Source organism: Pagrus major, chromosome 5 (genome assembly GCF_040436345.1).
Source record: "Pagrus major chromosome 5, Pma_NU_1.0".
In the NCBI taxonomy this organism is placed as follows: Eukaryota; Metazoa; Chordata; class Actinopteri; order Spariformes; family Sparidae; genus Pagrus; species Pagrus major.
The window spans coordinates 29,652,959-29,797,137 of NC_133219.1; positions in this window are offsets into that span (position 1 = coordinate 29,652,959).

Consider the following 144,179-nt stretch of genomic DNA (forward strand, 5'->3'; position numbering starts at 1 on the left):
TCTCCAGACTCCAACTGGCGTTGGCTCATTAGATATGCGTTAAGCTCACCGGTTTGGTTTACTCCTTCAAAGGCGGGGGGAGGGGGGTTGTGTTGTTGCTCGGAGGCATGTGAAAAATAGCAGGAGTGACAGATGAGTTGTGGAACGTGGATGGAAGGAGACAGGCAGCAAAATGGAAAGGGAGGATCTGTAGTCCGGCTATTTTAATGGAGAACAGAGAAATGATTCTTCAGACTGACGCTTCAAGTTGGTTTGTTAATTTATCTGAGCTGCTCAGACAAGCAGACATGAATAGAAACATTCAGATGACACTTCAGCCGGAGAGATGCAGCTACACCTCCATTTTGACTGCTGGGAAGGTGCGAAGGTGCAACACAGACCTGCAAATCTCAATTAAACTAACATTTAAAGTCCAACAGAATTTAAATGATATGTTTCTGCTGCAGCATTCATTTCTGCTCTTTATGTCATTATTATTAACGTTATTTCTTCTTTGGTTTGATGACAGTCAGAATGCTACTGTTTTTCCAGCCCAGTCGCAGGATAAAATATTAGAACTTAACATGTCTGCACACCGCAGAACCAAATCTGTACATGTCATAGATAATGGAAAATATTGACATTTGTACAAAACATGATGTATCACGTTCACATTACATTTTTATGACCTGACTTTTTATATCTGGAGGTGGAGGAGACAGTGGTGGAGTTACAGGTGAGAAGCCAGTGACCAGTTTGAGTCATTTGTCTGTATGAAACCACTGGATATTTTTACAGAGGCCCTCGGGACAATTTCCAGCCTTGTTTACAGCAACAAAAAACAGTATTTTTAGCCTGAACATGATGTTTTACTAACCCTTACCAAGTGGATATTGTGCCTAAACCTAACCAGACCATAAGCACAGTGTTGTGTCGACAGAAACATTTAAAATGTAACCTAAAGAAACAATTATTCTGACGACTGTGTTGTTTTTTCTCAAGAATAAGACATTTTAAATATATTTGCATGAAACAGTAACCATCTCCGTTCTATTGTTGGCTGACAGCTGACAGAAAACAGAAAACACACATAAAGAGCCAAACTGTTACTGTTACTGTGACATCATCTACCAGCATGTCCTCCGTCCTCTCCTCTGTTCTTTCCTTTGTTTATCTTCTACAGCAAATCACCAAACAATCAACCTGGAAAGTGTATCATTAATGTCATTTTGCAGGCTAGAAAGCTAATGAGGATGTCAGCAGAGGCACATTGAGCAGCTTCAAAATGAAAAATAGATGATAAACACCTAATGCTGCGTTTACGTCAGATGAGATGGATGGTAGAAATGAAACTTGTTCACTTCATCAGGACACTTGTGTAACTGCAGAGCCGGGCTTCAGAGGGTTGAACACTGCACTGACAACGTCCGTTCACTTTGGATTGAAGCATCTTGGACCACAGACTTTGTTCGACCATGTTTTCACTTCCACATTATCAAAGGCCCTGAAAACATATTCTGTCCATCAGGTTTATTAGAAACACTGTGGTACCACATGAAGACAGAAGACTGTCAGAGTGAGAACAGTTTTAATGTTCTGACATAACAGAAACAGAACTTATTTGTGTTTTCCTCTGTGCTCTTCTAAGTTTGGAGTGGGTTAAAGCTCAAGTGGAAAAGGGTGATGTCACGTACTGATGTGCACCAATCAGGATTTAGCAACATCTGAATACAATTGTGACAGCAGCTGTTTGCTTATGTTGTGAGGTCACTATCAATCCTTCTCTTCTTAAATAATACACAAAGGTGCTTTTTGAAATTAACCTTCAATTTGATTTTTGAATCATTATTATGTAATTATTATTATTAAAAGAAATTTCAGTAATTATCTACTCACCAACATGCCGATGAAAGTCTGAAGTTTTGTAGTCTCCAGTTGCTTCAGTTGTTTAGCAGAATGCTGCAACTCTGTTTTACTGTGAAGCTCCAGAAATGTTTTGTGGACTACGAGACTTCACCTGACTTTCATCATCATGCAGGGAGGAGATGATGACTGAGTTTTCATTTTTGGGTGAACTGTTCCTTTAAGAAATACTTTTCACAGCTCAGTGGCTAACGGACCATTTGTGATATATTTCCTTTTTCTTCATTTCAGTTATAAAAGATATAAATATATCGGAGTAATTTGATTAGATTTTTGACTGTGCAGAGCAATTCATTTTTGTGACTTCAGATGAACTTTAAATAAAACAAAAGCCAAATAGTCCCCAAACCTGCACAGGCCTTCAGACCTGAGCAGTCAGGCCACAAACTGAACCACACTCAGAATACTTTTTCAACTTTGAGGAACATGTGTGAGCAGCGTGCAGCGTGCAGCTCTCCTCCTGCTCAGATGACACATGCCTTGAAGGAGCAGGCAGTCGTCAGCTTCAAACAAATAAGAAGACAAGAGGAGGCAGGGAGACAAGAAAGAGGGCAGCCTGTGTGAACCCGAGTTCTGCCGACCTTTCATCGACGTGAGCGGATTCAGTAGGGACGCCGCCTTTCATAACTGACACCATGTGCTATCATAGCGGGGGCTGCGGCGCGTTTGAACGCTTCTTATCTGATGGCAAAAGAGGGAGAGAGGAAGCTCTCGCTGGGCTGCAGTGACAGTAACAGTGGCAATGGGGATGTGTGTGTTGGCAGGGGGAGGAGAGAGGAGATGTGCCCACGATGTGGCAAAACTTCCTCCTTTGTTTACGGGGAGGTAATTGGGACACTGAGCCTGCCGGGCGAAGCCACCCAAGCTTCCCATTTTCTCATTCTCTCCGAGTGACTGCGGCAGCTGTGGCACATCATGGCTGCCGCCGCCTCTCACCCCCACGGCTTCCTCTCGCTCTCTCTCACATGATTTCCTGTTTCCTGTGCGGCTCCCCGCCTCGCCCACCCACCGGCGCCCGTGGCCAGGCGGTGTGGGGGGCGTGGCCACCAGAGGGGAGACGGTTGAAGCGAGCAGGAAGACGCTGACAGGAAGGATGGCAGGCTGCCCTCCCCCTCAGCCTCCCACCTTCACCCCTTCCTCCTCCTCTTCTTCACCTCAGCTGCACAGACAGACAGTGAAAAGAGAAAGTAGCACACGTTTCCTTCTTTCACTCTCACTTTCTCTGAGTGTGGTTCTACCACACTGACACTTTCCTCAAGACTTCATGTTTTGGTGGATGAAGGTGAAAACGAATAAGAAAAGAACATTAGTTTTTAGTTTTCTTCTGATTTTAACTTCACTATTGCCTGAATCACATTTACTCCATTACATGTACTTGAATAAATGTTTGAGTAAATTATATGTTTTGGAGAAGTTTTAGTTGCACTGGTGAAGAAATGTTAATGAGCAGAGAAAGATCCTCAAACAAATTAAATAATCAAACTCTCTTTGTTTTCATGACTGAATAAACTGAAGAAACAAACTGACCTTAAAGGACAACACAATTTATACTGTTTTACCTTGTTTATATGTGGCGGACCCTGCCACCTTTCTAGCTTCTGGGACCTTATTTTCCTCTGAGAACAACTTGTTTATTCACTGATGGAACAAATACATATTTCTGAGTGTGTTTTATTATGTCATCAATATTGTAAATATTAAAATTTTGAGTTTGAATTTCGTCTCCAAAACTACAGAGTGCCCCTTTAATGCAGCATATTTTTACTTTTACTTGAGAAGATTTTGTGAGAATAAACATTACTCTTACTCTGTTACACTTCATCGCACTACTGTTATTTATTTTATGCATTCATGCACATTGCTGTAAGATTCTGCTGAGGTCATCTGGTGCTCTGTTGTCCAACCACAGCCTCTCTTCGACACGACTGTCTAAAGCAGGATAATGGCTGATGCAACAGCAGGAGTAGCATTAGCAGCTAATATTTACAGACCGACTAACAGCGCACAGTGAGCTGACACTGAGCTGACAGAGAGCATGACGACTACTTTTACTTCCACCTGAGTACTTGTTCATGCAAAGTTGTTTTCTAATTGAATGCAGTTTTTGGTTTCTCTACCTCCCACTGCTAATGGGAAAAAGAAAAGAAAATGTAACTCCAACATTGATCACAAAGAGAACCTGAACGTCGTGAAGTGTAATTTCTCAAATTGCTGTTTAAGATAAGTATCGATATTCATTAACATGAATTAATTATGCCTTTTAAAATTGCATTAAATATGCACAATAAAAAAAAAACAAAGGTAGCAGCAGATGTTGGCTGTTTTGGGTGCACATTCATCACACTGTAGCTACCTATGGAAGAATGCTTTTAACACTTTTCTTCACAATGTAATTATCATCATACATCTGAATCCTTTATTTCAATCAAAACTTCCTCGACAGTCTGCAGCTGTGTAAGGCTACATGCATGTGTGTAGCTCCACGTTAAAGTGAGGAAACTATAGAGGATAAAGTGGCAAACACACGTCAACTGGTGTATGTGTGTGGGATGGGGGGGTGGTGGTGCTGATGGTGGGGGGGTTCGCTCCCCCCCATTAACACAGCTGTAAACAAAGGCCAGATTTGAATAACAGTGCGTCTGAGTCGAGGGAGTCACCAATTATTCGTCTCCTTATTTAACATCAGAAGACGAGTTGAATGTAACTCCTGCATGCACACACACACACACACACACACACACCACACACACAAACACATTCCACATCACACAGACAATCCCAGCAGCCTTAAATAATTTATCAAGTGTGGATTTCCCTTAAAATAAATTACTTTGTTTTCATATGATGCTTTCACTTCTCATATGTGAATAATGAACAAATATTCTGGAATCGCTTGAAAAACAACAGAAAAAGAAAAAAGGAATAACGGCAGAATTATTGTCATATTCCTCAAATACAGCGTTAATTTCATGATTTTGTGTATATATATATATACATCTATATATATATATATATATATACACACACACACACACATATATATATATATATATATATATATATATATATATATATATATATATATATATATATATATATATATATACATATATATATGTTTATATAATATACACACATAAAAAAAATCATGATATCTAAGAATACAGGAAGCACACCCCCTGGTACACACACACTTCTCTCACACTCACAGTTTTACATCTCATGTCTGGACCTGATTGATTTAATTGGTTCAACATACATGTGCATAATTAATTAATTAATACCACATATTACCAGCTATAAATGTATTTCAACCCATCTTGTGCATGCAGTTTTTTTTTTCAGGTGCACTGAAATAAATCATATATCCTTGTGCTTAAAAAAGAGCACAATAGTTGTTAATATACTTGAAAACAGTTCATTTATTATTAATAATTCACAGCAACACTTATGAGGGAGATACAATATTAGCATTGCGTGTGATGGGGCTGTTCTTTTTTTTAGGAATGTGCATATTACAACATAAAATCAACAGTGAGTAGAGCAGGCCGGCTGAGTAAGGATTATAAGATCAAATAAATAATTTTAATTCATGTCCTCGTTTTCTATTTTTCTTTATTTTCTGCTGAACGTAACAAGTGGGGTCTGTATCATTTAGCCTATAGGGAAATGATCTGACCCTGTATTCAGCCTGCTGTCTGTTGGAATGTAAAACCAGTCTGTTGCAAAGTGTCGGTATTTTTCTCACACGCTCGCTGCCGACTGCAGGGTCAGTCGCTGCGCAAACTGCATCTGAAAACAACCTGTGAAGTCTCGATTCAGCGCTTTACACCCAGCTCTCGCCTCTTCTCACTTCTTCATTCTGTATTTTATGTTGCACAGCATCTCCCTAATTGATGGTATCTTCCCAAATCACCAGGGTGCTATAGGCATGCATAGTTAATTATTAATCCAAAAAAAGTATCAAACAACACTGATCTTTGTCTGACGCACACACACACACACACACACACACACACACACACACACACACACGCATACACACACACACACAAAAATCTAATTCAGCGTGTGTGTGGAATCAGAAAAGCTGTCTGACAGACAGCTTCTCCTTTTTTTTCAAAGCAAAACACAAATAAGAGAACATGCACTTAGGAACTTAACCTCCTTTCCTGACTCCCCCCATCCTCGCCTAAAAATCAGAGACAATTCAGCCAGGCGTGTTTTGTGGTGAGGATAAGCACCGTGGTTAAGGTTTTGCTGATTTTCATGTAATGACTGGCAGCCGTAACACCTGGCACTGTGAAATCTAGAAATTAGCACACTCCGGGGAAACAAATTGCTTTGTTGATGCAGAACGTTATAGAGAGGGAAAAAAACACATTAGTTTGACACTGGCTGTGGATGCATTTGTATGCATGTTTTATTTTTCATATCTTTTTTTAGTCCAACTGAAATAACACACATAACTTGATTTCTTCTATGTGTGTGAAACTTTCTGATGCTTGATGACCAACAGCCTGCTGCGTTCCCTTTGTTCAACAGTCAGTAGAGAATTTAAACTACTGTTTATGAATCATAATAAGAAATAAAGTGCTAATAATAATTATCTCCATTGAACTCTGTAGGATTTATCCTGCAGTATTAGTCATTTTACATTGGAATACAATTATAATCCAAACATATATGGTATATAGTAAATCAGCCATAACTGCTGGCTTTTGGGGGATTGATTATTGACTTGAGAGACAGGTCTGTGAGGTGTTTCTACTGTATGAACGCTGCTGTACACATACAGCATGAAGCCCTCTGAAAAACATGTATCTGTAAGAGGACATTAAAGAGGACTGATGCCGCCTATTTAAAAGATCAGCAGCCAACGGGGAACTCAAACACTCGACCGACAAATAACTTCATCAGTCAGTTTAAGCGCAGTCCCCCCTTTGCTTTTAAAATACAGTATATGTTGAACAATATTTCATGTAGGCAGTTGTTGTTCCTTTCCTCCATTGTCTGGGACCCCTAGTGGCAAGGAGGCCTGAGGTATGTGCCTAGATCCAACCCAGCAGGTTTTAATTGGACAATAAGCAAATATTTTGATGTTAAAGAGCAGCCAAGATTTTTAAAATATTGAGTTAATGAGTACAAAAAGACAGAAGACATTTATTATATTTATCAATGTCTTCTTCCACCACCAGTCTTCAATGATAATTATAACCCTGTTTACATTGAGAGAAACTGTGTCCATTTTCTCCCTCAAATCAGGGTCTTAATATAGTTCTGACATAGATTCAAGACATTTAAACCATGTTTGAAATGTCAGCTGCTTACACATGTATTGGTCCAAAAGTTGGTAAATCTATGCATGTCTCTGACCCGTTCCTCAGTGACGTCCGAACAGGAGCTGAGCCAGTTCCGTCCTCCCAGAGGTCCTTTCCCTTCCAAGCCAAGCAGCGACTGAGGCATATTTTAGAGATCGCTCCTTCTCCGCTGAGGCATCTTCTTATCCTGTCAATCAGCAGCCCGCCTCCACCCCGGCTCTGAGCAGCTTGGCGGAGATGCAGGGTGATGATGAGAACTCGTCGCAGCCTAGCAGGGTTTCCTCCTCATCAAGCTCAGAACAAAGGGGGGCCCGGTCCGCTCGACTGCTCTAAATACAGCCTGCAACATGCCCCAGCCAACTGCTTAACACACTGCTTTTATATGCAGACAGGAAAATAAAACTGTGGATGCTGGAATCGGTCACAGGAAGGAGTTTGGTTGTGTTCTGATGTTGGATGAAGTGGTTTGACAAGAGTTACAGTACAGCGGATGTTTTCAACCTGTTGTAGAAGAAACATTTAAAGTCAAAGGACACGTGTCTCACTGAGTGAGTAAAGAAACTAAATGTTGTCAGTCAGACAACACACTGAGGAGGTCCGTCCCAAAAGATCACAACATCTCCACAAGTAGCTAAACTCCGTATTGAAATTCAGGTAGAGATTATGACACATTAATAGCAGCTCACTCTACAAACTGATTCAAAGCAGGTTTTGAGTAAGTTGAGTAAGAGTCGTGTTTTCAGGCTGGAAAAGTCACAAAAATTTGTCTACTCAAAAATGTAAGACTTAATTTGCCTTTTGAGCTCGCTATCCTGGGCACCATTGTCCCACAATACACTGAGGAAATGAAGGAGCTGATACAATGGGATAAATTTGAATGATTTTGGCAGGAAAACGTAAAAAAAAATCAAATAAAAAAAAGTATTAAATCAGTGGGAAAACATTCTGCTTTCTATTTAGCTGTGCCCCAGTTCCACACTTACAGTGTTCCTGCAGTTAGTATTTAAGAATCCAGCACACTTCGTCTCTTTTGGACTTACATATGGATTAAATATGTGTACAGACAAAACAACTTAGTTCTCTTAGTAGTTATACACTACCTGCAAAAAACAGCCCTTTCTCACTCCCACTGTGTCAAACACAGCAGCCTGGTTCGTGACCCATGTAGTTCAACTTAATGCAAAATGAGGCAACGCAACGCCCAGACTCTCGAAATGCGACACTACACTACCAGCATGCATTGCACAGCTGCTTACATAGACAATGAATGGGAAGCGTTGAAAAGATGACCTGTGGCCATGTATCACCATAGGTAAATCAACAATGGGTCAGTTAAAATCTTTTGAAACAATGGATCCATAAACACCTGAAGGTAGAGGAGGGCTGTTCACTAACAAACCACAATTCAGTAACATCTTTCTAATTGCATACCCTACCCTTCCCTTTTTTTTTAAAAGTTTTTTTTTATGTAAGGTCTATAATCAAGACCTCTACATCTGTGTTCACCTCCTCCAAGCCATGGAGAAGCCTTGTTTAGATATAACAGTTACAGTTAAAGGACAGATGATGCTCTATTTCCTACAGAAACTTACGAAGGTTGAATTCCAGAGCCAGATTCAAATCCACTTCCACAGAGGAGCAATAGAAATCATCCTGACTGGAAACAACATAAACTGTCTGGTTCATCACGGCCCAGGACAGGAAGGCTCTACAGCGGGTGATTAAAACCACCAGAACATCACTGGTACCATCTACAGAGCATCAGTGACATCAGTGAAGTGAGATGTCTGCACAGAGCCCAAAGATACTAAAAGACAACACCCACCCAGCCACAGTGTGTTCACCCTGCTGCCATCTGACAACAGATACAGAAGTATCTGCTGCTGTACCACCAGACTACAGAGCAGCTTCACTCCTCAGACTACAGAGCAGCTTCACTCCTCAGACTGTGAGACTCCTCAATTCATCACCAACACTTGCCAATATGTAGCAGGACTCAAACATTGTTTCGTTTTTTTGAACCTTTGATTTAAGAAATAACAATACATTTACCTTGTAACCTTGAACATATGTTGTGTCTTCATATTCCGTTCATCGTGTAACCCAAAGAGGTTGTTCTGGGAGAAAACCACAAGCGTCATTATTCATTTATATGGTTTTATGGTAGTGTTTTGAATTGATCCCTCAAGCGTGTTATGAGCATTTTAGTGTATATGTACCGAATGGCTTTTGTGTGATGTCTGAAGGCAAAGTTTGTGGAAGTTTGTGAAGATGAGTGTGCAATTACACATTTATGCTTATAGTTTTGGGAAAATGGAGCATAATTTCAAGAAATGTGTATTAACAATCATGAAAACTGTAAGACCATAGCACCAAGCTTGGGGATGACATATAATTAACTCACTAAACTCTTGTCATACGTCATTGTCCCATTTTAGCAACAGCTTAAATTGAGTTTTCAAAAAATTGTCAAAACATATTTGGCGAACACTGTGGCTAATCAGCATTGTCAGGAAATGTCTTGGAAAAATATGAAAAATCATATAAATGCCAAAATACACTGGAGTAGGGCTTTAACATTACAGATAATTATTTTATATTAAAACTTGGGTCTCATTTTATTGTTTTCTGCCATTAATTTGATTAGCTAACACAATATTGTCTTCAACAACGTAATTGCTGAGATCTGGGAATGTGGTCCAGCAGGGCGATGTTGTTGGTGTTGGTATACCTAGATCATAGCGCATCAGAGCGTAATAGGTCAACCATGTTGTGATAAATTGGAAATACTCTTCAAAGCAGCATTCTTTTTTCTATTTCTTTCTATTTTTTGTAACATCTGGAAAGAAGATTGATGAGAGTGGTGAGACTGAACCAAAAAAGTAAAGCTGTGGGCCAGAAATCAACAATAGTGAGGTCAGATTCTCCATAGAATGGTTCTCTGTGGGTTTATCACTACCAGCAACAGCATTCATAACCAGTCATTTTTTCCAGTAATGTAAAAGAATGTTGACTATTGCAGTTTTAATATTATATACAAATGAATTAGCATGAGTCTTTTTCCTAAAGTGCTCTGTGTTTTTGCCCTCCCGCCATAATAAACCTTCTCTTTACAACAAAACATTTCAATTAATCATTTAAAACAGATTTCTTGGGGAGAGCAAAGCAATAACATGTTCAAGTGCATCAACTCATTCTGTCTGTCCTGCCGCTAATGTGGAAGGGCGTTGCTAAACAGCCCAGCTCAACTTTGGACATCACATCTGTTAAACTGTCAAAAAACATTCAGTACATACACACACACACACACACACACACACACACACAGCAGCCTAATTGCTGCCGTTTCTTGTTCTGTCCTGTCTGTTTGGCTCTGGGCTGGGGATGGAGGGGTGGAGGGGTGGGAGTGGAGCCACCCTGCCTGGGACAGACTTCACCTCTTCCTTCTCCTCTCTCTCTCTTTGTATTCTCTATGTGTCCCTCTCTCCGGGCCAGCGTGTCACCTCAGTTCACGTCTGTCCGACGAGCACTAGAGGAAAGAGCGATCAAGTGTCGCACACTAAACGGACATCTATGCTAATCTGGATACAAATGTGAGTCTGAACAGAGGCGAGGCACTGGGTTCTGCACACATGTCACATTGGCTATGTTGATCAAATCCATTAAGGCCGGCACGCTGCGGGGCTCGTTTCCATCTACATCACATTGATTTACATGAAACACATAAACAGGTCACTTTTCTGTGTTCTGCTGTTAGTCCAGGAAGACAAGGTTTCAAAGCATAATTAGATTACATGTGTACAATTCAAAACAAATCCAGTCACCCAGTGCCACAAACACTTAACATGGGTGTGGACATAATTTCTTATTTTCTCTTTCATTCTCTGGTTTTTAAGTTTCCATTGATTTTAAATATGTGACTTTTGAAAGAATCTTGATCTAAGAAATGAAAAGTTGAGTTCATCAGCTATAAAATGCACCCTTATGGCTTGAACACACTAAACAACTTTCAAAGTTCAAGTGTGTTCTTACTCCCAGTGCGTAAAAAAAAAAGCAGCCTGGTCAGTCGTCCAGTGTGTGTGTGATGCTGTAGGAACCCCTCTGACGCTTCTTGAAGTGCTTCTTTGGTGCAGTAGTATAATGAGTGAGAAGAGTCTGAGTCAGGGGCTGGTCGGGGTGCTTGGATGGGTCATACACTGGACTTACCCTCAAGAAACCAGCGTCCCTTTTGTGACCTGATTTTAAATTTTTTTCACAAGAAAGAAACCACAACATATCACCGTCAATAAAGTAAGAATGAGTAGAGTCATGCTATGCGGGGTCGAGGTGAAGTCTGAATAAGTGAGTCTTGAGTCTTTTACGGAAGATGGCGAGTGACTCTGCTGTCCTGACATTGGTCGGGAGTTCGTTCCACCACTGAGGCGCCAGAACAGAGAAGAGTCATGACTTTGCTGAGCGACCTTTGTTTGCTCTTAGCGATGGCGGTACCAGCCGGCCAGCTGCTCGTGCTCACGCTGGGGCATGTGGTCTGACCAGTGTTTGGAGGTAGATGGGTGCAGTTCCACTGATGGCCTTGAAGGCCAGTACCATCGTCTTGAATCAGATCCGGGCTGCAACAGGAATCCAGTGGAGGTCACGGAGGAGGGGGGTCACATGGGGGAATTTGGGTAGATTGAAAACAAGGCGTGCTGCAGCGTTCTGGATACATTGCAACGGTTTAGTTGCAGAGGCTGGGAGTCCAGCCAAGAGCGAGTTGCAATAGTCCAGGCGGGAGGTGACCAGCGCTTGGACCAGGAGTTGCATTGCGTCCTTTGTGAGGAAAGATCGGATCCTGCGGATGTTGTAGAGGGCAAATCTGCAGGATCGGCCACAGCAGTGATGTTGGGGATGCAGGATAGTCTGTTGTTGAGGATTACTCCCAGGTTCCTCGCAGTCGCATAAGTAAGTCAACGTGTGTAACTTATGCAATTTATGTTACGTTACTGACATACCAAAGATGTTTATGTACATACGTTACTTACATTCCTGATGAGTTACCTCACTTATGTCACGTAAGTTATTTTGACTTAAAGTATCTTTTCCTAAACCTAACCAACCGCAACCGTTTGAAGACATTAATAACAGTCCAACTCTCATAATATGTCATTATGACTTTTGTATCTGCAAGATAGGTAGCTCTTTATATTTTCAAGCTTAATGCCACTGACCAAGCCGCAGAATTTGGTGATCTTGGAGTGAGAACGTCTTGGTTATGTATAGTGGCTAATGTAGCCTGGAGTCTGTAGCCTGCAGCAGAGAGGTCGAGCAGATACAGAGGCCAACTTCTCTCTAACTCCACACCACCACATTTATTTATCTGACGCTGACTCAAGTGGTGTCACTTGAGGAAGTTTATGAGACTTCACACAGCTCCCTCTGGAGACACTCTTTCTACTTTGCAGTATCACATATGCAGTGACTAACTGCTGAGATGGTATCTGTATTGGATTATATGGTGAGGATAACTTTTCTCAAGGTCTACCCAGTGTAGTCTATCATCTGACAGTTTGAATGATGGACCAGACATTTTTTATTGTCATATTATTTATATTAGTCCCAGATGTGCTGAAAGACTGATGACATGCACATTTTGAAGCTGTAAAGGATTTGGTTATTTCCATTTTTCTTTTCTTTTTTACAGTATATGAGAAAACTTTAAGAATTCAGAATCGCTGCTATCAGGATTATTTTCTTATTTAAATAAGTGATAATTTTCTGGTATCCCTGCACACTTTATCCAATTGGGACAGAGAACGCCATAAAGAGGCGGTCCTGTCTGTCAGAATCCTCCCATTTACCAGTAATGGCCAAACCAGTGCCCCCAGTGACGGCTCATACTATCAAACACGTAATTTGAAGAGAAACGCTTGAAGAAAAGAAAGACAAAGACAGCTGCCTTGGAAAAAGAAAGCAGTTTCACACGTGTGGTGATGTAGAGAGGAGGAAGGGGACTGCTAACTGCAACACGGACAGGAAGTTAGCTGAAACGACGACGACGCCTACAGCAGCTTTGAGCTTTCACCAGTTCAGCAGAACAAATTTCATTCCTTGTCACTGTGAGCTGACTTAAATGTCCTTTCATTGGTTAACACACCAGGTACACATTTTTTTGCACAGATGGCAATTAAAATAGTTTGCTAAACCCATCAGTGACAGTCTTGGAAACAACTCTTTTATTACAATGGAAGACAACATCCTCAGCTAAACTGGTATTGGATTAATAAAGCATGTGTTGTTAAAAAAGAAAAAAAAAAGAGTAGCATGTTAATGTTGGCCAGAGAAACGAGGCGAGTAGCAGGAGTATTATTTATATCTCTTTGTTGGAGCTCTTTCAAGGTGCTGGCAGATTGAAGAATCTGGTGGGCGGCAGAATCACATAGCGGATGGCCCGAGTGTCATCTGCACATACCCACTGCTTCTCCACACATAACATTAGATTCTACTCGTGTTTCTAAAATACTCCATAGAGATAATGACAGGAGGTAATGTGGTGAAGAATTCACAGGTAGTCTTGATTATGGAACATACAAATCCTTGGTTAGGGTTACAACATAACATAAAATGTAAAATTCATTCATTAAAATCTTCTTTAAATTTGTTCTTATCTCACGTTGACTCAATAACTTGACCTGTTGTCCTTGACTTTGACACCATGCACACAATGCTGTAGACAGGGAGTCCAGAAATGCAAGTGCAACTGCCTCCATCCCCAAATCGTTTTGAAGAAACATTAACACTCCCCAGAATTGCAAAACATTGTCTTCCGTGTTTCCTACAGAATGACTGTGTAAATGTAGCTGGCTGGCCTGGCCTCTCTCTGATCCTCTCCTCTCTGTTGACTTCAGCAGAGAGAACTTCACCTTCTGGATTTTTTTCACCATCAGTCTGGTTTTCACAACAGCAGGTGAGCCGACTGTGGAGGAGGCTTGTTGTTTGGATGTAGCCGATCGAAATGATCAAAATCCGACCTGGTAAAATGTTACAATGCAACAACCAGGTGCACTTACAAGATTTTACGAAACAACATATGTGAGCAGTTATGCAAGCAGCGTGAAGGACAATATATGATGCCAAATTTGTTAAAGGGCTTAAAAAAATGGGTCACGAAATATTCTTTGGGCGAGCCATGAATATACCTGGGCAGCCTGCCCAAGTGAATTCTATCAACAATTAATGGTTTATAACACAGTAAAAAGTAGTTTTAAGCAAATATAAGCATCACTGTAACGTATGAAAAGCCAAATAATTCTTACCATTAACAAACAAACCCTGAATGGATACACGCAGCAGATCATGTCTACTTCCATCTCCAGGTGTCAGAATCACATCCCACAAGTATATTTAAAACTGCCTCTAAACATTTTCAAAGCTTAAGAAGACGTGTCACAATATATGATTCCTATGTTTACAATTATTCATTAATGACTAATACACCAGGAATGCTTTGTAATGCTGCTTTTTTTAAATCTGTTTCTCAGTTCTCCAGCTGTCTATGGAAGTGCTCTAGTAAACCTCTGGAGTAGGCTTCAATTTAAATATTTTCCATATTTGATTGATATTTGACCTATTGCATCATACATAATGCAAACATATAAAGCTCTGGCAAAAGTTCAGTCAGGAAAACTATTCTTTGCATGTTTAGGCCTTTAGTTTCTGTCTCATGCCGTCCTGTTATCGCTTCTCTCACACATGCTCACTCAATATTTTCAGCTGTCAATATCTGGGGCTGTCAATTGAGATGAATTCAGCTGTTTTCATCACCTGGTCATTTCTATCCAATAATAGCACAGCGACACACTTACATCTACAGCCTATCATCTTGATGCTGTTTTTTTTTTTAAAGATGATTCTAGCTCCGCCTTTAATTCAGTCATTCTGCTGTTGTGGGTTCCCCTCCACCTCCCTATCACCACCCAGTCTTTGCAGATCCACCAACTGCAAAGTTCCCTCAGTTTCATACAAAGTCAAAATTATGAAATGAAAGTCAAAATTTATATCATAATAATGAGATTAAAAAGTCATAATTATAAGATAGAAATTCAATACTATGAGAAAAATTTTTCTCGGCAATTATCTCATTAATCAGGCTGAGTTTTCATTCTTTTTTTTCCTTTGAGAGTCAAAAACATTCTGACCAGACTCAATTATCACATACCATCTGCTGTAATTATCAATTATCTATACAGTGTGTGTACTATGTATACATACAGTATATGTATGTATATACAGTATACACACATAGTTTATAAGATGTCAGAGAAGAAAACAAGGCAATATTAGCCTAGTATAAGAGAAGATATATAATAGTTGCAGATTTGTTTTGTTTCAGCACTATTGTTGTATTTAAAAGCAAATGGAATAAATTCTGGTGAAAAACATTGTAAACTATTAATAATGTATACTCATTTTTTATGACCTAAACATTAAGAATGCCAAGTCTAACATGTAAAACCTTTTTAAAACGCACTTCAAATGACACGATGTAAACTGCATTTTAGGTCCCCATACTTAAGTACAAAACAAAAGACATAGTGTCCTCAGTGGGAGCTATAGCCCTGAAGTCTCTTCAGTGCTGATGTAATGTTGCAAATGTGCAGCAAAAGGCAGACTTTTGAATGAATATGGAGTCAGTTAAAGCATTGCAGTTTGGATATAATTCCCCTCCTCACGTATAAAAGTTGAACATTTTTTCCTGCCACCTGCCAATAAGACACTCTGCTGCTAACAATAATGTCTACTGTATATCGTCACAGTGCAATCCTCTGCGGCATTCCCTGTTGAAAAACTACATCTGTGGGCAAAACAGATTTCTACAATCTAAATCAATCGTCCGTCCATCCATCTCTCCTTTATCCTCCTTACAGTCTGCAGCTCTCCCATCTCGCTAGGAAACCCATTACTCTCAGCACATGGTAACCCTGCGCGTGAGATGTACAATTAAAACCTTATTTCTGCTGAAGGAAATTAGATTTAATGAACGTCGGGCTGGGTAACAACAGATGGTTTGTCTTATTGGAGGCACAAAGATAGACTGGGTGTTTGAACGCCTTCAGATCAAATGCCAGTGGTTATCAATTAGGAGTGGAGGTAAGCTCCTGACAACATGAAACAGAGTGGAGGCCTCGTCGCTGTGGCCCTCACCTTCACTGCTGGGAAGGAGATGTTATACTCACAGTGTCGCTTGGAAGAGATGGAGCCCTTCCATATGCTGGTGTCAGAAATGCTGCACAAGCCCAGATGTTGCATAATGTCAAATGAGAAATTGTGGACTAATGAATAAAAAATGTGTTTATGATGAACCCTGCAGTCATTTCAAACATAACAGCCAGGTACGTCGGAGTGGAACATCCTTTTTTACCATTACAGAGAGCCGTCTCACTTCATATACAGCAAGGGAGTTGAAGTTTTCCCTCATTTACTTACTATCCTAAATGTATTCCTAATCATACAAAAATTAAGAAAGTAAGAATAATTTAGAAATGCAAAATTTTGAGTACTTTTGGGAGCGGCTACTTCCGTGCCGTCATTCTGCTTCAAAGAAAAAAGATAAATGATGATGCCATTAAAAGTGAACTAATTAAGGAAGGCTTCTTTTAAGAACTCATTAACTGCAACCTCATTTACATAATGATGCATATTAATTAAGTTTTAATGAATCTGAATTTCCAGCAAGCCGCATTTCTTTGGCTGTGGAACAAATTGAACAAATTATTTAAAAGAGTTCTTGAATCTACTTTTCACACCAAAGGGGAGAGAGAATGCAATCATTTGTAGAAAATCATATTTTTTTTCCTCTCCCCAGCCTGTGCCCATCTGTTAATTATTTTTAAATGTAATCATTTACCCTTTTGTTTCACTCTCTTCCAAACCGATTCGGGAGGTAAGGGACTGGCGCTAAATATTGCAGAGTGTGTAAAAGTCTGAAATGTGTGATTATGAGGTAGATGAAAGATTGTGTTTTTGCTTGTTGTCGTGTGGGATGCAGAGCACTCAACACTTATGTGGACTGTCTGTTACTCACTAATGTGTGCTGTGTGTGTTCACTGTATGAGCCATCTCTCTTTGGGGTCCGTATGTTTCCTGTCACCTACACACAGTGATAGCGCCATCTTAAACTGTTACTCATTATCTGAAAGGTATCAGTGAAATAATGACAAAGCATGAATGGCAAAAATAAAATAATAATAGAATAATAGAGTATTTGGGAGAGTTTAAAGAAATGCTAGCAAGCCTCGAGCTGACAGTACAGTAGTAAATTCTGCTCAGGAAATCAGATCTGGTAAGATTCAAGATTAATTGAATAGTCATGGAATACAGGATTGTATAATGTCATTTCCTAAGCTATACAAACTAAAAACAAAAACAAGTCAGGCTTATTAATAAATAATAATCAGGTCACGAAAATCAACCTTATAAACTCATCCTCAAATAAACCTTTGATGATGAATTCAGGAGTCTCCAACCCAATCACCTATAAATGTTGGCAATATACGTTTCTGCAAACCACAGATATGTTGAAACTTTACATTTATTTATGAAGTAGCTTTATGTTTCTTTTAACTTTATTAATTTGAATGTGGTTTGCAGAAACATCAATTGCCATCATTTTATCCTGGCGACTGGGCTGCGAGTCTCACAGCCACAGATTACATATTTGGGGAATTGTGAATTTGTAGTATTTTGAATTAATTTGCAATCTGTAGGCTGAACAGGTCTGCTGATGTGTTTTGGCATGAAGCCTTCATCATCTCCACTTTAGTCTAATTTGAAGACCGAGGTCCCTATTGAAGAGTTTAAATGGACTTGGGGACAAAAAACTGTGACCTGAGCTTCAGCGGGCTCAGGACATGTTCCTTGAGCAAAGATGCTCTAAGGGCTTTGTCTTGTTTTCTTACTGACTGATGATTTGGTTTATGACTTTATAAAACATTAATTGATCAGTAATCCAATTAATCACATGATTAATAAATGCTAATAACTTTTACATTCTAATAGATAAGTTAGTTTAAAGGGCTCTGTGTAGCTTGTGTGTTGTGTTAAATTATGTTAGCGGACTCAATTTAAAAACTAACATTAGCTACTGTTGCTCTGAAGAATTAAGGAATTGACTGCAGTTATGGAAATATGTATGTATTAATAATCTATATAATGCTTTTAAAAAGAACATGACAGCTTTTTGCACTGTATTCACTAAATTGTCTACTTGAGTAAAAGTAACTAAACCACATTATACAATACTCTATTTTGAGTAAAAGTATTGCCTTTAAATATTATCAGAACAAAAGTACTTATTCAAATTGGCCCCATTCAGAGTCTTATATTATTATACTATATGTATTGTATCATATGATTATATGTGTCTCTTGATAGTGCCGTTGTTATTCGTGCTTTGATTTTCATAGTTTAGCTTCCTCAGTATAGCTAGCCAGCTAACCTCGTTCTGAGTTTCGGAGGCTGAACACAAGTTACAGATATTTAAACCCGAGGCGGGGTTGTATGCCGGCTGCTCATCCTGCAGAGATGTGAGAGTTGATCTGACTGCTCCCTTTGCTGGTGACGGGAGCCAAAGTTTTCGGCTGGGTGACACAGTTGGCGGTTGCTGTCAGAGCAGCAGTGGGAAGCAGCAGAGACAACAAGGACGAGCTGAGGATTCTGTGTACTCATTTGTGCAAGTCAGCCTTTCTACTGTGGGGCAGCCTCCCTTATGCAGTTAAATCGGACTATGCTGCTGTGATAGTAAGACTGGGGGCAGCATTTGGACAGAGACAGTTCATGGACCGCTTCAGGGCCAGCCTTTCAGCCTGTGTGAGGGCAACTGGCGAAAGCTTGGGAGATGTATGCTACTGCCATGAGCTGGCTGGTTATGGAGGCATTCCTGGATTATGGGCTGTTGCACAAAAAGAGGAGATGTTTCAATGCCTCCTCACTAGCCTTGACCCAGCCCTGAAGGCCAAATGTCCGGAACAGGTGCCACTGATCACCTATTATGGCGCACTAGAGGCTGGAGCTGTCAGGACTGCTGCAGAGGTTTGGTGGTATTTTCAGCCTGTCTGAAAAAAATACTGGCAGATCCACACTAATTGAACACCACATGTAGAATCACCTCCCATCAAACGGCACAGCTATCCTATCATGCCATAGAAATGGGCGGAGATTGAACACTGGGTGGCTGGTCTTCTGGCTGATGAGCTGGTGGAAGAGCACCGCAACCACTGGGCTTCTCCAGTGGTATTAGTTAAAGAGAAAGTGGGACTGGCAATTCTGCATGGACTATTATCATCTCAACTCTGACTATCAAATATTCACAGCCCCTCCTACAAGTTGATGGCAGCCTTGATGCCCTGATGGGCTCATCCTGGTTCAGCACCCTTGACTTTTTTGGCTACTGGCAGGTGGAGGAGGCTGATGAAGATAGGGAGAAAACGGCCTTGATGACAGGCAGAGTCCTCTACCAGTGGAGGGCCATGCCGATGAGCCTGACAAATTCTCCCGCCACCTTGCAACAAATGATGGAGCTCATCATCAGGGGCCTGCCATGGCACACTAGCTTGGTGCATTTGGATGATATACTGATTTTCAGTATCATATTTCAGGACCACCTCATCCAGCTGGAGGAGGTCTTGACCAGAATACAGTCAGCAGACCTGAAGCTCAATCCTGGCAAATGCCACCTTGCCAGGGATCATGTAGTGTTCTTGGTCATCTAATTTAGGCAGGGCCTCCAGGCTGACAAAGTAAGAAGTTGGCCAACTATCTGCACCCCCTGAGAGGTCTGGGCCTTTGTGGGCCTTTGCTCATATTTGTAAAAAAAAAAAAAATTCCTGATGCTGCACCACTGACAAATTTAACTTTTGAGTGGACTGCTGAGTGTGAGGTGTCTTTTACCTGTCTTAAACAGGTGTTTACCTCCTCTCCAGTGGTGACGTTAACCAACCAAGATCTCAGCCAGCGACAGGGCCTGCCGCAGCACATTTTTCGGCTGAACGTGCGTGGGACAAGGCCAGATTGGTCGTCCACTGAAGCAGGTTGCTGCAGATATTCTGGAGATGCCTGTGACTCACAGGGGAACAGATACATTTTAGTGGTGGAAGACTGCTGGTGCATGGTCCTTGAGGTTCTACTCAGAGACCAGGGCCATCAGTTTGAGGCAGAAGTGATCTAGGGCCCCTGCCAATGGTTGGAGATTAAGAATACGTGCACCACTGCTAACAACCCCGAGTGGAATGGCATGGGGGAGCGACATAACAGGACTTGCTTTTGCACATGACACCTCTAGACATGCCAGCATGCTTTACCCCCTTTTACTTTATGCATAGGTGCAAGGCTCAGGTTCCGACTAGTGTGTTGGTGCCTCCCTGTGTGTTGGCTTCTTGGAGCACTGGATCTCTCCCAGAGTATATGTCGTCCATGTTTGAGAGGCTGGAGTTAGCCTTCAGGGCTGCCAGGCACAACTCTGAGGAGGGTCATGTCCCAGTGAGCAAAATGTGGTCTAGATCATGTCTTTTAGACGTAATTTATGGACATCCAAGATGTCTAAAAGACTAGAATGAAAGTTTTTTATACGTCTTTTCTGGACATTGTATAGAGGTTTATATCTCGTTTGTCAACTAATTCTGGCTGTCTGCGGACATCCAGATCATAGCCAGTATGAACATCTATTCTCAACTAATTCTGTCAGTGGATGTCTAGATTATGGCCTGACTGGACGTCTTTTCTCGACGTCATTTATCGACTAATTCTGGCTGTCAATGGACGTCCAGATCATGGCCTGGCCCAACGGACATGATATCAACCTGTTTTGGACGTCCACAGAAGTTGCCTGCTCAGTGGGGTGAGACAAAAACTGTATCACGACAAGGATGTTTGCCAACAAGGCTATGAGGTGGGGGCGTGGGTGTGGCTGAGCCACCCCACAAGGATAGCTCCATACTGGAAGGGTACCTACTGGGTCATACAGGTGGTGGCTTCTGTGGTTGTGGCTGCAACGATGTACCACATTATCAACCCTCTGGAAAAGACCCAGGTGGTTCATCATGATAGGGTGAAATGGTACACTCTGCCTCTGCCCCCAGAGACTGTTTCTGACACTCCTCCTTCCATCCCAGTATCACCTGTCCTGGGGGCCTCATGGACCTCCCAGTCTCCCCTGGCTGCAGAGCAACAATGGACTGGAGGTTTGGACACTGAATTGAGTGGGGGTTTATCAGGGCCTACTACTATGATGCAGTGCAGTGGGGGCCGTATATCTATATATATATATATATATATATATATATATATATATATATATATATATATATATATATATATATATATGTATATATATATATACATATATGATGTATAAGTATATGTAAGTAAGTATGTATAAGATATATCTCTAACAAGACTGACGATTCTGGAGCCATACTAAGCAGTAGACTGTATCTCTCTTGCTGTTATCTTGCTGTTGTATCTTAACAGCTCCTGCTATTTGTAATGTTTATGTGGTGCTTTTTCAGGCAGAAAAGAGGAACAGAAAAGAAAAAAACCCTCTACAAGCCCAGCCATGTTTTCCAGAGAGGCACACACACACACACACACACACACACACACACACACACACACACACACACCTGTTTGGCAGGTTAGTTTGGGAATAAGTTAGAGCTCTGGAGATGAGAGGAGGGCTCGGGGTCCTTCACGGATAGACGCAGGCCAGTGCCACAGGAGGACACTTGAACCAATAGCAGCGTAACACAAACAGCGCACTTATTGCGTTTGCCGTCCCAGAGGATGATTGGTGGGAAAGTCTCTGAGGGCTTAGAACCCACCCACTCGCCTCCTCCTCTTCTTCACCGTGGTGAGCCGGAAGCCTCAATAGAAAAAAAAGCAATTGTCGATGGCGTTGGCCGGGTACTTTTGACAGCAAGTGCCTACCTCGGGGGAGGTCAGAAGTCAGCGATTCATACGAGACAAGCTGGCGATGCAGTGTAACCGAAAATGGAAAGCAGATGTTCGTTAATTAGGGGAAATGTGACTGACAAGACTTGAGCGTCGAGGTACATGAGCTCGCCCGCCATCCAGCAGCTGTTGTTACCCGACTTCATTGTCAGTCTCGTACACAAGTCACAGCTTCCCCGCCGAGCCCGGCCCAGACGCCCAGCACCCACAATTATCAAAATAGAATTAAGCTTGATTGAATTGAGCAGATTTTCTCCTGAATATTTTGGGTGTTTTTGTCTGTGTGCTTTTGTGTGAATGAGCAGTGATACTCACACCACCTTCACCATCTTTTTTTGGCTTCCTCCTCCCTCTTTCCTGCTCCTCTTTTCCTTCCATCTTCCCGTCTCAGCTGAGAGAAACTGCAGCTAAAGACAGACCTACAATGATTTGCTAAAAAAAAAAAAAAAGATTTCTCATTCGGGGAAATTGTACATTTCCCTGGATCACTTTCCTGTCTGATAAAAAAAAGAGTAGATTTTCACTCCCTGCAAAATTGCTCATATGCAATTGTTGGTGAACAAGGAAGCTCATCTGCATTTTATTGCAGCCACTGTGTTTGTAGAAGTCCTTCTAAAAAGAGTATCCCAAAAATCTAAAATCACTGTGTAGACACAGAGTCCTCTGGTGGACATGTGAAGTGAACTTAAGAGTGATATTGTGAGACTTTTGAACTGTAATTCACATTCTGTCTTCTGATTACAAATAACCTCAGTAGAGAGAAGGTTTTCACCGATGAGTGTGACAGCCTTTATATCCACCACATTTCTGTGTTTCTTCTAATAAGCCAGAAAATGTACATAGGACCTCGTTCACACACACACACACGCACACACATACTCACACACACACGCACACACACAAACACAGACACACACACACACACACACACACACACACCTCTGGTCAACAACATAATCCTGTGAAATTGATGAATGGCTACACATTAGGCCCATTCAAACAACAGATGTTAATTCACTTCACATGAGCATTATCAGATCATTTGTGTCAGGCAACAGAATATGAATGACAGAGATTATCTCAGATTTGGGGCCTCTGCTGGCAGACCCCACCATCCTCCAGGCCTCTAGGTAACACTCCTGATTATTGTCAGTGTGTATGTGCATGTGTCAAAAAGTTGCCATTTTGCCTGCACGTGTGAAGGATGATGTTTCTGCAGAAGGACACAGAAGCCCCTTTGGACCTGGAGAAATGGTGCCTGATGGGAAACAGAGCTGGGGCCCGTGCACTGTTATTATGCAGAGCAAGCTCGCAGGTGACGCAACTCCCCCTCCGGTGGCCATGTTGGTGGCCCTTAGCTCCTGGGCGACAGTGACTGCGAACAGCTGTTGCATCTCCAAACATACAGCTTGGTGGTTTCAACAGAACTGAATAGACATTGTAAATTCCTGCACTGTTTTTACTCTAAATGGATCATTTCACCATGGATTCATTAGAGCTGCTATGTGTTTGTCAGCTGACTACAGTTGCAGGTATGCTAACCAACATTATATGTAATGTCAATTTACATTTTATAAACAATTTTCATTCAAAGTACAATACATACAACAGCAGCTGGCACATGGATGTATGGAGGAGACCGGTAATGTTGTGATTGATACAGTCTAGTAATGTAGAGAGTATACTAAAGAGTAAATAGTGTGCTGGTAATAACATACTTAATCGTTAATTTAATAGGCAGTACACAGTTCTGATTGAGTATATTGTAGGCAGTACATTAGTGTATGATTTCGAACACAGCCAAGCAATTGTCCTAATGACTAAATAAATACAAGAACAGAACTAAAACTGAATATGACTTTTCAACCTGGTCTCTTCAACCATGTCAGCCTCAGCAGAGGCCATGGGGGTGATAGAATTGGGAATTTTTACACTCCGTACCATCCAACTGCTGTCAGTTCACTGCTGTATTCAAATGTTTGGGTGGGGGGTGAATCTAACATAGGCCTCATTCAGTACACGCAGGCGTTGCTGCAATTAGCGCATGTTTGTGAGGCGGTGAAGGACGACACAAGTGGGAGAGTGTCATCGTTTGGTTCAGGAACCCTTCCCAGTTTTCAGCTCCTGGCTTGGAAGCAACAACTCTTCCAGAGAGGCTCTCTCCATCCACAGCGAGTTTGCAGTATTTCCCCTCCCTTGCTGATACAGTCTCCTGCAGTCTGACTGTTTGCCTGAGTTGGTCTGAATGAAGCCCTGGTCTTGTTATTTAGAAGAAACAAACGGGACTTCTTTTATAATAAACCAGGATCAATACATTGTTACCTAAAGTGACTGTACATGTAATTTAGCAACTGGATCCAGTGTTCAGTAACTAACCCTTTCAACATTACTGAACATCCGTAGATAATCACATCATTCGATTCTCAGGTGTCTCTGTTTCTGACCTGGTCATTAAACAACACTGTACATAGACATTATTAGATTTGACAGACAGCCAGTTCCATGATAGCATCTGCGTTTTCTAAATGGTTTGTATTTTTAGAGACTATATAACTGACATGATCCAGATATAGAAGTGACTTTGTTAGTGCAAAGCCTCTGTACACTGAGGAAATGTAAATTCAGTGACATGGCTGAGTTCAGTATGGATAGAGAATGGATGCCATTGGCTGGCTTCATGGATAAATGTGAGAATGGCATGACAGGAGAAAAACAAAAACACAATATAAATTCAGAACATGTTAAATCCTCATAACAAATTAAATGTATAGGCAAGAATCATATTCGATATATTACATGAATACACTGCTTAAACTTCTGGGCCAATCTCTACTCTTACATATTTGATTAATCACAATATTCTTACATTATTCATCAAACTGAATCTGAGCATATGTCATTTCCACAATTAATCTGTTACATCATCACCCCCACTTTTGTTTGGGTCAAAGCTGATCGTGTTTACTCCACACCCAGCAGACTTTCCTAGGACACAGTCTTGCAGCCTACTGCTCAGTCAAATCATGTCTTCAGAGCTGTAGTGAATTAAAGCCTGGAAGGAGTTATTTTTATTCTCTTTACCAAACCAAAGTGAAGGAAGAACAGCCCTCTCCCGACTCCTACAACGAGCAGCGTCCCCGGAGGGCTACAACCCAGGCAGCAAAACAAAGAGGAATATTTCAAAAACGCTGCGTTGAAAATAACTCAGAAATTTGAAAGCACGTCGGACTCCAAAGGTAAAGTGTTGCACTAGCAGCCGCCGAGGTGCTGTAATTAGGTCAGGTGAGACGCGGGGAAAAAGTTTAACTTTGTGGACCTCTTTATTTTTTTTAGTCCCTTTCTCCCCTGTGTTTCTCCTGTACCATCTGCACAAACGTATATAGATTCACAGTCTTAACTTGGCTCTTACGATACAGGCAGTCTACCTGCTACATGCATGCTACTACATGCACTGCTCTTTAAAAGAATACGCTCCTTGACCTCCTTAACCTTTAATATTATCAGAAAGCCTTGACAAGCTGAACAATTTTAAGATTTATAGAAGAACTTGTTCGCTCCATGAGGTTACTGGTAGGAAGTGTCCACACTCCTCCAGTAGCCTTTGCTTTTGCTAACACTTTTTTGGTATCAGAACAAGCTGAAATCACAACATTGTAGCATTGAGTGCTCCACCCATCATTTAGTCTGCTGTTTTGCTGCTGAGCTCGCTAGTGTACAGTTTTTCACTGAAAACAGCTGCCGATTACACTTTACTAAAATAAGCTAATAATGTCTGTACAGCTTCAGAGTTGGTAGAGTAACCCCTTGCTTCCACTGGGCATGTCTCTGTTACCTTGTGTGTGATGCTGTTCCATCCTTCACGCAACTTCATGTCATCAGTATCATGCCTGCCTAACTTGCTCAGGTTGTGTTTATTTCATTACTTTTCCTTCATTTCTGTGCTTCTACTGTGGTTGAGTAGGCTATCGTTGTTAATATTTCCAACTTGCTATAGAGCCCGAGTCGACACCGGGTGTTATTTAGAAAAATGACTGGATGCACTATGCCTTCCGCTGTCTGACCTTCTGTCTGGCTCGATCTGCTCTGTGCAGATTGACCTTAACCATGTTGTTTTCCTAAACCTGAGTAGTTTTCTTGCCTAAACCTAACCAAACTGCAAGCATACGACAAAGGTTTGCCTGTTGGTGGTACTCTGCAACAGTCATGTTGTTTTGGAACGGTGATATATGTTGTTTTGGCATTCACTGACTGTCGACCAATTCAGTCGTTGAGAATGTGCTGCAAAATAAAAGGGGGAGAATTTGCCCTTTAAGGCACTGGAAGGGATTTCCCCCTGGTGATTATTTGAGACTTAACTGGACAATATTTGATGATTTGTTTTAATTTCAGAATTACAGTAGTTACTGCAAGATTCTATATAAGTGATGAAGGTGTATCATTGATTATTAAATGGAGATCCTAATGGAATGATTTGTAAAACATCAGTCAGTTTGCATCTGCTGTTATAAGAAAAACTAATTATCAAATGTTATGTATTCAAAATTGATTTCATTTCATTTAAATTTTTAGTTTGCAAGTCAAGAGTTTTGCAGCTAATCACACAGTGAGCCGACTTTAAGTCACTTTATTGATGCCGACATTCAATGTTCGCTTTTGAAAAACTGTAACCATGATCTTTCCCTAACCTTTAAATGTTTTGACTGCCTAATCTTACCCATGCTTTCACCATAACCAAACCCTGACCATGCCTCTTAAGATATGGACATGTTGAAAAATATCAAATGCACAGTCATATGGAATTTCTTCTAAAAACAAATGTGGAACAGCAGGAAACCTGCTGCATATTCACTCACCATATTTTGTAAAGTGGCTTTTAATTGGCTAACACTGTTTCAGTTAAACATTGGCCACTGATCAACAATGTCTGCTGGCTCCAATGATGGGAGCAAAGTCGGCTTTTCAAGTGTCAGAAGGTGCTGGCTATCGTTGCAGTTGCCCATTGGGGCTAAGTGCAACATCAGACATGTGCTTTACCTCATTATCCCTAATGAGATAGGATCAGACCACAGAGCAGCTGGATGGACCTCACATGAGCCTCCATCCATGCCTTGGCCGTCTCTTTAGCCCCCACAGTGATATGTGATTTGTCAGGACACTACTGGTCATTTGAGAATGAGTGTCCTCAGTGGGTTAGTAAGGAAGGGGGGTGTCCAGTCTGCATAGTCAGGCAGCTGGACACGATGAAGATGATTGTCATAACATTGTGAGTAAATGCATTTCTTCATCTCAGACACTGTATGTGTCTGTGTCTCGGCCTTGCCTTGACAACCCCAGGCACCCCCCCTCCCCCTTTTGAGACAAGACTGGCTGTAATGGGACTAATTGGGCTGGACACCACAGAGGGACAGCAGCATATCTTCTATGACAGGACCCCCATTACCCATTTAACATCTGCAAAATATGCTTGGAAAACACTATTGCTTAATTAGCAACAAGGTCTGACCGATCGGGACAGTAATGGTGTGTGTGTGCATGTGTGTGTGTGGTTGGCGATGTTATCTCTCCTGACTATCTCAAAGCAGGACAGAGGCTGACCTTAATTGCACTAATTTAGTTAGAAGCCATACTGTATGACTTGGCTGCCGGACCGCGGCCAGCAGTCACCCACATTGTCTGTCCGACAATCAAAGACTGCTCTCATTACGCCGGCCGGGGCCAGGACAAGCTAATGAACATGGCCAGATAAACACTTCATTAAGTAATCAAAAAAGACGAACAGTCAGAGCATCCATGCAATCTCCAGATGATCAGGCCTCATGTCAGGAACATGCAGGCTGGATTGGTCCACAGCCTGAAAAAGCTGCACATGTTGGTGAGTCCAGACCAGCAGACAGAGATTATGTACTTTAAAGCTCCTCCTCTTCAGGCCTACCTATTTTTTAAAAATACATTTTTCGCTTTTTGGCATACCTAAATGCATAATCTATAAGGTATGAGTCTGCAACTGAAAGGTAACATCTCTAGTAGTGAAACGATGCTTTTAGATGTGTTTTTTAGCATGTGGCTCAAACATAACCTAAACTACATCAGTTCAAACATGGCACAAAAATGTTTTTTATTTTATTTTATTTTTTATCTTTGTCTAAAATAAGTTATATTTGAAGAATGGAATAGGACATGCTTTATGCTAGAGCGATGCAAATCACCAAATTCTAAGTGCTATAAAGATATTTCACCTCTCATCCCTCCTGTGGAGGGCCAACTCCTCAGGTCAAGACTCTGCTGTCCACTAACATCTGAAAGAGAAAAATCATTCCTTTGAGGACAACAATGTAAACATCTTGTTTCTCTCCAAAAACAAGATTTCTCTCCCCAGACAGCTTAACAACCATTCACACCTGGGCTCACCTAGCCCTAGCAACCCACATGAAGGCCAGTTGGGTCAACGGCCACAAGTGGCCCTAATGACTCTGAAACTCAGAGCTCACACGTTTCCTTAATGACTCTGTAAGGACACTCCCACACAGAGTTTAAAACCCTGCAGCTCCTCTCCAGTTAGTTAGAACTGAAGAAGCCTCTTGGATGAGAGCTGAAACGTCTTCAACAAACTGAAACAAGTCCAGTTGCCTACGATACAGCACCTAGAGAAACACAACTCTAAGTTTCAGGTGATAATACACTAATTAAAATATAATTATGACTATTATATTCCATTTCTGCCAATAGATCCCACTAAATCATATACACTGGCTCTTTAATTCTTCAGTTTATCACAAATATTCAAATTCACAATCACTTTGTAGATTCTGATTACCTGGGAATGGGCTCATTAGATTTTGGTGCGGTGGGATAACTGCATCGGTGACAAACACATGTGGGGCAGTGACACGTGTCCCTGGTGGGGTGGTGAGTCGTGGCAGCTCCACAGTTTAGTTCATCAGCTGAGACTCAAAACTCTTTCCATTGACGATGCCCCATCGATTTCATGTCCAGAGGCCAACACGGTGGTGAAGAGCCTCTGATTGTGACCTGCTTCCCATCGATGGCGCAAAAAAACACATATGGAAGCTTCAGATTATCCAGAAATCCTGTGTAACGTTCCAGCGATGTGTGACTGGAAGAGGATGAATTCCAGCCATCCCAACTGTCCTCACACAGTCCGCTCTGTTACTTGCAGGTACACAAAAGAACAACCAGAAGCTAAACAGCAACTTTCTACCTCACATTGATCAGAGCTTGGCATGTTCTTTGGTGTAGACAGGCCATCCTCATTAAAAAAAAACAACCTTACAGGTCGACTGTGGAAGCAGCTAATAACTCATATCTATGTTTAATGTAAGGTGATCTCTATTGGCTGGAGTGATTATTACGGCAGCGAAGGAGGAAGCCAGGCTAAGTAGTACAAGAGCAAGTCTGCATAGTGAGGAGGTCAGGGACGGATGGTTGGGTCCAACAAGCACAGGACTTTAACAAAGGAGTGCGCTGTGAAAGGGAAAATCAAGGGTGAGTTATTTTAACTTAAGTAACATAGTTAAGTCACGTGAGGTCACAGGTGTAATGTAGGTACCTTTGTAACTGAAGGTCGAGTTATTTTAAGCCAAACCACTTTGTTTTTCCACACCCAACCAAACTGCGAGCGTACAACAAAGGTCCAGTACTCCTGACGCTGGTCCACTGCAATGGTTATCGTTGTTTTGTGAGTCACTGGCAATCAACCTATGAGAATGTGCCGGGTGTAGGTTGCAATCAGTGATGCTATTGGCCAGAAAAACTAATTCTGGAGGATATCTGAAAGTAATGATAGTGCCTCTCCTTGTCCATTGTACGCATTTCCTACATTAACATGATGAACTCCACGTCTTTGGTCCTGTTGTCATTGAGTACCAAACAACAAAAAACACTTTTTCTTTTTTTTCAAAGCAGCTCTTCTTCCTGCTCGGATGTTGCCATTTTGATTTGATTTGAAGGGGTCCTCCTGCCGACACAATCCACTGCACACATGTCAAACGCCTAGTATAAACAGAACTACTACGTGTCCGTGTATGTGTCCTTTTTGGAATATAATCCAGGCATAAGTGTATCTAAAAATGTTGCAAAGATTATTCCTCTCAATTCACTTTTATGTTCTGAAGAAAAAAAGAAACAGTGGACAGTTTTGAATTTAGAGTATCTGTAAGAGCAGCTACACAAACAGTTTTTATAGAGTCAGTAAAAGTGATGGTGGGCTCCTCTTTGGAACACAGTAATAAAACTTAATAATGAGCTGAATTCAAAGACACGTTTTTCATTGTGCTGCTCTCCCAAATGCAACGCCACGCTAACTGCAGCCAATCAGGCAAACAAACAAACAAGCCCCGCACACAGACCAATAACAAGTCATCTATCCTCAATTTTCACTGTCCCTCTTTCATGAGAATGTCTTTTTTCTCCTCTTTTCTTTTCCTCCGGGCAATCTTCTACTCCTCATATACATCTGTATAAATTGATTTCCTCTTTACAAGGGACGATAATGACTGTGGCAACAGAAATACCTGTAAGTGAGGGATAATTACACTGCAAGACGCCACCCGCTGAGTCCCTTTCTCCAATCCCCCAACAACATGAATTTTAAGCTTCAATAGCAGTCAACACTGTTACACCAATGAGGCAGAGATTTGATTAAAATTATAGTTCCTTTTGCTCCTACTTCATCTATTAAGATAAGCATCTTATTCAGGACATTTTTATACATATATAAAGAGGGGCCGCTACAATTTAACATTTCTACCCTGCTGTTAGACATGAAAGGGACGCAGTGGGGTCCACTCCTCTGTTAGCTACCTGTACAAAGCTGTCGCTGACAACTGTGGGTAACGCAGTGCTACCTCTCTGTCTCTCCCTCACACTCTCCAACAAAAAGAAAAGAGTCAGGCGTCGCCTCGCCGATGAGATGAGGAAACGTTGTTTACTCCCATTTGTCTTGCACATGGAAAACATCAAGCTCATCAAACTGAAGTAAAGCAATGTTAATGCATGAGTGCAGCTTCTGTTGTAGAAATGTCATTGCCCACCGCCGTGCGAAAAACACAACAGACACGTTCAAATGCAGCAAAACTGGGTCCTAACATTTCTCTGCATGTTAGGTTGCGATCTACAGAGACCGAGAGTACACAGTACGTACTGTACACTGCACTGTATGGATGCCCTGTGACAAATTGCATCCAGCATAATATAGCTAAATTAATAAAGGAAGTATTCAGCCGGTGGAAAGTGTGATGAACTCCGGAAAATAATTATCACCACTGATGATAATCGCCTTAGAAGAGCATTGTCCTTCTCATTCTGGCGGTTAATACTGAATCCACGCTGCTTTTGAAAGATTCTGACTGTCTTTGTAATGTTTTTATTATTGTATTTGATCACTGATTATCACTGTCACTTATTAAGTTCAATTTGTTATTGTACAAATGATGAAATGAATCTGTTCAAACAACACTTGAATCAGTGACAAAAGCCTCAACTCTTACAATGATTATCTCCTCTCATTAGTAACCATTTCTCAAATCTAAATCAAAGAAGCTCTTTCACTTCGACTTTTTTTTCATGAAAGTCATCCAATAGGCACTGAGAACGAGCCTCAGACTTCCAAAACAAGCCTCTTCAGGCGAGCAGAATGAAGGAAAAAAAGAAAAATAAGGAAAAACACAATTGTCGGAAACAAACGAGAAAGGACAAGTTTCTATATTCTGAGGTAAGAACTAGAAGGTATGCAGATGTCTTCTCATCCTTCTCCTTCCCAGGTGACAGGTATGTCAGGGCCCTGAAAGCCCTTGCAGTATAATTACACGCCATCCTATCTCCCCCCAGCAAAGAGGTGTAGCTCGAACAGGAGCGCCGCGCTATCAGATCCCTGCGACTGAACAAGGGGAACCCAGGGGAATCGCATCTTTAACAAAGCCCATCTCCTTCGCCTTTAAATATCTCTAAGTGCAACCCCCCCTCCACCTCCGCCTTCGCTCCTCCATCCCCACCCATCCCTTGAAGCCTTTCTCTGTTCACTGTTTCTCCACCCAAAGATTTCTGAAGTAGTCTTGTTTTTTTTTTGTTTTTTTTTCTTATCCTTTTTTTTTATTCAGCGAGGCGATGGTTTGGAGTCGGGTGAATGGCACCAAAGTCTAATGATGAACATCCGGAGTGTCCCTTGAGTCCCACTTTCTGTATATGAGTGACTGCTCTGATGTCTGTGAGGTCTCTTTAATGGGACATCAAACCTGGAGCTGTAGAGGGATGAACGTCACACAAAAACAAAGAGGAAGAGTGCCACTGGTCCTCAAGAAGACACTCAGAATTGATCACAGGCCTCAGCCCATCACTGCCTTCCTACACTGTGACATTGCCACAAAGATGTCTTATTAGAAATGTAGTAAATACAGCTCAGCGGGGAGCACACACAACCATCAGTTTACCATCAGCACACAACTAAACTTCATTGGTTTCACCTTGAAAAATTACATTCAAGTCTTTTATCATACACTCGTATAAGTATAACAAAACATTTAAATCCAACTGCCCGAGCTGAACAAATGGTGCATTGAGGGGGCTGGTCAAAAAAACAAAAATCAGATTTTTGCTACAATGTTTTTTAAATTTTAAAACATAAAGGTTTTAAAAATTAAACTATGTTTGAATCCTTTGTGCTGCATCTATTTTATAAAATGGAGAGTTGATGATGAATTGAGGAGTCTCACAGTCTGAGGAATGAAGCTGCTTCGTCTGGGTGGGTGTTGTCTTTCAGTATCTTTGGGCTCTGTACAGACATCTCACTTCACTGATGTCACTGATGCTCTGTAGATGGTACCAGTGATGTTCTGGTGGTTTTAATCATCCGCTGTAGAGCCTTCCTGTCCTGGGGTCTCATTTATAAAGCTTGTGTATGCACAAAATGGGGCCTGAAAGAGGCGTAAAAACTTAATTGACAGGAGAATGTGCGCACCTGTAAGGAAACTCTGACCCATGCGTACGAACATTTTGGAGGCAAGGGGAAGTGGTGACACAAACGGTGAGGTGGTGAATTGAAGCAGATTGTAGAAATTAAACGTGAGAGGCATTATTCTGTGCATAATAATACGTCTCATGATTGATTTCACTTCACATCAGATGTAATTTATAGATCCACGTCATCATAAACATTCAAACCAGCTGTGTCATTTGTACTTGCGCATGTAGTGAAGTATAACTATTCCATAAACATCTTTTAAATGTAAAAGATATCAGCCAACTCAAATCTGAAGTCATATTTCCTCAGTGCTGTCTCACCATTACATTCCCTCCCCCTGAGCGCAGCGGAGAGGGCCGGACTGTTCGATAACAAAATTATCATCATCTGTTGTATCAGATATCATCAAAGAATGAAAACTGTACACATATAACATAAATACGATTTTAGTTTTCATTGAGCCTAGTTGTGTAGTTGTGTGTAAACATCGCTGCAGTGGACACCAACAACTGTGCTGTCAGGCGCACACTGCGCCACACGGCGCGCACTGGAGACAGCACTGTGGCTGCTCCACACACACACACACGCACACACACACTGCCTTCTCCAGTCAGCTCGCCTGGCACATCTTCACAACCAGAACATGTGGATTGTGTAAATTAAGAACGTGTGGAAATAAAGTCAGAGACAGCTCTCACACAATCATTACACTCCATATCCTCATTGTGAGTCCTAATCATAATGTAGGCCACGTTCACCTTAACTAAACTTCAATAAATTGATAAACTGTGTTCAGGTATCAAACTTCCACTTTCATTGATATCTCAGGGTGGGGGATAACACTGATCGTCTCGATCATTTTGGCAAGAGGAACAGTCAGCAACAGTCAGTCTGATCGCTGTAAACAGAAATACTGCGGTGCCACCCATGCGTAATGCTGCTTGGACTGTCACTGTCCTCACACTGCAGACAGTAGACAGAGGTTTGTGTCTTTGCCTTTTTTTTTTCTAAAATCAACAAAATGGTTATATATCAATAAAATGGTTTTGCTGGCGTTACGCAGTAGACTGTTCTCTGTGCACCACTCTACACGATTGTTGATTGCCACCTGATATAACTTAACTATTATAATATATAATATAATATTATTAATTAATGATGGTTATAATAAAGTGTTAGAGAACAGGGTGTCCTGATAACCGAATGGTTAAGGTGCATCAACATCCCTGGTTCATGATTTGTGTTGCATGCATTAGATGAAATGCAAAAAGAGTGTCTTTAGAAAAATGAATCTTTCATTTAATATTGCAGGATTTATAAAAAATACAGGGAAAAAGTTAGGTACACATATTAATATGTCAAGGGCATGAGTAGCATAAATGGTTTCTGAGCTATAGGTGAGCAAAAAAACGTAGGAAGTGTAAAAAAAAAAAGAAGTATACATAAACAACATCATTGATTTAGTGAGGTTTACCTGCTCTAATCTTTTCAGGATGCTCCTCAAAGAGGCTGCAGAGTGTGGAAGGTGCTCTGTAAGTGTGCAGCGCTAACCTAAGTAGGTCAAACTATCTGCAGAGAATCCAACTCCACAAACTTTCCATCATCAACACCATCACAACGAAGGTGGGGGGCAATTCACTTGTCACAAACTTGACACCTTTCTCCTTTTCCAGTGGAGGAGGAGGAGGTGAGGGAGAAAAGAAAGAGAAGAGAAAAAAAAACTCCAAAGGCGTGTTTCATTGTTCTGAAGTTTCCCTCCCCTTTTGCTTTGCCTATCGTTGAAATCAACACTTACCTTGTCTGTGACAACCTGGCAAATTGCAGACATTAAGGGGTGCAGTGTGTATATTGGTGGAGGGTTTCTGTTAGTGTGTGTGTAGGGTTCGGGGTGGCAGGTGGGGGGGCTGTGTAATGCCTGGTCCCAAGGGCAGCAAGCATGATGCTAAAATAGCTCCTTGCTCGCTCCTGCTCCAGTGCAGGATGGGGTTTCTGTTAAAAGGTTTCTCTTTTTTTCCAGAGAAAACCTGCGAAAACAGGAGCAGGTTTTGTCTTCAGGGACCCCATTACAAGGCATTGTGAAATTATCCTAGCTTGATTAAACTGGCTGAGTTCTCAGACAAAACGATCCCTATAATCACAGCTGGAGAGACAAAAAGCTAAATCCCACATGGAATAATAATACCGCTCCCTTTGCACTTTTCTTAATTTGAAAAATAAATAAATAAATAAATCTGTTGTGGAGAATTTGGAAGAACCATACATCATGTAAGAGTGACAAAAATAGCCAAAGCCAACCACTCTTCTCAAAATTTCTTCACATCTCACAGCGTAGCAGTAACATCAATACAAGAAGAGGAAAATCTCATGCATGTAACCGAGTGTGAGATTCAGACGCAGGATTTAACCTGAGGACAGTTTTTTGCTGTCTTTGGGACTCCTCTGATGCTTTCCCTGTTCCACAGCCAGTATGTGAGTCTACCAGATTGCAGGGGAGCTCTGTGGAGGAATAATCACTGCCATAGCAAATTCATCTGTTTTGCGATAACAGTACATTTCAGAGAAGTTGTCCGACACCAAAGCTCTGAAATGTTCTCTTATACGCTGATAACTGCGGCACTATGGCCATTTGTCTGTTTACTCAAAAGTCTTTTCCCTATATGTATGGAAATTTGCAGAAGACCCATGCTCACCCAGCAATGCTGAAACAGAAAGAAGAGAAAGAATCAGAATGAAAATAGTGAGCCAAAAGTCCATTGACTGGACTGTATATAAGGCCTGTTGACTTATACCACATATGGACATAGGCACTTGGTAGGGACCAAAATGCTTTGGTACTGCTTAGTGTCCAATAATTTTTGTAACCCAAATAGTAATCTAGGTAGCACAAGGTCATGAGCTCTGATAAGCCAACTGTACACTACCTGCTCAGCACCATACTGCAGACACATACAGATAGAGACTAGCTGGTGAACATAGTGGAGCATTTAACAGCTAAACAGCCAGATATTGTTGATGGAGACCAAACATTATTGACCAGGTGGCCCAAAACACAATTTCAAATAAATGCTAATGTTGTTCTGTGTGTGCTGGATGTGTAATTAGCTACCTTTTTGTTGACACATTAGCCATATCATCTTTTAAAAGTCATTTTAGGTTCAAGGTGATTTATTTGTCATTTTACAATGCAGGGTTGCATGACAAAATGAATTTTGAATGAGAACTCATACATGCTACACAAACATCGAACATATATACAGTTCTTTATTTACATATATACATAAACGTGCATTTTTTGAATTGGCATCAGGGTGAATGTAAACAGCAGCAACATGATGGTGATGATAATATGGTTTGCATCTTCATATTAAAAGTTTGACATCAAGTAGACACTGTCCATCAACTTTGACTGTGTGGGAACACCAAGCATTAATGTCCACCTCTCCTCGTCCTGCTGTAGTCCTTCGCTCTGTCGGCTCAGAACACGGCCTGCCCGTCGAGTGCAACAGCTTGATCCGAGATGTTGTGAAGGAGACAGGTCTCTGTAAAGATGTAGGCACTATAGTCTCTGATTTTCCGTTCTTTGGCGAGTCTGAGTCCCATTTGTTCATTTCATTTTCCTGCTACTAGACATTATCCACGAGCAGCTTTAAGTCCAAGCAGGATTAGCATGGCTCCCATGCCGTCTCTCTTCCTGTCTTCCCTGACAGGATCAGGTTGGATGGTCAAACGATGCCGCAGGCAATGATCATCTCAAAGTCTTCTGCTTTTAATCCGAAACCTGCACTTTCTTCTACAAACGCCAAACGTTAAGAGACAAAAATATAGCAAACTTTGAAGGAGCCACCAGCAGCTACATCTCCTTGAGCCGGAGCTGCCATAGTATCAGACATATGTGTGATGATCAGGTCATGGAGTTCTGCCCTCAAGTGTCCACCAAAAAAAGCTGCTTCAATCATGCTTTACTCTCAGTGGCTCAGTCATTGGCAACCAGCTGACTTGTAACAACCAGTCATACTCATGCAGGCCTACAGCACAGCCATTATAACCTGCCACTGCTCACAATCACTTTGCGGATAACTTCATGCCAACCCTGTTTGCAGCCACAACTCCGCCACTACCCCAACCTTTTGTGTTGAAGCTTTAAACATAGTTGGTTAAAATCTAATGTTTGTGGAGCCCTATGTGTTTTTTAAGGAGATCTCCCTGTTGATGGAAGACACCGATCTTCATTAAGGGTAAACCAACTGTAACCATTTCTTGACGATGCTCAGAGCAAACGTGATGGTACCAAATGTCATCAAACAAGTCTGAAGAAAAAAGGTTGTCATCAAGAACAGAGATTAGATGCAATGATCCAGAGGGTTTTAGCAAGTTACAAAAAATGTTTGATCAAAAACCCCAAAATTCTCACTTTGGAAAGGTGTGGGGGAGGGGGGTTCAGACGCTGTTTGACAATCCGACAAGCACTTTGTTCAAAGCATATTGCTAATTGATCCGTTTGGTCAGGATGTCCAGAAAAAGCTGTAATAGATGTGTTATAAATCCTCACACTTACAAGTTACAAGTTAGCGTCACTATTTTTCTTTTCAACCTCAAAACCACTAAAGAAAGAAGGCACAAACTGATCCCTCACAGGATTGAAATGCAGGATAACCTAGTTACATGGCAGCCAACATACTGTAGCCACCATCACGGCAGAATACCAACTGTTCTAATGAAAATACATAAATAACACATGCAAATTTCTCATCCAGCTGCTCTTGTCAGTTCTGTAGAACTAAGTCCCGATTAACAAACCCGACACATTCTCCGTCAGCAGTCTCCAAACGGACAGACTCTTTGCTTCCATCAGCTCTCTCCTCACTGCAATGCTCTGCATTCATTTCCATTCTGTCTTCTTGTGCTTTAAAAATCCTTACAATTGTGGCCTCTTTTGCATTTGGCCCCTATCTCCCACCACCAACCCCCCCACCACCACAACCTCCTCCCCTACCTTGGATGGGGAGATGCTGCTGTCCATGTGCTTATTCAGAGAGAAATGGCCTTTTGTCTCTGCTGCTCCCCGTCACAGAAGGTCACGCAGGCTTACCCCTGCCGAATAAAGCCTCATCCATTGTTATAATTTGCATTGATGCATAGAGAGGAGAGATAGGAGCAGCAGAGGGCAGAGTGTGTGTGTATGTGCGTCTGAGTGGTGTTGTGGGGGGGAGGTCAGTTTACCATGAGGCACGGCGAGAGGAGGTTATGCTGAGCGAGGGCGTCTTTGCATGGAAATGTGAGCAATGGACGGACCCCCACCCCACACACACACACACACACACACACACACACATAGACATGCATCCCTTCATTCCCCCACCCTTGGGGGAATGAAGGCCTCCTCTTCCCAAGTTCAGTGTCAAGGACAGAGCATGGCCAATTAGTATGCAGATCAGGGGTGTGATGTCGTTTAAGGGTATTGCTCTGATGCAATCACATTAGTTAGGCCAGGGAAGAATTCCCCATCTGACCTCAATCATACGAGGTGCTATGGGAGGAAGTGATGGGAGGAAGAGTGAGGCCTGGATCACCTGCAGCCAGCCTCTCTCTATCACCAACTCACCTTGCCTCTCATTTTTTTTTTTTTTTTTCTCATTGGCTTCATATGTGAACGTTCAAAAGCATGCACAGCTGACATGGTGTATCATGTGACATATGGACAGATGAACTGAAGTTCTCTTGACATGCTGATGTTGATTTTAATACAGTAATAATACACTGACATGCAACTTAAGTTTGCTTGTCTTTGGACTTCAAAATTATCCTGTTTTGCCCCCAAGAGTGAGGTTAAAAGATTAATAGTCAGCACATTCTCATATCTAAATGAATGAGTAGGTCTATATTCAGTGACTCCAAACATGACATTTATCACAGTTACAACATAACAGAGACACACATATCTTTCCTGTGCACTCTCTTTCTTTCACTTTCACTTTCTCTCCTCATCATATTTATCGATAATTATTCTTCTTATTATTATTATAAGTCAAACTCCATCTAAACAGAGAGGACAGGCAGGAGCTGCAGTGTTTGAACACAGTGAGCAACAGCAGCTCGGTACCACAGCCGCCACGCAGCACACAGGAATCCAGTGTGTCCAGCCTGTAATGTCAGTTTAACTCTGTTAGTAAGTCAAAATAACTCACCATATACATTTGGTTTCACACTGGACATGAACATCAGTCTCCAGGTTGAAGGTCCTGTCCTTATTTGACTTTTCACTCTTTACACTACTTCTCCTCAATCCCTCCTTTGCAGCTGTAATAATTACTACGACCACTGGCGGGTGCCACCTAAAGAGAAAAGTAGATATGGGTCATAATAAACTGCTTTCACTGTCGACTTGTATGGTCATTTTCTCCGATGAGCTTATTAATATTAATCTCATCTTTGAGTTAAGTACAGAAATTAAGTAAGGACATGGTTAGCCTAGCTTAGCGTAATGACTGGAAACAGGGGCGAACAGCTATCCTGGCTCTGTCCAAAGTTCAAAAATGCACTTAGCTGACTGATTAATGTCACAAGATGTAGTAACTTTGTAACAACATTTATGGAAATCAGCTTTTTCTTGCAGATAGTTGCATGAGAAGTTGAATACAAATTACATGTTTGTGCATTGAGATCCAGAGTTGTATTTAGTAGGCAGTTGGCCTAATTTAACATAAAGAACGGAATCAGAGGCAAATGGCTAGTTTGAGTCTTAATTCATCTACCAGGGAATCTAAAGATCATTAACTGGCTCTAACATGTAACCCCCTAAAATAACAAATAGCTATTACATTTCTGTTCATATAAAGGTTAAGGAAATTTGAAATGGAGCCTGTATACAAACTGACAGTTTAGCCAGATTAGCTGTCGCTTTATTTGGAGTTAAAACCAACAGGCAGCACGCACGTAATGTTTCTAATAATCCCTCACTGCAAAACTGCTCAAAGTTGAGCTAGAAAGTCGACAGTTTGTGTCATGATTTTACTTTTAGCTTTAGTTTTTCCTTCCAAATAAGTCAAATAAGTCAACCTAACCTGAATTTTCATCATTTTTATTTTTATGTCATTTCTGGTGTGCATTATTCTAAAATTGTTACACTGTTTGCATTTGCACTGTCTCAGTCATCTGTAGAGCACTTAAGGTTGATTGATTGATTGATTGATTGATTGATTGAATCTGTATCTTTCTCTGTTAAACTGATATTTTAGCAATGTCACCATGTTCACCAGCCTCGTAATTTATTATTTTTGTCAGTGCAGTTATCAGTGACATAACAGATGGTTGGACCCAGGTTGTAATGAACCATAGTTTTCCCTTAATGCAGACAAGAGATTGGTGTCACTTTACTCGTCCTACACAAATGGGTGTATTTCCCACAATGCTGAACTTTTTTTTTTCTTTTTTAAATTCCTGAGCATATTTTCAAAAGTGCTTAATGAATATAGTAATTGATGTTTTGTGTAGTCCACCTTTTATCTCATCTTAGTGTTTCTATTGTAGACTGGACAGGCTCTGGGTCAGAAAATCCTTTCCTTCCAGAGGGAAGAATGTAATTTGGCCCCTTCACCAACACCCCTCTCTCTTGGTTTTTTGAGAAATCTATGTCTGGGTTGTAAATTTCTTCCAATTCTTCCTCTTTCACTCCCTCTATCTTTCTCCCCCTTGTCTGAATTAATGAGATGGGGTTTGATCAGGGCAGCCAAGTGTTCAGTGGGAAATCTCACCGCCCGCCTTGTGTCCCGTAATAGAATTTGCATCTAATGCATACATAAATCAAACATCTTTCTGGACATTTTCATATGCATAATGTCATTTCGTCCTGTTTCTTTCCAAATGGGGAGCTGTGCTGGGCTGAGGATGGGGTGGGGGAGGGGAGGAGAAAGGGGGGGGGGGGGTTATATGTAGGTGGCAGTGGGGGATTGTAGTCAGTGCAGAGAGGTTATTTGGTTTCTTTGTGTTTTTTTTCTTCTCTTTCTGTTTCTCTCAGTCTCTCACTTTTTTTTTTTTTTTTGACTTTCTCTTAATGCTTTCAATTTATTTTGGTGACTGCCAAGCCTTGGTGTGAAGCCATGCATCGGGGATCTTTGGGGTTTTGGTTGTCAGATACTTTTATTGAGATAAAAAAAGAGAATACATGTGGATATGTGTGTACGCGCACACACCTATGTGTGTCTAAGGCATGTTGATGGGTGTTCAGAAGCAGTAGTGGAGGCTGCTTCATCACACCTCTACCTTATTCTTGGGGCTTTGTTATGTAAATGCAGGAGAAAAAAACTAGCAGATTGAAAGTGCTTTCTCTTCACAAGGAGGTAGGAGATAAAAAAAAGCAAGTGACAAGGTGTCTTGATTGTCCTTAGTACTTTGCTACTCCCGCACTAATAAGGCTTGATATAGTAGAAATTCCATTTGCAACCGCCTCAATTTGCATGCTTCGGACAGTGCTTATGTGCACAATTAACTCTTCCCGCATCCACTGGCGAGGAGAGAAAACATATTAGAATGTGGGACGATTAAATATACCACACCAAATGTGTCTGTATAGTTCTGTTTACGAGTCAAGTTTTGAATCTGTATGATAATGATAATTGACAGTGATATTTGAACACAAGACAGTGTTTGGATTTGCATCTTTGAGCTGCAGTAGCTCACACCTCTGCATCAGGCTGAGGTTTATAAAGACAGCACATCACCAGATATTATATTTACTTCACCCAACTGCTGATTCAGCATTCACACTATTGTTCTTCGCGGCCTAATATTTTATTTATTTATTTATTTATTCTTTAAAAATTATTTTAAAACATAAGTAAATGGAAACAATCTTCAAATCCTCTTCAAACCGACTCCACCTCGAAATGCTAGTAGTATCTACTAGTATTTACTACTTTCAGCAGTAGATATATAGCTATACATTTTAAACAGGTCACAAGATTTTCAACTATTAAACTTATTTTCAACTTGTATTTAAATCTTTTTCAGAAACCCAATCACCAGAAAAATGTTTGTAATATACGTTTCTGCAAACCATGGATCTGTTGAAACATTTCTTTAGGTTCAGTTTTCAACACTGTGATCACGGTCTGGTTAGTTTTAGGCACAAACACCACTTGGTTAGGGTTAGGAAAAGATCATGTTTTGGGTAAAAACACCTGAATAGTATCCACAAACACAGCTGGAGAACTCCCAACTTCTCTTCAAAATGATCCCATCTTTGTCACCACAAAGACAGCTGGGAATAGTCCCAACATCTCCTTTAAAATATCCAATGGTTTCACACTTACGAACACTGAAACACCGTCTCAAACTGTAGTCACTGGCATGGCAGCCTTCTCTACTGTAAATGCACCATTAACTCCACCTCCTAATATGAAAGCCATGTAATGTGAACATGTTATGACATGTAGTGTAGAAATGTCCATATTGTTGGCTACGTATGACATGTATTCATGTGAATGTTTTATCCTGGAGACTGGGCTGATTGCAGCTTTTGAAAGATCTCAGTTTTGGTTTTTATACTTTTTTCAGTCCTATACTTTTTCCCTCGTAACTTCCATAACATTTACTTCTCATGCAGAATGTATACTTCAAAGATGTAGGAAAATTTGCGTTATTTCAGTTAATGTGCTTATTTAAGCAATAGGATTTAGAGTTTTTACATTTTCTGCCTAAAAGCATCAAGAGAGCCCAACAGCTGTCCCATTGACTGTCATGTTATTTTACCTTTCACAGTGATAGGCAAACACATAAACATGCTAAAACTGTGATTTCTCTGTAATTTTGACTTTAATACATGCAAACTACACATTTACTTCTTAAGCAAGGTCTTATGATGCTGATGCTCAGATCATTTCGTCCATGTGACCTGCAGTTTTTGAATGCTGCTATTTTCTTTGAGGGACACTTTTACAGTCTTTCTTCTTCTCATTGAGAACTTTCACAGCTGACGTTGATGAGTGATTAAACCTCCATCAGTTTGCTCCTCTGTTCTAATTGGTAGATTGCCGTTAAGCTATTTTTGCAAGTGAAGACCTCTGTCCTTATAAACTGTGAAATTCCAACTTCGAACTGTTTCAGGTTTAATTCACAACTCAAACTTACCACTGCCTCTGCCTCTGTGTCTGAACATATTGTTGGATTGAGTTTGAGATTGTTAAGCTATTTTTGTAAATTGGACCTTTGTCCTTTTGAACAGTTGATGGCCTTCGGCTATTTCAGATCTCTCTCTCCCTCTCTCTCTCTCTCTCTCTCACACACACACACACACACACACACACACAGTTGTCTTCATCATGTCCTACTCCTCTGTCTCCCCCACCTCCACTTCTTCTTTCTCAAATAAAAGGAACTAAAGACATGGACAGCCTCAATGATGCAGATCAGCAGAGCAGATAAGCTCAGGATGGGGGCTGGACAGAGCAAGAGACCAGACCCGGAGGTCGGCTGCGTTGACAGGACTGCTCGGGAGGTCATCTACCTATGAAGAGCGGGAGGATGGTGACAGGACAGGGGGCATGGGCATCGGGGATGACCAACTGATGATCTGACTGGGCAGCCATACCATTTCTCATTCATGTTCATTTCATTTCAACATTTTCAACTCGAGTTCACATGTCTTACACAGTCTGCACTGCCTAAAGCAGATATCTGTGTGTTTCTGTGGACTTGTTTGCTTTCTTCTGCTTTGTGTGCATTTGTGCTGCCCCTTTATGTCATCTGTGACACCTTAAGACAGACGTCCACTCTAGCTGACTAAAAGTCTTGCAGAGCCCACACTTGCATGTGTAAAGTTTTTGCTCTGAGACATTTTAAAGTCTGTCCGGATGGCTTTCAGCTGTGGCTGTGTGCTGTTGGTGTGTCACATGCTGCAGGATCTTCCTGCTGACCTCGACATGGCCTTCTTCCTGCTCTCTAATGTAATGTGACGAGGATACGTCCACTCCCATAAATAATGAAAAGAGCTGGCAGCGCCATCTCTATGTTTACATAGCAATTAGGTGTCGACTCGCTTTGTTTTGATATTAATTAAAATGTAATGTGTTTTCATTTATTTTGCTCATCTGAGAGGCTGTCACACAGAGTAAATAGGAAATCGTGAGCTAAGAGAAGCAGCCTCACTGTGTAGTATGTATAGCAGGAAAGTACTGGAGCCATAGCCTAAAAAGATTTCAAACTAGAAGATGATGCGTTCATTGACGACTGTTAAGTTTGGACAACAAAAAAAATATATGAAATGCAATTTTTGCAAATCAGATCCAAACCACATTTAGAGGTGGTTTGAAATGCGATTCAAATCAGATTTCTACAGATTGGTTTCAGTCCGAACACCCTGACCGCTCATATCGGATTTCAAAGTGTCTTTTGTGTCACTCGCAGTGCGACGCACAACAACAATGTTGAATCCAGAGTCACTGAAGTGCATCAGAGCGGCTGAGCAGAATCAATGCCGCTATGAGCAGAGTGGTGTGGAAGGCAACGCAGAACAACGGTCTGTGGACAGCCATGCTGAAATAAACTGTCTGCTCTGTGGCTCGACAGTGTGATTGTTTGGAAAGCAAGATAATGGATTTCCATTGGTCATGCTTCTGTGTTGGAAAACCTTGTCACAAGCGTACCTAGTTACTGACGCCTACCTCGTTACCACAGCAACCCATGAAGATATGTTAGTGATGTTTGGACACGAAATCCAATCTGATTTCTACAATTAGTAGTGCAGACAGGCTAGACTAGATCTTTTATGGTATATCTTAAGATATCTTATATCTTACCGGCAATGGTGGAACAGGGAAAGCTACCAATTCCAGTGCTTCTGGTGACAGCTTACCCGTGGTTCACATTGACTGCTTGTATAGCGTGCAGCGACTGCATTGCTGAGCTGCTGCTGCTGCTCATTTGCGCGCGTCCACACAGGCAGTGCTGCTGCTGCCCTATCTGTTTATGTGGAGTTTGCCTTTGATAATTATCAACAAATATGATGAAGTGATTTCCCCCTTACCTCCTTAGGGAGAGAAAGAAAAACATAGTGCACAGGGGAAAAATGCCCTTCACCTGTTTTTTCTACATGTCTTTAACATATTCTACAGATACAGACATTAAAATTATCATGGTATGATGTTGATATGACTGTCTACAGGTCGTTTTCAGGTCTATTTTTGCAGAGAACCACAGAGACTCTGAATCTCTGGATGACACGCTACTACAGACTCGCTTGACTTGCGTCAGCCGTGCTACTCCCAACGGCAGTGTGGCTGCTCTTACCTGTTAAAATGGATGGCAAAATGAAAAGTAAGATGTTGTGTCACGCACACACGCCGCCAGTGTGTCCAGCCTGTTCTACTACCAAACAGGCCAAGTGATCAAAAGCACTTGAAGCTGCCTCGAAAAACAAGAGTCCTGCAAGGGTGGTAATGTAGAGAGGAGGGAGCGGGTTGCTAACTGCTAAATGGACAGTAAAGTTAGCTAAAACGACAAACGCTAACAGCAGCTTAAATCAGCAAATGGAGTTTGCCTCGGTCCACACCAGGGCTGCAAGATATGTGTGACAGAAACCAACTTATCAGCCAATAAAACCAGTCCAACACCAGACTCAAAATATGCCCTTTCCAAATCATATACTGCTTTATTCCAATAGTGATCCTATTTTCCCAAAACGGTTCTTTAAATTTAGTCCTGAAATGGCCTTAGGAAAATAAACTATACTGTATATAGTATGTTATCATAAATAAAATATAGCTTTGTGAACATGTAGACCAATACGGTGACACATAAACTGACCTTGTTTTCCCTTTTTGCTTTCTCTTCACTTGTACCTCTTCCTTCCTGCCTACAAAACATGAACACCATGTTTTTACCATATTACTGAAGTTAATGGCATACCTTATTTCAACTAAACATGTATATTTGCATCATTTTAATCATATCATGTTATTTCAACTGCAACACCTTATCCTGTTAATTCGCAACTTTTTAATAAGGTGACCACTGTTGACAAGACAGATGCTGCTATGAAGGTTGTCCTAAATCCATCAAAAGTACCAATTGCTTTGAAATCTGAACAGCTCTCTGCTTTGCGGGTATTTATCCACCATGCACTCTTAAAACCCCGGTAAAATCAGTATGTTGGTATAGCTACGCATCAGTGTCAACTTAAAATGACACTGACTTAAAATGACATCTACTGATTTGAAATGGAAATTACAACAAAAACAAGAATCGAAGAGCAAAAAAGCAGAAGTGACACCAACTGACATAAAGTGAGGGAACACACATGGACTGAATACACAAGGACTAATTAACAAATGACATACAGGTTAGCAGGAACAAAGACAAAAACAGGAAGTGTAAAATAAAAGATGACACATGAGGATAAAACTTACAAAACTGAAACTCAAAATTACAAAGAATGAAGGTTCTTGCTAAATGTATACTTTCTTTTGTTTTATTGTTTTCCTATTTTATAACAGATTGTGTTGTCCTTTTTTTGTATCTCTGTACTGTTTAATACTGTTTAATTCTTGCTTTCTTTATCTTGTGTGTTTTGAAAAGCTCTATAAATATGTTATATGTGTTATCAGAAAAACACACATGCCCAAAATGTGTATAAAAGTGGATTACTTGAGCTTGATGAAATCGATCAGGCACTACCCAGGCATTTGCACATTGCCTAGACATTTTAACAGAATCCCCATAAAACGACAGCCCAAAATCTGGGACTTTGCACAATGCTAATTGGCGCTATCGGATGCCCTTCTTTCTCCCCCATTGGGCAGGTCTCATCAGAAAATGTTGTTATCCACGCAGTTAAGTATATTTACATCCTTCATTTGACCAGTTTATCTCCTTGACTCAGTGACCATACATTTTATTTGGTAGGATTTAGATCAACTATTACCACCACCACTGCACATTGCCATAGAAAGTAAACAAATTAGCTCAGACATCTAAGTATGTTGGTTACTGTTCAATTGTGAAATCAAACACAAGTGAGTAGTCAGTAAATGACTGTGCAGTCACTCTCTACAGCTCCACAGGCAGATTCGACCATATTTGGAAACCACCAACAGTTGGACAAGTCCTCACAAAGTGTACCACATCTATCCATTTGTCAATGGCAGCCACCTAGACAACTGCCATCAGGCTCCAACAGCACCCAGCAGCTCCACTATATAGAAATCTTCTCCTCATCTCCTGCCAGAGCCATATGTGAGCCTGACAACTTCACTGGTGGAGGTTGGCTTCCAACCACTTCTATCAAGATGTTTTCCTCTATGCTGTAGCTGTGTGGATTCAGTGAGATGGAACCTGAGGCAGATGTAAAGGCAGGTGTTGGCCAATATGGAGGATGCTGCCTCTCTGACTGGACATGCCATGCTTTCCCTCAGTCAGCTGCTGGAGAACATCTGGGCCTTGCTGGTTGATGCTCTGCGATGACTTTAGTATTCTGTGCTGGACCGCTGTGACATGTTGGACACCTGCATGATGACAAAGTGGCATCTGGTGATTTGGAGAACAACAAGCCCCAATAATGTTTAGGATTGAACTGATGCAAAAAAAATCATAATGGTTTGATATTAAGCCAAATACTGGATGCATTGCACATAACTTAGTCGCTCAGGAGTGACATATATGAGAGTCAATGAATGAGAGTAAAGTGTCACCACAATCCATCAGGACAAAAGTGACACATCTTGTTTGTATTTCTCATAACAACCATTCAATTCAACTTCTCTTCTTCTAAAGTTAAACATCAAATAAAAATGAATAAATGAATAAAACTTCGGCCCAGTGCAACTTGAGAAAAGATGGCAGCAGCTACATTTCAAGTGTATATGATGCAAGTCAATGTTGCTGTCCACTGAAAGGGATTTTAATTTAAAACTGATACAGGAAGTGTTGAGTTTGCAGTGTAATGTAGTAACTTTAACAGGGGAAAAGGGAGCAGATCAAAAAAAGGCTTCATATTGAAATATTGTACCGTGCAACATAGATAGCAAAACCTGCACCTACTTGTTACGGATGAGAGTCATCTCTTTTGTACTTTGGTCAGAGGAATGAAGCAGTGCTGTGTGCACAACTCTTAACATATCATGACAAAATATAGGGAGGCAGCACGTTGTGGCTGTCCCAGGGCTCCTGCTAACAAGCTGCATGCTGCTAGCTCTCTCCACGCACACCTAAAAAAAATGCAGGTTCAGTCGGGTCGCATCAATTGAAATTGGTTCTAAGGTGACTTCATCTGCATTGTCTTCTAGGAAACTCTTCTACCTCAAATGTGCACTATATAAAACTTTTAGTTAAAAACATCAAAAAATTAACAAAAATTATTAATAGAATGTCAAAAACAGTTCTGACATTACAGTACAGTATATATATAACTGTGTCTCATCAGCTTTGGAATGATATGAGATATTATATCACTGAACGATGAACCCAACTGGAAGCATATACAAATTGAAAATCAGTGGACCAAGATCCGACCCCTGAGGGACCCCATATTGAATGCTGACACCATCTGATTCACAGCTGCCAATCGAAACAGTGAAAGCTCTTCCAGTTGGATATTAAGAAAGCCAGTTAAGTATTGTGCCCATGAGGCCTAAATAGTGTTTGAAGTGCTGAAGAAGAATTACATGGTCCACAGTATCGAATGCTGCAGTGAGGTTGTCTGAGCCATTTTTAAGATCATTAAAAACTCTGACCAGGGTAGTTTCTGTACTGTGGTTGACTATAAACCCAGACTGATGAACATCAGATTGTTATATGGCAGATACATATGTATGTGTTGGTAAACAACCTGGGATGGAATGTATGAGACCAAGATTAAGAGATATCAAGATTACTCTTTTTCAACAATGGTGTAATAATAGCAATACAATCTCAAGAACATCACCAACCATACAGCTGAAACCATTTTTTTTTATAACTTAGTAGGCATTAGATCAAGAAAACATACTGCAAAGTTTAACTACTGCAGCACTTCTTGTATTTCATTGCACTGAACAAGGACAAAGTTGGAAAGAGTGCTGGCAACATGGCACTAAGAGGAGGAAGAGTGGTGGTCACACCCTCCAGCAGAGGAAGCCACAATATTATTCCTGATATCCAAGATTTTATATTTCAAAGTACAGGACAAATGTATTACACCTATCTGGGGACATGGAGCTCAGTGGGTATTGGTCTAGGAGGATTAATCAGTTTATCAATTGTGCTAAAAAGAAATTTAGAATTATTTAAATTGACAGTAATAATTTGATAATAGTAATGCTGTCTAGATTGTTTTAATTCTTTGTTATATTTACCAAGCAAGTCCTTAGGTGCATAGATATTATAGTCAACCTGCAATTTGGTCTTAGGCCACTTGCATTCAGATTTGCAACGGATTCATTTTAGTACTCTCCCTCTTTCCGTAGTCCTCCAGGTACTTTTATTTGGCCAGAAATTAATTTATTTTTTATAGGCGCAATGTTATCCATGTTTTGTGCCACTAAAAGGTCAGAATTATTGATCTAGTTGTTACATGAAGACAAGGAAGACAAATTCAAATCAGAACATGACCCAGAATACTTCACAGAGTCAGTGTATCTAACAGTAAACCTGTCAGATGTGTCAGTACCTATGGAGTATCTTTTGACTAATTTAAAACCAGATACAATTTTGGTCATCAAGGCAACATTGAACAAAATACAAGTCATCCGAAATACCAACATCAAGCGCGTTTGAAGGTGTTATATTAAGACCTTGTGAAATAACCAGGTCAAGAGGGTGACCCTGATTATGAATAGGCCCTTTGCTGATTGAACTTGAACAATGAAAAAGATCTATTAATAATTATACAGTACTTATCGTTCTTGGTGTGGACAGCCCTTAACAAGACGAGGCCTCTATCTATCTAGCTATCTAACCACGCCGTAACTTCACTTTCAATGGTCACTTGGACTTAAAAACTGCATGCAGAATTGCCAGTCAAATCTGATAAATTAATGAGTTTGGTGACTTTGCCCCAAACTTTTATTTTTTCCTACAAGTTATTCTTCAATGGCACATGCACATGGTTTCATGACACCAACTTTTTGCCAGTCTGGTCAGCTCTCACATCATATGGTTCTCGTAGACCAGTAAAGACCTCTACTCTGCACCAGTACGGACTTGCTGGGAGTTCACAGAAAGTTAGTAGAACATGTGCTTGACTTTATTAATTGCGGACTTGTGCCGTTGACCCTCCAGTCTCAATATAAATCTACAAAACTGTGACTGCTGTGAAATCCTCCACACTTATATTTGGATCTAGCCAATGAGAATTCACCTGGTGTACCCCTGCTGTAATATTGATAGTAATGATGATGAATATACAGTGAACTTACATTAAACTGCCCTTTCCACTCATACACTATTATATTACATCTGGCAGCAATCAGGTAATGCTTGGGTATCCATAGAATCCATGTTGGTCAAACCCTGTCTTTGACCAGTGAGTCCTTTGCATTAAACAAAAAACTATGGCAAAAATGAGATAATGCTTTAGTTTCAAATTATCTCCCCTGATGACAAAGCACGTATCAGAATGTGCAGGTAGATTTATTGGAGGCAACCAGTCGTGCAGTCATCCCCCCAGTCGTGTAATGAAGTGAATATACAAGCTGAGTGGTCAGAGGCCCAGGCTAGTTAATGACAGCCGATATCTCCGAGCCCGGTGACGAGGAAGGCTTGAAATATTTGCTCAGGAGACTCGCCGGGGGTTTCAATCTCACCACAAATCCATTTATATGTTTGCCCGCTGATTTATGGCCTTATTTTAACTGTCTTCCACATGCAAATGCGCAGCAACTGCTAAAGAAATATACATAATGTGATTTTCAGGGTCATCCCTCCAGCCTGTCAAGTTGAGGAGGTAGGTGGTATGTGTGGAAGTGGGGTGCAGGGGGGTCGATGAGATTCAGGGAATTATACTTTCCATGGGAGGGGGGTGGGGGGTGGGGGGTGGGGGCGCAAGGCGGCCCTCTGGCTCCCTGGCCCTCATCTGAATAAAGCCCCCATTAGGCCTTGGGCAGATATTCATCATCCCCTTCCTCCCCACTATCATTATCCCCACATAAATATTCCCACAAGCCATGAGGTGTGTCATCCATTGGTACAGATGGTAAAGCATCAGTGAGACTGTAATTTAATTACATTTGAAAATGTGCAATGGTTTCTATAAATGTATACTTATCCCAAGCTTAGTACAGCTAATAAGTAACTATTTGATTATCTCTATTTCTGTTCAGTGTAATTAGGACTCTATCATGTCTAATTTAGAATTAAATTGATTACAGCTTAAACGTGTGATCCAGTCATTTCTCCTTGTCCAGCTGCATACTGGAGGTCTTCACTTCCATCCTGTCTTACACAGGAGATACTGATTTGAAAATGATTCCCGGGCAGGCAATTATGATCATATATCCTGACACGTGAAGAGCAACTTTATTAAAGATATCTGTCATGGCGGCTCCTCCGCCAGTCTCCCTGTGTGGACATGACAAAGTAGATTCATCAATTAAGGCCCAGCAACTGCATTAGGCAGGGTATTAGACTGCCTTTACATTTTCTTTCACATTATTTCACACATTTTTCACATAGTGGTATATGTTAATAAGGCTGCTCAGGCGGGGCCACTAATGCCCTGGTGAAAAGTGCTGTAACTCTGGCTTCAACACATCAGCTCTCTCTGCAGATGGAGGAGTGGACAGCTGCTGTTTAACACATGTCATTTTGAGATTTGTTACCAAGATACAGAATCAAATGTGAATGAAAACACTAAAGCTTTTTCATGGATGTGTGAATCTGAATTCTTGGATTTAGCTTAGAATCACTTAAACAAATGTCAAACTATCTTATCTGAAATCCCATGGTGTTGAGGGTGAAGCATTACTCGCACACTTTCCTAATTTCTTTAGAAACTAGTACAGTAGCAAATCCAATTTTTAGAATATGTGTATGTGTAGTATATATCATATTTAGATGTTACTTTTAAACAGTATGTTGATATCGGGTCTGTGTATCTTTTTTGTCGTCCAATTTTCTTCTCAGAAACGGTTATTAAAATGCAAAAGTTAAAGCTGAAATACAAGGGTTTTGTTTTTTTCAATGGTTTTGGTTTTCTATTTTGTATAACCAAACAAATAAAATAAAAAAATCACAAGAAAACAGAAATGAAAAAAGGTTGTGTTTTTATTTCATATTCTGAGATGGGTTTGGTCATTTACAAGAGCACCAGTTGTTGGATTGAACATGTGCCAGACAGACAGAAATTTCACTGGACAGATTTTGAGAAAATGATTAATGGTATAATGTAATCTGAGCTGACTTTCCTGAAAATGTTTTCAATACTTGTACAGTAAAATAACTTCAAATTTCAAATGGTTATAGTCTGGGTCATCCTGAAAAGGATTTCATTGGAAGTTTTAGACAATAGTTCTTTAGAAAGCTTTCCCTTAAATGTTCTATTATGGAAATTATTTTAGCTGATTAGGATTTAACAAGATGTCACTGAATCATAATGTGAAACATAACAAAGGGAAAAGCTGTAAAGCAAGTCTTGGCCTGTTTGACCACTCTGAGTGGTGGCTGTATTGACTGGGTCTTCATGACAGCTCAGTTTATCATTGTAAGATTTTACTATGAATGATTTAACAATAAAACTTTAAAACATTATAAAGCAATTGTACTATAGTTACTTTCTAGAAATATATGTTATATTATAGGAAAATATACTTCACCAATGAAGAGATGAGGCATTTTTAATTGAACTTAACATGGTTCCAGTAAAATTTGTATCAGACTTAGAAAAGGCATTTAATCAAACATGGTGTGTAAGTCATAGGAGTGATCATGAAGTCATCATCACACAATTTTTCTACATTTTTTCTCAATTAATCACTAAAGTTGCATTATTATGCTGCAGACCAAGTACACCAAGTAATGGCAGTGGCATCTTTCTGCAGGATAACACGCCCTGCCACACTGCAAAAATGGTTCAGGAATGGTTTGAGGGACACAACAATGAGTTCAAGGTGTTGACTTGGCCTCTTAATTCCCCGTATCTCAGTTCAATCGAACATCTGTAGGATGTGCTGGACAAACAAGTCTGATCCATGGAGGTCCAACCTCACAACTAACAGGACTTAAAGGATCTGCTGCTAACGTGTTGGTGCCAGATACCACAGCACACCTTCATAGGTCTTGTGGAGTCCATGCCTCGATGGGTCAAAGCTGTTTGGCAGCCAAAAGGGGACCTACACAATACTAGGCAGGTGGTTATAATGTTATGGCTAATCAAAAAAAAAAATAGATAAAAAGTGATGCTCTTCAAGCAAATATATAAATCAGTCATTACCAAAGGAAAATATGTCAAAGTTGTTGTTTGGTTCACTGTCAGTGCAGAAAGAGATGAGTGTATTTTAATCTCAAATCTCTGGCAATTTAGGCCAGTTTGGGTCATTTTTTTGCCAACATTGCTAATGGCTAATAGAAATTAAATTGGATAAGTGTCCCTGGGCAAAGACCATGATTCTTTTTTTCTGCTTCCAAAAGGCATGACAAAGTGAAATGGAAAACAAATGGATTCAAATGTCCCGCAGTAGTACTTACGTACTAACTCCACCTCAACCAGCTGCAACATTGAAATCTTGCTTGCATGTGGATGCATCAGTATTATAATAAAATATTCCACAGTATATACAAATATAACACCCCAGAAACATGATGATGCCCGGCAGGTCCTGAAAAATGTGGTAGGCATATGGCTAGGAAACTGACACAAAGAAGGAGGGAGCCTCTGTTGCGAGGCTCCTGCCTGTGGTGGGGATGGAGAAAGTCACAAACTCAGGGCTCAGGATTGCGTTGTCAAACATCAGTGAGGGAGATCCCAGAAGACACCCTGAGATGGATGTTAGCCGAGTCATCTGACTCATGCCTGCCGTCAGGATCCTTCTCCAGGATGTCTTGAAACTCACAGTTGAGGATCAACAGCTCTGACTCCGCTGAGATCCACACGGTCAGCCCAGCTGTCACCGCGTCCCTCCACATGGCATGCTGTGAAAATGGCCGTATTTTAACCCATTAGATGTCAGTTCTGAACTAACTTTGACTGCCGAATTTGCTCTCAAGAATAAGGTTGCAGCCACTGTAACCTGCTTCGTGACTGCCTTCTGAGGCTGCACAGAAGCATAAACTGGACCATTTGCAAAGTTTTTTGTAACTACTAGTCATTTAGACCCCAAAATGTGTAATAATAGGACATAATTGAAACAGTTTCAGATAAATATGTGATATTTTATTGGTTAGATAAGCTAAATGTTTTTGTTTGTCAGTACAATCTTCAGTATTTGAAAATTGTTTTCTTTGTGTTAGTACAAATGGATTTCTCTGTCTATTGCTTTATCTGGCCAAGCCAAGTCATCCAGATATGTCTCATTTGAATGAGGAATCTCAAAGCAAATCTGTTTTTAGCCCATTCCTTTTCTCCTTTGAGAAATTAAGAATTCTATTCACTGCATAAATTTTCAGGTTTCTCCTGTGCCACACTCGGGAGTGTTGAATTTTTTATAGCAAAAAACGGTCTAATAATTGTTGAACAGATGTAAGTGTGGTATAGTGGGCTCCGTCAGAGCTCATAAAATGGAATTAGCATGTTAACCCTGGCTATGTCTGGAAACGGAGAGGGAGGGGCGACAGTGTATAAGAAAAGTGGAAGACGATGTAATGACTAAAACGGACTCCTTGGTTGCAATTAATAAGAAGGACTGGTGCACTGGGTGGCCTAGGCGGTGAGCAGCCATGGGTGCCAGAAACTGGGATGGGATATATCTGAACATACATCTGATCTATATGTATGTTAAAATCCATCCTTTTCCCCATGTCAGAAAATGTAAAGAAAAGAAACAGTAGCAAGTAATGGTGTCTCCACTCATGTGCAGATCTCTAGATATAATCCTGGACCATCATACTTTGTTTCAGGGTCCTAGATGGTCTGATGGACCTGTAGATTGGTTGTCAGTCAGCATTTCTTAAACTACAATATCACAGGAAGAATGTTGAAAATAGAAATTACTCAGCTGATGGGAAATCCTACACTGCATTGGACCTAAAAGATTAATTTAAGATTAGTTCTAGTTAGTTATCAAGGTTTAGAAAAACTTGGTTAAAAAGTGAGTAAATCCAAATTCTAAATCAACAGAGCTGTTTCAAACTATTTAAAATGAATCTCTGTTTGGTAAAACAAAGTTTATTCACGTAAATCAAAATTAAGTAGAATCGATATGGAGATGCTACCCAAATTAGAACAAATACAAAGAGAGATAAAATTAATTTGATTGCTATTGGGATGTACTAAGGATATTGTAGGGGAACACCATTTAAGGCACTTGTGGAGAGGGCGTGGCTCCTGCTGAGCTAGGGATTGTGGAGCTGAAGCTGTAGAAAGGAGTCATGAGGGATGGTACCAGGACTGTCTCTCAAGGTGACAGTAGAACTTATTCTGACCCTTTTCACACTGGGTGAAAACCCACCAACATTGGTCATTTGTCTTTAGTTTGAACGGGTACAATCAGTATTCATTGCTGGGTCAGTTCACTCTGCAGTAGTCGAGGGTGTTTTATCGGCTGCAATTCGAATCAAACACAACATCTGGGTGGACACACATTTTTCGCCCCTTGTCAGGCACGAAGCAATGATGCACTTTTAAGTTATTTGGAACATTGTCCAGCTGAAGAAAAAGATATTTAAAAATTAACCATGTTAGATTATCAGTGGCTTCCTTGTCACTACCCAAGCCTTGCCAGCTGCCCTGATCAATACTGCTGATACTGAAAGAAGCAAAATGTCTCATTCCGTAGCTACTTCCATCATCAGGTCCAGAAAAAAACAGAAAGTTATTGACTTTACAGACTATAGACTTTTTAATTCAAGTTCAACAACTCGTGGATGTATTCTGATGAGGTTTATGACCTGCTTCTTTTGTACTGTTCCCTGTTTTTTCTGGTGCTTTCCTGACAGGTGTGGCTCAAGAGTTAGATCGGCTGTGATCCCTGACCGCTGCAGTCTACATGTCTAAAGTGTCCTTGGGCAAAATACTGACCTGTGTTGCAAAGCACTTTGAGTGGTTGCTAAGACTAAAAACGTGCTATATAAATACAGTCCATTTACCATTTTACCATGATAAATGTGACACACACACACACACACACACACACACACATACACACACACACACACACACACACACACACACACACACACACACAAAACAACAGAAGAGCATATACGTGTTAATTTTGGTTTAAAAGAGGTATGGGTTTGTTGGCCAGGTTGTTAATGTTGGGGGCTTTGGGTTTGTGTTTGGTTAATGGTCTGAGACCTTTCAAGGTGGAGCTTAAGTCGTTGGCTGACAACTGGTGTTGGAGGATACAATCATTTAGCTTCTCTCACCATCTTACTGAACCTCTCTATACAGCCTCTGTGTACTCATCAACACTGTTTTAATGTAACAGTGATCCAAAGTGTTCTCTGTGGTCAGACATTTATTAAATTGTCTGTATTTTGGGAGTGCATGACTGAGATTTCCTTTGTTAAAGCCACATAATGACAGTAACAAAGTAGTCTGGGCTTGCCTGCTCCACACACAGTATGTGATCGGTGAGCATCCTGCATCCTGCATTCTGCACATTGGCCTGCAGTGGATGAGGACAGGTGGACTTTGTGTTTATAACATCGATGCTTGGTGCTCACACACAGTCAAAGTTGATGGTCAGTGTTTCTCAGATGTGGAACTTTTGATATAAAGATGCCAATCACATTATCATCACCACCTTGTTGCTGCTGCTTACATACACCCTGATGCAGATTCAAAACATGCTCTACATTGATGTTTATTTCTATATGAATAACTGTATACATGTTCTGTAATCTGTGTATCATGAAAGACTGAACAAACGTTCCTTCCGTTATTGGTGTTGTAAAATGATGAATAAATGACCTTGTACCTTGTACCTTGTAGATACCTCCAACTTTTGTTTTGCGAGTTCTGTGTCGCAATCTGTTAGAAGACGGCCAGCCTCAGAACAGAGTCCAGTATTGATCCCACAGCCACATCGCTTAAAACTGAAGATGAAGAAAAGTGTCTGTTTTTCCCACCAGGAGCTAAGGTTTGTCTGGTTTGTTACACAGTGACCGCACGTTAGAAAGAAATACTCCTGGTAAAGGAACTCTGGGCATTTCACTTTCCTTCGCGCTCATGTCAAGATGTAGTGCGAAAAATGTGTTATTTTCTGTTTTTCACAACATCTGTGCTGGTGGCTGGTATTTAAATAAACAACTGTCTGTGGCTTGAAAATGGATGGTGTTTACAGTCTTTTGGAGTAGATTCCGCTGGGTCTGCGGCGTGTTACTGGCATCACTCGACTTGCTTGATCTGGTCCGTCTCGGCAGTCCCTGGATGGCTGAATAATTTATTACTGACCCGCGTCTGACGGGCTTGACGTTTGACCTCAAGATTTGTTTTAACTGCGAGGGCTTAAAGTAATCGCTGCACAACTCTTGGCACAGCATAGGAACTTGTGTGTCCCTCATGTTTATGTAATGTTGAACATAACCCCTTTTTCAACCCTCTCGCCTCTTCCTTTCTTGCCCCACAATCTCAGATCTATTTTATCTCATCTGCTGACTTGCTGTGGGACTTGTGATGCCTTTCATGCATCAGATTTTGGTCCATATTTGTAGTTTGTTTTGTTATTTGTTTAATTTTGTTGTACTAATTGATTATTCTAAGCTAACAGCGCTGGCCTCGCAAAAAGATTACCGCTTCAAATTGATCACGTCTTTTCACGCCACCACACACTTTTTCTTTGAACATTCAAAGCACCATTTATCTCTGGCCCCTGAAAGGCCTCCTGTACCCTGATGAAGCCCTTTAATAAAAGCCCATTAATACTTTGTATGATTTAAATTCACTAGATGTTAATTACATGTGCCTGTGAATAATTTACAGTCTGAAAATAAATTGATAGTACAGCAGTCTATTGGAGAAGCACATAAAGACAGGAGGCCCCTTTGATTCAAATGATGTGTGCGTTGTGTTTGCACCTCCACAGAATACACAATTGCCTCTGATGAGCCTAATCATCCCCCTTGTGCTGCTGTATTAGACGAGGGCCATCAAGAGCTAACTGATCCACTGTAACCCATGTATGCAGCTGCGTAGCGACATCATATCAATATTTAAAATCTTTCTTATGCATGTATTCCGGCTTGTCCAACTTCATTAAGGCCATTCCTCATCCCTCAGGCTGGGACACGTTCCCTCCGGAGCGCTCAGATGAAGGCTGGGAAGCGATGCCACCACTGCTCTGAATCTTCTCATGTATGTTCTCTCATGCTATTATCTGTGTCCATTACAAGAAGGAGGGCGCCACAGAGTGCACATCTGTACACATCCTGAGGTTGTGCTCATCTACGGGCCTACGCTCCTGTATAACTAATACTTTTACGTACACATGCGTCCTACACCCTATACATTTTTGAATATTTGTTAGAGTGATACGAGCTTGGTTCATACTAGATGTCTTATTTTGTGAAACGAACAAAAACATGTTTTGATTACATGTTTCATAGATGATTTTTGTGAACATTATACCATGGCAACAGAACTTACTCATTTGGGATTGGCTAGGACGTGTGCAAAGAAATTGTATACTGGGACAGAGCTACTGAGTCAGCAATTTGACCTAAATCAGTATACAAGGTAAATAACTGCAGCCTTTTGCCATTTATGCTAATTTGTAAGTAATGATTTCAACTGTACTCTGCCTTTATGCTACTTTACCAGTTAAATGGGCTCTATGGCACAATTTGTAGCAATTAACATGTATTAATCCTTGTTGTATTGGCCATGTGTGAGTGGATTGTAACGTGACATTAAAAATGAGTCACACCCTTCTCCCTTCCCCCATGGGACCTTATTTCTGAAAAAAATATGTATGGTAGTGAATTGTGTCATGAATCACAAACATTTGTCAATTTAAAAGATATTTTTTCAACTTCTTTTATGACAAACTGAGACTTTTTTCAAAGTCTCAGTTTGGCATAAAACATCAAAATGAAAATATAAGACTACACAACCAACAGTCTAATTAGTGACATTGTCTCGTTGAACGCTCACCAAAACCCATAACTTAAACATTGTAGAGCTGCTCCTGTATATCAGCAGCTCACAGAACTGACCAACTCTCCTTTCACATAACTGCAGTTGTCAATATGAGCAGATTTATTGTGATTTTCTTTTTCTTTTGTACCTTTTCTGGGCCGAGTTGGCGGCCATGTTGGTATTGATGACGTGTGTTGAGTGAAACAATGTAGTTCACTGAGCAGTTCAACACAAAATCAGATGGTATTTATGTTTATGAGAAACTGCAGCTTTCTTGACAAACATCATATGTGTGATTCATGGCACAACTCAAACAATTTGTCTCTCAATTGACTACTGTACAATCTTAGGTCCTATGAGGTCCACTGGAAGGGGAGTGACTCTGACACTCTATACAAGCCTCTGGATGATTTGTTTAAATTGTTTCATGATGCTGTACGGTGCATTTCTCTCTCAAGATTGAACAGTCCAAAGGATGTGACTTTATGCAGTTCTCCACAAACTGTTTTTTATTTGCTCACTTGTATTAACCATGCTGGTTATTTTAGTAGGCCTGCTTAATGTATTTGAGATTAACAAGCATTAAATCATTTTAAAGGGATCACACCACTGAAGAGTGCTATATTTGGAGAGAGGAACACCTAAACCTCTGCAGTTGTTTGTGTAATCATTCTAATGATGGAAGATCTGAGAGACACATTATCTAATGTTATAGCTACTTCTGACAGCATTGCTCTGGCCTCCAGCACCACAGTAAGGAATCTGGGAGTTATCTTTGATCAGGATTTGTCCCTTAACTCCCACATAAAAACAATTTTCAAGGAATGCCTTCTTTCACCTTCGGAACATTGCAAAAATCAGAAACATCCCGTCTCAAAAAGATACTGAGACATTAGTCCATGTTTTTGTTACTTCAAGGCTGGATTATTGCAATTCCCTTTTATCAGTCTGTCCCAGTAAGTCTGTAAAGACTCTCCAGCTGATCCAGAATGCTGCAGCGCGTGTGCTGAAGAGAACTAATATAAGAGAACATATTTCTCCTCCTACATGTAAAGCCCTTAATAGCCATGCACTGGCATATCTTAAAGACCTCATAGTACCCTATTACCCCACTCAAACACTGCACTCCCAGGATGCAGGGTTACTTGTGGTTCCTTGAGTCTCTAGAAGTAGAAGGGGAGGCAGAGCCTTTAGTCTTCAAGCTCATCTCCTTTTTATCACTAGTAGCAACTCTTAGTGCTAGAAAGCGTTATGAATAAATGGTCCTCATGCCCACTCTCACCACCATCAGTGGTGAAACACTTATGGTCTGGTTAGGTTTAGGCATGTTTTGGCTCAAAATACCTGTTTTTGTTGCCACAAACGCTGCTGGAAACTGTCCCCAGGTCACCTAAAGTGGTGTAACACCCACAAATGTTGAAATGCCATCTCAAACTGCAGTCACTGGCTTGGTAGCAATTTCGTCTCCAACTCCAGCACCGTCCCCTCCACCTCCAGATATGAAAGTCAGGTCATAAACACGTAATGTAAATGTGATATGACACATTTTGTAGAAATGTCAATATGGTACCTATGACACATACAAATTTGAACATATCTGTGGTTTGCAGAAATGTTTACTGCCAACATTTTACCCTGCTAAATTTGTTAGGTCCTCATGCCAGCCATGCTTTCCATCTGTTTTGTGGTCACTGTCTTTACAATGCGTATATGCTGCAAAACCACAAATGCCAAGGTTTTCCCCTGCTCAAATTACATCTGACAATAATACAAATTAATTGTTATTCTTGAACATTAGAATAATTATTTTGTATTTTAATTTCCTGTTCAGGCTGAGTGATGGCTCATGGGAGACTGTGAGGCCTGCTCCATTAGCCGGTCAGAAGCAGACAGAAATGAAACGAAAGGCTTCAGTCTAGTATTTTGGTGGAAAATAAATAAATAAATAAATAAGTAAATGATTGGCTAGGCACTTATTGTAGGCAGTGTGTTGAGTTTTATGCACCACATATAATCTGCTGGCTGACTAACAGCTTCCATTAAATCTACCCGCAGTCCTCCATTCAGGTGCTAATTGATATCAAGGCCTGGTTTGTCAAGGCAATTATTAGTATGTGCTTAAAATGGCAAGTGATGGCCTTTGAGGGGAAGTGAAACAGCAGGGGGGTATTTCATTTTTAAAAGGCATGGCACGGTTAATAATAGGTGGAAAAAATTATCACTGTTTCACATTGGCAAAAGATGACATCAATATGGGGATTTTCAATTTCACCATTCATTAGAGTCCCAGATTTAAAAGAAGGGGGTAGTGGGATTTAATTCAAAAGGCATTAGGGTCTGTGTATGTGCAAGTAATTAACACTACACACACAAATGACTCCATGATCAGATCTGAGAATCCATGACACCTCCACTCCAGCTCTCCATCTCTTCCTCTAGTTCTTCCATTGGACATGACTGAAATGGGCTCTGATTGGCTCCCGTTCTCCTCTGGCCATAAAAAGGCCAAATAAATGTCTAAATGCATTTAAGTTGCACATGTGATGAAAACAATGTAAAAATGTTATAGATTACAGCTAATTTGAGTTTGAGACCCCTGGTGTAAACACTTAAAACAAGCCCGTTTAAATTAGTAACGCCATGCTGAACATTAGCAACAATAAAGTATACTATAAACTATAATCTTCAATATATTCCCCTGCCCTGGCCTCAAAACGTCTCCATCAAAGGGCTTCATGGTTCTAAGCTATATGGGACTTGACTGTCATTTTAAAGCATTGATTAAACAGCACAATAAGAATTTATGGGGCATATTTAAGACATCCACTTTTAGTAGTCCATCTTCGGATTGTAGTTTCACCACAGCAGACCCATGTCAGAAACTTTAGCTGTTGTATAACTTAATTACGTAGCCTACTGTAAGTGCACTCGGATTTTCTCAGCACGGTAGTTTTCTTGTCCTTTTTAATTCTTCTTCTTTCCTTGACCTCATGACCTCGATTGGGGCTCAGGAAACTGTTTAGGAAAGGAAGGTGACTATTCGACCACAGCCCATGTTTTGTCTTAAAATACCTATTTTGGTCGCCACAAACAAGGCTGGAAATTGTCCCGAGGTCTCATTAAAATTATCCAGTGGTTTCACGCTGACAAATGTTGAGAGTCTGAAGCTGTGGCTTGGCAGCCTTCTCACCCTAACTCCTCCACCATCCTCTCCACCTCCTGATATGAAAGTCAGGTCATTAACATGTAATGTGAACTTGGCATGCATTGTAATGTCAATATGGTATGTATATGACATGTACAAATGTTAACAGATCAGTGGTTTGCAGAAATGCTTACCAAGTCACCATTTTATCTTCAGGACAGGGCTGTTCTCGGTGAATGACAGTTGGTGCGTAATGAACAGCTCTGTTGAATAAATTGTAAGCCATACTTTTAAAGAAGCATACACAATGTTTGAAAACACAGGCTGAACTGATGATAGAAGGTTGTAACAGCAGTCACTGTTTTATTTTTACTGTTGTTTTTAGACATATTTAAAGTTGCCAAATATCTCAGTGTTGTGATCACTTTCATTTCAGCTGTTATAGCGTTATTGTGTTGGGTGGGAGATGTGACTGCGTCTCTTATGAGATCCACAACAAACATTATCCCTGCACAATCTAAACTGAAGCGTTTCATTAACTCACTGTCATTCAACGTTTGGACAATATTTCTCCTACCTCTTTGTATTTGCACATTTTGTCCTCTTCTTCAGAAACTTTTAAGGCTCTAAAAAGTCCTCCTCCCTACTCAGTTTGTCACCTTAGGCCTCCTTTAAGGGCTAAGATGCTTTAATAACCTTTTTCTTTATAAGGATCTAGTCTGAATTTTAAGTAAAAAAAAAATTGAAAACATCATAATCTAGGAATTTTCATAGAATTTCATTATGAATATCGCCCCAGGGTCATCGGGTCATCTTAATGAGCTTGCCAGGATTTCTACCATCATACCTGCATGTAAACCAAAACCTGTGCTCAGTGGGAGACACTGGGCAGACATGCTGGGCAGATGAGTCAACTGTTGTCCATTAAGAAATAGTCCTAGCATTTAACCCTGAAATGACTTAGCTTTAGAGGTGTTGACAGATATATGTTTTTACGATGGAAAAGTCTGCAGTCTTTATGCTAAGCTAAGCTAACCATTTCCCAACTTTAACTCTGTGCCAACATGATTTTTTTCATCTAACAAAAAAAGAGTATTTCGCAAAATGTTGAAATATCCGTTGAAGTTGCTATGCAGAGAAGAGGAGTTCACATCTTGTGAGAGGGAGTATTATGGTCTGTTGAAGGCAGTAAAACAAGGAATGAGCTTGTAGCTAGCCAAATGAATAAGACAACGTAGGTCTTAGCAAAGAAAAATAACAGACTAAAATTCAATATCAAACTCATCCTTTAAAGCACTCTGATTTCGTGCAAATATGTTTGTTTTTTTTCCTCCATGTTGCTTCTTCTTCCACTCCCTCCCGATTTAGCTGTTGGTTAGCATCCGTCCCACAGTGCAATGGTCAAAAAAGTCATTTGAGTGAAAGATGAGGAGTAGCAGGGCTAATCATTGCCTGGAATAGCAGCCGGTTTATAAGCCAACTGATAGAAGAGACGAGTGAATGGGTGACAGAGAGGTAAGAAGGGAGGGAAAGAAGGATGAGGACCAGGGATGATACCCACATGAAACAGAGCAAAGCCCATCACAATGCACTAAGAGGCGAGTCAGCACAGCTGCCGTCGGCATTTTGTTTGGGATTTGTTGTATTTTTTTTCCTCCACCACACGGCATCTTTTTTTCTTCCCTTTACTCTCTGAAACATATAAAGCACACTCCCACCTGGACCTCATTCACCAGCCAAAGGCATTTATCTATGAGTCTTCACACACATTTGCATCAGAATTACCTCCAGAGGTACTGATGTTAAACTCTCAAACCACTGATTCTGCGGATCACTTAAGCCCCAAGCTTATCTGGGTTATTATAATTTTTTGGAAGGATTTATAAAATCATATTTCATGAGGAAATGTTGAACCACAGACCATTCCCAAGGTGTTATTTCCAATATGCACACACTGACACAGACACACACACACATACACACACACACTTGTTTACCTATTTGGTGGCTTGGCATTGTGGAATGAAGCACGTATCTTTCTGCAAATCCTCTTTGGCTCCGTTTATGGATACTTCTGTAAATTGCCTCATTGCAGATCAGGCTCAAAGTTTGGAAAGTTGATCAGTAATTCAGCTTTAATTTGCAGAGTGGAAACTGAAAACTGATGTGAAATAATGAAATAGGTCACAAAGGCACAGACGTTTTGTTTCAAGAAATATGCTTGATTTTGAATGCAGGAACACAGCAGGTGAAATGCGAGCTAATATAGTGAAGATATAAAGAGTTTTTGACACATGAATTGAAATTCAAAAATATTTAGAATTGTATTATGCAATCAATATAGAAAACAAGATATTATTGTCTTACTGTAACCAAGAGAAAAATAATATTTCAAGCTAGAGGAAGTAGAAGGTGTGCGAAAAAGTGAGATTAAAGTTTAGTGTCACCATCTCCAATGCCCCAATTCAAGAAGGAAGATAAGGAAGCAGGTGCCTCAGTTTGTTTTGTTCACATCATGAACAGAACTTGTTGGCTTGATGTGAGACTGGTAGAAGACAAAAAAGAGCAAGCGCTCCATTTTTCACTTGCCTTGGTGGTTAAAATTACCTGTACCAGCACTTCACTTGTGAAGCATTATGCCCATTCCGTACAGATAGCTTCTTAGAGAATCTGATAGATGAATGTGAACACTGTAAACTATTGTCTAAGTCCACAATTTGAACTTCCATTCAACTCGGTGCATCAAGAAAAGGAAAGAGGCACTTAGACTGGATGTCTTTTCAAAGAGTGCACAATTCTTAATGGCCATCATATGTTTTTCCCACCTTTTGTGAGGCATTTTGTGTCATTTTCACTTAAGTGTGCATTGCCTATTCATCTTTTCAGAGTCCCCTTCCCCCAGCTCTTATGCAAACTCACTGAAACTGAGCTTTTTCCCTCTAAATTGGGCATTTTTATGCTTATAATTTTGCCACTTGAAAGGCAGAAAAGTTGCCCCAGAGGGCTTCCAACCTCTTATCTACTGTGTTCTGTTGTAATGTCCAGGAATATAGATATTGTCTGTCTTTAATTATTTTTAGGCAGATGCGATTTGCACCCATGTGTTCGTAGCCAAAAATGCTATTTGGACCCTGGAAATAGTTAATGTGACTATTTACACAAACTTAACAAAGTAGTTTTGTTGCTTAAACTAAGGCAAATATTTCTGTTGCATAAAGCTAACCAAACTGTGACCACAAACTGGAACTATAAAAAAACTAAAATGGCACTCAGTAGAGGGAATAGGCAAATGGAATCATAATCTCCATTGTTTTGTGGAAGGATAATAGATTGGGAACTGGGATAAGCATCAAACTGTATTAACTTCATCATTAAGATACGTGTATTATTCCCTGGGAAATTAACAAAAATTTCAAAAAACGTTAATAACATCATCATGTGACACACTGTGGTCGAAAACCACTTTTTTCCCAAAGGCTTACATCGTGAAAGAAGCATCTGTAAAACGTTGGATAAATAATTTGATTCATTCGGTCCACTTCAAGTTAACCGGGTGCTAAACTGGAAGTTAGCTGGCTCGGTTGGTGGAACTCTCTGTGCACACTCTGTGGACCCCACAATGAGGAAAATCCAGATATTTTTATAACCAGGAACTCGAGCTGGTTTGGCTTCAAAACGCCTATGAACAAAATGAATAAAAATCAAAACTGGCTGTCAGCAAAAACCAAAGAAGCATTGGGAACACAGGCAAGAACATGTGTAGCAAAACAGGACACAAGACTGAAACAGGGGAAATAGACAAACTGACAAAGAGAGAGGGAAAGACCCAGACTCAAATACACAAGGTAAGAAAGACGAAGAAGAGGTGAAACTATTGGGGCAACCAAAAAAGGTGAGTAGAAAAACGAAGACAGAGGTGAAAAGTAAAACATGACACATCAGGATAATTCTACCAAATTAAAACAGAAACAACAAGAAAACAATAACAAAGACCCAAACCCTGACAGTTAAAGGTATCACCAGACCCCTTTCTCAGTATCCACTTACTCAGTATTTAGCACCAGAGCACTCCTTGGCTTAATGTTATGTTACATACAGATCAACCTGTCATGGGGTTGCCCCATGTCTTCTGGTTACTGGTAAGTAGTAAATTGCATACAGCTCTGACACACAGCCAAGGGACATACAAATTCTACTTGTGTTGTGCTAGGCTTACAGTTGTTGCACTACTTCCCCATTGTTCAAGTATGTTCGCCATCTTCATTGTCTTTAAGGTTAGCATTATCATTAGTTGGCAAATAAATATTTTCAACTTGATGTGCTATGCATTTAACATAGATGAAGTGTTTTGAGAAACTGGTTCTCTAGCACATCAAATAAAACATCCACGCCAACCTGGACCCTCAGCAGCATGCTTTCAGGCAACAGATCCAAAGAGGATATCATATCAACTGCCCTCCACTCAGTGGCGCATGAAGATGCAGCAGCCGGTTGCTCCTCCGAATTATTCTACATTGATGTTCTTTTAACTGTCATTTTTTTCTCCAGTTTTTTTCTCAGTTAACTGCTACTAACACATACTGCCCATGGCAGAAATAGTGTCATCAGCATTGGAGAAGAAAGCGTGTGCTTCGGATTAAGAGGAGCCAATCGTGACGGCCAGCAGCATCTTTCAGCCATCCGACGTCACCAGCCCGACTGACTCCGTGAGGAAGAGAGTTGGAATAAGAGCCATGCTAATCTAGCATGGATCAAGGCTGCTCCTGGCTAATGTCCAGTTGCAGGAAAAGGAAATGGACAAATGGGACTCAGCCTGGCCAAACAATGTGAAATCAGAGACTGTTCTGCTGACAGAGAACTGTCTCCACCACAACATCTTGGATGGAGCTGTTGAACTCGACGGACAGAGCGTGTTCCAGGCCGACTGAGTGGCTAGAACTACAGTGGGACAAGGAGAGATGAACTCTGTGAGCACCGAGCATCAATGTTATAAACACAAACAGTCAAAGTGGATGGACAGTGTTTCTTGGATGTCAAATGTTTAATGTGAAGATCATCACCCTCATTTTGCTGTTTACAATTACCCTGACACAAATTCAAAAGTTCCACTACCTGTTTATGCATAATTGTGTATAAAGAACTATATATGTTGTGTAATTTATGTAATATGAGGGAGTTTATGAACTTCCATTTTGTTATGCAACCCTGTGTTGTATAATGACAGTCAAAATACCTTGCACCTTGTACCTTGTATTCACACAACTTGAAAATAACAATAGCTACATCAGAATGTTGTTTGTTGACATCAGTTCAGCACTGAATTATTCACAAATGAAGCAGATTGGAAAACCTCACACTTTGGGCTTGACCACTACACTTTGCAATTGGATATTGGACTTCCTCACAAGCAGACCACAGACATTCAGATTGACATCCACACCTCCTCTACATTAGTGCTAAACACTAGAACCCCCCAGGGCTGTGTGCTCAGCCCCCTCCTGTTCACACTGTGCACCCATGACTGCTCTCCCAGATGTCAAGAGAACTCTGTTGTGCTTAAGTATGCAGACGACACCACCATCATCAGCTGCATTACAAACAACAATGACAGTTTATATTGGAAGGAAATCAACAGTCTTGCAGAGTGGTGCACAGAGACCGTTCTACTGCTCAACATCAGCAAAACCAACGAGCTGATTGTTACCTTTAGAAAGAAGGAAGCAAAGTCACACACCTGTCTACATCAGAGGAGCTGAGGTGAAGCAGGTGAACAGTTAAAGGATCCTTGGAATTACCATCACTGAGAACCTGTCATGGTCATCACACATCACCACAAAAACACAAAAAAAGCTCTACTTCCCGAGGAACGAAAGAAGGCTAAATTCCGAGGGCCAGCTTCTTGTCAACTTTTACAGAGGAGCATTAGAAAGCATCCTGACTGGTAATATCACAAACTGGCATGGTACAGGCGTACCACGGCCCAGGAGAGCAGGTGATAATAATCTCCCAGAACATCATTGGTACATCAGTGATGTTCATGAAGGAGCCTAAAGAATACTAAAAGACAACACCCACCCCAGCCACAGTCTGTTCATCGTGTTGTCATCTGACAAAAGTTACAGACTGTTGGGACCTCACCACATGGTCCTAACAATAGAGAGGCCTGCATGTAAGACAAGGCTAACGTGCAGCCTCCACGCACTAACAAAGCCTGTAAACAAAGGGGAAAGTGCACCAAACCAGTGTCTAGTCAGTCACACCTGGCTGCTACTGTTCCCAAGGTTTGAAGCTCCCTTCTCCCATTGGCTGGAAGTGCACCTCAACACACCATCAGTTCCAGCGCCACAGCCTGATGCACGGAGAGCTTAAATACAGCTGCATGCCACAACTCACAGCAGTCCCATCATAAGGTGTTGCTGGAAGCAGTAGTTTTTGCCAGCGTAGCTGTTACTAAAACAGAGAAACCAATCCAAATGGATTTTACCTTCACCTGGGCTGCAGTCTTTAGCCTCACTGGACGAGCCACAGACCTCCTTGTATTTACTAAACACGTTCTGGATCCAGAGAAGACGCTGCACAATCCAGCCTCTCATCCCTGTAGATGGAGCATTTCCCTCAGCAAGAAGCAGGCAGCTACTGAGGCCCGTTTTCTTCGCTCATGTCGACTCTGCTGTCTCCTCCGCGACGAGGACAGCCACCATCTGCCTGCTAGCAGGATGCTGCAGTGGGCAACACCATTCATCCATGCTGAGGAAACGAGCTGGATTTACGCTAACCGCCAGGAGTGCTGTCACAAGTGAGGCTTAATTAGTGTCTGGGCAGATACTAGAGATTCCCTGTGTATTTGTATGCTTTTACACCTACGCGCATCCACGCTAACTTCTCGTGAACAAGATCACGCGGGGGTTAGCTTTGTTTCCAATCCATTGCTCACGCAGACACATGTGTCGTGGTAGCACATATATAAACTTTGTGTATACGTGTACCAAATTCTGAACCTCAGAGTTCAGCTGTGTCCAAACCACTACGTCATTAAAGGCACGAGTTAGGTCGGCAGGCACTGTTCCGCAATTGTTTGTTTGTTCAAGCCTCGCACGGTCACCTCAACTGACCAGCCCGCGGCGTGACATACCCACCATCTTGAACAGTACTGCGACGTTATCTCTCAAGAGATCACATCCGCCATCTTGGCTCTCCCTCTCTCTGTCTCTGACACACACAAACACAAACACACACACACACACACACACACACACACACACACATACACACCACATGCTTGTTTGTTTGTTTGTTGCTTGAGGTGTCTTAGTGTTTTAGTTTCATAGTTTAGTGGCTGTGGTCGACTAATGGACTTTTGATGATTGACCTATCATTGATTATTTAGCAATTTTGCCAAAATTAATAAATTATATTATATTGTACAGAGCAGTTTTTATGTGATAATTCATGCATATGCATTGTGATAATAGCTGGGTGTGATGGTCAGTGGTCAGATTAATTTCCTTCGCTGTTCCTTTAATTTAAATATTTTATAAATATGTACATTTAAAGTGAACATCCTTCTGTTGAGACTATTTTCCGGTCTGGTTATTGGTCCCTGATTCCAGGATAGTGCTTCATATTATTAATTTATATTTATTGTTTTTTTATTAATAATTTTAATAATTAGTATTAGTAATTATTAATTGCTAATAATAAAACCTGCCCTACATTTGTACCCCAACAAGACTATGGAGCAGTTTCTTTGCTCCAGCTGTGAGACTCCTCAATTCATACAGGTTTTTCTCTTATGTAACATAAAGGGACTTAACTCAGTTTTGTTTTAAAACCATGCTATTGTTAAATATTTGTCATTTAACATTTAGAACTAATTTTCTAACATGTAGGGCAACCTATATGGCACTTTTGCTGCATCAGACTTTACCAGTGCTTGCTAGCGAGCTTACTCTTTATTATACAAGTAATCAAGAGGTTACTTAAAAATTTGATACAATATATTTACTGATTAATCGTCAACACTGACCAGGGGCCTCGGGCGTAGGATTCATGTCAAAAGGTGGCGTATGGAGGAAACACAGACAGTGCTTACAGACAAAAATATCCTGATTTATATAAAAGTGCACATGCATGTCCTATGCCGGTTTTTCGTTATGAATCACAATCAACCTCGGAATGCGGAACACTTTTTGCTTGCTAAAAGAGTCAGTTAAACACCCCTAATTAAAATGTGTTCACACTGACTGCATGAATTTGATCACAAAAAACAGAGAGGAAAAGGGTTAAAAAAAAAACACAATTCACACAGTGTTACAGAAAGGTCTTGCTGTGAACGTTGAGACAAGAATAAAGATGTTTGGTGGACACAGTGTGGACATTAATAATGCCAAACATGTGTTGAGTTGCAACATGTAACAGACCAGCAAGTTGTGTTCAAACATTTTTTGACATTTCCTTATCAGTTGCTGCGCTCCAGCAGCCAGCGGGTTACAGTTAAAAGAAATATTGTTTTATGTGACTAAGGCTGCACACTGAAAGATATTAATATTAAAATTACCCTGATTGTAATTGACAGTCAATGGTTTATAATCTCACCTGCGCAACAAACAGGTGAAAAAATATATTAAACTATGAACTCATATCTCATCCAATATGAGATTGGTTGAAATATAATGTGTCCCTTATTATTTTTGAGAATAAATTACATTAAATTAAGGTATTGATTAGTTATTACAGAACATTTCTGAGGGGTTGTTGTGCCTAAAAATATATCTAAGTTTGTATTTATTATCCTAAATTATGTGTGTGTACTCCAAGGAGTATTATTTGTTTTTGCAAATTAAGTTCTCATATATAATAAGTTCCAGATTTTCCGATTTATTAAACATGATATCAATTTCAAACCGTTTCTGGTGTTTTTCTCTCTGCCACTGGAGACGCACTAACTAATTTCTCCAGTTTATGTGCGTACCATGGGTCAGAGTTTCTGTGAAGGACCGCACAGGACTCCTGTCAAGAAAGTGCCGTACACCTTCTTTTGTGCATCTGCAACATTTATAAATGAGGCCCGGGGAATGCAACTTCTTAAAGTCAATCCTTAGTGTCACCTTTCTTTTTCATTATCATTATTATTCTGATGCTGTAAGATTTTGTTTATAAGAAAGTTGGACAATCCAAGTTAAGACTGGCACATTCTATTTGTTTTTGTAATTACAGGTAGGATAAAACTACATATACTTTGCATGTGTTAACCTTTTTTTAGTTTTTTGTGTTGTTTGTTCGGCCACTCAGGGCTGGAAGTCCAAAACAAACTGAACATTACAGGCATGTGACAAATAATGGCCGTGCCAAGCTGACGTTGATGTTAACAAACAGCTGCATATTTACACACTCAGCAGAGCAGCAATAGCACTCATTTGGATTTGTCTTTCTAGTGGCCTGACAAAGGTCTGTTCAATATTCACTCTCCTTTGAGCTCTGGTTTGGTCTCCACCAATTCCTGAGAGACATAGCTGGGTTTTTAGCCACTAAGTGCACCACTGTTTTCTATTCTGTTGCTATTTAGGTCTGTACTGGTGTGGTATTGCAGTTTTCTTTGGCTAAAAACAGCCACAAGGATGATGAGAGCAGCGAAACTGAACCAAAACAGTAATGTTGTGAGCCATGAAAGCAAAACAATGAGCTGAAAGATACTAAAATGATCTGTAGAGCTGAGAGAAACTACAGAGTTAGAGATTATTCTGTGTTGTACACATAACCATCTGATTCATGGTTTCTATAGAAACACTGATTAGTGCAGTTTTAAAATTAGGTGTAAAGTCTTCATCATGCTTAAAAAAGAAACATTCAGAACTCATATTTACCAGCAGTATAAAATGAGTGGTGAATATTTAAATGTAGACACTTGAAGCCCTCTCCCTCCTCTCCATACCATTACTTCCATCACACTATTTAAGCACACACAAGAAAGATTTCTTTCACTTTAGGCTATTTGCATTCTAAGACTCACTTCATGAAACTTTGCTTTTCACATTTGTGCTTACAATTTAACGTTTATTATTTCATCACCTCCATAGTTTCCCTGTCTAAATGTTGAGGCAGAAAATACCCCACAGGTTAACACCCGAGTGGGAAAATATTCTACCCATGCAGAAAAAAAACGAGCCCTCGCTTCCATCTTAATGTATTGCTTGGCGACGCTGCTACTTTCTTACTTCCTTCCCTCCTTCCCTTCACTCCCTTTGACATTCACTCTGAGTTCCAACTCCATCAGGTCTCAGCTCTGAGAAAATTTGCATGTCTTTGAATGTGACGCTTGAAAAAAAAGAGTAGGGAAGAGGAAGAGAAGAAAAAAGGAAAATGGGTAGGGCGGCAGAGGAGGAAGAAGGAGAGAGGGAGACGAAAAAGGGGGAATTTGGGTGGAGTATATGTGTGTGTGTGTGTGTGTGTGTGTGTGTGTGTGTACGTTGGTGGTGGTGGTGGTGGAGGGGGCTCGGCACTAGATTAAATTTTGCCATCTAGAAAATGAGAGAAAAGGGCCCCCTCTATCTCCGGGAGTCTACTGGGGAGATCTTTATTCTGATTCTTGTTAGAATTGTTTATCACTGTGACAGAGCAGGCCGGGGTGGAGATAAAGGCAGTGCTCCATCACAGCGTTGACAGTGGTAGGACACGCGCTGGAATGAAAGGAGCCAGGGAAATATTATTAATAGATGCTGACTTGATTTGCCTCGATTGCACGTCAAGAAGTGGGGGCCAGGGCTTGATTGCAGCCCTATGAAGTTCTGTCCAAAAGGGAAGCTATTTTTCATTAAGTGATAGAAGTCTCCCCTCTCTCTGTCTCCTCCTTTTTTTCTGATGCTGCTCCCCCCTTATGCGTTGCTTTCCAAGGAGCTGATAACTTATGCAGTTTATTCTAAGCATGCTGATTTGTGTCAGTGCAGCAGAGAGGAAGGGGAGAGGATGGAAAGATGGAGGAAAAATGGAATTTAAAAAATGGGAATTATCTCACCTTTCACAATGTAGCCCGCCGTGCTGGTATAATACTAGTTTTTGGTTAAAAAAAAAAAAAAGAAGATAAAAAAAAAGGTAAAACTCCTCCATTCACAATTGGCCTATCACCGTCATCTTTACACCCATGCAGAGCTCCAGCACCCACAATACACCACGGAGACGCCTGCAGAACTCCCCTCCGTCCCTCCTCTCTCTCTCCCTACGCCAGATAAAAAAGAAGTACTGTATATAAAACGTGATTACACAGGCAACATGTTCAGAGACACTGATACGCCAGGGCACACTTTATTTTTAGAGTGTTGCATTACTAATGGATATACAGGAAGATGAGGATTTATACCCACCCACGTACAATGCAGGCAGATATGAGCAAGCAGAGTGTATGCATCACATTCATGTGCAAAGCATAAAACAAGACCCACCCCCCTTCTCTATCACTAAAACAGGGGTAAAGAAAAGAAGAAAATTGATTCACAGAGGGAGGAAATGCAGCTTTTTTGTGTTGTGCAAAAACTTCTGAGGCAGAATTTAGGAAACACATTCGAAGTGTGGTTATATTCTTTGGTAAAGACAGTGTAACAGTGTGTATGTGTGTGCATGTATACGTGTGTGTTATGAAGAATTTCCAGGCTGAAGGATGACCAGAACCAAGAGAGAAGACACCTTTAACCTGCTCCCACTGGACCCAAAGGCCCAATGAAGAGTGTGTGTTTACCTGTGTGAGTGTGTGTGTGTAGCAGAGACAGATGGAGGAGCCTGAAGCAGGGTGAGTGTCTGATAGATTTTTTTTTTTTTTTTTTTTTTTTTAACTTTGGAGTTATTGGTGTAAGATAAAAAAAAAATAAAAAAAATCTCCACCTCCATTCCTCCCTGTTTACCCACAACTCTTTGCTCTTCCTTTCTTTCTGCCTCGTGCTTTTTTCATGTGTTATTAAGTCCGCTGCAGTTAATTTATGCACCGATATCTCCAGTTACTGGCATTCCTGTGAAAATCCTCAAAAACACTGTGAGGTTTTCTTTAATTGGATTCTATTGGCAGCACGCTGTTTCACCGCTAACATTTACCATATGAATTTTTAGATTGGCAAATATTTCCTCAAGTGTATTATAGTGGATTCTTTTTTCCCCCTCCACATGTGACATTTCCTGATATTTTCAGGTTATTTTCAACAATGGATGCTTATCAAAGATCATCCTTTATTTAGTTTTTTTTTTTTTTTTTTTTTAATCTGTACATTTAATTTTCTGCTGGCTGATATTAGAGAAGAAAAGTTTGTCTCCGTGAAACTGATGAAGAAAAAACAAAATGTTTTTTTAATGCAGTTATTCTGATGTGACAACAAGCTGCTAATAATAAGTAATAATTGGTGTTTTATTTAAGTTGAAAATGCCTCAGTCTCTATCTGTGTGTGTGTGTGTGTGTGTGTATGCAGGAACGTTAGATTTCATTTAACCCATTTAAATATGAACTAATTCAATAAGAGCTCAATTGGGCTTATTCTGTTAACTGGGGTCAACAGTTTCAAATGAGCTATTACTCGACTGCTGGAAGTGACAAATCTTGGAGTGCAATTCAAGAGCCTCTTTAGGTGCGACTTTCTCTCTGCACCCTAATAACTCTGCCGATACGTGAGAATACTATTAATTACACCACTTAATGCCGCTGTGCCACACCCCACACTCTGAGGAGCTTGACTTATTTCCTCTTCCGATCCTCTTAAGTAGATGGCGACTTCCATTCCCAGGAACAATGGACAAATATTCATCAAATATCTAATTCAGTTTTTTTTTTTCCCAGTATCCTGTTCTTTTTCCCTCGCTCTCCTCCGTCCCTCGTTCTAAAACATGTATCCATAAATTGCTGCAGACACATGTGCATATTTGGTTTTCTGTAAAATGTTTGATTGCTCCTTTCATTAACTTTGACAGTGTGTGTTAAGGCTTTGTGGCATAAAGGATCTCTTTCTCTCTCTCTCTTTGGTGAAGCGATTGAATAATTGAACTGCCTTTGCAAAAGTCAAAAGAAGAGAAAGATGTATCAATTATCTTGGACTGTCAGCCTGTGAATGCAATGGGTGAAAAAAATTAAGTATATGGAAAGAGCGCCTGTTCATTAGCTTTACATCATCAGGTGAAAAATAGACACACAGGATCTTTATTGTGCTGCAGCAACATCAGAACAGGACAGCTGTCAACCTGCCATGCAGTCAGACGCCACATGTAGGCGTGTTCAGCCATTTCTCTTTCACATGTCTGTAGTTTGAGGTCAGCTGAAAATAAACTTCAGAAACCCTACAGCCATTATCTGCCTACTGCTGTTTTGTTTTTCTGCTTGTTTTATGTACCTGGGAAACTAAAGGCTGATGAGGGAACGTGTGTTGTCGCTGCTCCTCCAGCATGGTCAATTTGTATCGTAGCGCTATTAAGAGAATTTGCCCCCAAGAAGCTCCCATTTGATTGTGAAATGGCTAAATTGTGTGAGGAGTATTTCCAGCATCTGGTTATTAGGTGGCTGTATTCATTATGTGTTATTGTTGCCTCCCCTCTGTGATCAAAAGTGGAATCTGGGTGTAATTCTATCAGCGGGTACGAAGCATATTCAGAGGAGGAAGACGCAGCACAGTCTGAACACAAAGAGAACAAAGTGATGTGTTTTTGTGGTTCAACTTACCTGAAGTGAACGAAGACAAAATGTCTGCTGTGACCTTCAGATGACTTTCCTGAATTCAGCCTTTGTCTGTTCTGTTCTACAAAGTCACAACACATATAAATAGAGACCAGACTTTTGACTTTGGTTTGTGTACAAACTGTTTTATTTTTGTAAATCATTGAAATGTTGAATTTTTGTGAAAACAGCATGTAGCAAAGTGGTCTTAAAATTACACTTAATCACTATTTCTGCTGTCTAACAAGTAGCAACAATTAGCAAAAGCAAGAATGCAATCATGGTAGAGATGTTGTCTGTGTGTATACATATACATACATATATATATATATATATATATATATATAAAACATATGTACATATATACATACGTTATATACATATAACAAACAGCTAAACATTTTCACAACACAAAAATACATAAATAGCAATTTATATTATAGTTAATAAATGTTTTTGTTTTTTCTTTGCCTTGGCCCACGGGCCCCACTTCGGGCAGCCCTGTAATACAGTATTTAGCATTTACACACACTCACACACCAAGGAAACAGCTATAGAGAGGTAGTTGGGGTTCAGTATCTTGCTAAAGGACACTGCTACATGCAGCTGGAGCCAGGGATCGGACCATAGACCCTCCGATAAGTGGACAGCCTGCTCTAAAGCTTCCCCCATATTCTGTAACCTTTTCTTTCTTTCCTGCACCGGATCACCAGGTCAACAATTTTTCTACCATTGGTCTGTTATATTCATCCTGTACAGGTAAGTGATTTCCTAACCATAAAAATGTCTACAACTGCATCCGTATTGAGGAAGTAAACAGACATTCACTAATGCATGAACACAAACACACTCATAACACTAGCTTCCTGCCCTAATACGAAGCAATGAAAGGTCAGTGGTTGTAGTAAACAAGGTGCAAAATTCACAGTGCCATTTTATCTGTCCCACAACATGTCAGTGGCCCTCTTCCTCTTAACTGGGACAGATAACTGTAGCACTGGGGTGGATGTTGGTTTCTCATGGCGGCCTCTGTATCATTCTGGTGAGAGAAGGAGAACGAGGCAACCTTGTGGGTTTGTCTGATCGTCAGCGCCCTGAGAAAACCCCAGTCATGAAAGAAATAACGAAAGAGAAGAAGACAAGAAGGTGAAGGAGGAAGGCTTGTTTTTTCTGGTTGTTATCTCCTCACTCTGCTGCAGCTGCCTTGTCGCAGCGCAAAAACAGCTGCCGGCCTTCTGTAATACCAAGAGAAAAGTCAATTCTGCCATGCGATAACCTGGCTTCGTCTGTGCAGCGGGAAAAGACACCTTGTGGACGTGGTTAAGATGCTATGACACCTCTCTTTCCCTGCTTCGCTCAACCATTCACTCCATTTCGGCTTGTTTACTCCCTATTTCTGATTTATTTTTTTTTCTCTTTGCACACATGCTTTTCTTTCCTCCGCCGCCTTTGATCCGTTCAGAAGTGTTTTTTGAAACGCTCCTCTTTTGTTCCCCCCTCGGTCCCGTCTTTTTTCCTCTGAGCAGCTTCTTCAGAGGAGTAGAAGCGTCCAATTCTGTCACATTTCTCTGTCGTCTTTGTGTGTATTTGTGCTGGAGTGTGTCTCTGTGTGTCTGCTGTACTGTGCGGGCCCTTGCAAACCGGCAGAGAAATCGACTACACAATAGCCTTGTGACTTTACAATAGCTGCTGTGGCGTTATCTTGACAGCGAAGGAGAGGCCCCTTTTGTCTACGGCGGGCGTCGTCGGCAGAGGGCTCCGTGTCCAACAGCTCGGCTTCCCCGTGAAGGACTTTGCCTAGGTGGAGGATGAATGCTCGAATTCTGTGACATACGACCCTTGGAAAATATGAGTTGGTAATAACACTAAAAGGAGGGCCAGAGTTCAAATGTCCTTTAGCTGATCCTTGAACTGTCAGGTCTCAGAGAGCCCGTCTAGCATGAACCATCAGCCTCCATGATGTGCTGTGATCCAAACTTTGATGTAATGGAGGCAATTAAGTGCATCAAACAATTAAACCGGCAAATAAACTCAACCTGCCATAAAGTCTCATTGTCTCATCTTTGTAGTTTGGGCCAATTTTATGTATTATTTATTTGCCAAGATCTGCGACTGAGGTGACTGGTTAGCCAAAGTTATTGAAAGAGGTAATGAAGGTGAAGGTTGTGGCATTGTAAACCCTCTTTGATACTTCAGAAAGGTGTTGTTATTGGCCAAAGATCTTCATATCTAACTATAAAGCGAGGAATCTCTGCCTATCGGTATGTATGTTATTCACATATCTCGAGAACCGTTCATCCAATCCACTTCACACTTGGCGGGTTTGTTGCTGAGGACCCGATGAAGTGCAGTGTTGAATTTGAAACAGCAAACATCGTTCTGTGCAGCCACGGGGGTGTGGCTTCAGCGCTCTGGCTTCATGGCTCTGCAGACTGAAGCCGGGATCACACATGATCCGTCTCACGTGATCTCAAGGGGAAGCAGATGTAAACAAAATGGAGATAAGCATGGTGCAACAACTCACTGTAGAAAAAACAAAAGAATAAGGTTGAACAAGTCTGGACCAGTGGAGAGACCGGGTCAGCACAGGTTTTCTATTCTTCAGCAAGAACAGGAGGTTTTAAGTTTCTGTCAACAGTAGTGTGCTAGCTAACTAAAGCCTCAAGGGCTACTGTATTTACTATTGCTTGGCAGCGCCGTCCGTCAGCTGCTCCAGTATGCTTCTCTCATTGGTTGTTGTGGTTCAGCTCATATAGCACAGCCGTAATCATCCAGATTTCATATCGTATATATATATATATATATGTATATATATATATGTATATATATATATATGTATATGTATATATATATATATATACATATATATCTATATATATATATATATATATATATATATATATATATATATATATATATATATATATATCCTCCTCTGTTAAATATTGATCCGGCCATTAGCATTTCCTTTGGAGTGCAGGATGTTATCACAGCCTAAAGAAATTATAAGTTAAACTGAGGAAAATAAGACTGAAGTTGTGATAAACTGTAATTCTGCTTTTGGGTGTCACATTGTGGCTGAAATGCTCTTTCAAAGGCAGGAGCGAAGATCTATTTAAAACTGAGGCCTCGTCCACACAGACACGCGTAGGTCTGTAAACCAGGTTTTACAAAAAAATCTGTCCAGACAAGTGTTTTAGCAACCGTTCAGAAATAATCTCCATCTATACAACGCACCTTTAAAATTCATATCTTACGCCAATTCACGTACGCTGGGCGTGCACGTGCCGGTGTAATCAGGAAGCACATTGTATAGTCTGGTCAGTTGCTTAGTTACAGAAAATACCATGAACGAGGCAGAGAAACAGACTGCTCCTCACAGAAGCTTCTTGTATAATAAACTAAATATAAGTGTCCGTTGTGTCTTTCTAAATATATGGTTAAAGGGGCACTATGAAGTTTTGGAGAAGAAACCGTGACCTGTAACTAACTGAGAGATCCAGGTTGGTGTGAGCTCCACTTCCTAAGTTACTTCAAACTGTACACAAGGTTCATTATTAGAAGGCAGGTCACTGACATTGGAATTATGAATGTTTAATTACTCTCTGCTCCCACTGGTTCTTCAAGTGGAGTGTTAGACCAACCTTTTTCATGGTAGGGAAAAATGTATGCAGTATGTAAAGGTCATTTGTCAGATGCGTTTGAACCATGTACCTCCAGTAGGATGTGCCTCAGTATCCTGGTGCATCACACTAGTCTTTAAATAAATAAAAATAAAAATACTTTGCTTGGAACAGTAATATTTGTCTGAAGTTTAGCAGCCCTGCGTATCAAACTGTCAGTCCTAAACCAAAAGACTCTTCATTTACTATCATAAATGACAAGAAGAACAGCAGCAAAATATTACATTCAAGAAGCTGGAAGCAGCAAATGTTTGACATTTAAGCCTGAAAAATGACTAAAATTACTTAAAACAAGTCATCACTCCTGAGTTTGTTCTGTCCCGTCTCTGATGTTCCTTTAAACACAGCAGCACTCTGCAGATGTTCTTGTACTGCAGCATCTACGGATGCTACAAAATCCACCAGTTCTCTGAAAACACCTGGATTTTCTGAGCGTACACTTTCATCATGTCCGCACAGGGCGAGCTCAAACTCACCACACAACTTTACAGTCTATTATTTTTGATGTGCCTGTTCTTGTCAACCTCCCCTATCCTTTACTCTACCGAACATGCCAAGACCCATAGCATTTTCCATGCGGCTCTTAGCTTGTTCATGCCCTTTTCACTTTTTCTGCAAAGTGCTTCGAATCGGTCATACCTGACTGGATCCATGCTGGTTCGGTTCCTGCTGTTTGAAAAAGGAGGCAGGGAAAGCTAAATAAAGCGCCGACCTCACTGCATGCAGTTAGCCACGACTTCTTAGCAAACCAGCCTCATGAAAAAGACAGGGTGTACTGTCTTCCTGTCTTGTCCTTGTTTTATTATAATGTCCGGCTGGTCAGGTCCGAGCTCTTTAACTCTCAGCTTTTCCTGCAGTGTTCTCCTCTCTCCTTGTTTTCAGCAACTTAACTGAATTTTCTTTCTCCATTTCAATCTATTCTCCGCAACTCACTCTATCACACAAGGCTCCTCCAACTCTCTACGAACTTCTACGTCATCTGCTCCTCCATCAACTCCTTCTCGTGATGTCTATCACGGCCTTGGGATGGTGAAAGTCAGCTCCTATCTCTTGTATTACAGCGGGTGAAGAGCACATGTACAACTTATAACGAGGAGCTATGGCCAAAGATTTTTGCGCCCGGAGCCAGAAAAACATTGACTCACGCCAGTAACTTTACACAACGTAGAACATTTTTAATCTACGTTTCTATTGCAGATTTTACGTGTTACTCACTAACTGTAATTATTAGGTTGCTCATTTAAAAATATAGTCTAATAAGTCTTATTCAATGAAGGTCTAAATGATTCTTCTTCATGTGGGACAGGTGGGGCAGTGCCATAGCGCCCCCTATTGATGAGTCACCACTGATCAAAACTTTTCTTCTCAATCAGTCAATCAATTGTTATTTGTGTCGCGCCAAATCACATAAAAATAAAACTTATCCCATGATGCTTTCCAATTGGAGCAGGGCTAAACCTGTAAAACTCTTTTTTTCATTTATTTTCAGGGATGTACAAATATTGACTGGCCAGGTCTCAGTTTACCATTTTCATCCTTTATGCAGACCTGAAGCCACAGATCTCTATCTTCACTGTTCTTTACACTCTGGGAAGGTAAGAAAATCATTAACTGGATTTGTTTTTATTGTTTGCAGCAGCAGCTTTTAGGCATCCTGCCCATTTTTTCACCCAAAATGGATGTGGTCATTTTGACATCAGGACAATCATACATGCCTGCTTTGCAATAACTCAGAACACTGAGCAGAGTATTCCTTCCATTATGTTTCAATTATTATTATATTATATATGTTCATTACATAATTTCAAATGGGGAATGAGAAAAAACATGTCAAGAAGTTACTAGAAATCGAAAATGTACAATTTTATAGACGTGATATCTACAAGAAATGTTTCTCATGGTCTTCATGGCTTCCAAAGATCCATCAGTCCAACCATAGTTACCAGTGCATGTAATACGCTCCTAAAAGCAGACAAGTATGCCAACACATATAAAGACTTTGATAAAAATTCCTCCATAGCTCTCATTCTGCTTGGAGAGAGTACAAAGAACACATGCACAGGAAGTTAACCAACACACACATACAGCTGCATAAAGATAATAAAGCGAGACAATAATAAAAAGCATAGCTGTAGCTATTGTAAAGCACAAACAGGTGTAAAGATGTCTCTAAATACAGGTGAAACTGTTACTGTATGCAGTATTATGGTATGGCTTGAGCTGTACAATTAGCTATCTGTCTTTCAAACAACCACCATACAATATAACTGGGATGCATTAGTAGTACTATTAGAGAAGTAGAGTTACCTAGATAAATGGAAACATCAAAATCAGATACATGTATTGTACAAACTGGGATATATGCGCAAGAATCTACATGTTTTAGACTAAAAGAAGCTCCTGATTCCATATCTGAGATTATAATAGCTAAGACATGAAAAAGAACCCTGTGCCCACCAACCCCTCTCACTTCTTGCTCCCTCTGGATTAACTCAGTATAATCCCAGTGGTCAGCTCATGAGAGCGATTTTCCTCCTAAGTGGATAAACCAGTGTGGATTGGATTTTTAAATGGTATTAGTGGCCCAAGAAGCAATGACCAGTGAAAGGATTGTGAATTTACAGGGACATTTTAGGGATTGAAGATTCTGGGATTGCATCACCACAGGTGATTACATGTCTGGGTTCTCTCAAAACTTTTCCGAGGAGTGTGACTGACCCTTAATAATGTGGAGGTTGTACAGCAGCTAGTCCAGCCTCTCCTCTGTCACCGTCCCTCCTTTCCTGAAGCTGTCAATCAATGCCACAGCCAGTTGGAGCAGCCTGAACCTGCTTCTGACTGGTGTAACGGTTTTGATGATTGAAGCCACAGTTTAGCTGGATTATAGGGTAAAAAAAAAGGGGTCTAATCCACCACTATCCCCCCTTGTCAAAATCATACATGTAGAAATTAGTCAGAGCATCAATGACAGTGTAATGTGAGATTAAGCTATGAGGGGAGGGAAGGGAAGTACCCAGTGTGTCCAGTAGAGGAGCCCTTCTCTATAAAACTACTCCCTACAGTGAGGAACAGACAGTTCAGTGCATGAACACTGCAGGATTTAGCTGTCGGCCTCGTCAGCCGGTGCTGATGACATGTTTTCAGTACTGTGACATGGAATGAATAATTTCCCTCAGAGTGAAGGCTCATTAAATCATTCAGATTATTGGCAAATTGTTCAGTTTCATTTAAAATTGTTTTACTTTTTTATTTTTGATGACAATTTATCTTCTTTCAATTTCTAGTTGTCTGATTTTAAGTATCATGTAGGAGTGATGAGACCATGAGATTTACTTTCTTTACTCACTTTAAAGCCACAAATCTCTATTTTTTACTTTCCTTCACACTTTCGGGAAGTAAAGAAAATCATGAACTGAGTTTTTTTTTAATTTGTATTGTTTGATGCACAAAATGTGACGTGGCAGCATTTGTTTGTTTTCACATAACTTATTTAGATTTACCTTCTTTCAGCTTCCAGTTGTCTTATTTCAAATATGTGGGAGTGAAAAGACAACAAAAGAGAAACTTTTCAGTCTCAATCTAGAATTTGAGAGCAGAATTTTGCACCTATGGATATTTGCACTTAACATAATAATAACAAAAAATAAAGTAAAACAACTTTTTAAAAAAGTAAAAAAAACAAAAAGTCAAATCAAACCTGACCCATTTTGATTAAGTCAGCAGTAAAAATGCCTTTATTAATGTTTTTTTTTTTAAAAACTGGCATTAGACAAGTTTCTGCTTCAACATATCATTATGAAGTAAATGTTGATTTGTCCGCCACAGGACACGCTGTCACCCAGAGAAAGGACTGGAGATCCATTTCTATCACAGACTAAATGATGAATAAACTCACATTGTGACCTGTGTTGTTATTTACGACGCTGAGGAAAACAGAAATGATCCAGTTGTCTTTGCACCAACGACACCAACAATAATACCACTTGGAAATGCTCGGGGGGAAAGTCGTATGCTGACACTTTACACTTTCAGTGAGCCCAATATACAGATCCCACCCGGGCTCAGACTACAGGACTTTTAAAACCCTGCCCAACTGTGAAATCGGGTTTTATCACGCACATCAAGACAATCTTTACAGATGTTTTTCACTCTAATCTAGAACCTGCACATACTAGAAGACTTCATCACACTCTACAGGATATTATTAAGATTATCGTGCCAGTGGGAGCGATGCACCACCTCTCATGTGATCTCAACTTGCTGTAGTAACATTGACGCTTCGCAGTGAAAAACCAAAAGCAGAAGAAACGAGTCTGGATGAGAAAATAGTCGGGGAGACGCAGTCAACACGGACTGTCTATTCTTTAATGAGAACAGGAGATTTTAACTGTCAGTGTTAATATCTGTCATTAGTAGTATGCTAGCTAATGTTAGCCTGAAGGGCTAGGGTTGTAAACCATTGCCTGGCAACACTGTCAGCTGCTCCGGGATGCCTCTCTCATTGGCTATTGTGAAAGTAATGATGTGCTCGTGTCAGATTTCGAATCCTAGATATCAAACTCTCTTGTTATTTATCGGGGCGGCCCTGATGATGACCTTCGTCCTACATTTCTTTTAAACTTACAGTAGCGTAAACACATAAATTAAGTTATGTCATGTACATGATGTGATTTAACTATGGGTTAGGGTTAGGTTGAATAACTCCCCGTTGACTTTTGGTTTCATACAGGACACAAACAGCAGTCTCCTGGCTGAAAGTCTTGCTGTTGTTTCTGACTGTGACCAGGACAGCTCAGTGCATTTGTTTGTTGAGACACAAATATTAATTAGCTTGTTTTTTCTTACGTGTGTTGTTCTCTCTCTGCCACCAAACTTGCCTTTTTTCTGCCATTTTATCTGAGTGATACAGCAAATAAGATCATAATTTATAATGAACATAGTCCAAATGACTTTATCCTAATAAGGGGACTAAAGACTAAACTTAATAACTTTCATAAAAGTAAGATTTATAGCAGGGCTGCATTGTTTTTTACTGGATGTAGCGCTGAAATCACCTGTGAACTGACTGTACATGTAGCATATGGAGGTACTTTGTATTTGTTTTATAATGTATCAGTGATGTAGTGTTGATTCATAGTTAAAGTGATTTTGATAAACTCCACAAAATTCAAGAATGCTTGTGCCTTCTTTACACTCTTTTAATTAATTAATTAATTAAAATCATTTTAGCTTTTGCCGTATTCTCTCCTGTCTCAGGTGGAATAGCATCATAACAGTCTGATTGTGAACGCTGTTTTCATTAACAAGTGGTGTAAAGCATAACAATACACTTCTCATGCTCTGTAAAACAATAAAACCAATAATGATTGTTGCTTAGTTTAAAGACTAATTATGTTGGAATGTCTGTCCATATGCTGAAGGGAATATGTAAGATTTAAAATGTCTATTTATGCTCTTTCCTGATGTGTTAAAATATGTAGCTACAACACTGAACATTTCCATAAAAATCAGTCTTGGTTCTATTTTTGATTTGATGATGGAGCTGTCGATTGGCTTTAAATGATCACCGACCAATGTGATTGACACGAGGACACTGCTGGCTGAACAGTAAAGCCACAGAGGTTAGTGACTGGATGTAAAAGTCAATACGCTATTGATGAACAATTACTGGGGGTTGCATATATAACCAGGGTTACATTTAAATCACGTAGCAGAGGGTAATTTTCTTCCTGCCACTTGCATTCTAATTTTACCATTATTAGATGAGTTTTCTTTCTGTGCGAAGCACAAAAACACACACTCTCCTTTGTGTGGCACTATTTACGACTGTAGGTGTGAAGAAGTGGTAATTCTAAAAAAAAAAATCTATAAAATGCAAATATAAACAAGGATCCATCCAGTGGAGCATTAAATGATAGTTAAAGTAAAATTCAGCTTGACAGGCAGAGGGGAGAGACGAAAGGATTTTTTCTATTGCATTCTCTGACTCTCGCTGACAAAAGAGGGCAGTATGATGACACTGACAAAATAAGCAAACTTTTATTTTGACGCACACCTTGCTCATTGTGTGTGTGTGTGTGTGTGTGTGTGTGTGTGTGTGTGTGTGTGTGAGAGGGAGAGAGAGAGAGAGAGAGAGAGAGAGAGATGTGAGAGACTTTCTTAATGTGTATGTGAGTGGTATTTGGGGAGGCATGTGCGTGCATGTGCCTTTGCCAATGTGCCCGATGTATTCTATTACTCATTCAAGTGAATGTGTGTGAATGAGTGCATATGCCCAAATATTTTTTTTTACCTTCATCTGTCTACTGTATGTGTTTGAGTAATGTATGCGTCCAGTCTAAAGACTGAAAATTGATTTGTGTCCCTAATTTTCCAACAAACATTGTTTAGTGCTGGTCATCTGGTTATATGCGATGGTTTCTGTTCGATTAATTGAACAAGAAATAAGGTTTGAAAATTTAATTTTCATGTTGTAATCACATCCTAAGTGCTGGAAAGTCTTTGACCAGTGTAACCCTGGTAAGCATTCAACAAACACTTGTCTCTGGGATGAAACACTCATTGAAAGCCAGCCTGCTAATGATAGTATACTCAAACAATCAGGGCAGAGCACACATTGGCCCCCATCTCGCATAGCGACAAACGCCAGTTCTAAATAAGATGGCATCGCTGCTGCATGTTGGAAAGGGCTCCTAGTGCACGGTGCCAACTCGGCCTGCCGCTGCCAAGCATTCTTCAGATTGCATTAGGTAATAGCTCATTCATTACCAAGCTTGGGACTGGGGCTGCAGCCACCATTAAATCCTGATCACACAGAATGCACACACACACACGCCCTGCAAGCACTTATACACAGAAACATAATGGTCATAAAGATGTGGCTTGTACTAGAGGCATGCTTTCCCCATGTACACACACACACACACAGACACCCTAGGCTTAAACTTATAATTTGACTTAAACCTCTCCGAGGCCCCAGGGACCCTCTCTGGGTCACTTCACCCTCCAGTGAGCACACTTGCTTTGGGCCACTTTCCTTTGCTCCCCCCATCTCTACTGGCCATGTGTGGTGGCCCAAACAGCTGGGCCCTGGATTCCCCCGTTTTTCTATTAGTATGTCTGCATGTGTGTGTGTGTGTGTGTGTGTGTGTGTGTGCATGTACGCTTCTATGCATGCATGACTGAAGGTATTCCTGTGTTTGCAAGAATGGGCCAAAGGATGCAATGTACACCCAAAATCCACAGATTTATGTTGTTAATGTCTGGCTCAGACTGATAAAAGATACTGTCGAATACTCATACTCATTATTTGTATATGATGAAGAAAAAACAGTACATTATATTTTAAGAGTAAAATATACATAAAAATATACAATTTAGGGGAAATAAATAAATAAAAGTAACCACAATGAAAAAAAGTACAATTCACCCTGAATTGTAATCTCCAAATAATTCACAGCATTGAGAACAGAGATTCTCAACCACCGGTCGGGGGAGTGTCAACATTGATGACATAATAGGAATCAAGCAACATAAACAGTTCAGATCAATTAGAGGAGACAAAAGCTCAAAGATAGAAATCTCTCATGTGAAATGGGGTTACAGGGAAAAAAAATCTGTGCAAGTGTATTTATGTAGAACTGCATTTACTACCACTTAGAAGTTAATTGAGATAATAAATAAAACAACAAATAGGAAAACAAAAGGTTTTCAATAGTTTTGCACAATACATATATATATATATATATATATATATATATATATATATATATATATATATATATATATATATATATATATATATATATACACATATATATTGACATATTATATTATATATTATGATATTGTAAAGTTTATATTATCTGCGATATATCGGTATAAGTAAAATTATAGCCAATAAATAGAGCTGATGATACAAAGCCAGTTTTCTTTGAATTACTTAACGAGTGCAGCATTCACACACTCCATCACAGTAGGTGGTAGCATGCTTCTCTAGAGTTGGTTTGCAATCCGTCAATAATCACACAGACAAGAAGAAGAAGAAGAAACTACTGACATCAATCTGCTGCGCCTTGGTAAAGCTATACAGGGTTAGTGAGAGACAAACATGCTGTTGCCTGTTTAGACAACATGATTGTAAATGTTCCACAAGGGTTCAGAGAGGAGTTTTAACACAACAAATCTTATTAGAGCTATGGAATTAAATCATCCAGTATTGCTCACTTCATGTTAGCCTTTCTTACCCTTAGGTTTGCACAAACTGGCTGGGAACTCCATATGGCAGTATATGATCTTAAAATTTAAACAATCCTGGACACAATAACTTGGAAGTCTTAGGATGCAGTAATCAATATTTTCGTATGAACAATGGGTCAAATGACTTTTGCATTTTGATGTGAAAGCAGCATTGAAATGTTGATGTAAGTGACTGTAACTGATGAAGCTACCTTATATGTATGGTGATCTTAATGTTATTCAGCTATTACATATTATACATTGGGTCGAACCTTTGATTTAGGATGAAAAATGTGGATTTCATTCTCATCGTGGAACCGTGGACCAGCAATTTACCCTTGCACGCTTGCTGGGGGACCATGGGAGTTTGCTCATCCAGTCTACATGTGTTTTGTAGACTTGTAGAAGGCCAATGACTGTGTCCTCTGGGGAGTCCTGTGGGGGGTAATGCAGGGTATGGGGCACCGGGGCCATTGCAATGAGCTATCCAGTCCCTATATAAGCAAAGTGAGAACTGTGTCTGTATACTTGGCAAAAGGTCAAACATGCTTCCAGTTGGTGTTGGACTTTGCAGGGTTGTCCCGTGTCTCCGATCCTGTTCTGATCTCAAGGTGCAGCTATGATGAGGAAAGTGTTCGGTAAAGGTGTTCTGTTTTTTGCAGATGACATGGTTCTGTTGTAGGACTGCGCGATATATTGTTTTAGCCTCAACATCACGATGTGCACATGTGCAATAATCACATCGCAGGACGTGGTGTAGGTAAACTCAAACACGTCCTGCTATAGCTGTTTAGCTGCTTGACACAAAAGGGAGAGTAGAGAAGTCTGTGTGATGTAATATAATTTGCTCTTGATTTGAGAGCTTTGTAAGTGACGTACAGGCTCTGCATGCACAGCGAGTGTCTCTGAGCCACCAGTGTTGTTTGGTCAGTGGAGGACAGATAGGTTGACGGCAAGTTTACCCTCTGCATCAGATCACGTTATAATGTCCTTGTCATTGTAGTCAGCTCGTTGTAAAGAATAAAGCTTTGCGTCCGTGTCTGTGTCAGGGGAAGGAATAATAATGATATTGTGGATGTACAGTGTTTGAAGTGGATAAAAAAATGCCGCTCCCCTTATTCACGTTGGCATGCAGGGTGGGGCAGCTGCAAACAGTGGCAAAAGTTTCCCGCAGAGCCATCAGTCGGGACTGTTGGACGGACCATGTCCGAGGGCCAGTCCAACCATGCTGGCATGTACACGTCCATGGACATTGTCTCTTCTTTTAGTGTGTCAGACAAACAAAGTGACAGGCAGAGAAGAGAGAGGCAAGAGCAGAAATAGATAGGGCAGTTTATTAACGCTCCAAGACAACCTGAAAAGGCACAAAAGAGGTCGGCAGCTTGTAAGAGGTGTGAGAAAAAGGTTACGGTATGCCAAAGAATAAAATGTGGACGTCTTGGCACTTCAAGCACTGAATGTGTGTTTTTGTTTTGTTCCAAGTCAGATTTACCGGACAGTTCAGTTGCTTTTTTGAAGGATCTGCAGACTTTTAAGTTTCTTACTGTTTGTAAGCTGGAATGGAACTGAACTGTTTTGGGGTTGTGGGGAGAACAAAACGGACCATTTACCAAGAGGATTGAACTCTGGAACGCGTCTTTCACATGCATACACCCACTCCAATATGGAACAGAGTTGTCTATTTGTTGTTGCAGTGCGGTTGGTTTGGCGGACATACCGGTATATTTCATTGCTACTTACTATTTGCTTGATTGTTTTGTAAGGTTTGACAGAGCTATTTTATAATACTCATTATCGTGCAGCCCTATTCTGTTGGCTTCTTCGGTCTGTTAAGATTGGCTGGACATTGTGTAAGACAATAGCCCAAAAGATAGTGGAGAAGTACCCTGGGCTCTGCTGGATCATTGCTCTCCTCTGTTTTACTATCTCCTTATATCTGTATTTCTGTAAAATGTGATACCTCTTCACTCTGATCGCTCTGTTTTATTGCTAATTATCTTGTGTGTCCTGCCCTCTTCCAGGTCACCACGGTGGAGAGGAGGTCGTGTGGCTCTGGCACCACTGGATCCACACACTTTACATATATTATAATTTGTATCAGATATTCTGTCAATGCAACTTGTAAACTGTGATTTTGTTGTTCTTTTCTGTTCATGTGACATCTATTACATGTCTGTCCATCCTGGGAGAAGGATCCTCCTCTGTGGCTCCTCCTGAGGGTTCTTCCATCTTTTTTTTCTCTGTTAAAATGGTTTTTTTTTCTCAACATGGCAAGTTTTTCCTCACTCGAATCGAGGGTCTAAGGACAGAGGATGTCGTTCACTGTACAGATTGTAAACCCCACTGAGGCAATATGATTGTGATTTTGGGCTATATAAATAAAATTGATTTGATTTGAGAAATAGAGAATGACTGGATGACTGTACTAGCTAGCATAATCAATCTAAAGCTGCATTTAATCATTACAAACCAGTTATATTAGTAAACAATTCAAGAATACAATTTTACTTTTTTAAATTGTATTAATTGCCTGGTGAAAAACAATAAAATGCCAACTACAGGTCACTTAAGGAGGGTCAAAATTGCAATATTAAGATTAAGAACATGAATAATTATAATATTCTTGGCGAACATTGTGGTCTTCTGCATGCCCAGGGAATCTATGTTTTGTTTTTTTCCAGTGTAAAAGAAATATTAGAGACTAGCTGGTGAACATAGTGGAGATAAAATGTGAAATGATGCTAATATTGTTCTGTGTCATCTGTGGAGTTTGATAGCATGTTATCCATATCAACTTAACATGTAACATTATGTCAAATGTGTGTGATTTTAGAGCTCGGCTCCGAAGCAGAAAAAGAACCGACTAATGCAGCTTGAAGCCTGCAACAATGTACTCATTATGTCACAACAGACCATTTCTAATTGCCACATATCGAGCAAGGGCTAAGAAGTCATTATTTAGTTAACTGGTTCATAGTGAGCCGCTCTAACCTTATTCTACTGACACTACAGGGACTGCTATCTGCGAACATCTCTTTAGCCTGAGACCTAATACCCAGGGAACCACTGTTAAAAACCTGCATGTTTTACTCATTGTCTGACCAAGATTATAGTTTGAATTTAAATACAGCTCTGTGTGGTTAATTTCCCATTAAATTCAGGAGCAGAGGGGGTGTGTGGGAGGGTGTGAGTGCTGTTTGAATACGGCCAAGTGTGACCGTGGCCACGGCATTTTAAATGGTTTAAGTACAGGAGCCCCCCGGGTTTCCCCCGAGAGAGCCCCAAGTAATACATCATATTGCTCTTAAAATAGCTATTAACCACTGTGAGGAGAGAGACAGAGAGGGAGGGAGGGAAGGAGGGAGGGGGAAATTAAGCAATGTTCACAGAGTCATTCTCATACAATAACTCACCATTAACCTAAGCACTAAGGCTTGCTGTCTCTCTCTGTTATGTGTGCTCTTAATTGATTCTCCTAGTCCCTTTGCGGGCCAGTGAAGGAATAGAGAAAAGAATGAGGAGGAAACTTGCCGATGAGGCTTGATTCATTCTCTTTTCCTTCCCTGTCAGTGTTTTAACTGGTTCCAGTGCCTGTATATTAAGTGGATAGCAGATATGTTGCATAATCCTTCTCAAATTGAGAGCATCCAAAACCTACAAACTTCATGTCCTGTGTATCTCCAATTAAAATGGCCTTGCCAGATAAGTATGGTAATGACAGAATCGAAGGAAAATTAGATACGCAGCACTAATCTTTGGCTGTAAATGAGGTTGAAAGGAGAGAATTAAGATTAGGATTTAATCCACCAATATCCATTACTGCTGCTCTGTCCCATGGACCAGCTAAGGTTAAAGTACAAAACAAAAACAAACAACTCCGTGATGAGGTTTACTCAAGATACATGATTGAAATCCCATCCTTCAAATTAACATACATATATGCAAATGAGCTCTTAATTAATTGCAAAACGAATTTTTGATTAAATACTCCAAACGTCATGATTCTAATCTTGACCGGGAAAGGGGGAAAAAGTTTTAATTAATTTTGCCAGTTAAACCTCATCAACACTTTGAATGGAGTGTAATTACGACGCCACCCTCTCTTCTTATTTCTCAATAGCGAAATCAAAAATCAGCTATTGTTATCACATTTGTAATGCAACCCGTGTGTGAGATGAGGCCGTGATAAATAAGCAGGGTCCTGATTTTCAGACTCAGAGTAAAATAATGCTGGTAATTGGCAGATATTCAAATATTGATTAAATTAGACAGAAAGCACTCCTTTCATTAAGGCACTATGATATAGACTAATTCTGATCATCTTCATTCTGTCTGTGGGATTACCAATTAAATGAGCTTTGTGGAAGTTTTTCAAACTGGCGGGCAAAAGATGGCTAAATGAAATTATGCCTATAGTTTGTGAGAGTGGAAGCACACCCGCCATCTCCCTCCACACTGTTTACCAAGGACTGTGTTTGTGTAGGAAGTCATGGTTAATGATGTATTCATCCCTTCTCACTGTGGAACTCCAAGCCCAACTCAACGTGTATTGTGCTCAATTATGTGAAGAGGGAGAGCTGATGAAAACTAACATGAGGCCCCTGAGTGGATCAAGATATGTGTGTGGGAGATAGAGAGGGAGAGGGTGTATGTGTTGGCTGGCATAACTGTATCCCTTCTCTTTCATCATGCCCAGACACAAGCCACAACTCCTCACACTTTCTCAAATGAGCCTTTCAAAGCCTCCAAAACTTTCAGCCTCCCTCCCCATCCAGCTCCACCAAAGCAGCCGTCCAGTTAAGAGTATAAGGAGGCTTACTGGGGGATAAGACCCTGCGAGGTGCTTGAGGTGAGATAACCAATTACCCATGATCACTTTTGACTCTTCTAATCTCCCCGCTGTATCGGCAGGATTTAGCCGCGGCAGCACCTGTGAAACCCGGCCATCTCCAATCTGCTGCCGTCTGCCTTTGTTATTCTAATGTCAGCCACTTGACTCATACACTTCAGTCAAAGGGGATAAGCACCTGCAGGGTGTGGAGGGCTGCCGAGGGGAGCGACCCTGTGACCTTCCAAACAGACAGTGTTGATTGATAAGTGGGATTTGGTTGGAGACTCTCTGAGTTTCATCAGGTCGTTCTCTCGGAGGAGCCGATGACAAAGCACCGCTGTCTTTCCCATGGAAACAGAGCAACACACATGGAGGCTATAAAAGCCACATGTGGCTGTGGTGTCATTGTAGCAGAAGTTGTTTTTCAAAGTGCATGACGAAGTGTGCTGGTTCACAGATCGGATCAGTTGTTAGTCCAACAGATTTTTCATATTCGGCATCCAAAGTTAAGAGGACAGAACTTTATTGGCTCAAACCAATGTTTAAAATGCAGTCAAGACAGAAAGTACTGACGCTTTTCTTTGTCATCATCTGAGTGCATGACAGGCACAGATTTAAAAATTATTTGTCCCAAACAAACATGCTGATCCAATTGCTTTAGGCTCCGAGGCAGAGACCTCCAAACCACAATCTACACTCATGCATCATTACTCAGTTCATTCTCACTTTATTTATCGATCTTAACTTTTCACTCCTACTGTCAATCATGATGCCTAAGGTCAATGAGGTCAGCAGATGCACTTAATGTAAGATAATGAAGATAAATGTGCACAGGTCTTGGGTAACACAGGCAAACTCTGACACTTGATGACTTTTTAGACATTGCAGTTTTCCTGTGGACTGCGTGTGTAAAATCTTAGTGTACATGCTCAAATAAGCTTTTGTCTGAATACATATTGTTAATGTTTTATATGTAATAATAAATCTCAAATGTAAAATGTTGACACTCAATCAGCAACCACAAGTCATGTGTCAAGAAATGGTTACTACAGTATCAATTGATGAATTGATGCATTAGTTTTGAACGTTCACATCCAAAATGTTTTATATATATATACATATATGTGTAGAAAATTAACATGTGCCAACTGCAGAACATTTTAAAGGTACCTCCACCAATTTACATTTCAAAGTGTGTTAACAGGTCCTGAGGAGTGCTACTGCAAATGTGAAAAAGTAGTCTTTCGCGGCTCCAGAGAAAGCTGCATGCAATCTGGTGAATTGCCTAAAGTCATGTCACTCAGAGGCTGTGCTACATTGTGGGTAATGTAGGCGCCAGGCTGTGAAAGGGAAATAGAATGCATGGAATAAAGAGTTCATATCTCAGGTTCTGCTGTATCAATCTTGATCATTTATTTTCAAACAGTGCAAAATGAGTCCAACAGTGTTATAGGAGTGCAATGCTAGACCAGTGGACTGCTTTTCAAAACTTGGTGACTACATTACCCTCACTGTCCCTGAGTGACATCACTGGAGGTAATTTATCAGATTACATGCAGCGTACTCTGGAGCCACAATAGACTTTATACTATCGAATATGCAGTAGTCCATATGCACAAGACCTGCACTAGGTTTAGATGGTTTCCAAATTTTGATACTGTTAAACCTTCCCCAAATTTTCCTGTGGTATATGGTACAGATGCAGGGGTGGACTGGCCATCTGGCATACCGGGCATCGTCCCGTTTGGCCGTTGACCCAATGTGGGCCGGTCCGTCCGCTATGTTTTTTTTTGTTTTTTTTCTTCTTCTCTAAATTCCCTCCAGTTGGGCCGGGTAATTGGCTACAGAGAGCCAGCAGTGTGTTCCCAGCAGCGACACATATAATTGGTCTATTGTTTGTCATTGTCAATCAATCACGGGCTGACAGTGCTGTCAATCACGACACGAACCGGGGTGGGGCGGGACCTCGATGGGCGGGTCGGGCTGCTGCTGAGCCAGTAGTAACGTTAGTGTGTAGTAGTGAGCGTCTTCCAAACTGTGTCCGCTACTTGGAAATGGATAAGAGGAAGAAACGCCCGGGTGGTGCTGAGAAACAGCGATTAAAAGTCGAAGTCTCTGGAGGTGGAGGCTTATAAATGTGCGAAGTTGACGGACCTTTTTGGTGCCGGGACCAGTGACACCGACCCGCCAGCAGCCACAGGTGCTGCTGCGCCGGGAGACGAGGGAGCAGGACCTGACGATGATGAGCGAGTGGAGGCAGACAGGGTCAGTACCGTCAGCCTGGGGCTGGCTCGGCTAAATGTTTGAGACACGTCCAAAACAAAGTAAAAGACGTTTTTACATTGAATGTGATGCGACCTCACTAACTGCATACTGATGAATGCAGCTGGCGCTAATGCTAACGCAGCTGCCGCTAATGCTAACGCAGCTGCCGCTAATGCTAACGCAGCTGCCGCTAATGCTAACGTAGCTGCCGCTAATGCTAACGTAGCTGCCGCTAATGCTAACGCAGCTCCTCAGGGACTGAAGTCGTTATTTTCTAACTTTGACAATCTAACATGTGGCAGCACATCAGCCCAGAGTTAAAGGGCTGTGACTGTTGGTAGTTGTGGTTGATTTTGTTCAAATACGCCGAATTATGATATTATGGGTTATTATTGTTCAGATGATTTAGCTAAGCTAGCTAACAGATGCTAACGTCAGCGGTCTCTTGTTGCCATAGCAACAGTAAACATTCACATGGCCTGATGAGCTGTAAACAGAGATGCAGAATCAAGCTGAGATACAAAATACAAGTAAACCTGTAGGAAATAATAAGTTTGATTATGATTATTTCCTTGTTGAAGATTTTCATATTGATGATTTTAATTTTCCAACTTTTAAGTTCAAGTTAAATTTGTTCACTAGGTGTCACCACGTCACAAAAAGGCTACTTGGCTACATATACTTGTCAGTACACAGATGCTGAGCACAAGCTCTGTTTGCTGTTTCTTGCAGGTCATGAATTTGTTGAGGAGTGGAGCTGGCTGGCTGCGGACGAGGAAGTAGGGCAATGCATGTGCACATACACGTATATGAGAATGCATATCTGTTCAGACCTGTAATTCTTAGACTTTTTCACACAGCTATAGATTTATATATATATATATTTTTCAATTCTCTATTTATGGTTTCATAATGACTGAGTCACCGTTAATACAAATGAGTTCCAGCTCTAATGCTGCTACTGTCTGTAATATGTTTCTATTTAGATTATTTGTCAGGGTATTTTGTTATTATTGTCCCTGTTTGTCCTTATCTCCCTGTCTCTGTCTCTTTGTCTCTCTCGCTCTTTCTCCCCCCTCCACCCAACTGGTAGAGGTAGCGCCCACCCCGAGTCTGGTTTTGGGTTCTTCCCGTTAGTCTCGTTCCACCCCTTGTCATGACATAACTTCTGTTGTGATTTGACACTATAATGAAAAAAGATTGATTGGTTGATTGCTATAGCTGTCAATTTTAGTCCTTGAGTTCATAGCTACGTGCTTTATTTGTTAACTGCTATCAAGGAATATGACTCTCCTTTGTAGTATGTGTGAGAGAAGACGCCGCGAGATTTGTGGACTTCTACGTGGTGTCCGCTGATAATGTAGCGGGCAGAAAATGCCAGGGCTGAATTTTTGTCCCAGTCCACCCCTGTACAGATGTCTCTCTTTAATAATGCGTGATGTGATCTCAGTCCTCTGATCGGACTGGACAGGTCATGAGAACTATCATTCTGATTAATAGGAGATGGGGTGTGGGTGAGTGAAATAATTCATATTTAATGAGGAACATAACCTGCAGCCATCCTCCAGCATCAGGGTCCATCAGGGCCGGCTGAAGTGGCGCACAGCGCAGCACAAGTGTTGTTGCTAGTTTTAGAGCGACAGTCTTAAAATGAGGTGTGATCAGGTGCTTTGCTGGCTCATCTCGAGCAGAAGAAAGCGTTCGCAGTATTAAGATGGGCCCTTGATCTAAAGTCAATGTCGCAGTGTTTTACCTGCTATATAGAGGGCTCAGTATTCATATAGTAAGATGCACCTTCATAGGCAGGTTCACAACGCATGTACACTGTGCTTTAATGATTAGAGATGCTGCTTTCAGTCCTTTAAAGGTTTCCTTTCTGTGCACGTAGTAACTTCACTGTAGTAAACATCATGGCTCATTTAAGCAGCAAAACTAAAATCTGTAGTTATAAACAGGACAGTACAGAGGATACTCTCCAGAGGAAACAGCAGTGGTGGAGCTCGGGAGTCATGAGATTTCAATAAGTTAACGCGTGCGTGGTCTCTCTTATGCGGGGAGATGCACTGAATGTTTCTGCTGCATTTTTGAACAAAATCAACAACAGCTACCAACAGCCATAGTCTTTACAGCCTTAACTAATGTGTTGTCACAGGTTAGATTGTCAAAATCAGAAAAATAACAGCGTAAATCCCTGAGGAGCTACATTAGCATTAGTGACGGTTGAGTCCACTAATGCTTCAGTCTTTGTATTATTCACTAGGGATGACTTAGTTAACTTTAATTGTGAACTGTGCACATTCTGCTAAATATCAATATATTGGTCACAGTTCTTTCATAACCAGTTTTAAAGGAAGCTAGTCAAAAATGTTGGCATTAGATGGGTAGTGGTTTCTAATGAATTTTGATTTTAAGTTTAAATGTCTAATAACTTTATTTATGGTCAATAAATAAAGCATTATATACGGATAGCCGTTAGATGGCTACCAATGATGTTCATACTTAAATGACAAAATAGCTGATTTGTCAGTGCTGTCTAAGAAATAAATGTATGACCATTGCAAACAAGATTTATATAGTTTCTTATTTGTAACTTATTTAATCTGCACTCATCGATAGCAACTGTAGTTTCAACACTCCTGTGAACCACATTTCAAGCAGCAGCAACCAGCTGTTTTAGGCAAGAAAGCTCTGACAAACCCATTGTACAGTTAGAGAAAAGATGATGAACATAGTCAAGCAATTGGTGGAAACTAAAAAAGAAAGTGAATAATAGCCGTCCACTACTCCAAATAATACCAATTCTGCTCTGTGTGAAGTAATAATCGTTGTTTTCTTGACCTAAGAATGAAGGAGAAGGTCCTCTTACATGGAGTTTGCCATGTTGCACCGCCATGTTTCTACAGTAGCCCAGAATGGACAAACTAAACACTGGCTCTACAATGGCTTTTTGTGTTGTTTTTTTTTTTTTGCCATCTTGGTAGCTACTGTAGAGGAGGGTAAGGCGATTTGTGATTTGCTACCACACTGCTAGATGCCACTGAATCCTACACACTGCACCTTAAAGTATTTCAACAAATGACCAATTCACCGAAAGCACAAGAAACGTGAGCGGTGCAACTATCAGAGAGGTTTTACACAGGCCAACGGTCAAGTCATATATTAAAGACTTCATTTCAGAAACCCAAGTTGTGTCACAACAAAATCGCATACAGTATAACCTCTTTACAGAAGAGTTTGGATTAAGAGATGCCACAGAGAGGGTCCCTGCCCATTTTCCTACCACATACCCTTCCACCGGGGAAAATCTGACCCATTGAAGGATTTCCAAGCCAGACAGAATAATCTGACATGCTCTAAGATGACATTGCTGCCTTCCACTCCACCTCTCTCCCTCTCTTTCCCCTCCCATCTCAAGTCGGGGTGCCGAGCTGGCACAAATGAGAGACACTTTGAAAAATAAGCTGTTCATTTGGGACTGAGTGGATTCAGATGGTTGGCCAGTGCTCAAAGGCACAGCAGAAAATGGGGCGGTTGGGTCAGCTTACTGCACGGGATACAAGGCACTGATGTTCTCCCTCATTGGGCATTTTCTCAATCAAAAGGCCTTGGCTTCTAGAATGTGGGCCAATATCCACAGTTTTCTTCATCCTTTCAGCCAAAATCTTCATTCACTGGTCATGAAGGGTCGACCTGCCTCAACAATGAAATAAAATGGACAGATTAGGATATTTTTTGACTGGAAAAGATCCAAAATATATATAATTTTTATCCGAGGCAACACGAATCATATGAGATAAGTTCTAAGAGTTAAATCAGATGGTTTATGCAAATTGGCACCCACCACACAGCAGTGTATGGTAACTGCTTAGACTTTTAAGACTAGACAATTTTAAATAACCTGCGAGGTGCTTTAAGCAACACATGCTCATATCTAAACGAATTGATAGGTCAATTGCCAGTGACTCCCAAAACAACATATAACACTGTGACCTAAATGTGGCGAGCGGTTAGCAAAGCAACCAGCGAGCTGGTATAATTGAGGAGGAGCCGACAACGCCACTCTGGGAATTTCACCCAGAGAATGATATTTTACCTCTAACAAACTGATCACTTGATAGCACACAGGTTCGTGATACTAAGAGGCAAGAGACGTGGTTCCAACAACACAAGTTTTTATTTTAATCTACACAATATTAAAAGGCCAGCAGGCACAAAATAAACAATTATGAAAGGGGTGAAGCTGAGGCTTACCAGTGGGGAGGTGGGCCACCAGAAGAAGTATCCAGGAGGAGAGTCACCCCAATCACACGTGCATACACATCCACACACACACACACACACACACACACACGTGAAGGATCACACCCGGGGTCGACAGCACAGCACACGAGAGGGGACACCACCACCGGAGGACACCAATCCCCACCACCTTAGGCTCTCAACTTCTAAACAAAAGGAAACAAAATACAAATTAGTGGGACATCACTCAGGAAAATAAACAAAACACTATTAAATGCTGGAAAAATAACAAAATAAAATACAATTAGTAAACACAAAACCAGGTTAAAGGTAGGGGGGGCTAAGCAGCCAGGTAATATAATAAGAAAACAAAAACTAAAGATAAAGGAAATAAACACTCAATTACACCAAACAATATTAACGGGGGTTAAAGGCAACAGGCAAATAGAAATTAAACAAAAGATGGAGTTAAGCCCCACTGGCAAGCTACCAAAGTGGCCAAAACAAATAAATAGAAACTAAAGGAGCTGACAGTCGTTAGCACAGATGAGCAAAGCAACAACGATTAGCCCTGATGAGCAAAGTAACAACAGTTAGCCCGGATGAGCAAACAGTAGGCAAAGCAGCAGCGGAGTTATAGGTGAGCTGAGCAGCTGTGACACTGGCTGCTGAACCCAAACTCGTGGTCCCGATCTGGCTATGCTTCTGAGCCAGCTGAGGTGGGACAGACGAGAGTCTTCAGGTGCTTTTTCTGCCCTGAGTGAATGCCAGCTGCGATCAGTGAGAGCGGCACGGCTGAGGAGGGTAGAGGGTCCACGGCGTCTGCTACAGCAGCGGGCGCACCGGAAATGAGGTACACTACGGCGACAGAGGGAAAGCAAGGAGGACCACTACCTGCCTTTATAGTATGCCTGCATACAATGATTGGCTGTCGATCACTGATAAGTTAAAACTGAAAACACACAGAACCATGCAAAGCAGAGCAGAACTCGACAAGGCTCTGTTCTGCTACATAAACAACATGGCAGCGTACAGGGTTGCAGCGTACTAGCATCGGGCATACCGGACTTCCCTCATTTGGTAAAAGTTTTATTAAGCCTAGGCAAGAATATAACTTCAGTTACAGACGTATCTATGTTACTTATGTTACTGCAGGTAAGTTATGTATGTAATGTTACTATACTAGTTAGTAAGTCAAAATAAGTCACCTTTGACTTCTGGTTTCAGTAACAGTGGTCTGAATAAAAGTCAGTGTGTGCTTGTTTGACCCGATCAACCATCCCTGACCTCATCCTCATGCACACTTTTTGCTCTTTACACTGCCTCACCTGACTTCCTCCTTTGCTGCTGTCATAATTATTACGACCACTAGAATTCGCAGCTGAACTAGAAATGTAAATATGGGTCGTAATGAGCTGCTTCCACTGTAGACCTATATGGTTGTTTTTCTGAATTTGAATTTATGAATCTGAAACCAAAAAAGAAATAACGCTTTGTATTTTGTACTTTTGATTCTATGGTTAAATCAAAAATAGGAAATTAAAAAAAACAGGCCCGGGCTTTGATAGATAATTTGTTAGATTTGTGTGACCCGAATGTTGTTTATTATGAGGCCATATAGGGCTGGCTCATAAACCACACAGTTTATGGCATTTTATGAACTGTAGCTTTCCAGGTAAACACACTGACCTCCTCAGACTCTCTCCTGGTCTTCTGCTGCTCTAGGCAGGGTGACTCATCCTCCGGAGACACTCACCCTAACAAGCCCAGAGACACTGCAGCTGCGACAGCCTATGTGGTCGGTGTGTTTGCCACTCGTTCACTTGTTCATTCATGTGTTGTTTGATTGCTGCTGCATTGACTGCATTAACCGAGGAGACTCCTATACTAAAAGGGGAGCCGATAGTTGCAACTGCGTTTAACAGTCCTCCAGTGAACCATTTTCCCATCTGTTAGCCCTGCTCAATTCAGACTGGGTGATGGTGAACTTGGAATCTGTCCCCCTTAGCATGCGGTATAACCTCCAAGTGCCCAAGACGTTTGTTTGGCTGTGGTGTGGATATTTTTCCTACAAACCATGTCAGGATTGAACCTGAGAAAAAACTTCTCAATGTGTAAGCGACAATTAGTGATCAATAGTCCCAGTTGTTCCTTCAGAACAATTCCGGAACATGGTGCTGATTCGACAATCTTAGGGCTCATCAGGATGGTTAGCAGGCAGAGGGTCATGAGGGTGAGCAGTCAATCATCTTGGCATAGAAAGCATTCATGATTGGGGTTATTTTAATGCTGTATTGGTTTTGATTTCAATAGGGCTATTTTGTGGCCTATTGGACCACCCCCACTTGTACCTGTTAGTTAGGCCAAATTAAATGAACAGAGTTTAACTAGAGACTTGGCTCGACTAGAGGACAGACTTGAAATTTTCCAAACGAACAAAAACAATATATATATATATATATATATATATATATATATATATATATATATATATATATATATATATATATATATGAATATGTATATGTATATGTATATTTTCCCTGCTAATTCTTGTAATGCAACCAAGGTTGGAATCAGCTCTAGTCTGCTCTCATGGATTTCTCCTATTTATAAACTGACTGGGACGTCCCATGGGGTTTTTGTGTGGTTTGATCCGGTCGCGGTGGACCCATTGGAAAATTGGCTCATCTTTTTTGTGGCTCTGACCTTTGCTAGACCAAGGAGGTCCTACATATCCCAAGCCTTGGTTGTTTCGTAAGGGCAGCGGCCCTTCCCTTTTCCCTCTACAGGTAAGGCATAGTAGTAGTAATAGTGAGTAGTCAACTGCTGTACCTGTGAAATTTGTTCTGTGCGGCTCTTTAGTTTATTTGCCGCTTTTCCTAGTAGGCTATGAACGTGTTTTAATTGTGCATCAAGTTCTGCTTGGTCAGCGTTTTGAACTTTAATTGCAAAACCAGGTAGGAGATCTTCAGTCATGTCCACCAGGGCAACTTCTAAGTTTTCTAATGGGTCGTCATGGCTGGAAACTACGGATGCTTAAGTTGCCATGTCTGCTTCGTTAGGGGTAGACGTGTGGGTGGTTTTGGTTACTGAGTTTGATTTAGCCTCAAATCAGAAATGGACATAAAAGAGAAGAAAAACAAATAAGTGAGTTAATCTTACACAGCGAGGTTTTGCTCTCACATAGTGCTGCAGGCGACTTTAAAAATAACTGTGTGTATTCCTTTTCTGTGTTGTTATCACTGTTAGGGTTAATCAGGAGTTGTTAGCACACAGCTTGATTCACTCTGCGTTCAGTAAGGTAGGAGTTAGATGTTGTAGTTACTAAAGGAGTCTAGTTCGACTACAATTTCATTCATGCAAACTGAGGAGATCCGGTGTCATACAAGGCGTACCGCTGGCTAGAAGAGAGAGGAAGAGGAGGAGGAATATTATTATGGTTTAGAGTATATATATATATATATATATATATATATATATATATATATATATGTATATATATATATATATATATATATATATATATATATATATATATATATATATGTATATATATATATATATATATATATATATATATATATATATATATATATATATATATGGTTATCTTTCTTCCTTTTTTAACAAGATCATTAAGAAGTACTGTATATATATATATAATAAGAATCAGAATTACTTTATTATCCCTAGGGGAAATTGTTTGTGTTACAGCTGCTCCCATTCAAAGTTCAGAATATGCAGAAATAATAATAATAATAATAATAGTAATAATAATATCAATATCAATATCAACAAAAACAAAACAAAAATACAAGAAATGTACATATATACAGAGCAATAATGCCACACTCAGAGCGAGGAATTAAACAGTTTGATAGCCACAGGCAGGAATGATTTCCTGTGGCGCTCTGTGGTGCATCTTGGTGGGATCAGTCTAGTGCTGAATGCACTCCTGTGGCTGACCACCATGTCATGTAGTGGATGAGAGCCATTGTCCAAGATGACATGTAACTTGGACAGCATCCTCCTCTCTGACACCACCGTCAGAGAGTCCAGCTCCACTCCCACAACGTCACTGGCCTTGAGGATCAGTCTGTTCAACCTTTTTGCATCTGCTACCCTCAGCCTGCTGCCCCAGCACACAACAGCATAGAGTATAGCACTGGCCACCACAGACTCATAAAACATCCTAAGCATAGTCCGGCAGATGTTGAATGACCTCAATCGTCTCAGAAAATAGAGACGACTCTGTCCCTTACTGTAGAGGGCATTTGTGTTCTTAACCCAGTCCAGTTTATTATCAATGTATATATATCAATACAATACAAAATCAAGTCATATTTAAGTTCGATGAAATTAGGAGACCGTGAAAAAACAAATCTAAAATTGGACTCAGTTTGAAGTACAGTAAGATAAGGTAAAACACTGTTGGATTCAATGAACTCAAAGGAAACAAGTTTTAACAATCAAGTTAAAACTTGACAAAGGTTTTGATTAAAATTCAGTTAATTCAGGGGAAGCAGAAGTTGGACCTCTGCAAGCACAACAGAAAGAAAACAAACACCAGGCACAAAATATCCGCTACAGAATATGACACAACACCTCCGAAGCGGAAAAATGAAATGAAATCAATAATGTATTATGTTATCAGTCAAATATCCAAAAGTGTGACTTCTCGATTAAATTGATCTTGTTCTCCACTCCAAAGGAATACACAGAACAACGACTGGGTCTAAATGAAAATATTTATTAATTGATTAAATACTTATCCAATGACTAGAATAGAATATAAATATTTACCATTTACAAGCAATCAAAATGATGATAGTGAATTGAATGTGCCTACTGCAAAGCTGCGAAGGCTGGGCAGGAATTGAGTTGTAGTGTGGGACGGGGGTAGACGGGCCATCTGCCTGGATCTCTTTCTCAGTGGCCGAACAATGGAATTTTCTTTACCTTGAACAATAATTTTGACTGAATGTGATGAGCATAATGACAAATGAATGAAACAATTACTGATTTTAAAGGGTGCTGCAAAGGTAGAAGCATTTAATGTAATCCCTGTTGTTATCTGCCGGGCTTCCCATTTGGAAAAAGGGGGTTTTCAATATCCATGTGTGTGTCAGGGCTGTTACAGAAAGGGGGCTCACACTGGATTGTTACCTACAGTCCGTTTGATGTTGATGTCCACAGACATTAAACAAACAGTCAATACCAATTAAAGATGAGGTCTGAATATTCCCAAACTGTAGATCAGACCCCATCTCCGTCCTGTGGTAGTGTCAGGCCTATGGCCTGCAAATTCTTTTCTCCATGCATGCTCTTGTTATCAGCATGCAGCCGAGGTCATCATTCATCTATGTATTGATACATTGATATATTTGACGGGCAAAATGAATGAAACAGATAATTAATATCAATATCAACACACTGTTTGTCCAGTGACTCTTCCTTTTTCTCTTGGATGATGAGGACTGTAGTGTACGTTAGCAGACAGGCATGTAGATTAGCATCTACACAGGCCACAGCACCCTGGGGTCCAAGGTCCTGAGACAGCAGTTCACACGTCTTTGTGAACTCTGGGCCATGTCTGACGATGTGAAACTGGTGACAGTTTATCAGATAGGTTGGTGCTCTATCCTGCAATTTGATTCTTTGATGTCCTCAAGACGATGTCCTGGTGCGTTTGGAGTCATTTTATGACTCTCAGGGGTGTCCTGAAGACACTGGTCCGACTGAGAGGTTTCGCAGTCCAATCCAAATGAAAGCAGGTCGTTGACAATCATCCTACACAACAGACATACAGTACAGGCTATATGGACTCCAGGAGAGGAACAGCAGGTAGATGAACCAGAAAACTATCAACAGGGTTGGGGAGCACAGGATGCATATTTCATAATTTATCAGAATCAGATCATAAATAAAATATAATTCATATCAGCCTGTCCTCATGAGAAAAATGACCCTGTAGGTCAACAGTGAACGCAGGTCATTACAACTATTGGCGGTTAGGCAGTGACCTCTAGTGGCTGTAATTTTTATTACTGCAGCAAAGGAGGAAGTCAGGTGAAGTAGTATAAAGAGCGACAAGTCAGGGACATATGGTTCGGTTAAACAAGCCCAGGACTTTCAGCCAGGAGACAGCTGTGGGTGTCCAGTTTGACAGTGAAAGTCAATGGTAAGGTATTTGAACTTACTAAAAGGTGCTTTGTGGTACTTCTGTGTTGTTCTGCTGTGGAAGCAGGTCGTCTGTTTATGTTAACGGACTGGCACTGGCAAAAACCCAACTATATTGTCTGTAATCTCTGTCATTAAGCTACATCATAATTAATGATGCTACCATGCATGTACAGTAAATTGTTACACATCAGTTATATCATGTATTCTTTCAATACACACACTTCAATCTGAAATGGAAAATACCTTCAACTTTTCATACAGTATGTTATTGTTTTCACCTCACACATTCACTGTCACTGGTGTCCTTTACTTCTTCATATTTTTTTTTTTATTTGGTCAAATCAAACATTTAAAAAAATGGAGGGTATTGTTCACCAAACTAACATCTTTTGATTCAACAACAAATATTGCTGTGATCACTACAGAAAATCACAGACGAACATCTAATATCCATATATTCACATTATAGCTACTGTGGCTGATTGCTGTAACATTTTGACACAACAAACCTTTGCCCAGTTCTTCTATAGAAACTTCATCTGACCATGATGGTCTGTTTGAGTCTTACCCATAATAAGGCAAAAAAAAGCATAAAATGGTGGCAACAGAGACCCACTGTACTTGTTTGCACAGTCAAAAAGTGTTTATTTCCTTTTCGTTTTTCCAGTTGTCTCAAGATTTAGTGACTCTAAGCATGTCAGTATGAGAAGCTGCCGACTGACCTATAAACTTTTTCCCCTCAAAACACAACTCAGCCAGAAATCTCAAATCGACTGTTTTCAGTCCGGGGGTTGTGTGCGACACAGGAAGGGGTTAATGTGAGGCTTGTGGCCGCAGGCCTTGGCTAGAAGCTTCACAGGCAAACTAGACCACATCAGTACGAACACTGCACAGTTACACCGGCATCACAGAGTAACAGACATGTTTGTAAAACAGAAATAGCAAGTGCACTATTAACTTGATCTGTCTGTGTGCTGACTGTGCATTCCCTGTCATATTGTGGTGATAGTTCTACATCTAACAGGTAGAGAGAAATATTTATGGTTGCTCATGAAGTGAAAACCTGTGCAGGTTTGAAGGTTAAATACATTTACATATGTGTGTCTGTGTGTGTGTGTGTGTGTGTGTGTGTGTGTGTTTGTGAGTGTACTGTACAGTGCATTACCCTTTGTACACACTGGCTGCTTGTGCTCATTTTGGCTCCTCCCTGCCCTCTCTGTTTACATGGAGATGGCCTTTGATAATCATCAATAAATGTGATGATGTCATTTTCCTTTACATCTGTTAAAATAGTGAGAAAGTGGGAGAGGGATAGACAGAGGGAGAGTTAGAGAAAAAGAAAAAGAGAGCACACGCGCTGCTCACGCAGCCAGTATGTCCAGCCCGTTAGCCTTTTTGTGGAGATTTCCTGAGCCTGGTGAGATGTGAACATGTCGTAGCTCCAAGCATCACATACGGCTCTTACATCTTAGTCTCTGCTGATCTGAGCACACACAGGGCACTCTGACTGTGTTTCAGTGTGATCTCTCAAATGACAAGGATTTATTTGGACCTTGCAGGTATCCAAACTATTAACATAAGGCAATAATCGACTTCACTTTAATGCCAGGAACCACTTCATAATGAGCGGCTTTGTGCAAACAGATTTTCCAAGTTAACTAGTTGTCATTAGTTCAGGCCATTAGCTGACTTGGCATCACTCAGTTATGATATTAATTAGTTTTTTGAAATATATATTTTAAGGCTCATCATAAAATGGTTTTAGTTCCAGGGCTGAGAAAGACTGTTAAGTAACATAGCTGGCCCTATGCTACATTACAGAGAAATATCAAACTGTAATAGAGTCTTCAAACTTGAGTTTTACAAGCGCATGCATAAAGGGAGCCACCTGTTAACAACAAAGCTAACAGCAAAAGTGGTAATGAATAATAGATCCTATTATTCAGACCAATAAACTTCAGTACTCGCGTGCTTATCAACATAATGGATGATGTATACTCACAGGTTCATCAAACAATAACTGTGCATTTGACAATTGGTTGACCGTGGTGGTTTTCTTGCCAGGTTTGGCTTTAAACACATTTATAATCATCACCAGTCTTCATCTTCTCTGCATTGAGCTACAGGTCACTCTATAGGTAGTGGTTAACTGACATTTGCTTGTGAGTCACAGAAACACAACTGGTGTTTGCCATAACAATTGGTGCAATGTTGTTTTTGTTTGCTAGCACGGTGACCGTGTTATTAAGTAACTATTAAGTTACAGCACTACTTTTGGTGTCCCCAACAGAAATTGCACCTGAGAAAATTTCATGTGGTCGATTTTTGCTCCTGTACACAGAGGCAGCAGCGCTGCAAGCACCTATGTTAATCAATTGGGCCGTTCAGACAGATTGTTTAGGCATCAGTCGGCAATAGTTTCAGTGTCTGTATTTGTGTCTGTTGTATTTTCTCTGCGTTCTCCAATGAATCTGCCAAGCAAACACACTGATAATGTTCAGAAACTATGTAAATGATACGAGTGTTTACTGAGGCCAACGTTACTTCACTGTAATGGTAGAGTTGTCCAATCCCAATTTTTAGAAGTGTTTTGTAGCATAGCATTTGATAAATTAAGGTGATTGTTACATAGCAATTGCACAGTTTGTGCTATTCACCTGCTAGTCTTAATATTATGGTCTAGACCTCTTCTGTGTGAAAAGTGTCATGAGATAACCAGTTGTGATTTGGCACTTCAATACATAAAACCCAGTGACAGCTGAGTAAGTTAACTGAGAATCATGCTTGACTCAGGGTTTAATAAAACAAATGCATTATGAATTTGGAAGATAGTTATGCATTCAGTTTGCATGAGGCGCAGATGGACAAGCAGAATTTAAAATAAAATGTCTTAATGATTCCTGTAGCAACAGAATTTTGGAACCAGTTTTCAACGGCCACCCCCAGTTAAACCTACAACAGACGATTCACGCACATTTATTATGAGATAACGTTGTTTCTCACTCTTATCTATTTATTCTGCCTATTTTCTCTCCCTACACCCCCCATCCCACCCCACCCCACCCCACCACACCCCCTTCTTTCTTCATATGCAAACTGGCCTGACCACAATAGTCAAGAGTGCACTCATGATTAAATAGTATACAGGGACCAGGAAACATAGCTGTGGTTGGTGGCTTGGCCAGAGGCCGGGGGTTGAGGCAACAGGACAGACGCTTGCTTTTAATCACAGAGGGAGATAATGGCTGCCATACGCCACCCCCTCCACCGACTTTGTTTTTTCCCACAATCCAGCCACCAGGACAGCTTCTGCATCAGCTCTGGCAGTAATGTCAGATGCTCTACTGCCTCCTGTCCTTAAAAGACAGAGGAATAAAGAAACCCACCTATAACCACTTCTTGAGTGTGTGCTGTCTTTAAATGCAGTCATAACAGCTGGATGTTGGCCATTTTGGTACATTTAAACAGGCACTGGCCTGGCCTTGTATTCACACTAACTCTTCAGTAGCATAACACTTAGTATAACGTTTATATTCAGCTGTCTACTGCATGGACCAGGGGTCTTAAACTGCCAGTGCCTGAAGTTGACTTTCATTTTGAAGTAGACTTGTCAGGAATGCATTGTGTTCAGTAAGCACTGCTGTCATTCATCAAAAATGCATCTACAGAGCAAAACAGCAGCCATTTTTGGCATTTGTAGACAGTGGATCCATTTTAAATATGTCTGGGAGTAGTTTTATTCAGTCTGTGGGAGTAATGAACAAGAAGGAGCTGTTTAATGAAGAGCTGCAGGCGACAGACTGCACACCTCCCAGTTCTCAGTGAGGTAACAGCTCAGAAATGTCTAATCGAATGGCCACAAAGGTAGGTTAAAACAGGGAAGAGATCTTTAAAATAATAAATATATCCAGTTAATTTCTACACAGGAAAATTCAAAAATTAAATTTAAAAAAGTTCTATCAAATTGTCGTCAGCAAATGTTAGCCTCTATGATATTCCCCGCTGATGGCAGAGGCAGAGGACATGAAGAGGGAGAGTGATAGAAAGGTAAAACAAGAATGAACGGACAGGCATTCACTCATTGGAGAGCTCCAGTGTTCTGCCAAAGTCTGCTCCCCTATTGATTTGTGTTTCCAAAACCTGCCTACCTATTAATGCAACTAGCTGTTTTACTTTGCCTTTTAATAGCACTGGGATCAGGGTTTCCAGGTGAAATTGGGATTCTTACAGTTATGTTTTGCTCAGTACAGTAGCCAGGATGCTACTGGTTGCCATGTTAAACCCACAGGGAAGTGCTAGATGGGGAGAAAAGTTGAAAAGTAGTCTCTGTCTAAGACGGCTTTAAGCATTGTGCAAACAACAGGCTGCGTATAAGCACAACTAACAGTCAGACGGGCTACAAAGATTGTTTTCGCCCTTCTTGTTTTCATATTTAAAAAACACATCGCAGGAAGCAGTTCACCAAATACCAAAGCAGGAGTTCCAGGTCATTTAAAGCTTTGTGATATTTTATTTCTTATATTTTTTAAGCGTATTAGTCCAGAGCCAGTTTGGATTTGAAATGTTTAAATGTAGCCTGTGCTCTCCATCTTATATTTGAAAGGCTATTCAAAGCCGTATTTCGGTTCCTCGTTCAACTCAAAACAGCCGTTTAGATTCACTAGTGTTTTACTCTTGTCTTGGAATGGGAAAAACCAACTGGTCCTCTTATCTAATGTGATTTATTTTCAGCCATTTATTAAAAGTATCTGACTCAAGGCTTGACGAGGGATAAAACAGTGATGCAAAGCATTGGCCAACTCCACATTTGTACGCATGAAAATAAAAGATGAGCGTTATGAATTAAAGGCAGACGGGTGATTTAGAGGGAGAGACAGCACAGTGGGAGGTGAGTGTGTGTGTGAGAGACTGCCATTAGATCACAGCCATATAAAATGCATTTTGAAGTTTGATCATTCTTGTTCAGTCATTAATTTCACCACTTATTTATTTCTTGGAGGTGACACACACAATGTATACACACACAAGTTGCAGGTTGAATTTTCATTTCAGCATGTCTGGCTGGAAGCCCTCACTCTGGGACAGCCATATCGCTTTCCTGGCACTGTATTCCTCAGCGCTGGCTGCCAGGCCGGGACTGGCAAAACCCTAAAAAGCTGGGGCCTGATGCATCTTTTACAGTTTACAGGAATGTGTCAGCAGTAATCTTTTGGCGGCCATCTTTGGAAATTCAGACCGACACTCTAATGAAAGCATTGTGATGCTCTGTGGCAGAAAGAGCCCGCTCTAATTGTATCTATTTAAGGCAGCTGTTTTCATGGCTGTCTGACTCGGCTGTGGCCCGATTTCATCTCTAGTGACTTTATCAGTGGTGCTAGGTGTTGATTTATTAGAAATTAGCATTGTTTTTTAAGTAAACAGAAGTGGCCAAGACTGAGCTTTAATCAGCTGCCCAGAGAGGTTGTTTGGTTTCAATTAGGTCAGTGTTACTTGGATTTCTCTGCTGTTGGATAATCTTTCCCACATCCCTGAGTCTTTCACAGCCGCTGCCAGCCAGCATTGCCAGTGCAGCGCATGAAATAAAATTTGAACACTGACCCCTCTGGAAAATTCAAATCGGTGAAAGGGGGACTTAATGGGCGTCCTAAAGGGGTGGGCGTCATGTTTTCACCCTCTGTGTGCCCTAAAGAGTGGATTTAGAGTGGTGTGCCGGCAGCAGTGTAAACCAGGCTGTAGGGGAGGCGTGCGTGGCACAGCATGCTCTGAGCTTACTGCATGGATCACTGTAATCCACTTCTGTATGGGCGCCAGAGTCTGACTGGCTTTTTATGCCGACAGCTAGAGTTTGTAGGGAACATGAGAAGGTCCCTGCTCTGGACTACAGTGTGTGTGAGAAAGTGTCTCGGGAAATTTGGAGGGTTTTTCTAGTATTATGCCCAAGTTATGTCTGAACCCACTCTCTTTAAGTCTGATTTTCAGCCCAGTCACCAGGATGAAATGTTAAAAGTTAACATTTCTGCAAACAACAGATTTGTAGGTCTCATAAACTCACATGCCATATTGATATGTCTACAAAATGTGTCATATCACATTCACATTACATTTTTATGACTTGACCTTCAGGTAAAAAAGGTGAAGGGGACGGTGTGGAGTTCGAGGCAACAAGGCTGTCAAGCCAGTGAATGCAGTACGAGTCTGCGTTGCAACATTTGTAAGCAGTCACCCGACCACTACATGTTTTTAACAAGACCTTGGGACATCCCCATCCTTGTTTCTTGTAACCAAAACAGGTATATGAAACCAAACCATTATGTTTTCCAAACCCTAACCAAGTGGTTTTTGTACCCAAAACCTAACCAGAGCATAAGCACAGCATTATGACAAGGGGCAACTTGAAAATTTAACCTAAAGAAACTTAAAGTTGCACGGTAAAGAATCAAAGTTTTAACTTGTCTGTGGTTTTGTAGAAACAAAGTTTTTACATTGGAAAAACACACACAAAGACCCCTAAATGATTCTTCTATTTGTTCACACCTGTCCTGGTTTAGTAGACACAGACAGGAGCTTTGATGTAATATTCACTGCCAAACCTTATCAAACCCATGGCTGTGATTGGTGCGTGCCAGGCTGTCACACTGGCCTGCCTCACGCCGCAAGCTGGGGTCGCCAACCCTTTTGTTTCCAGGCCACAGGCTTCTGTTGGAAACACAGGTCAATCGATCATTTTGATTCATGTTGGCTGCCAATCACAGATCAGAGGTGGCCTGTGGCATTACAAAAGGTTGTGGCTGAAATTCATTGTAGGTTTGTTTCATGTCCAGGGATCATATCAAGTGTCAGTGTCTTCTCAAATCAAACCAGATACCACTCTGGACATTTCTTTTGGTGCGACCGATACTTATGCTTTGTCTTTGTAGTTGCTTTTGCTGGTACCTTACTCTGATATTTATAATATATATATATATGATTTTTTAAAAGTTGTATGTGTTGTCACGAGGGCTTCATCCTCATCAGTGAATATCCCTCCAAACAGATTTTTTTTTTAAAACAAATTGAAAATAAATTGGTATTTGGGCTGGTCCATTCTTAAATTTGTTGGACCAATTGGTTTGACTACTGTGTAATCTTTTTTCAAGTTAACTAACAAAGGCGATGCTGGTGTGTATTATAGAAGTTGGTTTATTTGGAATGGCTCATAGATTCAAGGTAGATGGGATAAGGATTGTTATGGGAAGGTAGAGGGGAGGTGCAGAGGAGGGTAGAAGGAGCTGCAGAAGTGGACGTAGCCAGAGAAGTTAGAAGCCACTGCAAGAAGGGAAGAAGAAAGGATGCTGGTATGGAGGGATGTATGTGTGGGGATTGGAAATGCAGCCTGTGGACAGAGTGATGACAGAAAAAAAAAAGGTTAAATGAATCAGACAAAGAGGGAACAGGCACCACGAAAAATATGACCTGGCCCTCACCGGTGTTGGGCAAGTTACTTTCAAAATGCAATATATTACATATTACTAGTTACCTTCATTTTAAAGTAATATATTATGTTACAATATTGCTGTCGGTGTAGAGTAATATATTACTTATGACACTACTTTTTAGTTACTTTCAACAAAATGCCCAAATAACTATATAGAACTCTATAGAACAATTAAATAGCCGAGATCTTCTTTAATAAAGGAATGTCCTTGGACACAGTGATGAGCAGGCTGATACAGTCTGATTTATTATGAGATAGGAATAAATACTTGCAATTGTAGGCTCAGTCATATGAAACACAACAGACCTATGCCTTCTATAATGTAGCCTATAATGACATGACAAGACAAACATCTATTTTTCTATGTCTTTTTATTTTAGTCCACCGAACAAAGTATGCATGGTGTGATTCAAGAATGTAAGTTAAAGTGTGCTCAGAGGATCAGGCTTCATCATCAGGCTTCATCCTCAGGCTCATTTCAGTCACACAGAGACTGAACACAGAACTTATAGGCTCGGATATCTTTAACACACACAGAGCCTATATTAATATGTTCATGTTGGTGTGGATGGGTTCTTAAAAAAACAACAATAAACGCTTCACTTCGGTCAGTAACACGGATTGTAACACGTACATGTATATGACATAACTGTAGTAATACATTACTGAAATATTATAAGTAACACGTTATATTACTTTTGTTACTGCTAAAAGAAATATATTACTGTAAACGTTACATTTGTAATGCATTACAGTAATATATTTATACTTTTGTAACGCGTTACCCCCAACCCTGGCCCTCACTGAGGACTGGAGATGCTGGCTGCTCCACTGTAGTGGGCTGTGCTGTGACATCATCATAGAGCAGCAGGTGGGTGGCACTGCTATGAGCGGCTGGCTGGCTGGAGCAGTGATGGAAGTGGGGGTCATGAGGGGCTGGAAAAGCCTGGCTTTATTGTTAGTACAGTGAGATTGATATTTCCTCAAGACAGGAAACTGCCCAGTCAGTCCATACTCACTCTCAACACATCAAATACAGCAGCCTGGTCCGTGGCCCTATGGTTTAAGTTTGACACTGTAGTTACCCCTCTAGCATCACCATCACTTATTTAAGTTCCCTCTAGTTTAGCATAAATTGCAAGGAAAGTCCGAGTTGGGGGTGGTCAGGTTGGTTGGATGGGAACATGCACTGGACTCAACCCCAAGAGACTGGGATGCATGTCCTAACGTAAGTAACTTAAGTAAGTCAACATACATAAATTACATATGGTGCCGTGACAGAACGTAGTTATTGTAACCCAAATTATGATCTTTTCCTAGACCCAACCAAGTAGTTTTTGTGCCTAAACCTAATGAAACTGTGACTGATAACATTAATAACAGCCCAAAAATCATAATTTGTCACAATAAGTAAGCTTTACACTGAAAGTCTAACTGGGAGTTGCATATGTATTATTGCTAACTTGAGAGTTAACTTTTGAGAGGGGTAGGTAGCGGGACACAGTTTGTGTTAGCTGGTGCAGGAAAGTTGAGTATATGGAACCCTACCCTATATGACGTCTGGAAGACTGGCTTTCTCCCCAAGGTCCTCAATGGCGACCAGAGCCTCTATGTGAATTCGTCGATGTGGATTCAGCTACTAGACGGAGAGTAATGGACGATGGGCGTGATGGCTGAGTGGCTGGAAATGTCTATGGATAGAGGACATTCAGAAACTACGAATCGATCATCAAACAGATCACTGTCCAAGAGGTAGAAAGTTTGCTTTGTTGCATGGTGAGGTAAGCAAACAAACATTTAGCTAGATGATTAAATAACTGTGTCAGTGTACGTGCAAATGAATGGTTGTGAGAACTTGAGAGGTATGGGTGAAAGGGGCTATACTCAGACCATAGAGGTCTGCATAGTGACTGAGTGAGGCAGAGATGGTTGAATTAGTGAGAGAGAGTAACATGTTCTTGTTCCTGAACCATCGTAATAATTACTTAATTTGATTAAAACCAACAGCCTTAGTTATTGAAGTGCAATTGACTAACTCTTGAAACTTAAGAGACTTTTTTAAACTGTTTTGGATATTTTTTTTTTTTTCTAACCAAAAGTAAAAGACATGATACTCGCATAAACAGTAAACAGTCAAATATTGGATAAATGCTGGATTTGTCTTGATTATATTTGTAAGTATAAGGCAAAGGTCTTGAATAGACAGAGACTGACCTACAATTTAAACAAACTAATGTAAAGAACTAAGTGTAATGTGACACATGTTTTTTCAGAAGTAGCTCACTTCATAAGAATTCAGCTTGTAAGAAGTTGAAAAGAAGAAATGTTTTTATCTTTATTTCTGTATTCTCACAACAAAGTTGCTTTGTTATATTTTTTAAAAGCATATATCACCTATAGAGAGCTTTTGTGCCTTACATTTTATAACATATAAAATAAGTATAGTTCTTACATCTATGTCCTAGAAACATGTTCTATATCAAAACCTAAGACTTACAACTTCTCCTGACTCTCCAGCAGCCCCTCAAGAGCTGCTGGGATTGAAGACCCGCGGCCTAAACGATAGCTCCCACCGTGTCATTAGGGGCATATGAAGAGGACCCCATGAAAGCACTGCCAAAAAATCTCCTTGAAGATCGAGGGAAAGAAAGGCAAGGGGTATTGATCCGCCTGTCCGCGGATATGATACTTAAGCCCTCGTACTGAGAGCTGGAGAGCCCCTGGATCCATATCTCAAAGACTTTAATCCTGGCCCCTCTTACAGCTGGATTGGCCTTCACCTTAACCTCCCGACAACTGCTCCAGCAGATCAGCCATGGAAATTATATTCTTCTCACAAGCTGCTTCCCTCCTCCTCTCGCCTTTCTCTCCAGTGCTGTGTTTCCAACAGACTGCAGTTATTAACAATGCTGCCCTGCGTTCCCACCCGAATTAGAAGTGAAGTGAATTAATACCTTATCCTGGTTTTCATCATTTTATGAAACAAAGTTACTATCCTCCTTTTCTTGTAGTTGAGGTTGAAGAGGAAACTTGGTGGAAGCATGCATACATTACAGGTGAGCTGGTCATGTCAGCCCACTGCTGGTGTGGCTAAAGGAGCTATAAGAGGGTGTGATTGGAAACAATTTGTTACGTACATCTATCTAATATATTCCAGTGGTGCAAGGTAAACTGTTCAAATGTGGCATATCATTTTTTTAATACAAACTACATTGTGTTATACAACCTTGTGCATTACAGTTCCTCCCCTGTTCACTGCCTCGGAGGAGGCATCACAGACGCAAACGTACAAACTGTTTTTTTAAGAAACATTTGAACTGTAGGAAATTGTTGTCAGACTTCTACTCCAGCTCTGAATATGTTTGAGTTGGATCGATCTCACCTGGTACTGTGCGCTGTGGTGTACTGACCACCTAAATATAACAAAGACTTTATCAGTGACTTCTTGGCTGGAATTATGCCAAAGTATGACTGGGTTCTAATCGTCGAGAGATTTCAATATTCATGTCTGCTATCATACTAAGCTGCTGGTTAAAGACTTTCTTAATCTTATTGACTCTCTCAGTCTTGTACAGTCTGTGACAGGTCCTACACGAGAGCATGGGCACACACAAGACCTTGTTTTATCATGTGGTCGACCTGTATTGAACATTGAAGTATGCAATGCGGTTTTCTCTGATCACATGCCAGTTTTATTGAGATCTCTCCCCTGTCATATCGTCAAACCATGTGTTGCAGCTCGTTGTTGATGTATGTTTAACCCTTCCACTGTTCACTTCTCTGCTGCGTTCAAACATGCTGCTGAGACTCACTCAGGATCCCCCGTGTTTTCATACTGAGGAGTCAACCTCACTATTTCATTCCACCTGTCAAAACATCCTGGATACTGTTGCTCCATTTAAAATCATGCGTTCCAAACCTCAATCTGAGCCGTGGTTGAATGACACTACTTGTGCTGTCAGACGTGAGTGCAGGAGAGCTGAACGCAAGAGGAAAAAAGACAAATTGCAGGTGTCTTTTGACATTTTAAAGGACAGTTGGTGCAGATATCAGAAAATTGTCAAAGCGGAAAAGACAAGCAATTTTTCTGCTGTTATTTTAAACAACTGTCACAAACCTTGTGTTCTTTTTAGTACTATTAACACTGTTCTTAATACCCCCAATCTGCTTTGCGTCTATTAGAGCACACATCTCAGCCCCTTCCTATGATCCATCCATCACTGTCACCTGCTCTGCTGTTTTAACCAGCATGAGCCTGTCTCTTTTATTGATCATATGATCATATGAAACCTTCAGGTTGTCCCACAGATGTTGTTCCCGCTCGCCTTTTTAAAGAGATTTGGGAGACTATCGGACCAAACATCCAAATAAGTATGAACAGCAGTCTCGCTTCAGGTGTTGTACCAGCAACTTTTAAACATGGAGTAGTGCAACCATTGATCAAAAAGTCCAATCTGGACACATCAGTCCTCTGGGAAGCCAGAATGAAAGTTTTTTATACGTCTTTTCTGGACGTTGTATAGACGTTTATATGTCGTTTGTCGACTAATTCTGGCTGTCCGTGGACGTCCAGATCATAGCCAGTATGAACGTCTATTCTCAACTAATTCTGGATGTCAGTGGATGTCTAGATTTTGGCCTGACTGGACGTCTTTTCTCAACGTCATTTATCGACTAATTCTGGCTGTCAATGGACGTCCAGATCATGGTCTGGCCCGACGGACATGATATCAACCTGTTTTGGAAGTCCACAGACGTTGCCTGCTCAGTGGGTCATTTCTTTCAAAAAATCAATATTTTAGCAGGTTTATACAGCCTTTTCCGGGGAAGTGCTGCTGCTGGAAATGATGCTGTGAGCGGTGAAAATGAAGCAAAACAAGTTGCAGCCAGACAGCTAAACAATGAGCTCAAACACTGTAAGGCTCTGTAAATTAAGGGAACCTGCAGATTGAGCTGATCATTTTGTGGTTAAATATCAGTAAAAATGTTTTAGCTTTCAAGTATTGTTACCACTTTCCAAAAGGGAGCCCTCTGTGGTCTGTATGTTCTAACTACTAGCCTTATTAATGCTTTATAAAATGCTGCTTTTAAAAATACTTTATTTTGAAAATCGTATGAATTCATATGATTTGATTTAAAAGTATTGGAAATCATTTTTGACTTTTAATAGTGTGATTGCCTTACCAAAAGCCTCAGCTTTTTTCACCATGTAGACACACATAAACTCTTCATCTGTTGGTTGTGTATTGAGCAGTCTCAGACAGATGCTGGACTACAGGCTGGAGCAGTCAGAGGTTTGCAAGGGTCAACCAACTGGGATGGCCAAATTTACTCTGAAGACCCTGGAGCTATATATGTTCTAAAATATTATTGATCCCTGTGGTTACTGCATGAGCTGCAAGTGATGGTAGGACACTGCCAATAAAACCAGAAGCCAGATTAGAACAGGTGGAGTTATTTAAGCATACACAGCTAACAATTCCCAGTGTCAGATGTAGGATTTATTATTTATGGTACTGACCTGGGAGAATAAATAATATTGTGACTGTATGTGAATATGTGTTTCCCATGGTGTGCTCCTTATCTGCAGTCATTGTAGTGCTTAGACAGGGTAATCAGTCATTCCTTTCCCGGGGCCAATGTTGAAATATTCATATGAAACCACACTGACATGTCTATTGTTCTGGCTGATAAATACTGCAGCCATATGAGGTCATCATTAGTGGACTAGGGGCTGTAACCCCAAGCTTTCCTTGTTAGTGACTCATCTCCATAACAACCGATGTATACCTCATGAAACTTGACCATGACCCGATGCATTCATATGAGAGGTCAAATGTCAAACAAGCAGCCATTAGAGGCACTTCCTGGTTATCTGTGAGCCCGCTTGCTCAGGCTGACCTCTTTTTGTCCCGGATTTCCTAATTAAGACAAGCTGCAGATGGTAGAGCGAGTACAGCTATCTCCCATCATGTCAACATGTCATTGGTCATTAAATGATGAATGGTATTTCAAAGGAAAATGTGACCCATGAGTTATGCTAAAAGCCACAAATTAACTTCTTTGTTTGCACATATGTGCCAGCTCCTTTTGCTCTAGGCTTTTCATAGAAAATGCCAGCAGTCTCAACCTTTGTGTCCATCTCCAGTGGAACACCAGAGACTTATCTATTGTCACAGATAGGTCTCAGCTGAAAGTGACTAGAAGATTATTTTCAATACCTTAAGGCTGTCATTCAGGAGTGTTAATGGTGGCATCAAGAAACAAACTACTGTTAGGATCAAAGTTTTATTCATATATCAAATATATAGAGAGATAAGATATAAGATGAAATAGATAAGATTTCTATAAACATCGCACCGGTGTATCAAGCTAAAATAAGCTACATCAAAAAAAATCCTGTCACACCAAAAAGGGCCTCACACGCCTCACTGAAAGACAGAAGTTCCTCAGTGAATGCAGACGTTACATGGAAGATCAAGCTTAAGTATTTTAGCATTTAGTATTCAACCAGACTCAGCATGCACCTTGTACCACAGTGTAGAAATACTCTATTCCAAGTGGGGGTCATGCATTTATATTTTTACTTAACCATACTACAAAGAACTACAACACATCCTCATACCTAAACGACTGAATAGGTCGCTTGCCAGCACCTCCCAAATGACATACACCCATCGGCCACAACATTAAAACCACTGACAGGTAAAGTCAATATCGTTGATCATCTTATTAAAATAGAATGTTCTGCTGGGAAACCTTGGGTCCTGGCAAGTAACTCCCCATGGCAATGCCACTCCCTGTCATTTGTTTGCCCCCCCAGCATGCCACACTCCAACAACTGCTCGGGAAAGGCCCAAGGATTTTGACGGAAAGCTCAATGTGTCGACCTGGCCTCCAACTTCCCTAGATCCGAATCCCTCAATCTGTGGGACATCCTGGAATAAGTCCAATCAATGGAGGTCCCACACTGAATCAGACTTGGCTCTGACCTGTCGAGGCATGTAAACAGGACCCCTGGGGTCCGGCACTAGGCCGTTGGCATAGGATCCTTTGGGTCCTGTGGGTTGCGAGTTGGGCATCTGTGGATTGGACTTGTTCCAGGATATCCCACGGATGTTCGATCTGATTGGGATCTGGGGAATTTGATGGCCAGGTTGACACCTTAAGCTCTTTGTCAAGTTCCTGGGGCCATTCCTGAGCAATTCTTGCAGTGTGGCAGAGTGGATTGCCCTGCTGGATGGGCCACTGCCATCGGGGAGGACCGTTTATCATGAGGGGTTGAATTTGGTCTGCAGCCCTGTTTGGGTGGGTATGTGTGTTAAGTGGCATCCACATGAATGCCAGGACTCAAGGTTCTCCAACAGAACATTGCATTTTAACATGATGATCAATGTCATTTGCCAATCTCCTCCGTATAGGAACTTTCCATTTTTTATAGTACTTCTCCTCACTTCCTCCTTCCAACTGTAATAATAACTACAGCCACTAGAGGTCGCCGTCTAACAATAAACATATATATGAGTCGTTGTAGGCGGCTTTCATTTTAGACCTATATGACCTCTAGGTTGGATTCAGACTTATCCAGAAATAAATGTGGGGAAATGGAAATACTCCAATAAAGTACAAGTATCTCAAATTATACATAATACAGTATTTGAGTAAATATATTTAGCTACTTTCTTCCACTGATCGTGGGTCCCTTAGCATGCTAAATATTTGCAACCTTTTTAAAAACTATGCCAAATAAACAGGACTGCTAGCCTTAACCCATAATGATGTCATGCTTTTTAACTCCATTGTTGTTTGACAAAGATCTGACATCCCCTGACATTCAGCCAGTGACCAACTTGTAAAAAAAGAGATAAAGCGATCATAAAAATACTTAAAAAATTTGTATTAAATATACAAACAACAACTTTGTAACAGTTATGAGACTAAATGTAATTTGTTACTTCTACCCCTGTTTTCTAATATGGTATTTTAAAAAACTTACACTTCATTTCTTTAGTTTTGGGTAGTTTTTTTTTCAATGTAGATATTAAAATGCAGTTTATTTAAAACTGAAAAACTGAAAAAATCTTGCTGCACCCTTGGCCCATGCCTAACAAATCCCAGGGTGCCAATACTCCATGGTTTGAAATGACATTTGGCAAGACAAATGTCTTAATTTCTTTTTGTGTTTTTCTCCTCCATGGTAAATTTAAATTTTGAAAAAATTAAGCATCTTCTTGAGAAAATAGTTCATACTTTACATTGTAGACTGCAAATGTAAGCATTCAGGGTAAAATCAACCCCATCTCACTTTCCACCTTAACCTGTGGTCACTGTCTTACGTTACACTTCATCTAAAGTTCATTCATGTAAGCAGGTTATTTTGAGTTTAAACACAGGAATCACAAATGGATCAATTTTAAAAGAACATGCCGGCATCAAGACCTGAAACTGAAGTAAAGAGAGGTTTCTGTTCTCTTACTTTGCACTGTTACATGAAATGACCCTGAGTGCTGAGCATGACTTTTAAAACAGTTTACTGAGGAAATGACCCTCAGTGAAAATGAACTGATCATTGAGTCCTCTCTGCACAGCAGAGGGATTAGCATCCGTCTGGAGGGGCCGGTGGGACGAAAGTCATGTTCAAAGACACCTGGATCAATCTGTGTTAATAAATCCAGCTTGATACAGCCAGAGGCCTCTTCCTTGATACATACTAATATCCCTAATGTCCACCCACCATCATACTGCCACAGCTCCATCATGTCGTCTCAAACATGTCCTTGCCTTTTGTCTCTTTTTTAATATTATACCAATTTAAAGGGCTTCTATTGTTCTCATAGTCCATTATACTCCCAACAATCAGCGATATCTGATTGATAGATGAGGGTGATTTTGTTGTGACCACTGATCATAACAGCTCCAAGGTGAATGGTTTGCAACAATGTGTGTTGTTCAGCTATTTAAGTATACCCAGAGGGAATTTTTGACAGGTCTTACCACCAAAATTACAGAAATGAAAATGTTCAACATTGTTTCCTTTTTTAAATTTCTCTTTTCAGCCTAGTATACCTAGTTATTGGGTCCATATTGGATGGTTGTCCTGTGTAGCATTACCCACTTTCATGTAGGAAAAAAGAAATTGTGCCCTGCACAGACCTGCAAGTGGTAACTTGTTTTTCATTGCTTCCCTTTTCCTAACCTTAACCAAGTCTTTTAGTTGCCTAACCATTATTGATTTGCCATAACCATGGTTTTTCCAACAATACCATAGTTGTCGTGTACTGATATAATAATTAAAAAATTAAACAACACAACTTTCCTTTTACAAATGAAAAGATAAAGTCTTAGCAAATCAAGCCATCACTTGCTCAATTCAAGCACCAAAGGTTTAATGGCCTTTCTTGGCTGGAAAGATATTTCTGTATAACTTTAGTCAACCTTCTGACTTTTATCTATTTGTGCTTCCTATTGACTGTAAACAGAGTGAACAGAGTCACCGTGTTGTCACCTACAGGTTTCTGAAGAGCCACAATGAAGCTTAAAGTGGGTAGGTAGTATATTGGCAATGCCTGACTCCACCTAAGTCCTGGTTCATTAAAAATAGGCACAGAGGTGGAGCATGGGTGTGGCTGAAGCAAGCCTAGTTAGTTAAACAACCCCACCGAGCTGAAAGCTACCAAGCTATCTAAGGCTAACAAGCTATCTGTATTCACAAATAAATATCCGCAAATTTCACCTCACGTTACTTGTGTGAGTTCGACCATGGGTTTATTTGCCCAAACAGACAGAATACCTTATTGTACATTAGGGGCAAGATAGCCAGAAACATCTGGCATCGTGGCTGTGTGTGTTTGTGTTTGTGTTCAGTTTTGTCTCTAACCACTCACCAGATACTCTGTTTCTTGCTGATGTCTTTTCCCCATCTCTTCTCTGTACGTTCACAAAATAAATATTTCTCCTGTTATAGTACATTGAAGTGGATTTCGGCACTTTCGCAGCTCGTCGCTGCAGACAGCTTGAGATGCGAGAGGGAAGATAAATCCAATCTTTTTGATTAATCCCAAAAGTTTAAAAAACAAACTCTGTGCTCTCCTTGACTCCTGGCATTTATTCCTCCAAAAGCTCAGATGTCAATATCAGTGGCTGGTATTAGCTGAAGTGAAGCCCTGAAAGTTTAAGCCTTCATATATTTTAGATGAATGAGTTATATAAAAAATTACCCTCCGTATAGTTGTCATGAGTGGAAAAATATGCTATAGAGACCTAAACCTGGAGCCAGCCTCAAGTGGTCATGCGAGGTGCAGTTTTTGGTATTTCAACACTTATGTTTAACCACCTGAAACAGTTTTTTTCCAGTGAAACAGTGGGAGCTGTGTGCTTCAAACAACATCTCCCTTGCAAGCGTAGCTCTTACAGAAGTTGAATGATGCAGCCTTGAACTCAGGTGTGTTTTGGGGACTTTGTACAATATATCCATAATGATAAATCTGATAAGTGTTTTCTGTGAGTATGTTATCCACTTTTCGATGTTGAAATACCACTAGCATGGATGCTAACCAGCCATAGCGGCTTCTGTTGGAATCATGGAGCCTTAATGAACAGCTGGGACAACCTGTCAGAAAAACCACTTATGGAGAAACACAAGGGGGAACAGCATTTAAAGGGGTTAAAAATTAAATAAAGGAGGACAAAGCACTTATTTTTATTTCTTTAAGTCTACACATGCCTTTGTGTGCATGCACCTGTGTTCTCATTTCAGTGAGGAGCAGCTTACTTGTGTTTATGTGTCGCGTCACAACACTTCCAGCCCCCTACAGTGCATCCACACATGTTTGCATCAGTTTGCATGTTTGTGTGTGTGTGATACACCCTCAGGCTGTAAGTCCCTTGCCCCTCCTCCCTATCCTCAGCCCATTTTTCGATTCAGACACCCCCAGACATGACCCCTGGTGACCCTCGCGGTGCACATCAAACTGGGATGGTGGGGCGGGTAAAGGTGGGGGTCGTCGATCCAGCCTCTGTGATGTGTGTGAACGAAGAGTGTGTGTGTGTGTGTGTGTTTGGGGGGGGGTATGCTTTGGCCTGGATAATTGCCTGGAGCTCTCTCTTTCTCTCTCAGGCTCTGTCTCTGTGTCTCTTCCCAGCCATGGCCAGAATAAATGAAGTATTATCAGCAGTTGTCCTCTGGTCCCAGGCTCAGGTGAATCCAACTGTCCCTTATCCTCTGCAGAATGGCAAGAGACAGGAATGGGGATGGGATGGGATGGGGTGGGGCAGGAAGGGGGTGAAGGGTGGAGCAGAAATCAGTTTAGAATAGGAAGGTTGCTTGTTCAAATCCCAAAAGCAGATCAAAATTGTGTGGCGACACGGTGAATGATTGAATGATGATGTGCTTCCCTGTAAGTATAGTATATACTGTAGGTATTTTTTCGGCCAGAAGTTTGACTCGGCTCACAATAAGAATGGCACAGGTGTTTTTTATAAATATGAGCAATGACTGTGTTCTATTCCAGTGTCACAGTAAGCTATGAAAGTGTGAAAGCCAGAATGATCAATACTAGGACCATTAAACTGAAGGAACTATGTGGTGGTGGTGGTGGTGGTGGTGGTGGTGGTGGGGGGGGGGGGGGGGGCTACGCAGTACTGTGATGACTCTTCCTTCTGTTTTAGTTTCCTTGGTGGCGATGTAGGCAGACTGTTGGAAGTTGAAAATGTTAGCAAACACTGTACATCCACTTTGACTGTATGAGCAATGATATCGGTGAAGTGAGATGTCTGCACAGAGACAAACTGATAATAAAAGATAACACCCACCCAGCCACAGAGTGTTCACCCTGCCTCTGTCTCACAAAAGATATTGTATTCACTTCTGTACCACCAGACTACAGAGTAGCTTCTTTCCTCAGGCTGTGAGTCCTCAATCCATTCTCTACACTCCACCATTAATAACAGTTTATCTTTATGACCTAGGGTTAGGGTTATTCTTCCATTTATATAATTTGAGAGGCATAAAGGGACTACAACTTGCATTTCAGATAAAATAAGATAAGTTAAGATAAAATAGGTTAGAACTGTATTAATCCTGAAGGAATTTGTTGTACAACCAAGTCTTGTAGAAAGATAAATCAATGACCCTTGTACCTTGTGTATTAGAGAAAAAATGAACTGAAATATGTTAAAAAGCTCCATAGAGCTGAGGGGAACTGGAGAACTGGTACAGTTTCAAATATTATTTGAACAATTTTTCATTTCACCCAATGTTGAACCTGGCTGAACTTTGGGTGCTGGGCGGCACACGTACTGAGCTGTATGCTTGGCGGTGTGGGCTGCTTTGCTTTAAGCAGTGAAAAAACACCCAGGCACAGCACATGCCACTGGACATAATGGGTTTCAGAGCTCAACTGTGCTGTTGTTGCATTCTGTCTGAAAGGCCCTTCAGATTGATAGAATATTGTGGTTAAAGGCTACTTGTGCATCAAAGCATCAATAATAAAAATCCTATTATATACATTATGAATGGAGGTTTTTTTTTTTCAAAATGAGTACTTTTGCTTAGTTAACCCTCCTGTTGTCTTCACATTCTGTATATGCTCCTTGTCTTCCGGGTCAGTAATGACCCACCCTCACTAAAGATCTAAAATAAAGCAATTTCATTTCATTTTAAATGCCAAATCTATTTTCCATGAAGAAACAACCTGTCATTCATCAGAAACTGTGTGAATATCAGAGTTTTCAGAAAGACTGCATTCATTCAGTGGACACCATCGTTTTTATTTCAACACAGCTGTCACATATGTTTTCTTTACTAAAGTAGATTGCAAAGGTGGTAAACAATATTTTTGTATCAAGAGATAGTACTTGTATAAGAAAGTATCACAAATGTGCAGAAAGTAGTTTTGAATGCAATTTACTGAAGGCACTTCCAATAATAGTCAAATGTGAACAACATAAACCAACAAGGCAATCTGAGAGGGCAACCACGACCACTACAGGAGGACAAGCAGCCGCTTCACCCACTTGTCCCAGACCTCTCTTATGGCAGCTAGTTTGTCTGTCACACGTCTTGCAGGTCTTGACTCACGGTTATCAAACCGTATCATTCTTGAGAAAGTGTGAAAGACTTTCAGTGGCATTGTGGCAGCTTCCACTCTCTGCATCCCAGAGACTAGATGGGGCCTCACCTCGTGACCTGTAAACTCCTGCTAAGATTAGCAACCCTCTGTAGGCATGCAGGTCTATCTCATCCATGCTTTTCCAGCTGTCTCCATATTTTTTAAAGCCCTCCAAATTTGTCATCTCCAGGGTGAACTGAGGGTTCTGTCATCTGCAGCACATGTAGAACCTCTGAATGTACAAGTGTTAGGAAACAATGCTTTGATGTTTGTGTCTCAAACTGTTTGAACTTTGATCTTTGATGTTGTGTATGGGGTCGTGGAAAGGTGATGGTACACCTGCACGACAACGTTTTAGTTCTGTCTGAGATCAGTCAGCAGTGTGTGTGTGTGTGTGTGTGTGTGTGTGTGTGTGTGTGTATGTGTGATTTTAACTGCCGGGTCAAAAATGACCTGAAGACAATCTTTGTACACAAGTGGTGTACAGCTTCCATGGAAATATGAATAAAGGCAATATTTCCCTTTTTCTAATGTTGGGGTCACTTTAGGAAAATTTCAAGTTGATAAAACAACATTTAAGAGGTTTTCTCTGCCGTCATTTTTGACCCGAAGACAACAGGAGGGTTAAGTGAGCTAGAGAAAGCGAGATGTTTTATAACTCAATCAATTACAAAACATCTCGTCTTTGTGCAGATCTAGGCATCCTTGGCTTATGTTTCTACTGGACACAAACATATGTATTGATATTGATCTTTTTATTCAGCAGATTAAAAGTATAATTAAAAGCTTTCCCTTATGGGTTCCTCAGTTTAGAATTGCTTCCTAATGGGTACTGTTCTGTTGATTAGTCCACAGAAGAAAATAATTGTCTTGATTATCTCTATGGACTAAATGAACAGAGTACAGAGCATTTACTTGTTTTTGTTATCTCCACTGGAGCCTTTGAAAACCTCCCTTCCCAACACAGAGAATGTTGCTGTGGCCACAGTTGGCCTTGTGGCTTAATCGTCAAACAGAAATAATATCAGTTACATGGGTCTGCAGAACCCCTGCCTGAGGCTTTGATAGGTGAAAGCATCTGTTTCACCATCTCCAGGCCAGAGCTCAGGGGAATTCTCACCAAACCTCCCACCTGGAGCGACACACTAACACACACCTCACCATATAGGAGGAGCAAGTGTGAGGTGAGTAGCAAGAACACTTGCAGGAGAAAAAATCTGAAGAGAAAGGAAGAGACTGGTGAAAGTATATGGAAATATGTGAAGAAAAGGTGTGAGACTGTGCCGTGGCTCCCCTATTGTTTTCTCATTAGTGAGCTGTATATGTGACTCCGGATTCAAGCTGTTCCTGTGCAAAGCGGGCACGGTACACGCAGCATCAGTATGCAAGGCCTATAGAGAAAAGGAGCTTAGTGCTTATTATTGCAACAACACCTAGCAGGTGAGTTTTGAATATGCATGAAAAGAATATCGCACATTTCCCGTTTTATTATTATCATTTGTGGTAGAATTCAAAAGGCAATCACACTCCGCAAAGTTGTGAAATCTAATATAAATCCAGCATCCATTGTACACTGGTCAGGGAATGACAGTCATACATATTTTGTCTTTATACCGATCTATGTGCATGTTTGCATAATCCCTACATCAATGAAGTGATATTTAAAGGTTTGTAGTTTTACTTTCCCTGATGTTCAAATTTCTTCCCTTAGCAAAAGTGACATGCAGTAGTTGAGTTTGGTAGTTCATTCTTGACCTTGGAAACAACAGTTGACCAAACTGAATTTGAAAAATTTTCAAGGTTCACTTGACTGCAGCCGAATCCTCTCGAACAAATACAGTAAGTCAGTGGAACTTAAGTTGAGATTGTTTTGTCAATGGTTGTTTAGGTCAATAATGAACTGTCAAGGTCAACTTTTAAGGCACATCAGGGTTATGGACTCTGGGTAAAAAGGTCACCACTGGCCGCCAGTATCAGGCAGTATTTCTGCCACAGGCAGTACGTGTTTCAGCAATAAAGCCGCAAAAATGAAGGTTAAAAAAACAAAAATGTAGCATTATTTGGAGGCGCTACCAGCTGCTGCATCTTCATGCACTGCCGGTGCCATAGCAAAACACTGACCTGGTTGCTAATAGTAAACAAGCTAGCAGCTGTTACTTTTCTTTTGTGGACGTTTAGCCATTTTAATGACTAGGCTCACCAACCCATGTGTAAATGTTTCATCAAAACAAGTATGTTGTAGGGGCATGATCACTGTATTCTTGGCTTAGCGCTGCCAAAACAATTGTTCCTGCAGTAGCCTGCAATATTTCTCTCTGAAATGTAGTAGGATTATTATTATAAACAGCGGAAAATGGAAATATTCAAGTAAACTTGACAAGTACTTGATTTGAGCAAATGTAGGCTACTTAGTTCCCTTCCACCCATGTCTATAGCTATATTTGTCACAATGTCTGTGTGGGGTTTCAGATTTTCAGAATGATATTCTGATAATCATAGTGATAAAAAGATGGTAAAAAGGTGAATTTTGAAATCCAATCATGAACATGTTCATCCTCAGATTAAGCTATCATTTTCATTACTGGGGCCAAAACTGAGTTTTATGAAAGTTCAGCAGTTTATGAATATGGAGCTAAAAGACATCACAAACAATAGTCCAGTCCGAAAGAAAGTCAATAATAACAATAAAGTTACTTGCTTGTGAGTTTATGCGGCAAACAATAGAATTCATAGAAGAACAGTGTACAAATTCAGTCTGTATGAATCCTGTTGCAACAACTTTCCCCTTCAAGACGCTCACACTGGCTGATATGCAGTCAGCTACGTGGCCGCAAACAGGTGTAAATGTTTCCCTCATCACCCCATGACGCATCAGTACTAACCACCTTAGCACATTGTTGGACAGTCGCTGCTGGTCCTGCTCTTCTCTAATCTGCTGTTGTGTGAAACGTGCCAACATCATTAGCCACTGACTGAGTCCATTTGAGGCCATTTAGCACCTCATTCCTGCCTCCAACCACTAATATGTGCATATGTGTGTGTGTGTGTGTGCGTTGTAACCTCAGTGCTGACACTGTATGGACCTTATGGTAATGCTAAAATTACCATGATGTACAGTAATTTGACCCATTTGTGACGCTTACATAAGTAGCCTGAATGCTGAAATGAAGGAACAGCCAAGAGCTGTTCCTGTGGGCATGGGTTTGTCTCACTAAACATTATAGAAAGTCTCATTACCCTGGTCATTGCTTTGAGCATCTTTTTTGTTGCCAGTTGGTACTGTTACATGTCTGTGTTTCTGAGACAAATCTTTGGTTTTTATTTAAAATGAGATGCTCATTGATCATTTGTTTCAGGGTTAGGGTTAGGTTTGGTTCCAGGTTCAGATTTCCCTAAAAATCCACAAATACAGGCACTCATTTGTTATCACAGCATTTTTTCTCCTCAGTTCAGGTCAAGGAGGTAGATAGTTGTGATGGTGTTTATTGTGACTGGAGTGTCCAAACAGGCCACTAGTGATACAGCGCTGGCTAGCACGGCATTTTAATCCTAAAACCCTGTTTCTATTTTCATTCCTGTGGCTCACGTTGAAAGCGTGACATGACCGAGGAATGGTTGATTTATGAAGCAATCACATTCCATTATTTCCTGATAGTTAGACTAAAATTCCACAGTGGTCAAAGGCAGCATGCTTGCATCTTATCCTTCAGGTGAAAAAGAAAATTGCTGTGCTGTGTAAAGTCACTTCAGTCCACATCTTAGCAGAGTGTAAAAATGTAACAGTAATCAACATCAATGACTGTCTGCCAGACATCATTTCTTAAGGTAAAGCAGAATCAGGCTATTATTTCCTCCTGTTTCTCTCCTCTGCTTGCAACCTTCACATCCATTCTCCTTCATCTCTGGCCATCCCGTGAGAGGGCCTGTTGTTTACCATGTAACAGAGAAATCATATTTAGGGGGGCTTATAGCCGAGGCCGAGCACTCCCAGAGGAAGAGCCTATTACAACAGTAAGAGTGGATTAATTAGAGAGCGTCTCGGCAGAGCTGGGCTGAGAGCCTGGCTTGGTCAAAGGGGAGGCATTAATCGCCTCTCTTCACACAGGTATCAGGCTCGGCCCTGGAGCCCCAGCGGCCCAGCCAATTAATAGGGCCGAAGGTACAAGCCCACCCCAGTACTTCATTGCTGTTTGCCCTCAAGACATTTTATGAACAGAGTGAGCGGATGGCAGAGTTTTTATTTCACATTTATTAAGGCTGGGTTTTAAAACTGCACTAGAGTTTTAAGTATGTATATGAAGCCGTTATTTCTGACTACACACACAATCAAGCATGGATGCTGTATGGAAGCCTGTTTCTGGAGGGAAACGATGTAACATTGAGAATGAAAAAAGTAAAACTGCTCACAGTATGTCGAAATTATGAGATAATATCTCAAAATATAAGGCTGCACAATATATCACAATATCCTCATCAGGAAAATTACCATATAGGTTGACCGTGAAAGTTACCAACAACACGACATCATACTGTATATTAGCATATTATTCACCCTGTTTCTTCTTTAAAGACTGCAGGGTCACCTGCCGAAAGCCCAGCAGGGAGACAGGCAGGCATAACAGAGCCACTGTGGGTAAGCTGCACAGATCCAGTGTGTGTGTGTGTGTGTGTGCGTGCGTGCGTGCATGTGCGTGTGTGTGTGTGTGTGCTGGAGGAATAAGGAGGTTGTGGGATGAAGTATTTCCATATGGTGGTGAAAATAAAGAACAACTGGATGAGTGGCACTAATAGGTGGCTGGGTGGTGCAGCAGTTTCACATGGTAATAGTGGTGGCGTGCACGAGGTGTGCAGGCCAGAGCGAAGGCCTGTTTCACCCAGTGATCCCATGTGCGATTACAAAACAAAGCATTTCATTTTGCAACCCTGTGTTGTAGAATGACAAATAAATGAACTCTATCACTGAGCATAAAATACCTTTTCACACAGCTGGCAGCAAATCAGACAGTAGTAAAGTAACAACATGTGTTTGTAGCAAGTCAAGACTGCATTTGCATAAAAATCTGTGGTTTCCCTGTGGACTTTTGAAGTGTTGAAGGTTAGTTACACCTATTTTCATGCAAATGCAGTCTTGACTCTGTTTTTTGTCCCCAAAAGTGACACAAGTCAGAGCACACACAACCCTGCTTGCTGTGTCTGTAAACAGGGCGGTCCAGCAGTTCCGCACGTGCGGGCAGACCGGCTATCCAAGACAAACAGCTGAAAAGTGTACAGAGAGGGAGTGTGACGTCACTCTCCAGTCAGGACGTCTTTACTCAACTATGTCTTAAATAGTTGTTTCCTGACATCTAGTGAGGCTGAATGTTGTACATTGGGCCTTTAACGCTCACCAAAACCCATAACCGACACTTTGTAGAGCCGGTTTCGTATACTAGCTAACTCACAAATCTATCTCTCCCTTTCGCATAACTGCAACTCATTTTTTAAATACTCTTTCTCTGCCAAAGCCCAGGTGCCAGAAACCACAGAACAACCCCAGAGGTCACTGCCATCAGGGAGCGCTGTTGCCATGAGGGTGGGGTACCTGGTCTGCAACGGCGTTTGTGTCGGTGGTGCATGTCAAGTAGCATCCACATTAAAGCCAGTACCTAAAGTTTCTAAGGAAGAACATTTGAGTGCAACAAGATGATCACTATTATTCACTTCACCTGTCAGTGGTTTTAATGTTATGGCTGATCGGTGTATATTGTGCTCAGCGGTTTCCCACAAAGCTAAATGGTACTTTGCCATCTTTATCAAAACTGTGACTTCCTTGATTTGCTAAATTATTAAATTATCTTTAAAGGCAAGTGTGGAAGAGATTTAGAGAAAGAAAGAGAGAGGCCGATCCAAGACAAACAGTAAAGGGGTTTGTCAGGAGAACAACGGAAATAGGATATTCCTAATCCTCTGCAATATTAATGTCTAAAATGTCATTAATAAGCTGGTGAGCGTGGCCGGGACCACACAGCGATGGAAAAGGGCTCTCTACATGAAGGTAGCTGCCAGGCCTTGTCAGATGGGAGTGCTGGCTAATGAATGAGCAGAAAGCCACTCCAATCAATCAGCTGGGATCTCTGTGTGCCCCCGGTATAGGTGAGGTCTGGTGTGGGACGACCAGCACTGTCAGCCCCCCACAAGCCCAGTCAAGAAACTGCCTCGGCATTTCAATGAGCCACCTCTGAATAGGACAAACGGGTGTGTGTGTGTGTATGTGTGTGTGTGTGATGTTGTTGTTGTTTTTTCTGTCTCTGTCAGGCATAAAAGTCCTCACAAGGATGAAGAAAATATTTTAAAAAATGATCATGAAGAGATAGTTTGATTAGAAATCATCCTTTGAGTTAAAATGAGAATCCGGATTAGGTTTAGGTTTTGAAGTTATGGGAAAATAAACTTCCTCCCACAGTGTATGTGTGTCAGAGTGAGAGACAGAAATAATTAATCTTCAACAAGAATCAATCTCGACTTTTTTTAATCACACCTCTCTCCAGTTTTTTTGAGTTTTTTTTCCCATATAAAACTTTTTTCTCATATAACATTATCTTGCAATTTGACTTTTTGTCACAATTTGTCAAAATTATGATTTAATTTTCACAACATTGTGACGTTTCTCAAATTACAATGAAATTCCACCAAATGACATAACCATGCACTCTCTCTCTCTCTCTCTCTCTCTCTCTCTGTCTCTCTCTCTCTCTCTCTCTAGTCGGCTTGAGAGAGTGAGAGAGAGACAGAGAGAGCCTCCCCTCTCTCTGTCCTCTTGGATGGAGTGAGGGGCGTCTCACCAAACTCTGATCAGTCTAAACTAGGCAGTGCTGATAAAGTATAAATGAAGATCTCGTCTAAAATGTTTTCAGAAACATATTCAACAAACTGTTAGCAATCCTCTGCAATATTAAGTCTGATCATTTTTATTATAGCAGTGTTCGACCATATTTAAAGGTGATTTCATTGTTTTTTATGTTTTGAGTGTAAATATCCTTAAATGAACATTAAAAGGCCAAAGAGTAAACAAGGTCTCATGTCAAATTAAAGTGTTAATTTGACTGTATTTTCATTACGGAAAATTGCTGTTTTCCAACGATGTTTTTTGTTTTTTTTGTCATTTTGCAATATTGTTGGCGTCAACCTGCTGCCAGAATATTATCCTAAACCTAACCCATTACTCACCCATTCTGTCCAAGAATAGAATTTTTAAATATATAGATAATTTCATTCATGATCCAAATATTAAAAAGTATAAAAGTTAAAATGTGTATTATCAGTAATTTCAGCCTCCCCTGTACTTTAGGCTTTGTTTTGGGCCCAGTGGTGAACAGGGTAGCCCAGTTATTTCTGCAGAATAAAAAAAATGTGATCAGAAACTAGTAGTGCTGAGTTTTTTTAAAAATACATCAAAATATAATCCTCTTAGCATTAGTAGATCTCTTTGCTCCAATCGTAAATGTTGGGTTGGCAAGCCATAGTCTGAAGTCAGTTCTCTAGGATCAATCAGTTCTACAATTCAACACTGAACCAACAACAGTCCTCCCAAATGAGTCTCTGGGACTGAATCACAGCGAATGAGTGTCAGCAGTGTAATGTGGGTCTGTTTGATATGAAAGAATTTAAGAAGTCTCGGTCTGGGGCATCAACCAATTCCCTTAAACATCACAATATTAACCCCACAGCCCCACAGTGGCTGTTTTGTCCCCAGGAAGCTCTACTGCCCTGAGCCAAATAACTCGTTCAAACAGAATACTCCTCCTTGATCAAAGTGCGGCTCCATCCCACTGGCCAAAAATATTCTGTTACATGCTGACCTATAGACTGATTAGCAAACACTTTCCCTCTCAGAAGTCCTCTTCAGCACATCTCAGGGTGTTGACTTATGAAAGTGAATACACAGTGGAAGCCCCACTCTCATCTCACCACATTACTGTTGGCCTGCAAAATCAAATGCTGGACGACAGGGTCAGAGGATTGCTCTTTTTAGTTGAGTAGTTGAACACTGATCCAAACATCAAACCTTGTCTGATGCTCTACTTAACCCTGGCCCTAACCCTTCATTCTGTTTTTACCTGTTATAGAGCTTTAACATTTCATGATCATACAATATGATAAATTTAAATCCGTGCTCCACTGGCTTTATGCTGCAGCACAGTATTCCCAACCTTGTGTTCTGGGGGATACTTCTCCAGTTGCCACCGGGTATGTGGAAAGACTGTGGAGTAGCTCTGCTAATTAAAAAAGTTAATTAATGAATTAATTTAAGTCACAATAACCAGTAAGGTACCAGCTAAACAAACTGAAGAGTACACGTCTTCCATGGACCTGAATCAGGAATAATACTTCATCTGTTGCCATTGAGAGTGCATTCAGATCCAGTAATCCATTTGCTGTAAGTAATGGATGAACAGTTGAAATAGCCAGCTATGATCACTGTGTCCTGGGTTGGAAGCTTCTTTTGTTAATATTTCATCAAAATGTAAATGATCGTAACTTTAAGTTAATTAAATGGTGTAAAAGTGAGTACAACGTTTTACCTCTTATCAGAAGAAAATTACCATTGTGCTGAGCAGTTTGTTAAGTTCATTTTTTTTATCAGTGTAAATATCTTTGTGTGTATGTAATATGTGTGTGTGTGTGTGTGTGTGAGTGAGAGAGAGGGGGGGGGGGAGCTCATGGCACTCGAAACACACTGGCACTAAGTATGTAAAATGTTTTACTTTGTCTACAAACTCAAAATTTGCTCTCATAAAGTAATTTGTTGTGTGTTTCTGGTAAAGCATCCTATTTGAAATGTACATTCTCCATAAAAGGGGATGCATTAGTCTCTACTACATACATGCACAACTTTATATTTTAGAAATAATCCTGGATCTTAATATTTACTTTCTTTGTGTTCTTTGTCTAAACCGGTTTTCCAGCTGGTATTCCCTGCAGAGTTGTCAAATCCTGTTGTTATTTCCCATGGATGTTTAGTACTGCACTGGAAACATGCCGACGTGATGATGTCATGATTACATAAACCTAAATCAATAACATGTTTAAGGTGACTCTCTTAAAACCAAAGAATCATTACAATTACATTGTCTATATATATATTTTTTCAATTACCATCTTGATGTTGTTGTAAAAGGAACAAAAAATGACCTCTGTCATTCACACACACACACACACATACACAAACACACACACACACACACACACACACCTTACCTCAATTTCTCCCCCCAACTGGCCTTCAACACATGCACACAAATACTCTCTCTCTCTCTCTCTCTCTCTCTCTCTCTCTCTCTCTCTCTCTCTCTCTCTGTGTGTGTGTGTGTGTGTGTGTGTCGCATGCATTTTTGTAAGTATGTGTCATGATTGAAAGTTTAGAAAAAAACTGCTGTATTTCCTATGGGATTCCTTGTTGGTCTTACATCTGGTCACATTTTTTTCAGACACCCGACAACCAACAGATTACATCAAATGTGATCCTATATTTTCATTGGTGAGACTAAGCAGTATGAAGCTAGCTAAGAAATGCACTCATACAGTATAATGCAAGGCTGAAGAACCACATCAAGTTACTTTCTTATAATAATTAGAAATGATCATGCATACATATAAAATTTGACATGAAAATTCTTTTTAATGGAGAAATAACTTAATGTTAGACTTTTCTGGTGATCTCTAAAAACCATGTAAGTGAAAAGATCAGAAAGTGCTTCAGTTCCGATGTGTCCAATGAGGAGAACAGTTGACTGTTTCCTTTAAGTGAATGAACTGAGTCAGCTAGCCTAAAGTCACGGACAAACAATTAATTATTTGCTAAAATAATGGATACAAAAAAATCAAAGTCACCTCAATGGATCAACAGCAAAATTATTGAGCCAAAAGTTATAAATAGAAATGGTTATAAATGGCTGAAACTTTAAGCCACTTTAAATCAAATGTACTGTATAAAATATTGTTACAATATGCACTATATAATACAATTGCTAGTCATGATAAGAGCATATTTGGAACATGACAGGTGTACTTGAGAGGTACTTGAGCTCACCTGCAGCCTGTGTGAGTACATTAAACAGAAAGATTGGGAGCCACTGCTCTATAAAGTACTAATTGTGTTGAATCCTAACTGCTCTCCAGTGCAGTCAGCTTGTCACAAAACCAGGCCACAATCAATTGGACTCATCTGATGACTAGCCTGGAGTTTAGCCTGACTTTCCTCCCAAACAAAGAGGGGCAGCTGTCAGTTTGGCTGGTGGTTAAGAGTGACCAGAGCAAAGTCAATCAGTAGGCTGAGGGAGGTATGGGTGGATGGATAGATGGATGGATGGAGGGAAGAATGGATGGCTGATAGGGAGGCTATAGGTTCGGGCATCATTGAGTGCCCCTGTTTATTTTGTTGTTGTGTTTGTTGTGTATCAGGTGGCGTTGTTGCGGCATGGCTGCTAGGACCTGACCGCTGAATAAAGACGTCAGTCAGTGGACATTGACAGCAACGGATAAGAGCTTGAAGGGACAGGATGGCAGATGAGAGGATGGACTTTGACCTTCCCTCTATCTGTTTAATCCCCCTCCCCCCTTTCCAAAAAACAACACGAAGTGATTGGTGATTCACTGGGGTCTGTGCCCTGAGTGCTGCACATGAAGGATACAGTGGCCTGATGGGAGAGCAACCTCTGGTCTTTGTCCTTCAGAGAGAGAAGAAATAGAGAAAGCAACAAATGTAAGAAAACAGATGGAGATAAGAGAGATACAATATGACTGTGGATGTGGTTTAGATATGATAGTAACAGTTTGGTACATTTTGCTTGGGAGTAGTAATTGGACATATTGCCTAATCTTTCTTCTTATATTACATTACAAGTCATGACTTACAATTTGTCAGTTTTTTAGCAGCAATAGCCATCACATCTGAAAAAAAAAGAAGGATGCCAACTTCAAAAGTACACTTAATCAACATAAAGTCCAGTCATCAACATGTCATTAACATATGGGTAACGAAATCTACCAGTTACCAGCCTTACCAGTTGGAGGGCTAAAATATTTTGTTGTGACGGCAACGCTAAAGAAAAGCTCCGGGAGTGTCAAATCTAAAAGGGCTTTATCCATTGGTAACCATGAATTTATCAACACAAATATTAATATTAATATTCTGTATTTTTATAGTGCCTTTCAAGAGAACACTTACATGTAGGCAGGCAAAACAAAAAACACAACAACAGAAAAATAGTAGCAATTCTGTCGGATAACAGAATTAACTCCTTAGTAAACAAGTGGGTTTTCAGAAGTTTTTTTTTTAAAGTGTCCACAGATGAAGATGCTATAGGTGGGGGGTTATCTGCCTTGACTGGTAGAATTGGCAGACAGAGAGACAGGAACAGACAGAACAACAAGTAGGTCAGAAAATCTGGAACCACAAGTGAGAATACATCCATTTTGCATTAGTTTTAATACTATCTTTTTTTTCATTACAAGGTACAAGGTAATTTATTTGTCATTACACAATACAGGGTTGCATAACCAAATGAAAGCTTGTAAAGTCTTTCATGAACATATATACAGTTATTTATACAGTTATTTATATACAAATATACATAAACACGTAGTCATCTGTTGGATCTGCATCAGGATGAATGTAAGCAGCAGCAACAAGATCCTCATAATAATGTGGTCGGCATCTTCATATCAAAAGTTTGACATCTGGAAGACACTGGATGACACTGGATGACAGGTGAGACGAGAAGAGTGCGCCCACTTAAAAACTTCTGAGCAGACTGTTCCTGGCACAAACAGGCAATTGGCAGGGCAGGTGCATGGGTCAGGATTGGAACATTGAGTATCTCTCACTAGGGTCTCTATTTCCCATGTAGCTGCATCGACATTGCAGGGAGGGGGAACAATTGGCTCTGGGGTAGTTGTCACAGAGTCGGGGGAGAAGGGATGGAGAGAGCGTCAGGTTTCCCGTTACGGGATCCAGGGCAGAAGGAGAGAGAATAATTGAACCTCTTCAGGAAGAGGGACCACTGGACCTGACGGGAGTTCAGATGTTTGGCTGAGCGCAGATATGCAAGGTTCTTATGGTCCGTCCAAATCAGGAAAGGTTCCTAAGTGCCCTCCAACCAGTGCTGCCACTCTTGTAGCACCAGGACAACAGCCAGTCATGCTGGGAAAGGACAGCCTTCACCCCGGAATCAGAGGCATCCACTTCTACCACAAACTGTGGATCTGTAGGGATGTCTGAGAATGGGTGCATGGGTCAAGAGTTGCTTGAGTCTGAGGAAAGCAGTTTCACCTCTGGGGGTCCACGTGAACGTAGAGTTAGTAGAGGTCAGTTGGGTGAGTGGTGTGGCAACTCTGCTGTAATCACAAATACATTTTCGATAGAAGCTGGCAAACCCCAGGAAGCGTTGAAGCTGTTTCTGGGAGATGGGGGTGGGCCAATCCTCCACTGCATGAATCTTGGCGGGGTCCGGTTGGAGTTGACCCTGGGCAATCACATACCCCAGGAACTTGACAGAGGAAGAGTAAAACTCACATTTTTCCAGCTTAACAAACAGCTTGTTCTCCAAAAGTCTTCACAGAACCAGCCGCACCTGCTCAGCATGCTCCTCCTGGGAGTGAGAGAAAATCAGGATGTCGTCTAAATACACAAATACACAAACACAAAATGGTTTAACATGGCACGGAGGATATCAATGATGAGGGCCTGGAAAACTGCTCAGGCGCTGGTTGGTCCGAAAGGCATTACCAAGTACTCAAAGTGGCCGGTAGATGTCTTGAATGCCGTCTTCCACTCGTCCCCACGGTGATTTCCAGAGATAATCAGAGTAACAGGAAGTGTGCGATGGATGATTGTGGCCAATAATCTCATTCACAGTCTTAGGGGTTTCAAGAGACTCAATGGGTATGGTAGCTTGCTCGACAAGGGCTACCTCAATAAAGCTGCTATCAGCACGAGAATCGATTAGTCCATTCAACAGGAGGGACTCAAGTGACCACAGGAGAGAGGCAGGGAGGTTGATGCGACAGAGCCAGGAGGAAGTGGTCCAGCTCACCAGTGAGCTCTCTTTCACTGGCGAACCCTCCCAGGAGTGAGGTGATCACTGGAGGAAGCGAAAAAAGAAACAAATTAGATCTCTAGGTATTACGAACAAAACACTCACTAGAAAAACATGTAGGCACTAGAGTAGCACTGAGGAACCATATACCGCATCCGGCAGACAAAATAATCTGGCAGAGAGTGGAGAGGAGACCAGGGCTTTTATCCAGGTGCTGATTGCCTCAACACGTTGCAGGTGTGAGATCGGTGTCAGCTTTGGCTAATCAGGAATCCACGCCCAGCAACTCCAAAGCACCTCTGAAACACACACACACAGCACACCACAAAAAACCATGACAACAAGTCAAAATACAACAAAAACATTTCCGTACCAAAATATGTTTAAACATATAACTGAAAATCAGTCTAAAACATTTTCATCTCAATCTACCTGCCACTGGATCAAGGATGTTCTGACTAACCACCCAAATAGAATAACTGACTAGGCCCTCATCTTTCCTCCACCCCTCCTCTCACTGCCACAGCAGAACAGTCACATAATGAAAGACCCATCCCAACCCAGACACCACCTGTTTGACATGCTGCCCTCTGGTTGATGCTTCAGGTCCATCGGGAGCTTGATAGACAGTTTATTGGTAGCAAACGTGCACGATAATATAAAAATGAAATCGCCTACTTTTTACACAGGCAGTTTATGATAATATTCCACATGCTATTTTGCATGTGTGCAAGCTGCCCGGTGGCAAACGCTCCCCACCTTGACAAAAGCAATTAACGTTAATAACGTTAGTCCTTGTTGTGTCAATAATTTGTTTTCGAGCTTGGTACATGTGTAGGGGCAACCCACCCTGTGGTCACCTGGCCTGTCTGCTCTCTCTAGCTCAGAGACACAGTTGTGACAGCTGAAGAGGTTGGTCTGTTTACTGGTGAAACTACAGTTCACAGTCCACATCATCATCACTTGTTGTTTCTTTTACAAACCAACTGGAAGAAAAACACAGACACTTCTACATAATATATCCTCTGTACTTGACTCAACTGTTAACTCATGGTCCTTCAGAATTAACAAAAAACTGTAACATTCAATTCAACATGGTTTCATCTAAACTGGGTTAGCATATGTTTTTATAGTTTTAATTTTTTTTATAGTTTTTATAGATTTTTCATTTTTCTGCCTTTTTTTCTGCATATTTCTAAGACTTTGAATGGGAGCAGCTGTAACGCAAGCAATTTCCCCCTCGGGGATCAATTAAGTATTTCTGATTCTGATTCTGAATATCAGGGTAAGCCTATCAGAGGCAGAGTAGGGCGACTCTTCAAGAAAAACACTGGTATCCATCATAACGTAGTACTGCATAGCCAGACCTCTCTTCATAGCACTGTGTCAGCACTGGAAAAAGCTCTGGCTTCACCAATTCTCATTCTGGTATAGGGAGAAAAAACACTCTGGATGCAGCAACAGTGCCCTTGCAAATAGTATCGGGGAAAACTTGGTTTGCATGTGTAGAGGTGAGCCCTGGCATTAAAATGGCTAAATTCCTGCAAAAGAAAAGGTAAAGAGATTGGAGGTTGTTGTTGTATCATTTAGCAATATGGGTTTTGAAAACACAACATGCAGACAGTGGGAAAAAGGGGGGAATAGGCACCCAATGACATACTTTATACTGTAAGATTATAATTCTCGCTCGACCAGCGAGATGACCTTATAGTCAGTACAGTAACACAGTGAAACTCCTTGCTGATCAGGTAAGAGTGGGTCTATTAACACACATATTAATTCAAGGGAAATAATGAATTGTAATTTATGTAAAGCATTAGCAAAATCGGAATGTGTTCAGTGACCGAACTGTAAAACATACAGAAACCACAAACAACGACTTTATGGTCGAACATTTATTTACTACAAGATGTGACAACGACAACAACACAGACACTAAACTATAGCAACAAGACATTGTACAAAGACTAAGAGGTTCAGGGGTTGGACCAGGTGTAAATGGAGCTGTGTTCAGCAACACAGTAGGACATGAATGGAAGAACCATAAAACAGACTGTGCTTACATTGTTCAAAGCTGAGGGTACTGAAAGTAACTGAATAGAAACCAGGAAACCTAAGTTTGGACTTAGTGAATCTTATCCTGGCCTACACTTCTTGAACCTGTAAACCATCAACCATATTATTCAACCCTTGGAAAGTTTGTATACCTGATGAGACTGCAGGGGAAGGAGGATGAAGAGGGAGGAGGTGTTGCGGTGATTCTCTAGTTGGCCTTTGCTGGCGTTAGGTCCTGCATCTCTCTCTTTCTCTCTCTCTCTCCATCTCATCCTTTCTTTAAAGGAGTCTTGAGACTGGGAGGTGACATGTGATGTCATGAGAGGTGACATCTCACTCATCCCCTGTGTCCCTTTCAGATATCAAACTTTAATTTACCTTAAATCTTCTTAAATCATTACTGATGTCTGTTAAGAGGTTGAGGTTTATACATTTGACATGGTGGCACTCTCAGCTTTTAATTGATAGCTAATACCACATACATGAATTAATACGATATCACATATTCAGAAATGCATGATAAACATTAATTCAGTTTGAAATGTTATGAGTGTCAAATAATTAGCATTACATATATTGATGTAATGATACATTGATATCTCTGAACAGGCACAGTGAATGAAACAGAGAATTAAAAATAACACTCTGTTGTCCAGGGATGGTTCCTTCTTCCCTGGATGAGGAGACTGTAGAGTGAATTAGCAGACAAGCATGTAGATAGCATCTACACAGGCCCCGGCACCCTGGGGTCCAAGGTCCTGAGAGGGCAGTTCACACTTCTTTGTGAACTCTGGGCCATTTCATGACTCTCAGGGAGGGGTGCTGAAGGGGTCCCGTCACATGCAAATTAAAGCAGTATTGATAATCCCACAATACCAACAGTCTACATCCGGAAAGACAGACTAATATAATGCAGAATGGATGGATGGATGGACGAACGGATGGATGGTTAGAAATAGACTAGCAAGGAGCCTGGTTCACTTCCTGGTTTGCTGTGGTTGTTTGACCTCTGTTTAATCAGTGGGAGGGCATCCCCTTTTGGCTAAACCAAACTGCTAACTGGGAGTAAAACTATTACCCGTATGATGCTTGTGGGTACTAACGGTGGCAATGTCCCATTGCTACCATCGAATCCCACCACTAATGAAATAATAAACAAGGACAAAACACCACATAATTCAGCACTAGTGACAAATAGACTAGTGAATAGACTAGATGATGACACATCTTTCTTTTATCCAGTGCTGACGCAGATGTGTGACTTATGATGTGAGCTGGGGCAGGGCTTCCCAAGCAATCCTGACTCCATCCAACCCCTGGCCCTACTTGCTAGAAACCTGGTGGGCCAGAATTCAATGAGATCCAGACTGGGGCAAGCGTGACTCTGGAATTCAGCAGTGGTGGGAAACCAAGGAGGATGGCTTAATCATCTGCCGATTCCAGACACAGATGCAGAAACAGTAGCTCCATCCAAACCCACTCCTGGTTCTGCAGCGTTGGGTGGTCTCATTCTATATTCTCAATCTCTCCTGGCCTAAAAACAATAATGAGGCTGGATCATAACTTGATTGGTATTCACATTGAGAACTTACCCAGGCCTGTAACCAGGGTCAGAGGTTGGACTGAAGGTATTTCTTGAGGCAAAAGACATGAAAGGACATACATTTTGCTCTAACATTCATTCACCAGTCAAGCAGGGAGACACATTTTAAATCCACTCCCTGTATCCTCAGTACTCTAGAATGCAATGCAGCACAGCATGTTGTGCTGATGCTCACACTTTTTCAACCACAAAGCCTGTACGGGAGAGACTAAATGAAGAACAGAGATGAGGAGAAACCGCACTGTGGATTTTTTTCACTGAAGACTAAAACAACAGTCTTAACAGGTATTAACAGATAACAGCTCCATAAAAAAGAAGGAAAAAAACAACTCCTGATAAAATAAATAAATACAAAATTTGGGACCTCACTAATTTCTAAACCCTGGCTACAGCCCTGCCTAACACTACTTTTATTTCTCTCCCTGCACATAAATCCCCCAGCTGCATGCAACATGTACATACCCCTTCTCTGGGGGCTGTTGACAGGCATTCTGGGAGATGTAGGAAGTAGAAATTGAAGCAGGCTGAGCATCACAAAGTCATCCTAATGATAACACTTCACCATATAATGCCTCCTCAAATGCAGTGAATACCAGAGATTGATGACATTAGAACACTTTCAGAGTTAAAATCATCTTGCACTTATTTCTCTAATGTGCACATATTCCATCAATCAAATTAATTATGCTGACTACAACAAGTCCCTTACTTGCCTCTAGTAGAAGAAAAAACATGAATTTGACTTTGACACAGCATCAGATACATTTTTGAGGATACACTTGGCTAATTACTTTCTTTCCAACTTTGAAAGAGTGTATATGGTGTCAAACAAGACTGTTGTCACTAAATTAACTAAATTGTAGGGAGCTGATTTGATGTCTTACACTCCTTTTTAATAAATTCATGCCAGTTCTCAACCTGTAAGTGTGTTGTGCCTGTTTGAAGGTAACAGACAAGATGCGGACAACTACAAGAAGAGGGTTATTCGAAAAACATGGCACCGGTCTTTGAGGTTTTGTAGAAAGGTATGAACATAAGAGTATGTCATGCTAAATGAAGGGAACACTTCCTTCACTGCTCTATACCTATTTAATTTGGAAATTCTTCCCGTCATGCTGTCACCTAATGGCCAACCGTAGCATCCCCACATAGCAGGAGGAAGTGTGTAATGCTTTGCCATCTCTGTGTTTGAATAATTACAGCTGCTACTGTGAGTC